The sequence below is a fragment of the Microtus oregoni genome, unplaced genomic scaffold, assembly GCF_018167655.1.
Source record: "Microtus oregoni isolate MIOR12 unplaced genomic scaffold, Mior012 000062F_ref0000492, whole genome shotgun sequence".
In the NCBI taxonomy this organism is placed as follows: domain Eukaryota; kingdom Metazoa; phylum Chordata; class Mammalia; order Rodentia; family Cricetidae; genus Microtus; species Microtus oregoni.
Genome location: NW_024543872.1, coordinates 7,139,461 through 7,276,590, shown reverse-complemented (window position 1 = coordinate 7,276,590; position 137,130 = coordinate 7,139,461). Strand labels below are relative to the sequence as shown.

General features: G+C 51.1%; 1 protein-coding gene across 5 annotated transcripts; it reads left to right on the top strand.

Annotated features, from left to right (window-relative positions):
* The first annotated feature begins 20,810 nt into the window (after positions 1 to 20,810).
* On the top strand, positions 20,811 to 129,880 carry LOC121439762 (DNA (cytosine-5)-methyltransferase 3A). Of its 5 annotated transcripts, none has more exons than XM_041640380.1 (23): positions 20,811 to 21,004; positions 49,395 to 49,635; positions 63,881 to 63,985; positions 81,106 to 81,373; positions 87,803 to 87,846; positions 88,237 to 88,383; positions 112,051 to 112,266; positions 112,596 to 112,754; positions 113,252 to 113,359; positions 113,548 to 113,704; positions 113,966 to 114,115; positions 114,233 to 114,277; positions 115,458 to 115,537; positions 115,942 to 116,054; positions 116,218 to 116,401; positions 116,623 to 116,707; positions 118,102 to 118,247; positions 118,865 to 118,955; positions 119,129 to 119,277; positions 120,153 to 120,238; positions 121,068 to 121,137; positions 122,297 to 122,415; positions 123,097 to 129,880. In XM_041640380.1, exons 2-23 carry the CDS (start codon positions 49,573 to 49,575, stop codon positions 123,236 to 123,238), a joined length of 2,727 nt encoding a protein of 908 aa, XP_041496314.1. In that variant the 5' UTR covers positions 20,811 to 21,004; positions 49,395 to 49,572; the 3' UTR covers positions 123,239 to 129,880. The 5 variants fall into 5 exon arrangements, with proteins under 5 accessions (XP_041496314.1, XP_041496313.1, XP_041496312.1 ...); XM_041640379.1 differs by lacking the exon at positions 20,811 to 21,004 and adding an exon at positions 21,218 to 21,359; XM_041640378.1 differs by lacking the exon at positions 20,811 to 21,004 and adding an exon at positions 21,757 to 21,878.
* Positions 129,881 to 137,130: the final 7,250 nt, after the last annotated feature.

Below are 137,130 nucleotides of genomic sequence, written 5' to 3'. Positions count from 1 at the left end.
AGGCTAAAAGTCCAAGATCAGGCGGCAACTGTCCAGGGCCTTCTGTTACTTCATATGTTGGTGGAATAGCTGGAGGGCATGTGTTAACAAACCACAAGGGGCAGCCCTTGCTTTCTAACAACGAACTCTTGCAGTAACTAATCCAGTCCCCCCAGAGAGCCCATTAATCCCTTTTAGCAATCCGGATCACCTCTTAAAGGTCCACAGCCTCTCCGTGCTGTTCCCCTGGGAACCAAGTTTAAATGTGTGTTTCAGAGGAGGCAAGGCATGTTCAAACCATAAAGTGCCTCGATGCCCAATGGACATGGATACGCAGGACCTTGAGTCCTTCCCTATACCATTCCCCCTAAAACAGGAAGAGGTAGAGATTGTCAGACCCAGGTGCTTTCTTTCTGAGGCCACTGCACCGGGGAACCAGTAGGTCGGTGTTAACATCTCCAGGCCTCATCCCTCCAGTTTCTCAGGGCACAATGGGAAAGTCTTAGGGTCCTCTGAGAGATTATCCTGCCTGACTATAAGGGGATCTCCAGATTTAATCAGCCTGAGCAGTTCCCACTGCCACGTGAGAAGCAGGCCAGAGCATCAGAAGCAGGCCAGAGCATCATAGAACTTGACAGCTCAGGAAACCGAAGCCAAGGCCACATATGGGCCAGGGCCACCCAGAGGGGTTGGAGGAGCTCCCAAAAGGGCCAGCAATGCCTTCCAAACTCCTGCCAGCTTGCATCATGGCAACTGGTCCTGATGCAGGAGAGAACCCTGGATAGGGGACGGAGTGGCAAGGGCACTCCTCCGGAGGCTGTGAGCATCTGCCCTCAGTCCTTGCCTCCTTAACCTAATGAAAAGCCCCATGACTGACTTCCAGAGAGCAAGTACCAGGCTTTCCTGCTACCAGAGGCTGACGTTCCCGTCACAGGTCCCCCAAAGATGACATTTATCCTAGAATTGTCCTGTCCGGTGATTAGTCTGAATTTAGAGATGAAACGAAGAGGATCCCCTACCCTGTGCTTACTTACAGTCCCCTGCAGGAGTAGGTAAACGAGCAGGACCTATTACACTGCCTCCTGTGGGAAGGAGGCAACTGGGTGGGACTGTAAAAGGCAATCAGACCAAATGACACCTGCTCATGACCAAACCAGGACATAGAAAAATGGCAAGGGAAGGGGAGTCAACTTGGCGTAACTAAACAGTGGCACCATCTGAGCGAGTACAGCCATATGACCTCATTCCGTTATGTGCTGCTCAGATCTTCTAGCATCTTTATTTAAAAACAAACAAACAAACCAAAGAAATCATTTTTTGAAGTAAAACATTTCCTCCTGGCTCTTGCCTTTGAAGCTTTGCTGTCACTACCCTCGCTGGCAAGGCTCTGAGGTCCCTTTCAGTCTGCAGGCCTGTGGTGATGTCAGCGTACCCCAGCTGCTTTCAATTAAACCCCTTGAGCTGAAGAGCAAATGGCTTTAGCGAGCTGATTTTCCAAAGGGTCAATCTTATTTTGAACCAACGTGTCAAAACAAAATCAACTCAACCACAACACATACTAAGCAAATAAATACATCTCTCCTCAGATTCCCTTTACAAACTACACATGTGCAGCAAGAGAGGCAGCGTGCGCTCAGCCCTCGGAGAGAAAGGACGGGGTTCTGTTTTAGCTCCTCTGAAGCAGGGGGCCAAGAGCTGAAAACACAACCGAGCCTGGCTTTGGGGTCACCCGTGACGATGCTGGCACAGCACTGGAGGCTGCCTAAAGCGAAGCCTGGGCCCCGCCTGTGTGAGCCTTGACCCTGGTCACTGGTTGTGCCAACTGGGAAGGATACATAACCTACAGAAGTGGGTGGCAGAGGCTAGGAAGGGCACACGTGAACCTTGAGAAAATAGGGTACTAGTGTCTTCACCACTGGTATCTTCTTGCTGCTGTCTGCCGCTGGGAAGAATGCCTGGACACTGCACGGCAAGTCATGTGGTTTCCCATCAGGCTAAGGAAGAAGATGCTGCTTTGTAGCTGGGGTCTACATCACAAGGTAGTATGAGGGGGCCCAAAGTTGTTTATTTCTGTCTGCCCAGGAGGGTCTTTTCAAAAACAACAGATTACAAATGGTGAACTGTCAGGATTTTACAAGACCCAGACTTCAAGTTTCCTTTGGGAACGCCACACTCTCTAGCTCTGCTGCTCCTTCAGTTCTACATGGCAACCAGCCTGCTGTTCTTGGATGCCGCCCCCCCCCCCCCCCACCTCCATAAACACATCTTGTTGGCATGAGTCCTGGGGCAGCTGCTCAGGGTGCTCCATCAGCATCCTGCATCCTTCAAGACCCTCCGACACAGAAAACCTCCCTCACCAGGCAGCAGCCCAGAGATGGCCACCCACTGAGAAGCCCACTGACCACATCAACGCACCAGAAACATCCATACCCACAGGCATCCCGCCCTCATCCTGAGGTCACCTCTGCAGAGTCAGGCGGCCTGCTGCTGAGTCAAACAGCACTCTGCCCCAGTCAGCTGCTCCTGGTGCCTTCTGCTGCCATTGCCGAGGCTGGGGAACTCCAGTGGCAAAAGTCCCGTACCCCTAATATACATGCAGATCATGTGATTCCGCTCAGTATAAAATTTGCATAGGTTGTTGTCAAGAGGGTGGTGTTCCTGGAAGTTGTGACCTCAGACTCCCCTATGGTAATGGCAGGCCTGGAATGATCCGCTGGGCTGGCCCCACCAGAACAGAAATAAATAAATAAGTACATAGGCAGGCAAATAAATAAAGAGATGGCTTAGAATTGAAGAAGCTTGTAATGCCCATACTAGGAAGGATGAGGCAGAAGGATCACATAGTTGGCTGCCAGCCTGAGCTACAGAGTGAATTTCGGGTCAGCCTGGACTATAGTGTTGAGACCATCTCAAGATAAAAAAAAACAAGGAAGGGGTGTAGGTGAAGAGGCCATGGTCATGAAGTTACCAGCCAGCCTGGCTTGTATCTCCTGGATAGTTCGTGTGTCTGATTTTCTTCTCGGCTCACCCTTGCAGACCCCCAGGCCCTGCAGCTTTGTACCATGAGTTCTATTATCTTCCAGAACCCAACAAGCTTCCCAGGGCATGCTGGGGTTTCCTCAGATACATATAATATCTATAACTTATATACATATAAAAATAGATTAAATTTCTACCTGTTAGCACTCATGAAATGATATACTAGTGTCTGATGAAATTTGCTAATAACAATACTATTTTATTGCTTAAAAAAAATGGATTCAGAGCTGGAGCAGTGGCTCATGGAACACAGCCCTTGCTGAATAAGGGTGAAAGCCTGAGTTTGGACCACGGAGCCTACAAAAAGAGCTGAGTATAGCCTTACACTGGCCTGTAACCCCAGTGCTGTGGAGAACAGAGAGAGGAAGATTGCTGCCAGTTTAGCTCCAGATTCAGTGAGACTTATCAAAGGGGTAAGGGGAGTGGTCGAGAAAGACACCTGACATCCTCTGGCCTCCATGAACAGGCACACACACCCGCCAACACACACACATATCATATGTACTTCATATGCCATATATATGTACACCATATATTCATACAGACATACACATACAAAAAACTTTTTAAATCCACCTGCCATCAGCTGTCTTCCAGAACAGTATCCCAGACAGTGCAAACTTGCTTAACTGCCCACACAAAGAGACAATCACTGAAGGATGCTATAGCACCAACTCCTGCCTAGTAGCTCCTAACAGTGGGTGACAGAAAGGCTCGTCACCAAGTCACCCAAATTGCATTTTTTTTCTTTTGTGTTTGTGACTCGTGTATCCAAGGCTAGCCCTTCTAGGACCTCCTCATACCAGACCTGTATCTAGGACCGCCTCATACCAGACCTGTATCTGCTGCTGGACTCGGTTTTCCTCCTAAACTTATTGTTCCTCCTCCTGTGCACGCTATAGACCCTGTGTTGGTTTTCTGGCCCTGCTCCTGTCTTTGCTCACAGGAGACTTCACCAGTGACAGCAACCACCCCTCTCCTGGCCTGGCTGGGACCAGCTCCTGGAGGTCCTTCCCTGCCTCTCCACTTTGGTCTCTGACTTCCAGGCAAGACATGTGGGGGGCTGTGGAAAACATAGACTCTGAGGATAAACATAACTCCTGGGCTTTGTTTTGTTTTTATTCTTTTTTAAAAAATATTTATTTAGTTATTATGTATACATTATTCTGTGTATGCCTGCAGGCCAGAAGAGGGCACCAGACCCCATTACAGATGGTTGTGAGCCACCATGTGGTTGCTGGGAATTGAACTCAGGACCTTTGGAAGAACAGGCAATGCTCTTAACCTCTGAGCCATCTCTCCAGCCCTGTTTTGTTTTTATTCTTTGAGACAGTGTCTCATGTAGCCCAGGCCTGCCTCAAACTCCTGATCCTCCCGCCTCCACCTGCAAGTGCTACGATTATGGGCATATGCTACCACACCTGGCTTTTGTTTCTGTTCTGTTACTGTTTAAAACGAGATAATTGTTTTTATTTTGTGTGTGTGTGTGTGTGTGTGTGTGTGTGTGTGTGTGTGTATCTATCACATATGTACCACATGCATGCAGTATCTGTGGAGGCCAGAAGTGGGAATGGCATCTCGGAGCTAGAGCTAAAGGCCGTTGTAAACCCCAGACATGGGTGCAAGAAACCAAACATGAATCCAACAAAAGCAGGAAGTGCTCTTAACCACTGAACCATTCCTCCAGTCCCTTGTTTTTGTCTTTTGAGACACTCTAATGTAGTCCAGACTGGCCTTGAACTCTTGATCCTCTACTTCCCAAGTGCTGGCATCACAGGCTGGTGCCACCACACTGGCTGCACACCTACTTTTGAATCCCAATGCTTTCCAGAGTGCTTTACCTCTACATAGACAATGAAAACAGTTCCAACCTGGACCGTTCGGTTAGGGCTGTATTCAACACCCAAGACCTGGAATGGTGCTGGGAAGTGTGGCAAATTACTATACAGTCCTTCCTGTCCACTAGTGTTTATACCACCCAGATGGTTCCAAAAGTCAAGGACACTGAGCCCTGGCCAGGCCCCTCCTGGCTCAGTCAGGAGGTTGCAATGGTGACATATGGACACCTGGCACTGCGGGAGCCATGCCAGTGCCAAATGGCTGAGAGTCCCCAGGCTGGCAAGCATAGTCGGGGTTGGAGAGCTGGTTCATGTCTCCCATAACAGACGCATGAGGACTACCTTCAGAGGCTAGAGGGTGGGGTCCCAAGTACCAAGCCAAACCTCTTTTTACTGCATCTTCACCCAGCAGGAAAGCCCATGTCTTGGAAAGAAAGGCTGGCGCTGGTCCAGGAGTGCCAGGTCAGGTGTCCCACGGAACTCAGCCATCACTTGCTATATGCACGCTCTTCTCAGGGCCTAGCAGCTCCCTCAATATATGGTTTTTTTTTTCTTTACCCCAAGCACAGATGAGGCACAGATGAGAGTGGGGACATTCTCATCCATTTAACACTGAACAGATACTTTGTGAATGTGTCGGGGGTGGGGGGTACTGAGCTCACCACCAGTGAGTCTCTCACTGAAGCTGGCCCTCTCCTTTTCGGCTCGACTAGCTAACCAGCAAGCTCTTGGGATCTACCTGTATTCATTGAACCTTGTGGTGATGTGATAAACATGCTGCCATGATGGCTTTTTCTTTAGGTTCTGGGGATCTGAACTCAGGCCATCGGTCTTGTGCCACAAGCGCTTACCAAATCTCCCCAGCCCTGAACAGATATGCCCCCTTCTCTCTCCCTCTCTCCCCTTCCCTTCTCTTTCCCCATCTCTTTCCATCTCCCTCCTCCTCCTCTCTCCTCTTACTCCCTTTCCTTCCCCCTGCCCCTCTCACCCTCTCCTTCTCTCCTACCTTTCCTCTCTCTCCCTCTTTCTCTTCTCCTTCTCTTCTTTGCTTTCTCTCTCTCCCCCCTGCCCCTCCAATCCTGCTCTCCCCTTTCCTGCTCCTCTCTGCCCTCCCACTCCTTCTCACTCTTTCCCTTTCCTTATCCTGTTTCCTCTCTCTCTCTCTCTCTCTCTCTCTCTCTCTCTCTCTCTCTCCTCCCTCCTTATCTTTCTCCTCCTCCCCTCTCCTCTCAGAAAGGGTTCTATCTAACTCTGGCTGGCCTGGAACACACTGCATAGACCAAGCTTGCCACAGACTTGCTCAAAGTAATCCTCCTGCCTCAGCTTCCCGAGTGCTGGGATTACAGACATGTATTACTGTGGTACCCTGCTTTGACAGTTTTGAGTACCTACTATGTGCCAGGAATAATCTAGGCCCTGGGAAACAACAAAAGTAAGCACACCTTTAGGAAGCATTTGACTTCTGTGTAGGATATGGACAGTAAAGCAAGTGTATGCTGGCAAGAGGTGAAAAGCATTTGGGGGAAGAGCAGCAGAGGGAATCCTATCTGCGGTCTCTACACTGCTGTATGGTAACCAGCTACTTTTTCAGATGAACAAAGGAAACACACTTGCCATGTGGTTGTGGCACACACCTTTGATCCTAGCACTTGGGAGGCAGAGGCAGGCAGATCTCAGAGTTTGAGCCTGGTCTACGGAGTGAGTTCCAGGACAGCTAGGACCACACAGAGAAATCCAGTCTTGAAAAACAAAAAAGAAAGCACACACTCTTCCTTGGCAGGAATGTCTGCTACCCCTCTAAGTTCAGGACGATGTATGACGACCCCAGCATGCCCCTCCTAGGTGGCACACTGGGAAAGCTCTCTGGGCAACATCCCCTCCTTCCTGTTGCTTCTTTGCCTTACATGACCCTCCCCTGGGTCTGGACACCAGGCCTTTGCCGAGTGCACTGGAGGCTTCTCTGCCTTCGGTGGTGACCCTTCTCTGGGTCTGGACACCAGGCTGAGTACATGGGAGCTTCGGTGGTTGGTAGTTTGGATTTTTCCATCCTTCACAGACACCTTCTCCAGTGACAAATGTTTTCAGTTCCCTGTCACTTCTAATTCAGAACTTACTTTCTATCTGGAATGTCCTGGAAAGTTATACCTTCGAGACTTACCTCCACAACAACCAAACACAGGCAAGTAATAGTCCCCAGGTATCCAGATTACCCCAAGGGACTCTCCATCTCTGACCCCACCGCCCCCTGCCCAGACCCCTGGATCATCTGCATTGGCCTGGGTAAAACCTCGGTCTAGTGCTCCAGAGCGAGCAGAACCCTGCACACACCTCCAGGCACCAGACACATCCTCTCACCCCCACAGTTAGGTCTCAGCTCTGCCTCTGGCTACCACTGTCTCTGAGCTCCTCTGGGGCGGGCAGGTCCAGATCTGCACCAGCCAGGGTGCTCCAGTGTCTATCCCATCCCCAAAGAGTGGACACTTAGCCTTCAGCTGTCAGAAAGCCCCCGTGAGTACACCTGCCCTTGCTCAGCATACAGGGGCAGGGGTGAAAGACAGAAAGGGGAGGGTGTGGGACCTACCCTAGACCTGAGCTGCCTTATGAATAAGCCAGCAGTCGGGCATGGTGGCCCCCACCTGTCATGTCAGCACTGGTGATGCTGAGGCAGGAGGATTGTCTCCAAAATAAATGAATAAATAACATGAAAATAAACATCTGTTTTAAGTAGGCCCCACCAGGGATTGTCCTCATATGTCAGTTCGTGAGGTTTTTATAAATGTATGACAGACAAATGGGAAACTTGGTTAATTATAGCCTTAACAAATTGCCTTTATTAAAAAGAAAAAAAATCATAAAATTAGGATTGTCCCCAAGGAGTGAACACAACCACAAACGCTCTCTTCACGGCAGGCAAGTAAGCCAGCTCCTCCCTCTCTGTCTGACCACGTCTCCCACCACAGGTCCTGTGGGCTGGTCACCTCGCTAGCCTGAGCCCAGCCAATCAGAAGTCAGCATTTCTGATGTCCCGCCTCCTCCGAGACTGACAAATGCATGCTCCGCCCCCACCCGCGCCACCTAGAGGGTGAGGAGCACAGGTGCAGCGTCTGCGCAGAAGGTGCAGGGTCAGGTGGATCTCTGCCGGTCGGCTGTGTGGGGTGATGCGGGGTGTTTTCTGGAGGGGAACTGTTACCAGTGCCGTCAGCCTTGGTGCTCAGCTAGTTGTGTTGTAAATTATATCCCAGCTTTTTATTTTTTTAAAAAAGATTTACTTGGGGCTGGAGAGATGGCTCAGTGGTTAAGAGTACTGGCTGCTCTTTCAGAGGACCCGGGTTCAATTCCCAGCACCCACATGGCAGCTCACAACTGTCTGAAGATCCAGTTGCAGGGGATCTGACATCTTCACACCAATAAACAATAAAAAGAAAAAAAAAAAGATTTACTGCCGGGCAGTGGTGGCGCACGCCTTTAATCCCAGCACTCGGGAGGCAGAGGCAGGCGGATCTCTGTGAGTTCGAGACCAGCCTGGTCTACAAGAGCTAGTTCCAGGACAGGCTCCAAAACCACAGAGAAACCCTGTCTCGAAAAACCAAAAAAAAAAAAAAAAAAAAAAAAAAAAAAAAATTACTAAGGGAAAATTGGCTCAGAAAAGTGATCAGAGAGCGTTGTCTATTTTTTCTTGGCCTGAGTTCTGGGATTCAAGGCATTTGTGTAAAACAGACTGGCCTTTAACTTGCAGTAATCCTCCTGCCTCTGCTTCCCAAATGCTAAGACTGCAAGCATGTGCCACCACACCTAGGCTCAGGAGAGAAAGAGAGAGAAAGAGAGAGAGAGAGAGAGAGAGAGAGATATGGTGGAGGAGAGAAAGGCAGAGGAATGCCACCTGAGAAGTGGGAGGAAGTCTTCCATGTTAGCTAGGATTTAGAGAACTCCTAAATCAGAGGCAGGCACCAGGAAGTACAGGAGGCTACATCTCCCTGTGGATGTGACACCTGCTTTGAAAACTCCAGGGGGCCTGCTTGGCCAAGGGAGGAAGTCACAGAGGGAGTCATAGTCCCTGCTTAGGGTTGCCTGAGAGGAGAGATCATATCAGTCATGGCCCCAAGAGGTCCACTCAGCAGGGGCTCAGTAGACTGAAGTAAGCCACACCCAAAGGCTACTGGGAGTAGTCCTGGGTTCCAGAGGCCTCACCCCTGAAGGATCCAAGTTAGCCCTGGTAGAACCAGCAGAAATCCCAAGATCCAAGACCCCCACGCACCCCCCACACCTTCACTTTTTGGGCCAGAGGCTCCAAGCCTCCAGACTGGCCTGTTTTATGGAGCCCACCAAGGCAGGCACTAGGAAGTACAGGAGGCTACAAATTCCTGGTCTGATGTCCAGCTCTGGTGTTACCTAGCAACCAGCCTGGGTTTTCCTCCAGCTCTTGTGTCACCTCTCACCTCTTCCTGGCTGCCTCTCTCCCCAGGGCTCCAGGCACCTTAGCTCCTGGTTTCTGGTTCTGCGGAATGAAGACTTAGCTTCCAGTGAGGCCCTGGTGCCTGAGGCAGTCAGCGTTCCAGGTGCTGCTGGGATTCGAAGTGCCTGGAACACCAGGAGGAGGAACAGCAAGGAGAGGCTGGCTTAGACCTGCCAGAGAGGGACAGGGGCCTTCTGGAACCCTCTGGTTATCCCCTGTAGGAATAGGATACAGCAGCAAGCTCAGGTCTGGTCCTGGCTCTGTAACAGCCCTGCAACGAAGAACTCCCTGGGTCGTAGTAGCCTCTTCCCTAGAACGGACATTTGCTGTTTAATGTTTTACTCTTGGCTTTTTGTGGGGCCCACCACCCAGCTCCCAGATAAACCACACACAGAGGCTTATTAGTTATGAATGCCCAGCCTTAGTTTGACTTGCTTCTTCCCAGTTTTTCTTAATTTAAATTATCCCAACTACCTTTTGCCTCTGGGCTTTTATCTTTCTCTATGTATACCTTTCTTTCCTTCTTACTCCTTGGCTGGCTGTGGAGCTGGGTGGCTGACCCCTGACGTCCTCCTCTCCTTGTTCTCTCATTGCTCCTTTTTTCTTAGTTCTCCTTCTATTTATCCTCTCTGTCTGCCAACCCTGCCTTTCCTTGCTCCTGCCTTGCTATTGGTCATTCATTGCTTTATTAGACCATCAGGTGTTTTAGACAGGCAAAGAACCACAGCTTCACAGAGTTAAACAAATGCAGCAGAAACAAAAGTCACACACCTAAAAATCATATTCCCCAACAGACATACAGTTGCTAGCCCACCTTCCCGCCCGCCCGCCCGCCCGCCTGCCTGCCCACCTGCCTGCCACTGTGACAAGGATGTAACCAGAGCTCCTCATCCTCCTGGCCCCCTAGGAGATGGGACAGAAAGAACATGGTTTGCCATGAATCATGGTGGTGTTGGTAGCATATGTGGAGGGCTGGCTACATGTCAAGCCCAATCCCAGGCACTAGGCACTCTCTTTAATCCTAAGAGCCCTAACTAGGCAAGGCCATCACTGCCCACAGCAACATTAAGATCATTAAAGCTAGTGAAGTCCTCCAGAGAATGCATGTCCGCCCAAAGCAGAGGTTCTCAACCTGTGGGTCGCGACCCCGTTGTGGGTTGTATATTGGGTATTTGTTATGATTCATAACAGTAGCAAAATTACAGTTATGAGCTAGGCAGTGGTGGTGCCCGTCTTTAATCCCAGCACTCAGGAGGCAGAGATAGATCTCTGTGAGTTTGAGGCCAGCCTGGTGTACAGAGTGAGTTCTAAGACAGCTAAGGCTACATAAAGAAACCCTGTCTCAAAAAAAAAATTACAGTTATGAATTAGAAAGGAAAATAATTTTATAGTTGGGGTCACCACAACATGAGGAAGTGTATTAAAGGGTCACAGCATTAGGAAGGTTGAGAACCACTGATCTAAGGTAAGGTACACCCTTGGACAAAATTCCCCTGAAGAACTCTCAGGTGGAGAAAAGGACCTTGCTAGAAATCTAGCCTGAGTTTATTATTCTTTCCAGCTTCTGTGTGGCTTGGTAAAAATTGGTTACCTTCTCTGGGCTTTCATGCCCACATTACTTGACTTCCATGGCTCAGGTTCCTTCCTTCAAAGCCAATTGCTGAGGGTCTCAGCACCCCACTCTCTCCTTCTCTGGGCTGAGGACTCCATGACGGCAGATATCTCCGGTTCTCCTCCCCACCCCAAGGAAGGTCTGTTGATGCATAGTCTGTGTCCTCATCCCAAAGTCAAGCATGGCTTATACCTGTAGTCCCAGCACTTGGGAGGCTGAGTATGGCCACAAGTTCAAGGTTAACCTGGAAAATCTAGTGAGTTCCAAGGCCAAGCAGGCCTATAGAATGGGACTTTGTCTCAAAACAAAACAGTGCCCCTCAGCATCAATCCCCCTGCAGGTGACCTGACATCTTCAAACTTTTCAGCAATTAGGGGCACCATTCTGCCTGCTCTGTGCCCCTTGTCCCAAAGGGAACTTCCCAAACTGCTACACTTCTTTCACCCAGTATGTGAGTTAAGCTTTTGTGATTACTATCCCCTGCTGCATGCCTCCCCAAAGGTCTGTCCAGGCCCTCAGTCCTGTCTCTGAATGTTCAGTGGGGGTTCCTCTGGGGTGCCATTTCCTGATGGGAAGCCCTCTGTGCCATCCTCTCAGCCCCTCCCCATCTCTGTCTGTCCCATCCATGACCCAGGAGCTGGACAGGCTTGGCAAGCACTCTGTCACTGAGCCCCGCCCTCAACCCCACAGTGAGGGGCTTTTATTCCTGGCTCTACGGGTTGGGGGTGGGGTAGGAAAAGAACTTGGATGATGAAATTGGGGTCCTCTGGAGACCCTGAGTATGCCTGTGTCTCTCTGAGGTGCTGGGATAGCTACGTATTACTCTTGTCCCCTCTACTCTGTCTTGTGTCCCCCATACTCTTCAGATGCCATCTCGTCCCCAGTAGATGGCTCTGGGTAGCCTGAGATCACATGCAGACACAGGTCTCTTCTTCCAGCAGTGGGCAGCTCCCAAGATGGCTCTCTGGTCTTCAGATCCTGCATCATGCTCCCTTCCACTGCCTTTTGTTTAGTTTTTTGAGATAGGGTTTCTCTGCGTATGTAGCCTTGGCTGTCCTAGAATTTGCTAGTAGACCAGGCTGGCCTTGAACTCACAGAGATCCATCTGTCTCTGCCTCCCGAGTGCTGGGATCAAAGAGATGTGTCACCACTGCCTGGTGGTGCCCTCCCTTTTGAGTGATGTGTTTCTGACAGAGGCACAAAGCAAAGCTTCCAAGATTTGGTTATGAAAGTTTCTCATTCACTGCACCCTCCCTCCGGCTCTTACCTGCTTCCAAATGTAGGTTAAGCCCACTGCCATTTTGGGATCCCTCTGTGAAGAAGCCAACATGGCAAGGAAATACACCAGGGGAGGCCACTGACCAACAGCCATTGTCAGAATGAAGCCCCCATCCAATAATAGGGAGACTCAGGCTTGTCCTTTCCCAATAGTCCTGGAGAGGGTGGCAGCCAGACAGCTTGATGGTAGCCTGAGAGAGACCCTGAGCCAGACGACCCACCAAGCCCCTCCTAGATTTCCGACACACTGAACCTGTGAAAGAGAAGGATGCAAACCTCTGCGATCAAGTTAGGTCATCAAGCAGTTCTAGATGATGGCCTTCTCCTCAGCTAACTGACGGCCTTGCTAATAGTGAGGTTTCCGGTCCTTGCTCTTGCCACTTTCTTCTCCACTGTCAGTCAGCCATCTCTTCCTGCCCCTAAACTGAGATCTCCCTGGTGTCCCCGGTCTCCACACTCTCCTAAGCATTGCCCAGCCATAGCCATGGATGATCCCCAAGATGATCCCCCCACCTCACCACTAGACTCAGCTCCACTCCTCTGGCTCCTGAATGAATATTTTATCTGGATGTTACTCTAGCAACCCAAGTCAGTCTCATCACTGCCTTGCATCATCTGGGTACCTGCTTTCTATCAGCACTAGAGCTCTCCTAGGAATGGGGTCTACAGCCTCCTGCCATTCTCCAGGGCTCTCTTCACGTCCCATTAAGTCTCTAGCCCTGGTTTTTAAGACGTCTTATATCAATGAATCCAAAGACCCCGTATTTCCTATGGAGCCTCCTTGGTCTCTTTCCCGCCTTCAGCCCCATTCCGCTCTAGCAGACGGATCAGGGTTTGGAAACCAATTCCACGTGCTCTCCCTCAAAGTTCTCACGAGTCTGCCTGCTTCCCCGACCTCAGATCTCTACCCCGAAGAACTGTTAACACTAGGGAGCAGTTAAAAGCTGCCAGCGCTCCAGATGTTTGCCTACGGGCAAATGTTGGAGATGACACATCTGCCTATGGCCGACCACTCATCAGCAGAAGAAGATGAGTTAGTGACATACCTCAGTCCGGTGAACACCCAGGGAATTCGGCAGCCAGGAAAAAGCCAATCTTACAAACTTGCTTACTGCCCGACTCCAGAGACCTCGACAGCAGCCCTAAAGTGACAAACTTCAGGAAGTGTGGGACGGATTGGCAGCTGTCCAGATCAAGAGGGACAGGAGGGGGCTCTAAGGGACAGCCTTAGCGACAGAGATGTTTGTTGCAGCATCATGGTCTTGGTTGAGATAGCTGTTAGATGCTCTGAGGTGTCATCACTGAGAGAACTTAGGCTGTGAGGACATGGGACCTATGTGTAGCACTTCTTACAATGGCATGTCAATCTAAAATTATCTCAAGCCCCAAAAAAGGTTAGGAATTTTTTTTTTTTTAAGCAGGAAGTAGTTTATATGTAGCAAGTTCCAGGACAGCCAAGCACCAGGGCTACATGGTAAAGTGAGAAAGAGGTAGGCAGATCTCTTTGAGTTCAAGGCCAGCCTGGTGTACATATCAAGTTTCAGGCCAGCCAAGGCTACATAGTGCGACCCTGTCTTAAAAAAGTGGCTTGGAGATGCTCCATGTCGGGCTGGAGAGATAGTTTAGTGGTTAAACACTGACTGCTCTTCCAGAGGACCCGGTTCAATTCCCAGCATCTACATGGCAGCTCACAGCTGTCTGTAATCCCAGTTCCAGGGGCCTGAGAGCCATGGCAAAAACACAAATGTACATAAGATAAAAATAAATATTTTTTTAAAAAAATGGCTCGGGTTACATAGAATTCAATTTACAACTTAGAGGCACATGGAATCCTAAAACAATGTGGAAAAAAGACGAAAGAATCCAGTGTGGTGTGGTGCTCGTGGGAGGTTGAGGCAGGAAGATCATAGGTTAAGGCTACCCAAGGTTACATGTGGAGAGTCTGTTTGAAAATACAAAATACACAATAAAAATGAATGTGAATTGAATGAGAAAACTCAACACTGCTCCTTACCCACTCTATGGTTCGTATCTAAAAACCAATGCCGCCCCTTTACCCTGTCAGGAAGGCGGGCACCTGCAGAAAGCAAGCAGACAGAGGACCGCCTGCCTTGCTCGCTGACTCAGCTTCTGGGCACACATGGAATAAGGTTGAGTCCAGAGGGTCGTAGGTCCTTCCTTCTGCCCTCAGAGAAGCTGTGGGAAGGAGCAGGGAACTCAAAAAGAGGAAGGGGATGAATGGGGCTAGGGAAGGTCTTCAAGACAGAGTGTCCAAGCTTAGGGACTGAGTGACCACAAAGAGGAAGTCAAGGAGAGTGACCTCTGTCCTGTGGCCATGTCCTGCTCTGTCTCCTTGATATTCTCTGTACCCCCAAGCCTTTGGTGTGTGTTGTGAGTGCATACGTTGTAAGTGTGTTTTATGTACTGTGTATGTGTGTTTTGTGGTGTGTGTGTGTGCGTGTGTGTGTGTACTAACGCCCAACACATCAGTCCCAACCAGAGACACCTTCATCCCGCGAAGGTCACATCTTGCCTCAGCACCACATTCCAGCTCCCAGGGAAATGGCTGCTCTGAATGGTGTTTAAACTTGCAGGCCAAGACCATCTTCCCAGGTCCTCTGGCAAGGTGTCAGACAAGACACAAAGGTGCAGGGGTCACTGTCAGGGACTGGGGTGTGCTTCAGGATAGAGGCTTGCCAGCCTGCTTGAGCACTTGAGGTCATCCCTAATTTTAAAGACGTTTTGTGGTTCTGTATCAAACTCAAGGAACAGCAGCCAGGCAGGGTAGCGAGTAACAGTATCCGGGTACTTGGAAGTAGAGCAGGGGTGTCGGAGGTCAAAGTTATTCTCAGTTACACAGTGAGCTCAAGGCCAGCCTGTGCTGTAGGAGACCCTGTACCCAAACCTCATCAGCTGTGTGAGGTGGCACATGCCTTTAATCTCAGGAGGCAGAGACAGGTGGATCTCTATAAGTTTGAGGCCAGCCTGATCTATATAGTAAGTTCTAGACCCTGTGTCAAACAAAAACAAAACAAAAATCCACAAAATATCAACAAGAAAGAATGAAAAAAGAGATTCCTCAGTTACAGAGACCATGAAAAGCAAGGTAAAAGAAAGGAAAAAATGGCCCAAAGACACGACCCCAGTGGTTCTCAATCTTCCTAATGCCACGACTCTTTAATATAGTTCCTTCTGTTGTGGTGACCCCCAACCATAAAATTATCTCATTGCTACTCCTTAACTGTAACTTTGCTACTACTATGAATCATAATGTAAATATCTGATAAGCAGGATATTTGATCGCAAGCCCCGTGAAAGGGTCAGTCAACCCCAAGGGGTTCACGAATCACATGCTGAGAACCACTGACATCCCTAGTTAGTGACTAACTGATCGTTCTTGGTTTCTGAATGTCAGCGGACTCTGAACATATGAAAAGTCCAGATTTCTTGTAGTGTAAGAAATGCAAAATAAAATGAGCAGTGAGAACCCCTGCCGCCTACTCCAAGGGGGAAATGCCCCCAGTTATGAATATTTTAGCATGTTCGGTCCTCAGTCCAGGAGCCTTGAGGCCCATATGCCCCTGGGGGAGAGGCAAAGTGCTGTAATCTCCCGAATTTTGTTGATCTGTGCTGCAGAACAGTTGCAGACTCATAAAGGCAGCTGCAGTACGGCAGATAGCCCTTCCCTTGACCAGTGTGAGATGTGCTCAGTCCTCTGACATTTTAGTGGATATTGCTCACAGATTGTACATTTTCTCTCATGGCTTCAGTACAATCAGCAAAGTTAGGAAAGTAGCATCGACCAGTTCCTACTACCTAATCCTTAGACCTCATTCAGACCCACCCAAGTGTTCTAACAGGGTTTATTTATATTTATTTAGTTATATTTTTATTTTGAGACAGGATAGCTTTACATACCCCTGGTTGTACTGGAACTCACTGTGTTGTAGACCAGGTTGGCTCCAAACTCACAGAGATCTTCCTGCCTTTACATTGTGAGTGCTGGGATTAAAGGCGTGCAGCACATTTATTTATTGACTTAACTATTTATTTATCTCTGTGCCGGTGTGAGTACACACATCCCACGGTGCATACCAGAAAGGGGACAACTCTTTCCGCCACAGGCTCTGGGAATCAATCTCGGGTCATCAAGCTTGTGTGACAAGTGACTTTGAACCTGCTAACCATCCTGGGGGCCCTTCTTTATTTTGAGACAGGATGTCTCACTCTGAAGCCAGGCTGGCTTCAAGTTTGTGAAGTCGCTCCTACTTCGGCCTCCCCAGGGCTGGGATTACAGGTGTAAGCCGCTGTTACATAGCACAAAGATGCAAGCAAGACCTTTTGCTTCCATGTGTCTAGTCTCCTTCAATATCGTAGAATTAATTTTTTTCCCTTTTTGTATTGCTGGCAATCAGATGAAAGGCCTCCTACACGCTAGGCAAGCCCTCCACCACCAAGCTACGCTTTCAGCTCTTCAGTCTTTCTTTGGCTTCCATGGCCTTGACTTTCATGAAAAACGCGGTTAGTTAATGTGTAGGAAGGCCCTCATTTAGAACTTGTCTGATGTCATCTGAAGGTCTGACTCAGGACCTGAAATGGTGGCTCACACCTATCTCTCAGTGCTGTGAGATAGAGGCCAAAGAACCAGGAATTCAAGGCTAGTCTCAGCTATGCACTAAGTTCAAGGACAGCCTGGGCTACAAGAAACAACGCCTGTCGTCTCCACGGCTTGTTTGATGTAGAGCCATTGGGTTGGAATGGTTCTGCTTGGGTGGCCTCACAGAGAGGGTGACAGTAGAAAGAAAAAGAAAAAAATGTGACTCAGACTTTGAGGCGCGGGGTGGGCGACAGTTACTAAAAGACCTGGAGTTTTGTGTCCTGAAGACAGTGGGAGATTTCAGGAATTGGGATCCAGAATTGGGAGAATTCAAACCCAGGATGGGTATGTTTTTCAAGGCTAGGTGGTCTTTGCTTCAAGTGGGACCTGGTCGTGCATGCCTGCAATCCCAGGACTGAGGAAATAGAGGCATGAGGACCAGCCTCAGTCATAGAGTGGCCCTGTTTCAAATGCCCTCCCCAATAAAAAAGTGTAGGAGGGAAAGATGGGTGTCCAAGCAGTGCAAAGAAGCCGGCGTGATGGCGGAGTCAGGGTGAGCTCCCACCCTGGGGCTGCATCTCAACCCTGCATGTGCCTGTCCCTGAGTCCCCATCCTTGGGCTTCCCAGGTCCCTGTGTTGAATTTGGCTGGGATGTCATCTCTTGCAGTAGAGAGTTGGGGCCAGTATAGAACTCTCCCTGTAAGGCGGGCAGAAGTGTGACCGTTTGGGGCAGATGAGGAGCCAGCATCCATAATGATCCAAGATGGCTGTCTGGTTGGTGGGACTTGAGCATAATTGGAATGGTGAGTCTCTGGGGGGTGGGGTGGGGTTGACATCACCGAGCATGGAGGCTGGTGAACACAGTCTGTAGGTCAGGGAGTGGGAAGGCATGGGCTATTGGAGGAGATGAAGGAGAAGACAGACACAGAGTTGATAGGGTGAGTAGGCTGGGGTAGCCCTACAATTGTGTCCCTCTCCCAGTCAGCAGATGAAGACAGAGTTTTCAATTACAGTCCCCTTGTAGAGAATGTCAGGGGATCATGTTGCCAGTGAGAGGGTCCAAAAAGCCCCCATGATGATCTCTTTGACTATCTAAAACAAACAAACAGACAAGCAAACAGGGATTCATATAGCTCAGGCTGGTCTCAAACTTCTGATGGCTTTGAATTTATCACCCTCCTGCTTCCTCCTCTGCTAGAGTTAGAGGTGCGTGCCACCACACCCGTTTCTGGGGCGCTGGGAATGGAAGTCACTCTACTTATCGAGTTATGTCCTCAGCCTAACGTGTCTGGTCTTTGAGGCCCTCTGTAGCTTTTGATGCCCAGATCTCTAGTTGAAGGGAACTGTATGTCTAGTTTTACCCATCAAATGACATGCCCATTGAGAGGGTAACATCCCCTGGGTGCTTCCCCTTAGACGGTGGCTCTGTCGGTCAGAGCCCCTGGATATTCCATAGGCACTGCTCCCAACCTACCCTGCCTACCCACTAATGACACATGACACTTGCAATGACTTTACACTGGTTTTATTGCAGTCGAATACACATAACACAAACACTGCCATTTTTTTGGTGTATTAGCGCATCCCACACCGCCAATCTCTGGAAGGCTTTCATATTTAAGATTGAGGCTCTAGCAGTTGAACACTTGTTTGCCGTTCTCCACATCCAGGCCCAGGTAGCCAGGATTCTATTTTGCCTGCACAGATTTGACTATTCTAGGTACCTCGTATAAATAGAACCATGCGACATTTGTGTCTGTGACTGGCTTATCTCACTCAGTGTGATGTCTTCAAGGGTCATCCATGTGGCAACACAGGCCAGAACTTCCTCTTCAAGCCTCAGAACTATCCCATTGCCTATACATTATGATTATCCATTCATCTATCTGTGCGTGGACATTCAGGTTGCTCCCATTTTGTGGCTACTGCAAATAGTTATGAACACTGGTACACAAATACTACCAGCCTCTAGTTTCCATCCTGTTTGAAACGAGTCCCCCTATATAGCTCTGGCTACCCTGGAATTCACTATGTAGATCGGGCTGACTTCTAATTGCCAGCCATTCTCCTGCCTCTGCCTCTAGAGTGTTGGGATTAAGGACATGCGCTAGCACACCTGGGTTGCTTTCAATTCCTTTGGCTATACACCTAATGGTGGGATTTCAGAGTCACATGGAAATGCTGCATTCAACTTTTTGAGAAGTCACCAAATTGTCACCAAAGTTGTGGTTTTAAGCCACTGAAATTTAGGGCTTGTGGTATTATAGGGATAGTCTTTACTATTGGGATCAACGCTGCATCTCAGCCTAGAATGTCTATGACCAAAGCGAGAGGTGTAGAAGCCTGTATTCACTGCTGTTCTGTTGTGGCCAGTACAACAGAATCAGTCTAAGAGAGGAAACGTGTTGAAGTATGAGTAGTCTCATGTAAATTTATAATCCTATAACTTAATTGTTTTTCGCTCGATTATACTTTCATCTATAATAGTGCCTGTTTTTTTTTCCCTAATTACGACCACAGAGCAGATAATAAATACTTTATTTGTCAAAAAAAAAAAAAGAGGAAATGTGTACCTCAGCTCACTGTTTCTGGGGGTTTAGCCCATGCACACGGACCAACTGTGAGGTTGAACACATGGTAGCAGGTGCAGGTGGTAGAGGAGGCTACCGGCCTCATAGCAGCCCAGAAACAGGACAAGGACCAGATAGCAGCCAGGGCAAGATAGAGCTTCTCAGGAAATATCCTCAGTGGCATGCTTCCTTCAGCTAGGCCCTACCTCCTGCAGGTTACCTCCAAAAAGGCAGAGGCAGGTGGATCTCCTTGTGTTTGAAGTCAGCCTGGTCTACATAGTGAGTTCTAGGACAGTCAGAGCTACATGTTTCAAACATAACCAAAACAAAAAACAAAAACCCAAACCACCTGAAGAGGACCAACCCTTTAATGTACAAGCCTTTATGAGGGACACTTCATATTCAAACTATAATAGAGCCTATTTGAGTTGAACCCCGAGGATCATCCAGCATTGATGTGCTACCTCTCTGTACTGAAGACATCCATGGGTGTCTAGAATCACTAGTGGAGCCCATGAATTCTCACTGGTCAGCAATGCCCTAACGGTATGTGGGCCTTGTGAAGCTAGCAACAAAGACATCCAAGGTCACGTGCTTTTATGACTCCCAGTGACATCACCATCAGCACTGAATACAGACTTCCATTTGGCCCTCTTGGTCAATGTTGGCGTCTGGGAGGCCACTGTGATGTGCCAACCTGAGTCAAATGAACCTTGCCCTAACTCTTGCTCTGCCTCGTCCCCAGTCTGACAGGCTTTTTAAAAAGATCACGTTTATGGATGTTTCCCCTGCATCTTCGACTGCGCACCATGTGGCACACAGTGCCATCAGAAGCAAGGCGCTGGGTCCCCTGAACTGGAACTGGGGATACAGACAGTTGTGAGCTGCAGTCTGGGTGCTGAGAATTAAACCCAGGTCCTCTGGAAGAGCAACGAGTGCTCTTGACTGCTGAGCCATTCTCCAGCCTCAGGATGGGCTTTTCATTCGTGGTACTGAAGACTGAACCTAGGACTTGGTGATTACCAGGCAAATTCTCTACCAGCAAGTTTCACCCTGAGTCTTCACTGGAAAATTGGGACAATACAAGTCACTTGACGAGGTGGCATGGACAAGGGAAACGTGTCATGTCTGGTGGCTGCTCCTTGGCGGTAGTGCCATAAAACTCTTGATGAAGTTGAGTCCTTTCTCTTAAATAGCCTTGTTTTAGTCAAGCTGGGAGCACCGTTTGGAGGGGCTGTGGATTTGGATTTGGACGCAGGGTGTGTTGTTTGGAGACCTGCTTCAGCATTGAAATAAGTGTGACAAAATGGGTGTGGGAGGCGCAGCCCAGGACACTGGGGCACAGCAGAAGGTCCGGACTGATGAGGCTGTCCAGTGGCGGGAGGGAGGAGCTAGCCGAGGAGGCTGGGAGTCAGGAGATCCAGCGCTAAGCTCCAGTGATGGTAGCTGGAGATGTGAGCACTACACAGCCGGAACCCTGAGCGCACCCCCTCCTTGAGGGATCCAGGTCTAGTGCAGATCTGCAGAGAATCTGGCAGCTGGAAGGGGCCTCCAATGTCATTTAGTTCAACCTCTCACCTCTTCAGATCTTTCCAGAGCCCACCTGAGGGCACCCAAGTCTTCTTGGACACATCAAGGTACGGGAAGCTCACTCCCTTCTAGGCAGCCCACCCCACGACAGTGCTCGAGCCCCTAAGGTGGCCTCGAGGCGCCAGGCTCTTCGACCTTGGCCGTGTGCAGCCGTCTGGCCACCGCGGCACCTGGCTGGGGGTGGCGACGCGGCTGGGCAGGCGCTGCTGTCCCCAGCCCCAGTGCTGAGGCGCGCAGAGCGCAGTGGGCTCTGGTGGAGGTCGGGAGAACTGCAGGGCGAAGGCCGCCGGGGGCTCCGCGGGCGGCGTGGGGGGAGGCACTTGACACCGGCCCGGGAGAGGAGGGGCCGCTGTCCCTGCGGCCAGTGCTGGATGCGGGGACCCAGCGCAGAAGCTGCGCCAGGTAGAGGGGCGCCGCGCGGTGGGGAGGCTGAGGCCAGGGGGCGACCCGAGGGGCACCGGGCGGCCGGGAGCTCAGCCCCGGCGGGGTGCCCGACCCGGAGCGATGCGGCCGGGGCACGGCGGGGTCCCGAACCCGCTCCTCCCGCCGGGGGCGCTAGGACCGCCCGCCGCCCACGCCGCTCGCGCCGCGGCGCCCCGGGGCCCCCGGTGATGTCTCCCAGGCGGCTCCGCAGCGCCGGGGCCGGAGCCAGCGCGGCCACGGGGGGCGAGCGGCGGGCGGAGGCCTGGGCGGCAGGCGGCCGGAGGGAGGGAAGGAGGAAGGCGGAGAGAAGGGGCGGGCGGGGGGGGACCCGGCGGAGGAGGCGGAGAGAGGGAGCGCGACAGCGACGGAGGGAGGGAGCGCGGCAGGCAGCGGGCGGGCCGGGAGGCGGCGCGGGCGGCGGCGCGAGCAGAGGACGAGCCGGGACGCGGCGCCGCGGCAGCAGGGCGAGCCGGGCCGCCCGACCCGCCGGGCCATACGGTAACCAGCGCGGCCCGCGGCCCCCGAGTTGGGAGGGTGGGCGGGCGGGAGGGCGCAGCGGGGCGGTGGGGAGCGCGGCTCGGAACCCGCAACTCGGTGCGCGGGGCGGGCGCTGCGGGCGCGGACGGCCCGGGCCGAGGGTTTGTTTATGTCCCCGCGGCTCCCCCGCCGCCCCTCTCCTGCGCGTCGCCTCCCCCGCGGACGCCCCTCGGCGCCCCCGCCCGGCCCGGGCTCAAGTTCAAGTCCGTACAATGCCGCGGGGGGCCTCCGCCGGCCTGCGCGCTACCCGACGCGCGCTGCCGCAGGGCCCCGCCGCCTCCGCCTTCCGGGCTCTGCCCCCGCCCCGGGGCCCTGCCAGGGCCTGCAGCCGTGCGCTGCGGGGCGCGGACCCGACCCGGAATCGGGCGGCGGGAGGGGGGCCGAGGGGGCGCGGGCGGGCGTCCGGGGAGCGCCGTGGCCACGGCAGAAAATGGCAGCCTGGCACGACCCGGGCCCCGCGCCCCGCCCCGCCCCTCCCCCGGGCCTGGAGGCCCCGCGCGGCGGGGGGACCCTGGAGGCCCCCGGCAGGGCCGAGGGGCGGCCAGGGCCCGCGCCGGGGAGCGCGGCGTCGCGATCTTCCCGCGGCCACCTGTGGCTTGGGGGTGCGGGGCGCCGGCGGGCCTGGGAGGGGCGCGCGCTTGGGGAGCGTGCCCGTTCGGGGGGCGCACGCTCCCGCGGAGGCCAGGCGGAACGGCGTGGAGGGGGGGGCGTCGAGCCCGGCTCCTCCCTGCCCCCGCTGCGGGCCGTGGGATCGGGGCGGCGGTGGTGGCGGCGGCGGCGCCGCAGTGTGGGGGCGGGGCGGGAGTGGGCGAGGATCCCCGGGCCCGGCCGCGGAGGGTTGGAAGGTGCGGGGGCGGGAGCGGCGAGGCTGGAAACGACTCCGGTGGGGATGCCGGGGTCGCCCCCTGCAGCAGACTCCCCCTGCACACACTCACACGCACCCCTGCCGGGCCGCTGTAGACGTGTCCTTGAAAGCTTCGCATCTGCACAGTGAAGGACGAGGCCTCGCGGAGGCTGCGGATCGGGGGTCTCGGTCCCCACGTTGCCCACACCTCAGGAGACCCCGAGCCTCAGAGCGGCGCCGGCCGCGGTCCGTGTCCCGCCCTCACCCGGGCTCCCCACTCCAGGCCGTCAAGCCCTCCCTCCTCGTTGGCGCGGACCGAGCTGGCATGTGTCCAGGGCCCGCCCCCGGCCTCCCCCAGCCCCTCTTCGCGGGGCCCGCGGCCCTATGGCTGCCAAACTTCATTTTGCTTTTCTGGAGCCTGCCTTCTTGGGGGCACCCTCTCCCTTCGCTCCCCCCTCAGTTGCTTCCCCCTGTCTCCGTATCCCCTCCTCTCGTCTCTTCCTGCAAAGCCAGCTGAGTAGGTATGAGCACCCTGAGTGGGAATAGGTTCCCACTGGGTCTCAGGGCTCCCTTCTCGGGCTCCCAAGGGGAGCCCTCCGTGGCTGCACCTTGACCCAAGATGGCGTCTTGCACCCAGCTGGGCAGTTCTGGCCTGCATAGGGCTGGGGAGAAAGGGCAGGCTGGGGACCGCACAACTGCACTCTCTCAAACTAGAGGGGACAGGAGCCTTCGGGGAGGAGTATTCTCAGCCGGGTGACCCAGCTTGCCCCTCTATGCTGTGCCCAGAGACTGCCATCAGCATCCCCTGGGGACAGTTAGGTCTTCATGTTTCACCCAGGGCTGCCAGCGGCTGAACCTCCTCCTGGGCAGGCGGGCGGGCAAGCTGCGCAGGGATTCAGGGATCAGGTGCTGCTCCACTGTGCCTCCTCCCTCCCAGGCAGATGTGACAGCTGCAGCCTGGGGAGCTATTGCTGGGGTGTTAGGACTGGCCTGTGGGATTTGGGAAGCCCAGCTGCCAGGCGGACCGTCTTTGGACTATCCCCTATGTTGTCAGGGGCCATTTGCAGGTCGTTAGGGCAGTCACTTGCCTTTGGATAGTTGGGTTGTGGAAGTTCCTGTGGGCTTTTAGGCAAGCTGACTAGTCTCCTCTGGTTCTGGGACCCATTAAGGCCCTGGTGGAGCTGTTGACAGGTAATAATGTCAGAGAGTCCATTTGTGTCTGGGGGCAGGGGTTGGTAGGGGCCCCAGGCCGAATTGTGTCATAGGTCTGGCACCTGCCTGCTTCACTTTCGTGAAGCCCCTTCTCCTGCAGGCCCTGTTGCCTCCTGGTGCTTTATCTTCAGCTCCCCTCCCCCATCCAGTCTGCAGCTCCTGATTCCTGGGCTCATGGTGGCCCAGGCTTTCTTGTGCTTGCCTGGAGCCTCACCTGAGGAAAGGTGAATCCCCTTTAGACTCAAGGAATGAACATCCCAAATGCTAGGGCTGCCTTCCGCGCTAGAGGAGCCTAGAGAGGCGCCAGTGGCCATCTGTCAGTGTGTCTGCAGGCGGGATTCCTCTGTGGTGGGGGTTGATGACGCCTGAAGGCCCCATTCCAACTTTAAAATTCTGTGGCTCCAGGTTTCCTGGTGGAATTTCAGACCCAGGATAGGGATAGGCTGTTCTGGCGTCGTCCCCCACCCCCCTCACAGTAGTGGTGATGGAGAAGGCTTCTTAGTTAGAGAAGGTGGGAGAGAGTAAGGGCCTGCCAGGGGTTGGGCTTTGGCAGAGAGGGCCGGGAGGGTATGTTGGTCTGACTGCTGAGTGTGTAAAACACAGCTTCCGTGCAGCCTTCACACATGGTGCTCTCCCCAAGGTGTGCGTAGAGATCTCTGCGGATAATTTGCAAGGGTCTCTCCCAGTCCAATCTCTCACAAGTCCTTCAGTCCTTAAGGACATTTCGTGATCATTTTCATGACCCTTTCTGCCATTCCTCTTCTCAACCAGCCAGCGAGGGACAAGATGAGCTGAAGGTGATCTGTCCTCTGGGGTATTCTGGGTCTTCTGTTGGACATTTAGTGGGGCTCCCATGAGGGTAGTGCCCCACTCTCTCCCAGGTTGTTGCTCTCCTATCCCTTCTGTGGTTGGCGGTGAGTCCAGCGGTCATTGTCTGCTTATAGACCACGTGGAGGGCGCAAGTCTCCCGGAGACCCAAGTTCTTTCCCAGATTCCCTCAAGACACCAGGGGAGACTCAGCACAGCCTTGACTTTCAGATGGGTGGACCCCTCCTAAGATGTTACCAGTGATGCTCCAGTCCTTAGGATAGTGGGTGGGAGGAGAGCCCTGAGGACACTTAGGAGCTGGGTTGGAGGCTATCTGGGTGAGGCCATGCCCATTTCCTCTCATGGCTGCCTCTTGTACCCAGGGCCTGAGGCAGAAGGGCCCCTTAACCACTTGCCACCTCCTCCAGTTTGCTGGCGTAGGGTCTCCATCACTGCCTTCTTCCCACTGATGGTTAACTGTGTTTGGCTTGTAGAAGTTAGAGCTAGGATGTGGGCCTTGGGGGAGTTGTTTCTCCCTCCATTTTAGTATCTGGTGGATACCAGAAGCCATCAGCTGTCGCAGCAAGGCTGGGTTTCTGCAAGGACTTTGCTGCTCTGGACCAGGGCTTTAGTAGTAAATTAAAGGTACCAGGTGCCTTTTCACGCACCCCCCCCCCCCCCAGATTCTTACTGTGTAGTCAAGGCTGGCCTGAATTGATCTTCAAGCCTTTGCCTTCCAAGTGCTGGTATTATAAGGAGGCTACTTTGGGAACTTTAAGGACTTATTTTGTGTCATTTGTCTTAAGTTTCTTTTATTTTTGAAATCACTCTTAATCCATTCTGGTCTCAAACTCCTGTGGTCAAGTCGCCATCCTTCCTCAGCCTCTCTCGTACCTGGGCTGACGTGTGTATCTGGCTTTATTTGTCTTGGTGATTATAATATTTTCCCCTAAGAAATGAAATTAAGTTCCCAACATGCAAGTCTTTTCCTGAGAGATATGTGCCGTGTCCGAGCTGCCTCCATTTCATTGTGTGGGTCAGATGGGTCCACACTGTGTGTCTGTGTTTGGTCAGACAGCCTGCTTTATGTGTGCCAAATTCGGTGCTGTGTAAGCAAGGGTCTTGGAGTGAGGAGGAGGTAGCTGCTGGCTCCCAGGATGTGTGGCAGAGTCACCATCTTAGCCAAGGGTCAGTGAATGTGTGGGCTGCTGTCACTGCTCTCTGCATGTGGGTCTGCGTGGGAGGGGGGTGTTTTGAGAAACCCCACCCACTTTCCTGCTTCTTTCACCAAACCTGGGTGAGCGCTGCTGACGCTGCTTAGAAATCTTGGCAGGCTGTCCCCAGTCTCACAAATGGCTTTGTCAACAGGTTGGCCGAGCACCTCCAGTCCCTCGAGTTAGCTCCAGCATTTTGTTCATCCTCTTCCTTGAGTCTGGTAGCATTTTCCCTCTGTGTTTGCTTCCTCTTGCCTGAGATTTGTTTGCTGGGCATTTCCTGTGAGCCCGGCCCTGTGCCCACTTTGAGAAGATGCTGTATTGTGGTGTACCCAACTAATTAACAGCTGCAGGGTGCTGGGGAGGGAGGTCACTGCCAACTGAGGGGTGAAGACGGCTTCTAGGAGGAAGGGGCAGTACCTAGTGGCAGCGAGGAGTGACATGTTGGGTGGGCGAGGGAGCGGGGAGGAGGGGGATCATTTGGGCAGTTGCAATGCGGTAGATGCCTGGGGAGGTAGATCAGGACCTGGGAGGCGCTGGAATCTTGGCTAAGGCTTCCCAGTAGTTTGGGGAGAGGGTTCCTGCACTTGCTGGGGGTGGGGTAGGAGGAGCAGGCTGGGCCAGCTGAGCCCAGGCGGTGCAGGATCTCTATTCTTCATTCCGCAGACTGGGGCTTAAGAGCTCAGACTTCAGGACAGGAAGGCCAGAGTCCAGTTGCATAGCCCCAGGGGGTCTTGGCAACAAAGGGAAGGGCAGGCCAAGGTCCCCCAGTGCTGCCACTGATAGCTACAGCACTGTGGATTTTAGGCAGAAGTCCCTGTTCTGGTGTCCCAGAGGTCTCACCTTCCCCTCCCTCCCCTATACCAGGGGATACCTAGTCAGCTAGCCCAGCGCCAGCAGGTGTGGGTATTGCTCCACAGTCAGTGGGGGCACAGGGCCCTCTAACTGAACCCGACTATGGTATGATTGTTTTTCAGCAGCAACTGTTGCTTTGTCCTGCTGTGATCCTCTGACCCCTAAGGTTTCCTGACCTTATTCAGATACCAGACCAGCTTCCCATTTTCTCTTTCCTGTGGTCATCCCTATTGATCCTGCCTCTCTGTTCCAAACACCAAGGTCATTTTTTAATTCTGAGCCTGTTAACTGGCCTGTCTGGGTGCCTAGACGGGATGGACAGATGCCCATCTTATAGCCAGTCGTGGGACTGGGGTTGGGGTCTCGTGAATGTTAACCTAGTGTTCCTGTTTGTTTTGGTTTGGATTTTTTGAGGCAGCGTCTTGCTCTGTCCTAGGCTGGCTCCATACCTATGGTAAATCTTCCCCCTTTAGCCTGTAGAGTGCTGGGATTGCAGATGCTTTGCATCTGGCCCCAGTGCTGGTATTGTCCTGGATGGTGGAGGCTGGTGCAAAAGACAGTTTGGACCTGACAGGTCAGCGAGTTCCAGGAACCATTCTGAAAAGGTGTCATGAGATGCTTAGGGTGGTGACGATGGGATTGAGGGGTCAGGCTTGCAGGCTGAGCTGTTGCCTGGATGAGGATGAGATGTTGAGTTGAGATGTCTGTGCACGGCCATGACCTTGAAGCATGACTTCTCTGTTTCCCAAAGGACTCTGGGAGGTGCCAGACAGTGTGCCCTCCCCATGCCAAGTGGAGGCATCCTCTAACATTCCAGCTGGCAGATGCCTTGGAGAGGAGGCTTGCTGATGGAATGGACCTGTGTGATTAATACAGAGTCTGAAAGGATAAACTTACAAATAAAGGGAGAGCTACATAGATTCCCTCGAAGCATGTGAGCTGGTGAGGATGATATCCTTATTGGTTGAGGTGCTGTTGGGTTACCCAGAACTGCAGTGTGCTTGATGCACTCTTGTCTTTTGTAGACCAGGCTAGCCTTGAACTCTACATTCATCCTTCTCTGTTTTCTAAGTGCTAGAGGTAAAATTCACTTTTTAAAACTCTTTAAGTTTTTATTTTGTTTTGTTTGCTGTGTGTGTTATACACAGCATGACAAGCTTGCGGAGGCCAAAGGACAGCTGTGGGAGTCTTCTACCGTGTGGGTCAAGTTTAATTAAAGAAAAGAAAATTCAGGTGTGGTTGCACATACTTTTGATCCTAGCATTCAAAAGACAGGCAGGCAAATCTTTTGTGATTTCAAGTCCATACTGTAAGTTCCAGGCCAGCTAGGACTATGTAACGACACCTTGTCTCAAAGAAAGAAAGTTAGTTATCCACATTTATAGGTTAGTGGATGCATAGGAAAGATTTCCCTCTTAGGGAGACACACAGCCTATCATTGGGAATATGGCTTTCTTTTGTCATATATTTTTGTATTCTTAGAAAAAATGTAAATGAATATGCTTATAATGACAACAACAAATTCATACCTGACTCATAAAAGGGGTTGGGGTAGAACTGTATTTTATTCAGAACCCTTGTAATGAAGGGAAAGAGTCTGAAGTATAGAAGGCTTCATCCTTAGTAGCTGGGCCAATGGGAAGCCAGGCCTGGGAGCATGGCTGGGGGTCAGGAGTGAAAAATAACTAACAGAAGCCAAGCCCGTGAGGCTGAAGCAGGAAAACAGCCGAGAGTCTAAGGCCGACTTGGACTCCAGAGTGAGATCCCCATCTCAAAACAGAACCTAAAGCTGGACTTGGTAGTGCATACATTTGGGCAGGAGGATCAGGAGGAGTTCAAGGGCATTCTCTGTCTACACAGTGAATTTGAGAGCAGCCTGGGCTTTGTGAAATTGTTGAAAGGCAGGTCCCTAAAAGGAACCGTCAGGCACGGGGCTTTTACAGAGCCAGTTTAATAAGAATCCTGATAAAGATAGGTTGGGATTGAGAGGTCTGCTAACAAAGGAAAATCATACTTGAAAGCTTGTGGGTGACCATGGAGCGGGGTGGTGGTGGCAATGGTGCACACCCTTAATTCCAGCACTCGGGAGGCAGAGGCAGGCGGATCTCTGAGTTAGAACCCAGCCTGGTCTACAGAGTGAGTTCTAGGACAGCCAGGGATACACAGAGAAACCCTGTCTCGAAAAACAATAAAAAAAAATAATACTGTGGGAATAACAACAAAATAAAAAAGAGAATCCGGGTAGTGGTGGTGCACGCCTTTAATCCCAGCACTCGGGAAGCAGAGGCAGGTGGATCTCTGTGAGTTTGAGGCCAGCCTGGTCTACAAGAACTAGTTCCAGCACAGTCTCCACAGCTACAGAGAAACCCTGTCTCGAAAACAACAACAATACCAAAGGAACCATAAATCAATGCTTTAAAAAAATTTAAAAAAGGGGGGGGGGGCTGGAGAGATGGCTCAGAGGTTAAGAGCACCGACTGCTCTTCCAGAGGTCCTGAGTTCAATTCCCAGCAACCACATGGTGGCTCACAGCCATCTATAATGAGATCTGGTACCCTCTTCTGGCATGCAAGCATACATGGAAGGAATGTTGTATACATAATAAATAAATAAATCTTTAAAAAAGAGAGAGAGAAAGAGAGTTCGGTGGGGAAACATGCATGCAAGACAAGCCTGCTGATCAGGATTTAATCCCCAGGATCCCACATAAACGAGTGTGTGTGTGTGTGTGTGTGTGTGTGTGTGTGTGATGTACATGTGCTTATGCCTTTAATCCTAGCACTTGGGTAACAGAGGCAAGAAGATCTCTGTGAGTTTGAGGCCAGCCAGGTCTACATAGACTATTTCAAATAAACTAAACAAAATTACAAATAAATAAATGGTAAGAAATTTAAAGACTCAGGGCCAGGTTACTCAGTGTGTGCAGGAAGAAGCCCAGATCAAGAAGAGCTGGGTGCAGAGGAGCTGCTTGTACTCGACTTCCAGGGACAATGGACAGTCTAGCTTTATAGGATTATGGCTGGACCAGGATGGGGGAAAATCTTTGAAAATCCCTCTGAAAAGCATCACTGCAGTGAACTATTATCCCCCAAATAGTTCCCTGGGAGTTGAAAATATAACTAAAGATTGAGTCGGGGTGGAGGCCACACTCAAGCAGGAGAAAGTGAGCCTTCAGAATACTCCTCTATAGGAAGGAGTATCTGTAGAATTCTCCTGGTATGTGGGTTCAAGCTGTGTCCAGCTCTGATTCAGGAACTCCTGAGGAGGTGGGTAACAGCATAGAAAGAGAGAGGTAAGGAAGGGAACATAAAAATTCCTCTTCCTGGTCCCCTTGCTACCCTAGGAAGCCAGAGCCTGTTGTTTGGCAATAGTATCATATCCACCTTGCCTACCTCAGTGCCTTCCCCAGCACTGGCCAAGGGTGCCTCTTGGATCTAGCTGTCCTTGTTGGAGACAAGGCTAGAAGGGATAAGACAGGGAGAGATAAAGAACCCAGCATGGAGGTAAACCAGAGCTCGTCACTCTGCTGATCAGACCCTTACTTAGGCTCCTGGGGACAGATGTGCAGGATAAAAAGAAAACCAGGGAGGCAGGCAGCCCCGCCTGCTGGGGGTTAGCATCTCAGATGCTGAGACTCATTGGCTGCCTGGCTTTCGGCAGCTTTGAGATGCTGGCTTTCTCTGTGAACTGGGCAAGGACAGCTGCACACAGTGGGTACCCAGGAAAGATGTGCCCCTTTTCTTAAAGTGGGGGTCATTGTGCAATGCTCCATGAATAAGAGCTCTCATGAAGGCCTTGTGTGAGAACCTACAAAATGCTTGTCCTTAGGATGCAGGGGAGAGGGTCCCCATGGTCACCATATACATTTGTAGATAGATGGTGGCAGGCACATGTATGGTGGTCAGGACAGCCCGTGAGGTGTCTGTTCTCTTCTTCCACCATGTGGGTCCTGGACATCAAGCCCCAGTTGTCAGGTTTGGCAGCAGACACCTTCATTTCCTGAGCTACCTTGATGGTCTCTCTGTAACTCCCACTGCAAAGCCAGGAATTGACTGTAGAGGCTCCTGCCCAAGTGGTATGGCCCAAGCCCTACCCCTGATGGCCCTAGCTCTGCCGCTGATGCCCTGCCCTGCCCCCTGGTCTCCTATGGGTTCTGGTCTTGCTGGAGCTACTGGCTTTGCCCATAGCCTAGAGCATGGGAGGGTCCAGACCTTAACCAGCTTGGCAGCTGGCATTGCAATGGCTTCTAACAGTTTTATTGCCAGTAACAGTGTGGCGCCTGTTGCTGTCCTCTCAGAGGCCTGTGGCTCCAGGCCTGGCCTGTGGTGGTGGTCTGAGGCCCTGCCTGGTTCTGAAAGCTCATCTAAAAAGCCCAATGGGGCTGGGCAGTGCCTCTGTATTTTCTGCTGTCAACACCCTCCCAATAGCCTGGCATCTGAAGCCTGGGCCCCATGGTGGCAGGTCTAGCAGCCTTTCAGCTTTCTCTCTGGAGGGCCCTTGCTCCAGATGCATAGTGTCCCTATTCACCTCTGAAAAGCCCCCAGGGTGCCATGCATTGGTTACACAGATGACACCCAAGGGCCGTGCAGCTTCAGGTGGGAGATGGGTAACCCATTGTCAGCTGTGGGCAGCTGTAAAACAACAACAGCAAAATACAGGAAGGGGCTCACGTCTTTACTGGAACTAGATAAGGGAAGCCTAGTCCCAAAGAGGGAGAGTCCTGAAGGATTCTGACGGATGTGACGGATGTGACGCCTAAGCTGAGTGGAAGGGCAGGAGCAGTTAGCTAGGTGGCCAAGGGCATTTTCAACCCAGTGAGGCTAGAGGGCTGGGCCCAGTCAGGCTGTGGTAAGCTGTGATATTATCCCCAGAGGAGGCTGACTCTTGGAGCCCTAGGTCCCCAGCGACATCCAAGAAAGGTCATTTGGTGGCACCAAAGAAGAGAAATGCAGGTAGAAAATCAGTGTAGAAATAATTGTAAGGGGCAGCAGTGCAGAGGAGGAGGGGGTGGGGTGGGGGGCAGTGGTGACCCTTTTTTGCTTGTGCAGGAGAGCCCATGCGGCCTGTGGGGTGTTGCTTCCTGGGGGGCACTGGAGCTGCTGTTTGAGTTGATTTCCTTAGTAGAGCCTGGGCCTGGGCCAGGCTTGCAGGAGGTGAGAACCTGCGTCAGCAGGCCCTGAAGGGGGCGTCCGTGGGATGAGTTGCTTTCATCAGAGCTAGGCGGCCCTGCAGATGTGTCAGGGAGCCGGTGACTTCACTAGGCTTGTGCCACAGGCGTCAGTGATGCTGGCGTTTGGGGATTTGAACTAGGATGTCTGCTTCTTGGTAATCCCTCTCCCCCTACCCTCAGAGATGAGCTGCCAGGCCTAGCCCTCCCCACTCCCAGACTGCTCCATGTGGGTAAGTATTGCTGAGCATGTCCTTGGGCCTGAGTAAAGCTGCCCCTCTCCAGCAGGGCCAGGTCTGCCAAAGTAGGAGGGGACAAGCTGAGACCAGCCTTTTTGGTAAGCAAGCAGAAGGATACCGGCAAAAGCTGTTGGAGAAAAAGGTGTCTTTAGCGTTTCACGAGGTAGAATCAAAGGATTTGGGGATAAAGACATGAACCATGTTGGTATTGCTGAACTCAGGCAGAGGCGGTGTGGCAGTGTGCCAAGGCCATCAGACTTGGCCCCGAGCGGGCGGATGGGGTTTGACCTTGACTCTGCTACTTCCTTGGCGTGTGTCCTTGAGCGGATCACCCAGCCTCTGCCCACCTTGGCGTTGCCACCTGCCGAGTGGGCACACTCTCACTCTTTGTTTGTTTGCCTTGTACGCGCTCCTTGCTCTAAGCCTGGCTATTTTCTTTCGCTCGTCTTTTAAGAGACTCCTTAGGCAGTTGGCTTCACAGGTGTCTGAGGATTTAAATTCAGCCATGTGTGTTCTTGGTTTGGCACCGAGAAAGCTCGTCTGCACATGCCTGCTTCCCCTTCCGTCTTGTGAGCTGAGCAAGGGCTGACACGGCACCTCCTGTCCTTTGTAGCCGTGACGGTCTCTGTCAGGTGCCAGTGACTTCCTCGTGTTTAGTTCTTTGCCGCCAACCTGTGTCTCCCCAGCACACTTGAGAGGCTACTGAGTGTGGGAACTGAGGGGATCAGAGAGAGAGAGAGAGAGAGAGAGAGCAGAGGTGGCAGCCGTGGGGCTACAGGTGAGCTTGAGGGTGATGAGGTCTGGACCTGGGTGGGCTGCCCTTGCAGGGCCAGGACCTGGGTGGGCTACCCTTGCAGGGCCAGACCCCTGGAGACAGTGGGTCCAGGTTCCCAGGGGCCATTTGACCGTGTTGTGACCCTTAGATGTTTGAAGATTCTCTCATCTTTGGTTTTGGCCAAAGATGGCTTCTCGTCAGGGATGTGTATACTGATGGTATTGGCCAGAAGGACCCGGCAAAGCTTCAGGTTGTCCGTGGCCAGCAGCCGTGAGGCTGGGTGTGGCTTGCTGTGGATCTGCTGCAGAACTTGGCAAGGGTCTCGACCCTGGCCTGACCCTGGGGAGGCTGGGCCTCTGTGAACTCAGGGTGTGGAGGTGTAATCACATGAAACATACAGTGTAATTAATCCTGTGTACTTTTAATGATATGCATAATTGTGCTGCATGGTAATTAGGTGGAAATGGTGAGCAGTTCACATAAATGTTTTTGTAATTGGTATTAATTTTACAGAGGCAAACCAAGTTTATGCGGTTTTTCCCCCTTCTTGCACTGTTAGTTTTCTGGTACAGGCAATTCCCAGCTTTTGGAGGGTTCTATTGCAAACGTTTGTTTCTAGGGCAGTGTTTTATAATCTCTTGCAGAACAGTGTTGTGAACGGTTGTGGTCTTCCCAAGCTGGTTTCCAAATGCTTCTTTGGCCCACACAGCAGGTGAAATGTGCAAACACCCATCTGTGTTGGGGTGGCTTCAGGCCCCCTGTTCCAGGCATCCCCCAGGGTCTGCAGCTCCTGGAGGGCCAGTGTGCGTGGGTCACCATGGGAGACTTCCTGTGTGTGTGCCTGTGTCTGTTTCTGTGTGCTCATCTGTGACTGTGTTTGTGTGACTCAGTGCACCCGTCTGGGTGTCTGTGCGCATGTGTTTTGTGTTTGTGTCACACTGTCTCTATGTCTGTGTGCCTCTGTATGTGTATCTGTGTTGGCAGGTATGTGTTTGTGTTTCTGTGTGTGAACCTGCTGTATACATCTGTGGCTCTGTGTATGCTTGTGATGGTGACTGTGTTTTGTGTTTGTATGCCTCTCTCTGTATGTATGCATGTATGTATATATGTGTGTGTATGCGTCTGAGTTTTGTGTGTGCTTGGTCTCTGTGTGTGCATTTGTTGGTGTGTATACACCTGAGCCTGTGTGAATAATAGACATTTCTAAGGTCACCCTGGAAGGAAGAAAGTTGTGGCCCTGAATCGGGCTGCAGCAATCACCTAGGAGTGTGAGCTAGCTGCTCTGAGTGGTACTTAGCGCACAGTCGAGGTCACCTGGCCCTTTATCCTGAATCACAGAGTAGTTTTTAAGTGACCATCTGTTGAGCTCCGCCCATATACCAGGCAGCACGCTAAACAGGGCGCTCAGACGTTCTGATAGCTCAAGGTAGATGTACAAGCTAGGAATTCTCATTCACCCTACTTCACAGGTAGGAAGCTACGCCCCACACCTCTTTAGTCAGAGATGGGGGTCTGAGGAGTGGTCTGGTGAACCACTGAAGCGGGGCTTCTGTGGAGGGGCTGAGGGGTCTGGGATGTGGATTTGCTCCTGCTCTCCTCAACTCTTTCCACTGGAGCGGAGGATAGGCAGACAGAGCAAGGTGCACAGAGGTTGTAAGAACTGCTCCTTCTCAGCCGGGCGGTGGTGGCGCACGCCTTTAATCCCAGCATTCGGGAGGCAGAGGCAGGCGGATCTCTGTGAGTTCGAGGCCAGCCTGGTCTACAAGAGCTAGTTCCAGGACAGGTACCAAAGCTACAGAGAAACCCTGTCTCGAAAAACAAAAAAAAACAAAAAACAAAAAAAAAAAAAAAAAAAAGAACTGCTCCTTCTCTGAGGAGGAGTTGACTCCACCCATCCCTCCCAGGTCCTGAAGACCCTACAGGACTTCCCAGTTCTGACCTAGGAATGTTCAGCTCCATAGTTATTGGCATGCTGTGTGGAGAAAGAGGGACATAGAGCGGGCCTGAGGAAGCTTGGCTGTGGACCTTGTGGTAAAGAGTGGTTGCAGACAGGCCAGTTTCCAAGTGTTGCCAGGGGTGGGAGGCCCGCCCCTTTCTGGGTTCCTTGTGATTCCTTCACCTGAACACATGGGGGCAGGAAGACCTGCAAAACCCAAGGCAGGCGTCAGTTTTGGCCTGGGTTGGTGGATAGAGCCTCAGCTCCATGTGGCCTTTCCATGCTTTGGAACCCTAGAGCAAGGATTGGGGGGTTCACTCTAGGCACTGCCACGCTGTGCTGGGGATGTTGCAGCTGCCTGGGAGAGACTTCCCACAGTCCTCTCTACTCAAGAGTCACCTAGAACAGGCAGAGGCCAACCCCAACTGTGGGCTCTGCTGCAAGCCTGGGAAAGAACGAGACATGAACCTTGACCTTATATGTTTGGGAAACTAGACACATCTATACACATGTGCAGAGTTGCATGACCACCCACAGACACTGTTAGAGCCCCTAGGTGGTCAGGCAGGGATGAAGGATGGGGTGAGGGGAATCTCAGGGGGCTTGGGAGGGGCTCCCCTTTCAGAGGAGAATGGTGTGAACAGACTGTGGAAACAGGATATCAACTGAGGACGTGACCAGGCATGGAGCGATGGGGGTCAGCTGGGAGAGGTGAGGTGAGGTCAGAGCAAGCATCAAAGCGGTCTGTAGCCAGCTGTCAGGGTAAGAGCACCTCACAGCTGGGGGGAGTCGGCTTTAGCAAGATAGGATTTGCGTTCTGCACCACCCGCCCTTCTCAGTGTGCTGTGGGATTGTCTTAAATACCCCCAGGATGGTTCTGCCACCATGGTCAGTCATAAACTTCTCTTGGGCCTCAGGTTTGGGTCGAGGGAAGCCTGCGTGGACATTCTGCTGAGACGCTAGGAAACAGGGCCCGCTCTAGGGACCTGGTTCTCAAGAGCAGAATTTCATCTGTGCATCCAGTTGGGCAGGCAGAGAAAGTACAGACAGACAGAGCCTTGCAGGTGGAGGGCTGTGTGTGGTAAGCCTGGGAGCTGCAGGGAAGAACTGCAATAGTGCAGCCGCAGTCGTGCAGCCGCAGTCGTGCAGCACTGAAGGCCGGGCTGGCCCCTCACTAGCCCTGGACACAGTGCAAAGGCTGGAGTGGCAGTCCTGGAACACAGATAGTCCTTGAGTTTGTGAACTTCCAGAAGCAGGGGCTCTCCTTCACCCTGGAGCTCAACTCAACAATGGTGTTCCATACATGATTGCTGAGGAAGAGTGCTTGAACCATAGAGTGGCTAGCTGGCAGGTTGTTAATAAGCTCAAAGACCTTAAGGAAGGCCGGGCGGTGGTGGGGCACACCTTTAATCCTAGCACTCGGGAGGCAGAGGCAGGCGGATCTCTGTGAGTTGGAGGACAGCCCGGTCTACAAGAGCTAATTCCAGGACAGGCTCCAAAGCTACAGAGAAACCCTGTCTCGAGAAACGGGGGGGAAAAAGGTCCTTAAGGAAGGACAAAACCCTTGAGGACATGAGTGGCTGTGTCAGACTGGGTCCATCAGGAGACAGAAACCTCATGGTGTTTTGAACAAGGAAAGTTTAATATGAAGAACTATTAGCTATAACAGGGGACTGGGATAATAGGGTTGGTCAGGCAGAGAAAAGTTCAGTGAATACAGAAGTAGCAGCTATGAGAACAGCTCCTGCCCATTTAGTTGCCAGAGTACCAGGGAAGAGGCTGCCCCGGGGCTGAGAGCCAGTCCTTGATGAAAAGGGTGTGGTCATGGCTCCCCAGACAGCAGAGAAGTGCCGCGTGGATGAATCTTAGAAGTCTAGGTTCTGGACTGTTTGGGTCTGAAGGAGGCATCTTCCTCGAGGTATGCTGCTCAGCTCTCCAAGGGCATGCTGGGAACTGCTGGCTGCTCTTACACCGGATTGGAGCCAGCGTCTAGAGACGCTGCAACAGGCAAAGAGCTAAGTGCTGGGAGCTTTGGGTTCCTCTGAGAGCTTGATGCCTGAAAGTATTCAGGCTGTGAGATCTGGATGCCAAAGAAGTTCTGTACGATAAAGGAACCTTCAGGACAGCACTCTGGGTCCAGGAAGATCCACTTCCTCCTTGAGTGACAGTGCTGCTGTCACCTCCTCCTATGTTTTTTTTGTTTTTTGTTTTTTTTTGAGACAGAGTTTCTTGGTGTAGTGCTGGCTGTTGTAGAATCCACTCTGTAGACCAGGCTGGCCTCGAACTCAGATCCCCCCACCTCTGCCTCCCTGAGTGCTGGGATTAAAGGCTGCCGGGCTTGCTGGTGCCTTCTCCTAAGTTTTGCGTTGTGCCAGCCAGCAAAGGAGAAATATTTAAAGGGCTCACACATATTTTTGCAGAGAAGGCCATGAAGGGCGCTGGCCCCTGGTAGCGCTTAGTTAATGGTTACATAGCTGCGGTGTGCACCTTTTTTACCCCTCTGTGCTTGTGCACAGCAGCCGAGTGACTGAGCATCTCTCTACCTGTCCAGACTTACCCTTGCAAAGTCCTGATGCTGGCTAGTCATGATGGCACAGACCTGTGACCGCAGCATTTGAGACGTAGAGGCTGAAGATTAGAATTCAAGGTCAGGGGCTGGAGCGATGGCTCAACAGTTGAGAGCACCTGTTGCTCTTCCAGAAGACCTGAGTTTGGGTCTTAGCACCCACATCATGTGGCTCACAATTGCCTGTAGCTCACAAAAGTCCTGGTGTCTGTGTTTGTTCACAGACCACATTTGCGATCTGGTTTCCTCCTGTTAAACAATAGCCTGGAGAGCCGCAGCCGGCCCTGCTTCGTTAGTGACCCAAGCCTTCATAGTTCACGAAGGAGCCAAATCCTCTACTACCCTCACTTGGGAGCATGGAAATTCTAGGATCCACTGGAGGGATTTCCCTAATTCTAGTCTCATCTTCCTGGGGTCCTGTACACCAACAGTGCTTACTAATAGGACCAGTCACTCCAGATATCATAGCAATTCTTTCCAGACAGTTGAGTCAATAGCCCCAGAGGCCCCCAAGTGCCAGGCAGATGTCTCACCTTCTTACAGACCCATTTTGAGGCCTCCTGGTGAAAGCTTTCTTTTGGGGGTTGTGTCTCCAGTGAGATGGAAGGGATTGGGAGGGGAGCAGGAAGGAGCCTGATGAAGGGGTCTGGAGAAGAGAGGCTAGAGGCGCTGTACTTGGCAACTGTGAGAGCAATACACAGCTGTGGTTCTGGAGCCATCTTGAAGAGGGTGGGAGCTGCCACAGAACTCGTCAGGGACCAATGCTGAATCTCCCATGGATCTTCAAGCTTGGTCACCCATAGTCCTTACTTAGTCCATGGGAAGCCCATTTATTTGGTTGCTACCAACATAGCCAACGAGAGGGTCTTTTGTGCCCCACACTCCGCAACAGGAGCTCTTTTATGGAAGTCTGTGGTGGCTCCTGTTGACTCCTGAGAACAATTCCAGCTCTTTCACAGCATCTATTTTGGGCATAAACCTTTTATTCTCTCTGCTTCAGGGGCTGTGTCATGGTAACCATTAGCGCAAGCAAAGGAGTCTATGATTCAGATCCATCCCTCCCCTGTGGCTGCCATAGTGGCGGGAGGTGTAGCATGCTCGTGAATGCTCTGGTTTGGGGGGGGGCGGGGATGAGATCCTTTCATGATGACTCCTGAGTCAGCCGGGCTCTGCAGTGAGAATAGGCTGGCAGGACCAGAGGCTTTCAGTATCCTGTGGGCAGCTGGTGAGCTGTGCCAGTGACACTTCTGAAGGTGGGAGCGAATGGGACAGTGATGTCATCTCACCCAAAAGTAGAACCAAGACCTCCTCCTGTCCCTTCTACCCAGCCTCAGCCTTGTGACCCACAGAGGCTTTGGTCGGAGGTGGGGGAAACCCTGCTGCCCCACTTGCTTTCTGCTTGGACCACCTTTGTGGATGATGGGGTGATGAGGGGGGGAACAAGCTCATCATCCGCAGGAGTCACCTCGACCTCTTTCCCAGTTCAAACAGGAAATAGCCGTGGGGCCATTATGCAGGAGCTGGGGTCTTTCAGGGTCACTAGTGGTACCCTTGATGCTGGGGTCTATGCTTAGTGTGCCGTGCTGGGTGCTGCCCTGTTTCAAGGGCTGTGGAGTTGGCTGGACCTGGATCCATGATCCTGGATGGTCACAGCTGCGGTCCTTAGGATTCTCCGTTCTTTCTTAAAAACACAGATAACAACAGAACTTGCTTCTTAGACTCCTTATAAGGACTGAATGGAACAATTAACACACACTCAAGCACAGTGCTTGTCGTGGGGCAGGCACTCAGCAAAGAGCTGAATGAATAAATGAGTTCCTCCGCCAGGCAGAGCACTACATTAGATTACGGTTGCATCCCACCCCCGCCAGCCCGCAGACTGAACCAGGAGTAAGATGGGCTGGAAGCAAACGTCCTGAGCTCATTAGGAGAGACGGTGATGGACAGGGTGGCCTTTGAGCCTTGGTCCTCTTACTGTGACCTTGGGGCAGTTTAAGAGCCTTCCCAGACCTCATTTTCCTCATCTGGGAAATGGGGATAAAAATAGTTCCCACTCCAGATGGTGGGGTGCTGTGCGAGCATTAATGAAATGTTGACATCGTAAAGCTCTCGTCGCGAGCGTGGTGTGGCGTGGCGTAGGAGCTTAGTGAGCACAGCTTCTGGTTGAGCGACGTCCACTTGTGGGCACTCCAGGGATTTTGAGAAAGGAGAGAAATCTGTGGGTGGATGAGTCAGACTCTAATAATTGTGAAGATTTATCGATGTTTCCTCAGTGCCAGGCTCTCGAGGAAGCATTTTCAGCTCATCACTTTTTCAGTCTTTCCTCAGTTTTGTTCCCTCCATTTGCAGTTGAGGAACCTGAGGTCAACCTGATTCAAAGAAAAAAGGTCAGGGTTTGGACCAGCCTGGCATCCTGGAGGGCTTCCCAGAGCTTGAGACCAGCTCCTGAGTCAGGCGGCTGGCTCACACAGGGCAGGAAGCTTCCTCACCTCAGGTGGGCCCGTGCATTGCCCACACTGCTGTTACTTCTCCATTCACTGACTCTGTGTTCTGGGGCCTGCTCATCTCCCAGACTGACTGGCAACCCCCTGACTCACTTTTGGCTCTTCTCATCTTTCTGTAGCATAGGTTTAAAAAAAGTTCAGGTAAAGCCTCTGATTGGCTCTGTTGGGTCACATGTTCACTCGCACCACAGGGGGTCTGGAGGTGGGGGGAATGCAAGCACAATCAAAACCTTCAGAAATCTCCAGAAGACTGGAGGTGGGGAGGGAGGGACTTTGGGGTTCTGACTTTGGGCTGTTTGGGTAGAACAAGGATTCAGGTCTGTGGGTGCTGATGAGTTATTTTGGTTGAGTGATACACAGGCCCTCGCTGAAGTGGGAGCGAAGGGAGAGCAGGGACCTAAGGCATCATCCGTTCTGAGCTGTTGAGGAGGTTGAGCCTGGAGAGGAAGGTGGAGATGGTGTTGGGGACAGTGGGTGGGGCCAACTTGAGGCCTCAGAAGGAGACTGGATTGTGGGGCTTTGATCTGAAGTGTGACTGATGAGGACAGCTGTGGTTGGGATGTATTCAGCACTGACACCCCCAGTTTTGGAGTGATGAAAGTGAGGTGATATCATGGGCTGGACTGGGAGTTTGTCCATGGATACTTCATGAGGGACAGGGTGCGTGCCGGGAGGAAGGTAGCTGGTGGTGGAGCTGTGAGGGTGGTTGCTCTGTAGGCTGTGCTGATTTCACAGAACAACAGAAGGGGATGACTGTAGCTCCGCTCCTATTTCTGGAGGACAGATAGCGGCCACGCACCGCCATTGGCTGCGGTGAAGTTTGACTTTTCCCCCAGTCCTGGTCTCTCCTGGTAAGTCGTCTTTCCTATCAGCAGTACATACAGAGGGTCTAGGGAGCAGGAGAATACCAAAGATGATGCAGGCAGCCCTTGTCTACTCCTCTGCCTTCTCAGAGGCAGCCACTATGGATCCTTTCAGATGTGTCTGGCAATCTTACTTTATGTTCCTGTAGCTCCTACTTCTGCACATATGAACACTTCTTGATCCCTCTATATAGATATTTTCATTGATTTTTTTCTCCTTAATAGATTCTCTTTTGAAACATTATTACATTTATTTGTGTGTGTGTGTGGTGGGGGGATCCACACAACCTGGCATGTGTGTAGAGGTCGTCTTGCAGGGGTCAGTGCTCCCCCTCCCCCATGGTGTTAGACTCAGGTCATCGGGCTTGGTGGCGAGCACCTTTATCCCCGGAACCACCGGAAGCAGTTTTTGTAGTAGGCTTATATTATATTATTATATAATACCCTTCCAGCACCAATTTAGAGATGTCTATTGTGCTTACGTTCACATATGTAGATGTCTGTTTCTGACAGGCATAATAAAAAAGGCCATGTTCTGATTCCCTGAACCTATGGATATATTACCTCACATGATCAAAGGGACCTGGCAGATGTGATTAAAGACCTTGAAATGGAGAGATTATCCTGGATTATCTGAATCCATCACTGTAACCACGAGGGTTCTTAGAATGAAAGATGGAGGGAGGAGCAGAGTGTCAGTGACAGGACAAAAGGACTGATGCCCAGGGATAGCTTTGGAGATGGAAGGGACCTCTAGAAGCTGGCACAGTGGGAAAGTGGATTCTCCATCCTAGAGTCTGTAGGAAGGAAAGCAGAACTGCCGGCACCTTGGCCTTAGCCTTACGAGAACCACTATGACTTCTAATGCTCAGGCTAACAGATAAGAAACCTGTTCTTTTAAATAACTAATTTTGTGTTACTATGTCAATGTGACTTATTCACAGCTGAGCCTAGTTAGTTTCGTTTTCATTTTTCCCTGTAGTTAGTAGTTAGTTGCCTTGTTTTTCACTTGCCTTGTTTTATTTTCCTTTTTTTTTCCTTCCTTCCCTCCCTCCTTCCTTCCTTCCTTCCTTTCTTTCTTCGAGACAGGGTTTCTCTGTGTAGCCTTAGCTATTGGAGCTCACTCTGTAGCCCAGGCTGGCCTCAAACTCAGAGTTCCTCCCGCCTCTGCCGCCTTGCGCTGGGATTAAAGGCGGGCCTTGTTTCCTTGGTGCCCGCAGCTGATTTCTTCTACTGCTCACCTGATAGCCATCAGCTTGATTTGCAGAGAGACCGTAGCCATGGCATGGCTTCCTTGGACATCTGTACTCACTCACCCCGGTCGGGTCCACTGTTCTCTAGGCATGTGCCTGTGATGGCTGACACGTGATGCTCCTTTGCGGTGACCCTTGGCACTCCCCCCACCTGTTGGTGGTAGCCGTTTTTGTGCTTTCCTCCTGCTAGGCTCGTCCGCCTGGTTGGAGCGTGTTCTCTAGGACCCGTGACTCCATACTTCAATCCAGGCCGCACCTGGGTCTGGCTATAGACTAGGACTAGAGGAAGTCTCTACCACTGGTCGGGTCCAGCGGCCGGTGGCATCGCCTGGCAGGCCTGCACCTGATTCAGGGCATTTCTGTGTAGCTCCTTTAGCTTCACAAAGAGCCCTTCCCCTTGTCTCATGCTGGTTCCCTGAATTCTAGACTTTTTCCCAGCTTCCTTCCAATAGAGTGTGAGACCTGGTATGACCGAAAGTGTCTTTATTCTAGTCTCACACTTAAGTGATGAAATGACAGAGTGAACACCCTACCAGGAGAGGTGAGCTCTGTTTCTTTTCCTTTGCTCCCCCCCCCCCAGGCAGTATCTTACCATGTAGACTTGACTGACCTGAAATTTGCTATATTGATCAGACTGTCCTTAAACTCATAGCAAACCTCCTGTCTCAGCCCCCCAAGTAGCTGGGATGACAGTTATACACAAGCATGTCCACTTTTTTTAAAAAATGAGCCATTTCTATTAAATAATGAATATTTTTCTACACGCAGGTTTGGGTGCACATTGTCAGATATTTTGGCAAGTGGGTGCATGTCTGTGTATATGTTCCGTGTTCCTAGGTGCATGTATGTGTGTATGTTCCATGTTCCTAGGTGCATGTATGTGTGTTCAAGTGTGCACATGTGTGTGTATGTGGAACACTTCCTGACCAGCAAGCTTCTAGTAGTTCTCTCCACCTCCATCTTCTGGGACAGGCGTGTGCTGGGATTACAGACAAGTGTGTTCCTGCACCTGCCCAGCTTTTACGTGGACTCCTGGGATCTGAACTCCCTGATATGCCTCTTCAACCAGCACCCCACCCAAAGAGCCCCTCTGCTGCCTGCATTGTGGCGGTTCAGTACTCTGGGTAACGTGCTCATAGGGCAGGGACTGGCATAGCTACCATGTCAGGCATCACCCACGCTTTGTGTACGGAACAGTCAGACTCCTCATCGCTCTCCCATGCTGCAGAGCCTGGGAGTTCCTCCTCGCGAACCTGGGAGATGGCTCAGCAGCTAGGAGTGCTCTTGCAGAGGCCCCGAGTTCTGTTTCTGGTACCCACCCATAGTTGCCCTGGGACCCAGTTCCTGGCGATACAGCACCCTCCTTTGGCCTCTGAGGGAGCCCACACATGTGACATACATAATCACATGTACACAATACACATTAAAACAAACTTTTTAAAAAAGTTCTTACTTGTATCTAGCTGTACCCCGGTACCCACTAAGCATCTTTTCTCATCCTCTCACACGCCTCCTCCCTCCTCTGGTAGCTGCTACTCTGTCCTTTATTCTGTGAGACTAATATATAAAACAGCTTTCTCCTCTTCCCTGAGGCAGGGTCTCAGAGTAGCTCCGGTAAGCTCAGGACTTGCTATGTAGTCCAGACTGTCCCTTAAACTCACAGAGCTCTGCCTGTCTCTGCCTCCCAAATGCTGGGATTAAAGGCGTGTGCCACCCTGGCTAGGCAAACTTTTACATGTAAATAATGCCCTGTGGCATGCCTGATTCCTTTTTCTTTCTGTCTGTCTTCCTTCCTTCTTCCCCCCCCCCCCCCAAAACAGTTTCTCTGTATGACAGTCCTGGCTGTCCTGGAACTCTCTTTGTAGACCAAGCTGACCTTGAACTCATAGAGTTCTGCCTCCCAAGTGCTGGGATTAAAGGTGTGTGTAACCGGGGCTGGAGAGATGGCTCAGCGGTTAAGAGCATTGCCTGCTCTTCCAAAGGTCCTGAGTTCAATTCCCAGCAACCACATGGTGGCTCACAACCATCTGTAATGAGGTCTGGTGCCCTCGTCTGGCCTTCAGGCATACACACAGAAAGAATATTGCATGCATAAATAAATAAATATTAAAAAAAAATTTTTTTAAAGGTGTATGTAACCACCACCCAGTGATTTATTTCTTACTCTAAGGTGCTCCTAACCCTCCCACGTGGCTGCAAATGGCAATTCCATTGTTTTGTAACTGAACAATACTGATCAGCCATACATCCCGTCTTCTTTTTATTTGGTCACCCGTTGGTTGATTCTCTATTAGAAACAGCACCTTGGTAAATATGGGAGTACAGATGTCTCTTTGACATCTTTCATCTCTTTTGGATACGTGAGGTTATGATAGTGGGCTAGTGAGATCCTGCATCATATGATAAATCATTTCATTTCTAGTCAGCCACTGAGTTTTGTATTTCTACTACCATGATTTTGTATTTCTAGAAGTTTTTTTCAAAGATGCATTTACTTTTTTTAGCAATGTGTAAGTATGTGTGTCTCTGTGTGTGGATATACAAGGAAGCCAGAGGTGTCACATTCCCAGAAACTAGGGTTACAGGTGGTTGCAAGCCAGTTGATGTGAATGCAGTATAGGCAGGGTTTTCTGTCCTACCAGCCTGCTCGCAAATAATCACACAGAGACTTATTATTAATTATAAATACTTTGCCGATAGCTTAGGCTTGGTACTAGCTAGCTCTTTCAACTTAAATTAACCATATCTCTTACCTACGCTCTAACACTTGGAAGTACGGCATGCTCATCTCCTGCTTCCTCTGCATCTGGCTTGCAACTCCACCCTTCTTCCCAGCCTCTCTTTTAGTCCGCAGGTCTTGCCTAACTTCTGCCTGTCTAGTTATTGGCCCTTTGGTCCTTTATTAAACCAAGAGAGCAACAGATAGTCACAGTGTACAAAAGCTTGTTCCACTGCATGCTGAGAGCTGAACTCTGTCCTAGTTAAGAGCAGTGGACTCTCTTGAGCCGTGCATCTCTCCAGCCCCTAGAAGTTCTTTCTGTTCTCTAACATTTCTTTTTCAGTAGCATCACCTTTTTGTTTTGTGGCTACAGGACATCTTTTCTGTTTTGCCATGTTCATGTTGCCAACTTTGTATTTTGTTCCACACAGTTTGATGTTGTTTATTCTGGTCCCTATCTTCCAAGTCAAACACTTTCCTGAAACATCTATTGGCCTTTGGTTGACCTTTCTAGATTAAGAACAGGGATTGCAGGAGGCAGAAGCAGACAGGGCTCTGTGAGTTATAAATTAGCCTCGTCTATATAGCCAGTTCCATTCCAGCGAGGGCCGGGCAGTGGTGGTGCACGCCTTTAATCCCAGCACTTGGGAGGCAGAGGCAGGTGGATCTTTGTGAATTCGAGACCAGCCTGGTCTACAAGAGCTAGTTCCAGGACAGGCTCCAAAACCACAGAGAAACCTTGTCTCGAAAAACCAAAAAAAACCAATCCAGCGAGGGCTACACAGTGAGACCCTTCTCTAAATAAATAAGTGATAAACAAGGGATTGGCCAGGTGTGATGGTTCATGCCTGAAATCACCGCTCACATGGTAGAAGCAGAAAAATCTTTAGTTTGAGGATATCCTAGGCCGTATAGAAAGGTCCAGGCCAGCTTGGGCATTTTAATAAGATCCTGTCTCAAAAATAAAACAAACAAAAAGCTAAAATAGACAACCGCAACCAACTAACCTAGAGAAGTTGTTTGGAAGCTTGGCCTGAAGGCTGTCAGCTCTCAGATCCACACTGGTGGATGCCCACTGTGGTGCTCACACTGGTGGACAGACAGACAGTCCTGGCCCCATTATGGTGCTCACACTGGTGGACCAGACATGAAGTCCTGGCCCCACTATGGTGCTCACACTGGTGGACAGACAGATAGTCCTGGCCCCATTATGGTGCTCACACTGGTGGACAGACAGACAGTCCTGGCCCCATTATGGTGCTGACGTAAGAGCTGCATCCTTAGGCCTTTGCTCTAGAGGAGATCTGGGCCTGGCTGCCGCTGTTTTCCAGCCCAGTGGAGGACGAGCCTAAGAATCTCATCGGTCTTGAAATTTTGTTTGTAATGTCTTTTCTCCTGTTCGGTCTGTTCTTGTCATTTCACATCTTCTTTTAAAAGAGAAGATCTGTCTGGAGGCTGAAGAAGGTGGTAAAATGTGGAGGCTAGTTGGAATTACAGCTCTCCCTAGGCATGGTGGCACACACCTGTAATCTCAGCACCTGGTGGTGGAGGCAGGAGAATCAGAAGCTCAAATTCTCAGCTGTGTAGAAAGCTTGTGGGCAGCCTGAGCTATGTTAGACCCTCTCAGAAAACAAAATGGCAACAACGAAAGCTTCTGTCAGGACAGTTCAGTTAGTGGGGTCCTTGGCATGTGCCACAAGGGACCAATCAGCCGTGGTAGACAGACTGATAAATCCCAGCACGTGGAAGGTGGAGGCAGAAGGATCAGGAGTTCAAGGATGAGCGTTTCCCTGCTAAAGACGGACTTATTTGTGTGTGCATGTGTGCACATTTATGCATGTATGTGTGCACACCAGTGCCTGCGGAGGCCAGAAGAGGATGTCAGATCTGAGAGTTACAGGCTGTTTTGAGGTACCTAGTGTGGGTGCTGGGAACCAGGGTCCTCTGGAAGGGCAGCAAGTACACTAACTGATCAGTCTCTCCAGCCCTAAGGATGAACACTTTCATGGTGGTGTTACACACACATTCTTCAGGGTCTCTATGGACATGAAGAAGTATTGAGGGGAAGAGAAAAGTTGCTGGTGGTGATGGCTGAGCTCATGGTGAGGATTCCTGTTGGGCAGCCTTGGCCTGAATGAGGAGGACGCTGTAGGTGCTGGGGACTGCCAGAGACTGAGGCAGGCTCTGTGCCTGCTACTAGCTTGGGACAGTGGCCCAGGAGTTCACGGCCCCTGTAGACAGGGTAACTTGGGAGAAGAATGTGGCTCTAGGGAGCAGGTGGGCAGTGCTGTGTGCAGGCTTGGACCTTGGCCGCTAAGTGGGGTCTTGCCTGGTCCCATGCTAATGATTTCAGAAGTTCAGATAATGCTGAGGGATTTTGAGATCTCCAGAGAAACACGAAGGGACCGAGGTGTGACCCAGGACCACCGTTTTCTGTGATGACCTTTCTTGAAGCTCGCTTGTCAGGGATGTGGGTGACCCGAGAGCATTTCCTTTTTTTCCCTTTCCTGCGTGACTGCCCTTGTGGTTGGTGCCCTCTGCTGTTCTGCCTTTCCTGCTCACCCCCTCCCTTCCCCCTCTGGTCAGGGACTCCTCTCCCAGAACCCGAGTTCAGGTTCTCCTGTGTCTCTCTGGACCATGGCTCAGACTAATTCCCATTGCTTGCTTTGTGCCTCGGCTGTGTCCTTTGTGGGACACTTGAAAGTACCTCTCTATTCTGCTGGCAGCTCTTCTCCTGTTGCCCGTGAGGTCCCAACAGCCGGGCAGGTGGGAGCCAGATGACATCCTAGGACTCAGCTAACCCAGTCAGGACCTTATCTGCTGGCTCTGGGGCCAACATTCTTTCCCACTGACCTCCTCGGTGCTATCAACCACTTCTCAAGGCTTTGAGGTGTATGAATGGAAGGGACTGTGATCACAAGGGGAAGCTAGGATTTGGGAGGACTCATTGACCAATGGCAGCAGGAAAACCTCTTGGAGTACAGGGTGGGATCTGTTTTCCTTTTATTGCTGTGGAGAGCATTTTCTGTAGGCTTGGGGATAAGGGGGACTTAGCTTCCAAGAGCACTCAGTCCCTCAGGGTTCAGTCATGAGATCTGGCTCGCACCTCAGACATATCCCAACTGTTTGAGCCTTAGCTTTAACAGTAAACTAAGAAAGTGTTTGGAGTTTTCCAAGCGAGGTATGGTGTCACGGTGTGCAGCCACTCTCTTCATTGCCAGCCACTCTCTCAGGTATTTGGACAGCCAACCTTCACAGAACCCAGTACCTAGCCAAGCTTAGTGCTGTCGGGATAAGATGCCGCCTCCCCGGAGCCTGCCTGGCTAGGGTGCCATTGTTGGACATAGCCTCTTCTTGATTTTTAACCTCTGAGGCCTTTTCTCTCCTGGCTCTGAAATAGCCCCATCCCGCTCCAACTTCCTCCCACCACTGCCAGTACAGAGCCCAAATTGGGGCACCCACCTCCCAAGCGGTCACATCTGTAGGGAAGAAACAAGTCCCTTGGGAAACCCAAGCCAGGGCGGGCTCCCGCTCCTGGTTTTCCAGGGAGCCCTAGCAGAGGGGGCTGGGAGGAAAGGCCCAACAGGGAGGGGAGCTGGGAAGCAGAACAGGGAACTGGAAGGGGAAGGGTGTGGGTGGGCTCCGATCCAGCCTACCTCCTACTCTCCCACTGCTGCCAATCCCCTCCCGGGCAGGCACACACTCAAGGCAGGGGCTTGGCAATGTCTCTTAGGTGGGGGGAGCAGGAACCTCTGCGTGTGTCTCGGAGTGAAGGGGTTGATTTGTCGCAGTAACACACCCACCCTGAGCTGTGGCCTGAGGCTCAGGCTTTGTTATTTCACTGGCTTGCGGCCCACACCTGGAGGAGGAAGAAAAGCCCCTAAAATACAGCTGAGTGTTCTCAGGCCCACCAGTTCTGAGGCAAATGGGGCCACTAGAGGGGCTTGCAGAGAGCACTCGCCTGCCTTTCAGTGAGGCTATGGCCTTAGGCCTCACCTCTCGCACCCAGAGTCCAGCAAACCTGTATCCCAGAACAGCCTGGGTTAGGACCTCAGCTTTGTTAGTGGGGTGCTGGTCCCGGGCAGGCTGAGCAAAGTGACATTCATTTCACTACATCCTGTGGCTGTTGCTCACTTCCTCCTCCACTCGAGGAGCAGTGTGGGGGTGGGGGGGTCGGGTGAGGACAGATTAGAAGGAAAATGTAGCTGGGCTAGGGGCCTCTGGTGACTGGGGTTTCCCAGGGACTGGCTGGGGTGGGAGGGAGGGTTGTGGAAATGTTCAGGGGAAGAAAAGCAGAGAAGGGAGGAGCGGGAGGCTTCTGGAAGTCCCAGAAGTGGCACACATTACACCTTTGAGTTTCTGAAAGGGATTGTCATAGTCTCCAGGCCCTCAGAAGAGGTGGAGTCAGCCTCAGTTTCTCACGCTGGGGTGAGAGAAGAGAGGTCAGAGGCCCGGCTGGCCCTGGGCTGGAGTCCTGGGAGGGACCCGACTGTGCCCTGCTGATGAGCTTCTCCTCTCCACAGGCAGAGCCACCTGAAGGCCAGTGCAGAGGCAGCAACTCTCCTGGGGGCTTGACATCAGGATCTATGCTTAAGTTTTAGCTCTTGCTTACAAAGACCACAAAAACTCCATCTCTGAAGCCCAGCAGCTCCACAGAACCCACGAAGCCCCAGCCTGCCTCCTACTGCCCAGCTGCCAGCAATGCCCTCCAGCGGCCCCGGGGACACCAGCAGCTCCTCTCTGGAGCGGGAAGATGATAGAAAGGTGAGCAGCCCACTTGGCTCTTTGGGGGACCCTGTGACTGGTGTCCAGGGAGGGAGAAGGGCCTGTCCCCACATTATGAGAGGTTAAATTCTGAGGTGAGACGGGGCTCTTAACCCAGGTAGTCCTGGTTCTAGGACCACTGTTATCACGGTGGTCTTTGAGCACAGACTCAAGCTCTCGGCGGAGGTGCCTCATTGAGGGGTTGTCCATGTAGGGGAATCCCAAAAACCTGGATTTCTTTTTGGATCTGCCCTGTATAATGTCAGGTAAGCCACTGCACCTCTGTGTTGGATCTGCCTGTTTCCCCGTTGTATTCAGTAGCTTTCTGGGGCACTGTAGACATGAGGTGATCAACCCACACAGACAATCACGCACGTGGCTGTGTGCAGATGTTCAGGACCAAGTGACATCATCAACCTTTGGAGATAATGATGTCACCACCTACCCAAGCTCCAAAGCGAGTATCGCTGGGTAGTCCTTGATGTGGCTCTAGGCCATGGAACCAGTGACTTCTGTGTTTTCAGAGTCCCATGAGAGGTGACATTTTACTAAGCTCCCGGTTGGGTCAGTAAAGGGATTTCATCAGAAGGGTGGGAACCCCTGAAGGGACCACAAAAGTTACCTTAGACCTGGGGCCGGAAGCTCCAACCCTGGAGTCTGTGCCTCTTCAAGGGTCAGTTCTGAGCCTCTGGGAGAAGTGTGAGGTTTATTCTTCTGACAAGGGCTGGCCATGGCTCAGGTGTGGGGCCCCTGAGCAAGGGCAGCAGCTGGGAGTCCTCTTCACCTGTATTTGGCTCCTTCCTGCTTCGTTCATCCTTAATGTGCATGTGTGTCTCTGTGTTCTTGGTGTGTTCCATCATCGTTCCTTTGTCCTGGTGACAACCCTTGAGGCATGTGAGGTAAGACAGGTGGCCCTGATTTACAGAAGGGGTTGCTGAGCTTCTGGTAAGCCCAAATGGGGATCTGGTCTCTTGACTCCTGGATCTTACCTTACCATAGCCACCCATAGTCTTGATGTACACAAGGGTCCCACCCCCAATATACACACCTACAGATAGGTGTGCACACGAAAAGTCCAGAGCCCCAGCCTGCAACCCTGCACATTGCTCTGTGTGTGTGTGCGCGCGTGTGTATGTGTTTGTATGTGTGTATGCACACGTGTGTAGACATATGTACTGACAAGGCAGGAATCATCTCTGCCTCTGAACTGGGTTCTTGGGAGCTCTCAGTTCACCCACTCCCCTCTTTTGTACTGGTCTTACGCAGTTCAAGCTGGCCTTAAATGCCCTATTGTAGCAAAGAATGACCTTGAACTCTGATCCTCCCATCTCTACCTCCTGAGTGCTGGACTAGGCTTGTGCTATTTCAGCTGGCTTATGCAGTGTTCAAACCCAGCCTAGTGTGTGCCTGGCAAATACTCTGCTTACTGGGCGACATCCCCAGCCCTCCAGCCTCTCCCTTCTAACCCCATGGGAAATGATTAGACAATCTAAGTTCCCTGTAAGCTACCTCAATTCCTCTTGCTCTGAACTCAAACAGTGCACAGATTCTTACAGTCTCCCGTATTCTGCAATGGCAGCTGTGCTATAGCTAATTCCCCCTTTCCTTGGGCCTGGCTTTGTGTCTCTGCTAGACTGGGTGACACTGAGCCTCCTCTGCCCTGGCTCCACGCTCTGATGGATGCTGACACCCCTTCACATACTTCAGACACCCGCACAGATGGGGCAGACTCCTGTTGTTGGACTGTGCACCCCATCCTGCAAGGCAGGTGGTCTCTGTATTGTGATAATTCTGCATGGAGCAGAGGAAGAACACTAAAAGGAGTCAGAAGTCCCAGGCCCCAGCCCTGGGGCTGCCACTTGTGGGAGATGTGACTTCAGGCTCTCTGGGCTTGTGTTTGCTCAGCTGGAAACTGGGGATAGTGACTCCAGCCTTGTCTGTCTTACAGGGTGCCTGTGGAAGTCAGATGAGGTCACGGGCAGGGAAGTGCCCTGCAGACAGCAAAGTCTGGTTCAATTATGAGGGATTACGATTGCTATTATTATCTACCCATAGTAACTACTCTGGCTCGGGTGGCAACAAGCACACACCCAGCCCTAGATCACGGGACTGATAGAGCGAGCATACTCACATACTGGCAGGGGCCATTATACCAAAAGATGACAGCAATCTGGATAGACAAAGGCTGGGGCCTGGCTGGGCCTCCTTTCTAACCACCTACACCCACAGCACATGTGCTAGCTCACCTGGCACCCCTCCCTAGCACCTATGGACTGGCTCCAGCTGCAGCTCACAGACACCTGGTAAAGGCAGGTAGAGACACTGACAGTTGCCATAATGGTCCTTAAAAGCCAGCCTAGGGCAAGGACATTGTGTAGCTGCATATGGGGGACATGGACTTTGCTCTATAGCCAAAGAACCTCCAGAGGTGCCGCAGACACCTGGCACAATGGAGCCATCTGCTGAGCCTGAGGGCAGGGGTGAGGCTCCTGCTGGCCCTTTCATTCACCAGCCCCACCTGCTTGTCTAGCCTTATCCTTGCTGCCTCCAGATACCATTTGTGCCCTTCCTGGGCCATGCTTTTGCCTCCTCTCTCCTGCTGGCTGCTTCCTCGATCACCCTCCTCTCCGGGAAAGCCCTGACTGTACTCTCATGGGTTACAGTTTGCAGGAGACCAGAGTGACTCAGATGTGACTCCCAAACCAACCGCTCAGCATTCCCTGCCAACATGAGGAACTGCATAGTGCAAGCCCCTGCCTGACCTGCAGAGTTGAGAGCTCTGGGGAAGGGACCCTAGGGGTCTGTCACCCACAGCCCGGGAGGGTGAGGTCTACTGCCCTTCTCTTGCACATGATTGCCCAGCGTCTGCAGCGGCATGAAGTAGAAAGAATGCCGTGGATGGGAGCCAAGAGGCATGAGACTCCACCAGGGAGCCCAGGGCCAGACAGGTGGGGTGCAGTTGAGGTGAAAGACAAAAGGGGCTGTGCTTGCCTCAGAGGACACAGAGGGGACTATAGAAGTAACCCTATTCTTGCATTTTGCCATCTATGAGCTGGGCAGGGGTTGCTGCTTGGGGAGGCTGAGAGCAGAGGGGCTCATGGGGGGATTGGGAGCAGTGCATTGGTAAATGAGTCTATAGCACAGGGCTGGGGCTCTAAGAGGTAAGTAGAGAGTCAAGGAACTCAGAGGGGAAATGGAAGTACATGTCATCCCTATGGAGGGGAAGGAACAAAAACATTCAGGGGCTTCCTCAGACCCCACATATGAACTGGAGTAGGCAGGGTCTAGGCCCTAGGCTCTTTCCATTACCTGCCTGCTTCCTTTGCTCTGGCTTCAGATACTTTGTGGCCAAGATGCATTGAGCATTGATTGTTTGCTAGATACGCCACATGCATTATTTTATTTCTTGCAGTTACCCCAAAGGCACTGATATTCTTATGATAGTCTCTTATTAAGAACTAAATTGAAGCTTGGAAATGCTAAGCCACTGCTCTGAAGTCTCCCAGGGTGCTATTCAGGGTCCTCCCAGATGAAGGGGGGTGGAGTGAGCAGCGGCTTCCAGCTGTGCTGCCCAGAAGTGTTGCAGGGGTTTCTCCTGCTGCAGATTCAAGGGTGTTCATTTACAATGAAAGTTGAGGGTTTGTGTAGCTCTTCCCTTGTGGATGTCAAAGGCACTTCTGCTCCTGTAGGAATGTGGACACATACACATGCATGCACACGCGCGCGCGCACACACACACACAATCTTCCTCATTGCAGACACTACTATGGGCATCTCACTTCTCCACATCCCTTACTCTTTGGATGTATTGTTTTTCTTCCTCCCTCCAACCCTGTCTTCAGACTTCCTTACCTTTCCAGGAGCTTCTAACTCAGCTCAGTTCCACAAGTCTGCAAGGTAGACCAGATGGTCCTGGAGGACTAGTGAAGGACAGGGATAGGAGGGAATAAAGATGGTAAGGCCATGCCATGGCAGTCGGGCCGATCGTCAGGCAGCTTACCCCTCCTGCCCTTCCTGTTGTGGGGTGGAGGAGACTGCAATAGTGTGGATTTGTGCTGGAAAGTTCAAAAGTGTGTGCATGAGTGTGTGTGTGTGTGTGTGTGTGTGTGTGTGTGTGTAGGTGTACATGGGGCTAAGACTAGGGCTCTTTTCTTACCTCCCTCTTCCAGCCCAGAGGCCTGGCAAGTACAGGGCTCTCTTGGCACTGAGCTCTTCCTCAGTGTGACACAGAGCTCAGGGCATCCTTGGGTGAGGTCCTTGCCAGCCTCAAATCCTGGCTTTTTTTGCGGGTCCACAGTCTTCAGGAACATGGAACATTCCGGGGCTCCTCTGCCTGTGTTTGCTTAGATTTCCCTCCATGCTCACTCAGGGCTGGCAGCTCCTTAGGGGCTCCTCTGAAGAGCATCTCTAGAGGACTTTTATATTTTTATTTAAAAAAAAAATTTTTGGTGTTTTGCTTGCATGTATGTCTCTGTGAGAGTGTCATATTCCCTACGACTAGAGTTACAGACAATTGTGAGCTGCCATGTGGGTGCTGGGAATTAAACCTGGGTCCTCTGGAAGAGCAACCAGTGCTCTTAACCACTGAGCCATTTCTCTTGCCTCCTTAATTTAATTTTTTTCAATATCATTTATTTTACCGGGCAGTGGTGGCACATGACTTTAATCCCAGCACTTGGGAGGCAGAGGATCGCTGTGAGTTCGAGGCCAACCTGGTCTACAAAGAGAGTTCCAGGACAGGCTCCAAAGCTACACAGAGAAATCCTGTCTCAAGAAACAAAAAAACAAAAAACAAAACCATATTTTTAAATCGTGTGTGTGTGCATATCATGTATGTGTGTACATGCCATGCGTATGTGTATATGCCGTGTGTGTGTGTACGTGTGCCACATGTGTGTGCGCATACCACATATGAGTAGAGGTCTGGCGGCTAGAGGTGCCACATCCTCGGAGCTGGAGTTACAGCTGGTTGTGAGTTGTCTAATGTGAGTGCTAGGATTAGAACTCGGGTCCTCTGAAAAAGCAATGAACACTTTTAGCCACTGAGCCATCTCCCCACCTCCATCCCTAGAGTATGTTTAAATAGAGAAAAGTTGATTTTTTTTTTTTTCCTTCCCACATGGTAATGACTTGTACATTTCTACTTAGTGGAGTAATTGACTGCTTGGCACTTGTGGCAGGCTTCTGATGTACGTGGTCCGCTAGAGCTGACCAGGACCCAGGCTTTGGCTTATATTGTCTAAAATTCTTTAAAGATAGATGCTATGAGCCATCCAGTGTAGCCATGCTGTCAGAAAGGCCTTGGGCGGGGTCAGCCAGGCCTGGAGACCGACCTGGATTCACATCAGGGCTCTCATGCATGACTCAGCGCCGAGCCAGCTCCAGGACTGCCTGGGATGCTTCAGGGAAATGGCGCGTGTGAGTGATTGATTAACCTAGGGACCTGCTACATAGTAAGCTAGCCTAATTAATCTAGATTTTAGATAACTATCACTCGTCCCTCTGCTTGTGGCCTGCCTGCTTGCCTCCACCCCTACCTGTCTTCCTGCCCCCTTTTGGAGGTAGGCCCCTTGGGGCTTTGGGGGAAGGGAGCCAGGGTGGGATGTGTTGAGTGTGGCCTGGAGCCCTCTCTGAGCCAGAATTGTGAGGAGAAGCTCTTCTCCAGGTCTGCAGGCACAAAAGGCCTGAGGTCCCTGTATGCATGGGACAGAAGGGAAACCAAGGCAAGTGGCAGTGAGGTCTATAGCCTGCCATGCATAGCTCCAGGAGCCTGCGCAGGGCCTCCAGCCAGGACTGTCATCACTTGGGTCCTTCCTGCTGTAAATGATAAGGTGAGGATCAGAACTCAGCCCTGTTAGGAAAGCAGGTTCCGTAGGGTAAGTGTAGGGAAGACTGGACTCAGTGATGTAGAGGGAGCATGAAGAGCTGACCTTAACTAGTGAGTGTCCTAGGACAGGAAATGACCCCTCTGCCCTGTCACTTGGCCTGGGCCCAGGAGGCCTGGTTGTACCCGTGGCTACCTTTGCAGTGCCGCAGGACAGCTAAGGTGTCAGCCATAGGCATCTTACTTCATTGTATGATGTGGCAGATCATTCAGGCATATCCTTTAAACACAGCTGTTCATAGTAGCCTGGGAGATGCCTGCTGCCTTTATCCCCATTCCACAGGTTGGGATCCAAAGGATGCTAGGGAACTTGACAGAGGTCAGGTGGCCATCAGGGTGGGCTGCTGAAGGAGCAGGCATGAGTGGGTGTAGTGCCCACAGGGTTGGTTGCCAGCTGTTCCACCCTAGACCGCAGCATTGCCTCAGCCATGGGCTTGTTTCTATGTCATCTCCTGCTCGAGACTGCGTCCATTCGTATCCAGGACCTAGGAGGTACTCAGTGGATATTTTTATCATATCCCTATTGCCTCGCCTGCTGGTGGAGGGTGAGATCCAGCCCACTGTGTTTGTGTTTGTTCCAGAAGTAAGTGAGGCAGGCTTGTGGAGGCAGGATGGATGCCCTGGCAGGGCAAAACTATTGCTAACTCTTTAACATGTATGAAGCACCTGCTATGTACAAATACCCATAATCTATAGGGAACCACAAAGGGACACTAAGACAGGTCTCCTGTCTCCAGGGATGTGGCCTTTGGCTAGAAGGGACAATTTCCATCAGTATTTATCCCACGAAGCCACCGAATGTTTGCCGACTACAGTCGAATCATTGAAACAAAAGGCTAATGAGCTTTCAGAGGTGGCTGTAGTCAGAACCACATCTGTCGGGGGACAAGGCATGTCTGTGTGTGAATGTGTGCGTGTGAGAGCTGTGCATGTTTTGTACAGGTCTGCCGTGCCCTGCTAGGGCTCCCGCCATAGGATGCTCTGGCGGCCGGGGCAGGGCTTCGCCTCCTGCAGAGGACAATTCTTTTCATCGAATTCCACAGCCACAGACAGCCCCTGGGAGACCAGCCAGCTGGCAAAGACGGTACATGCTTATTGTCCGGGGAGGCCTGGGCAGGTAGTTGGCTAGATCTGGCACGTTCATCCCCTTGACTCAAACACCAACTTGAGGCATCCGATCAGCAGATTCTGGGTCAGTGGCTTCTGGTCTAAGCACTGACAGGAGCATGGATGTCTTTCTGTTTTGAGAAGGGGCTTCTGGCAAAATATCTCTTTGTGGGACAAGGGTACCTGTGTCTAGGAATGAAGAGGCAAGCATGAATAAGTGTGTATGTGTGCCAGTGAATATCAGGTGTGTTGTCAGTGTGCCTCACTCATGTTTTTGCTGTGTGTGCTTGCACGTGTGTGTGTAGAACATGGCATAGGGGGATATAATGGCAGCTACATTGGAAAGACCCACAGGCTGGGAGTGAGAAGGTGGAGCCGTTTGTTTTGAAGGCCTTCTCGCATGCCTCTCCGCCTTCCAAGAATCTCATAGTCTCTCTTGTTTACCACCTGTGTCATGGGAAAACATGACACCCAGTCTGGTTCCTGTAAATCAGAAGAATAAAATGAAACAGCCTGACATAGTAATGCAGACCTATAATCCCAATGTCAGGAGGTAGAGGAAGGAGGACCAGAAGTTCAAGACCAGCCTCTGATACTTGAGAGCCTGTTTCAAAACCCAACAACAAAAAAGAGTATGTGGATTCTGCTGTATTATACACGTGTTAGTGATTATTGTTGGCATAGCCAAGCTTATCAGACAAAGTTGTGTGTGACTTAAAATAATCCATCCCATGAGCTGCACTAAAATGTGGGTCAAACCGTAGCCTCCGAAGTTTAGAGAGAGGCTGACGGGAACCACTTGATCTAGAAGGACGCCCTTGCTGAAGGTGCCCACACGCTGTAAAGACTCCAGAACTGGAAAGTGACCATTGTGTTAAGGTATGGAAGATACATTTGGGATTGTGTCATATGCCTGTAATCCTGACACTTGGGAGATGAAGGCAGCAGGACCAGGGAATTGTGGACACCCCGAGTCACACCCTGAGGGCCTCCCCAACAAACAGTAACATATGGAAAAGAACACAGGTGTGGTGGCTCATGCCTGTTATCAGTCCTTCAGAGGGTAAGGCAGGAGGATTGGTGTTAAATTTGAGGCAAGCCTGGGCTACATAATGAGTTTTAGGCCAGGCTGGGCTAAAACCATAATCATCCTGTTTGTGACTATGGAAACAAAGATCTCTGTGTCTCCGGAGCCCTGCGCACTGTGTATTTGTGGTTTGTAGGTTTGTGCGCGCATCTCATTTGTGTATGTGGACTCTATTCTTTCCTGAGTATCCGCTGTGTGGTAGTCACTCATCCAAGGGTTTCCAGTGTCTGTCTTGTGTAAGCGCACCAGCCTAGGCCTTTCTTCATTTTGTTTTGGGGTTTTGAAACAGGCTCTCAAGTACTCTAGGCTAGCCTAGAACTTCTGATCCTCCTGCCTCTACCTCCCAAGAAGTCCCGATTGGCCCAGCATAGTAGTGTATGCTTATAATCCTAGCATTGGGAGGCCAAGGCAGGATTGCAAGTTTGAGACTCTGCCTCCAAAACCAAAAATAAACAACAGCTCTGGTTGCTTCCTTTAAGAAGCTCGTAGTCAGCATGATAACCAGGTTGAACTCCTATGGAGCAGGCATTAAAAACATAGACACCCTTCTGTCAGGATCTACCTATTCAGTCTAGGTAGGGACAAGAGGAAGACCAGGGGACACAAGCCCAGGAAGTGAGACTGGGCAGCCTTCAGGAAAGGTGGTTCAGACAGAAGAAATAACTATGCCTAGATGCCTGGGGAAGCAGCCGCTTCTGCACCTGCTGCCTGTGTCGGGGCCCTGGAATGGAAAGGAGACACAGGCTTTCTTTCAAGCAAGAGCCCAGGGGACCTTTGCAAGAACTAGGAGCTGGATTTGATCCTGCAGGCCCCTGGGGTTCCCCTCAGAGGAGGCTTAAGCTCTGTAGAATGACATAATCCACCTTCCAATTTGGGAAAGGGGAGCCCCAGCATCCGCATAGCTCACCATAGCAACGGCAGCAGCCAGATGTTGGGATCTGTCTGCTCGAGAGTGATGGCTGCACATGGAGGAGAGAGCTGGGATTTGCTGGAGGCCAGGAGGGGTGGGGGGTGGGGTGCTGGGGATGCTGGCCTGTGAAACATGGCCAGACTGTATGGAGGCAGGAGGAAGCGAACAGTTCCCCAGCGACTGTCACGTGCCAGTGTTCATCTGTCCCCTTACTTATTGTCATGCTGTCACTGTGAAGTAAATTTGATCCCCATTTTACGGATGAGGAAAGCAGGCTGTGGAGAAGATGGTAAGTCGGAGGTGACTAGGAAGCACAGAGCACAGGAAGACCCTGCTCACCCAGCCCTGCTTTCCAAATTCCCATTTATAATTTCTGTGTCCCCCCACCCCCACCCCCGCTCTTAAAAGTGACTAACTGAATCTCCTAACCTGACAGATGAGGAGGCCAACCTGGACTCTAATCTGTTCCCACTAAATGTGTTGCTGTTTCCACATGCTCAGGTTACTGCCGCTCAGATTCTTGCATTTCAGTATTAGAGATGCCCTTCATTCAGTGCTGCTTACAGATTTGAGAAGCATGCCTCGCATTCCTTTCCGTAACCCATCAGCACAGACACTGTAAAACAGGCCCCTGACCCATGCGAGAATAAACCACTTGATACACCTCCCTGGAGTCACTGAGGGCATGGCCCGGGCCATCTGTTCATCCACTCAGTGTCTCAGCCCCTGCCCAGCAGCAGGAACCACAGGCGGGCCCGGAGCAGAGCACGCCCTCCATTTTAGAATGTTATGCTGATAACTTGCTTCCCACAGAGCTGTACTTCTGAGCCACCAGGGAAGGTGGGAGCCAAGCCTGGACGTAGATTCTGAAGTCTGGGAGGTCTGTGCACAGCTTGCTTCATGCTGGGCATAAGGTTCGGGCCTGGCACTGGCACATAGCCTCCGCCTGGTACTCTCCAGGTTCTGGAGAGGTGGCCCCTTCTTCCCGGGCTGGGTTACCTTGAATCGGCAGTGGCAAGAGTGTACTGAGTGTGTGGAGCGTGCCTGAGCAGCTTGTCTGGGGTGAAGCTGTGGGCCACAGCCATATAGCATGATGTTTGCTGTGAGTTGTGAGGACAGGGGCGGGGCTGTGCCAAAAGGCCAAGTGTCTCTGGTTTGGTTCAATTTCCATTTTTGTTTTGGTCAAGGTCTCCGATGGTTTTGAACGCTCCTTTTAACCAAGGATAACCTCCCATGTGCTGGGGTTATAGGCATGTCCTACCACGCCTGGTTTGTGCGGTGCTAGGGATCCAGCCACAGTTTCAAGCACACTAGGCAAGTCTACCAATCTAGCCCACTTTGGATTTTGGTCATCGCTATGTGGTGGTCACCTTTTTTTTTTTTTTTTCCTGATTAAAGACAAGGTTGGCTTTCACTCTCTGATTTTCCTAACGAAATCTAGGTGGTCAAATCCCAAACCAGTAACTAATAAATGTAGTTTACTAAAGAAATAGTTCAAATCCCAGGTAGTTCTTCCAGGATCCATCCTAGGCTCTGAGGAAGAAACAGCAAACAAATAGACAGCAGCCCTGCCATTGTTCACTTTAGTACCCCGAGAGGCAGGCAGAATGGCCACGTTCTCACCTCATCTTGTGAATAAGGAACTGAGGCTCAGAGCAGGATCCCAGATGAGGAAACAGGAGCCCCGGACCTGCTGTAGTCTGCGGCAGGTCCTGTGCCATGTCTACCACCTCCTCATGGTTTTATAAAGGTGGAAACAAGCTGTGGTAGAATCAAACCTAAAGCAATACCTCACTCCCAAAGTTGCCATCCCACAGTGACCCTCACACTCTGAGCTGCATGGTTCAGATTTGGTCTGTGTATCCCCAGCAACCCTTTCTTGCAGGGATATCTTTAGAACCCTGGGAGACAGTTCTGAGTCAACAACCTGGCTTCTCTTGGGCATATGACCTTGGGCTACCCATGGCAGGTCCTTTGAGATCCCTCTGAGTCCCCCTTCTGTTGCCTGTCTCTCCAGAGCCTTCTAGCACCTCTTCTCAGCCTCTCCTAAAAGGAACTCCCAGAGACAGTGGTCTTGGCGCATTCTCTCCCTCCACACTGGACCCTCCTCTGCTTGCTGACTCCTCACAGGGAATCTTTTTGGCTGGACTCCCAACATGGTCCTTTCCAGCCCTTCTCCAACCCCCTGTCCTCATGCCGTTGTGCAGTGCCCAGTGGCAGTGCCCTCCAAAGCCAGCTCTGATGACCTCTTGCCAGATGTCTCTTGCCTAGTAACAGACCTTCCTTGACCCTACAATGCCCTGAGACGGCATCTGTGCCTCTGTCTATTCTGTCTCCTCTGCAAGCTGGACTGTCCCCACCAGCGGGTGCTGAGGTATGCCTGTCTGTCATCTCCACTCACATTCTTCAGAGGATTGTTAGAACCTGAGCTGTGATTGTCTTCTTCCCAGACATGCCTTGAGTAGATGATGGATGGATGGATGGATGGATGGATGGGTGAGTGGGCAGACGGGTATAAAGGTCAAGGGTGCTCTTTGTTGTCTGTCGGATGCCTGAGATTGGTCACAGTAGGTCTTCATTGCATGCCCTACTAATACCTGAAAATTAATGTGGTGAACCACAGACTATTTTGAAATCGCAGAAAATGAAAGTTGAGTAGGATGTGGAGGACCATCTCAAATCTCCAGGAAACTGGGCACCCTCACCTTCTCTGTCCATGATACCACTGTCTCTGTGGCTTGGCTCTTCAGTGAGATCTGCAAAGCCATTTTCAGCTACTAATACCATGTGGTGCTTGGGGAGCAACTTACTATTCTTCAGCTGGGTCCAGGGCGCTTTCCCCTTCCCCAACATTGTTTCTGCCAGTGGTTAGTCATGCTGGAGTCTGCTGAGTCAAAAGGGACTTGTAGGTGGTTTGTGGCCAGGCTGGAGCAGTGAAGCAGGACTTTCTAGGCATGCAACTCTGCCCCAGGAGGTAAAGCCCAGAGGTCTTGGCCCTGAGTAGGTTTTGACAGATGGAAACAAAGCAAACAAAACTTTATGAGTGAGAAGGATCAAGGGGTACCATGGTCTCCAGGACGCTTCTGTAGAATGATGACATATCAGGGCCAGGCCACATGGACTAAGAGGTATTTACAGCCTGAACGAAATTCCTGCATTCTGCACAGAGGCCTGCATTTTGAGTACTGTATGCACTATAAACAACATCACTAAATTGACTGTTTCTTCTCATGTTGTCTTGTTTTCGATAAAGATTCATTAAATAGCTTGCTCCTTTTTAGATTTTTTTTCTTCATCTAAATAAAAGCTACTGTGGTCTGGGAATATGGCTCAGGGGTAGAGCACTTCCCTAGCAGATAGGATGTCCTGGGTTCAGTACCTAACACCCAAACCAAAGAGACTCAGAAATAAATCCATTACCAAAGCCTTGTGTTATGGTCTAGTGATTAGGAAAATATGGGGGCAAGGGAGATGGCTCAGTGGGTAAAGTTCTTGCTATGCAACACGAGGACCTGAGGTCAGATTTCCCAGCACCCACATAAATGCTGGGTGAGAAGTGCATAGCTGTAACGCCAGCATTGGGGAGACATAGTCAGGAAGTGCTTGACAGCCATTTGAGCTGTGCCATTGAGTTCACTGAGAAGACCCGGTCTCAAAAGGTAAGGAAGGTTTAGGATTGCGATATGGTTCATTGGATAAAAATCACTTGACCCAAAGCCTGACCACCCGAGTTCAACATCCAGCATGGTGGAGACAGTCAGCTGAAAGGCCTCTGACCTTCTCATGTACACTGTGGTGCATGTGTGTACAGTCACACACACACAAATAATATGTGTAGTACTTTTTGGTTTGGTTTTTTGAGGCAGGGTTTCTCTGTGTAGCCCTGGCTGTCCTGGAACTCACTCTGTAGACCAGGCTGACCTCGAACTCACAGAGGTCTACCTGCCTCTGCCTCCTGAGTGCTAGGAATTAAAGGTGTTAGTCACCACCACCTGACCCTATATGTAATGATTCTTATTATTTTTTAAAAAGTAGAGAGCAAGCTGGGCAGTGGTAATGCATACCTTTAATCCCAGCATCAAAGGCAGAGGCAGGCGGATCTCTGTGAGTTTGAGACCAGCCCGGTCTAAAGGGTGAGCTCCAGAATAGTCAAGTCTATACTGAGAAACCCTGTCTTGGAGGAAAAAAAAAAAGATGAAGAGCAATTGAAGAAAACACCTAAAGTTTCCACACACGTGCATGCACATACAACATACACACGTGCACCTACACATGAAGAAAGAAAAGGAGTATGGTTAAAGCCAAGTGTGGTGGCTCATGCCCAGCACCCGGAGATGGACGTAGTAGTTCAGGGTCATCCCTGGCTACATAGGGAGTTTGAGCCTAATCTGAGCTAAATGAGGTCCTGTCTTAAAAATCAAAAAGGAAGCAGAGTGGTGGTGGCACACACTTTTTTTTTTTTCTAAGATTTATTTATCACAGCTGGGCAGTGGTGGCGCAAGCCTTTAATCCCAGCACTCGGGAGGCAGAGGGAATGGATCTCTGAGTTTGAGGTCAGCCTGGTCTACAGTTCAGGCCAGCCAGGACTACACAGAAAAACCCTTTTGAAGAAAAAAAAAAATCAAAAAGGGAGCTGAGCATGGGGCAAACACCTTTAATCCTGACATTCAAGAGGCAGAAGCAGATGGTTTCCTTTGAGGCCTCGTCTACATAGCAAATTCAAGAGACCCTGTCTTTTTTGTTTGTTTTGTTTTGTTTTTTGAGACAGGGTTTCCCTGTGTAATATTCCAGGCTGTTCTGGAACATTTTTTGTAGACTAAGCTGGCCTTTAACTCACTGAGATCCCCCTGTCTCTGCCTCCCAAATGCTGGGATTAAAGATGTGTGCCACCACTGCCCAGCTGAGACCCTATCTTAAACAAAACAAAAAAATTAAAATACACACACAGAGAGTGTGGTTCCTGGGGGCCCTGTAGGTCTTACCCAGTTTTTTTATTTGGTCAATGCTAGGGGTTGAACCTAGGGTCTTGTGCCTGCTAGGCACATCATCTGCCCCAGCTGTATGCAGATGGAGATCCGGATGTATCTGGATGGAGCTCAGCTTTACCATCCAGGAAGGGTGGGGACAGCATGGCACAGCCCTGCATGTGCGACTGTTGTGGAATTAGGACAGGAGGAGGCCAATGCCAGGCCAGCTAGCCTGGAACACAGTGCCTCTTGGGTCAGCTCTGACTTACCGGGTGTGTCTGTGCCCACAGGAAGGAGAGGAACAGGAGGAGAATCGTGGCAAGGAAGAGCGCCAGGAACCCAGCACCACGGCCCGGAAGGTGGGGAGGCCTGGCCGGAAGCGCAAGCACCCACCGGTGAGTGTCCTCTTTCACGCTACCCGTTCCTGTGCTGTGGACAGCGGCGATGTGTGTCTAAGGCCTCGGGATATTAAGGCCAGCTGCAGGGCTTTGCTGGATTCTCCATTCTTTGAGCCTCCCGAACACCTTGTCTTTCCCTATTTTCCTGCAGTTTTGAACTAGAGGCCAGGGAACTTGGCTGGTGGGTATGGGAGCTAAGATTTCAGCCAGGCTCTGACCCCTGGCTTCCCTCCAGAAGGGCCCCTGCAGGTCCCTCTGCTCCCAGGAAGGGAACTTTGGAGGAAAGGACTCGAGGTCAGAGCCTGGTTCCAGAGAAAGGAAGGGATGTTGCGCTTCTGCAGGAGGGGTGCAGGTCCTCCTGACGCCCACAAGCTCCTCCTTCAAGGAGCCATGCTGCTGAGGTCTTGGGGAGCTCCGGGTCTACTCAAGATGGAGAGAGCTGGGGGTGTGGTGAAGCTGTGGGCTGGAAGAGCCGGCCTCCCTCATGCCTAACTTTGGTAGATAATTATTTCCCAGCAGAAGGCCAGCTGGTTCCTTTCTCTTAGCCCTTCCAGCAGAGAACGGTAAACTCAGAGCAGGAGGATGGGGGGGGGGGGGGGGAGGCAGGCAAGGCAGGGAACAGCGATTTTTGCACAGCTAGGTAGGAAAGTAGGTCTAGGGAAGAGCGGGAGTTAGGGGACTAGCTGGTAAGTCATTTAGGACATTTTCATAATAAAGCACACATGGATATTTTATGGCCTGTAATGAAAAATTCACTTGACAATGGAAGGATGAAAGGAGAGTTCAGAAGAATTTCCGGTTTGCTGCAGGCGGCACTGGCAGATCTCCCAGGTACTTCTGCCCCACTCTCACCTGAGAGCACCTTGGGGGGTGAAGGTGTGCAAAGGGGCAGCTGGCCCCCTGTGACTGTAGGCACACCCTTGTCCCCCCTGAGGCGCCTCAGCCTGTAATCTGCAGAACAAATTTCTCCACTCTAGTTAGTTGCTGAGGACCCAGAGCCACCACCTGTAACAAATAAAGAGGCAGTGACCCCTTGACTCCAATTTGTCGGTCTAAAATCAAAAGGAAGGCACCACACTGAGAGAGGGGGAAAGTCTGGGTCAGAGGGTATAAGGAAATAACTTGCAGAATGGGGACTGGAAGGGAGTCATTCAGCCCATGCCTGGATCCGGCTTCATTGCAGAGAGAAAAATCCTGTCTTTGGAATCCAGAAGACCTGGGTTCAAATGCCAGCTTCACAGCTCACCACCTTTATGAGCTTGTACTTGCCACTGAGAAGGACAGGCAGGATGCTTTCCTTCTAGAGTGCAGTGACAGCGAGGTGCGTGACCCAGTCTCTACCAGCTGCTGCTGAGCATGGGTACCACGGCAGTCACAGATTGTCAGGAGAAAGAAGTCCTCAGTTTGAAGCTATGTGACCTCATACGGTCACGTACCCTCTGACCAATTCCTCGTTGGAACAGGGCTGCCGTGAATGCCTGTACCCTCCTGGGGTACTTGGAAACAGCAAAGTGGAGCCCAAATGGCCAGTGCTGGCCAGATAATTAAACTTGCATAATTTTAGCGGCCAGTGTCTGCAGGCCAGGCTGCAGGCCTTAGGGGTGGGCTCCAATACTGACCTCTGAGCAGCCCCCCTGGGGAGGCGGTGCACATCACAAAAGGTGGATACAGTCCAGCCTGTGTCCTAGGTGACACTATAGCCACCTGGATACAGAGGAGAGGCCCTGGACAGAAAGCTCCTTGGAGAGCTCGTGCTAACTGAGGAATCCGGGGCATGAGATGAATGTTAGAAGGAAGCCCTGTGGTCTGGGAATGTGTCTTGGTTGGTAGAGTGCTTGCCTAGCGCGCATGAATCTGTAGCATGAATAATAAAAACCCAGAGACAGATATTGAGATTCAAGCTGAAGATCAGAAAAACAAAGCAGCCAATCACCAGAGAGATCTTTTACCTCTACCAATTCTTCAGACCTAAAGGGTGAGATCCTGTCTCCAGGAATCCTCAGTCTCCATACTCCAGAGAGCCTGTCTCTTCCCTTTTGCATTCCTCTCTCTTCCCAGCCCTATTGCTCCTAGCCCCTGTCTCCATCTCCCTAGTACTGGGATTAAAGGTGTGTGACTCCCAAACACTGGAATTAAAGGTGTAAGCCACCACCACCTGGATCTGTTTCTGGATTGAGCTTGTGTAGCCCAGGGTAGCCTTGAACTCACAGAGGTCCATCTGCCTCAGTCTCCGAATCCTGGGATTAAAGGTGTATGCCACCACTCCCTGGCCTCTAGTGGCTTAGTTTTGCATTCTTAGCGTTGGGCAAGCTTTATTAAAATACAAATAAAATATCACTAACATGGATCCCTGGGTTTGATCCCAGTACCGTACAATACTGAACTTGGCGCACACATCTGTGAGTGTGGAGGCAGGAGGGTTAGAAGTTCAAGGTCATCCTCAGCTAAATTTGAAGCCAGCCTTGGCCATGGTGAGACCCTGTCTAAAAAATTAAATTAAATTTTAAAAAGTGTTGCTATGAAGGGCTGGAGAGTTGGCCTAACAGTTTGGAACACTTGTTGCTTCTGCAGAGGACCCCGGTTTGACTCCCAGTACCCATATGGTGGCTCACAATCATACACAACTCCAGTTCCAGGAGATTTGATGCACTCTTTCCCACCTCCAAGGGCACCAGGCATGGATGTAGAACATAGACACATAAGCTGGCAAAACACTTATACATTAAAAAAAAAATTGGGGCTGGAGAGATGGCTCAGTTGTTGCATTGCCTGCTCTTCCGAAGGTCCTGAGTTCAGTTCCCAGCAACCACATGGTGGCTCACAACCATTTGTAATGAGATCTGGTGCCCTCTTCTGGCCTGCAGGGATACATGCAGGCAGAATACCGAGACTACTGTATACATAATAAATAAATAGATTTATTTAAAAAAAGAACAGAAAATTTAAATGAAAATAAACTCTGTCTCCAGTTGCTTTAAAAAAAATTTAAGGGACACCTTATACTTTGGAGGGAACAGAGAAAGTCAGCTCAGAAAATGAAGTTTTTACTGGGAGACCGCCTGGGGATGCTTCTGGGTTACTGCCGCTGCTGATGGCCTGAGGCTGTGTTCTTTGCCTTGTGGGGCAGGTGTACGGTCCTGGCTTCTTCCTCTCTCCTGGGGTCCCTATCTCCTTCTCAGCAGGAGCTTTGCAGGCTTCTCTGTGTTTTGCTGCAGCATGGCCCAGGGCTGGATTCCCAAGGAGCATTAGAGACCCAGTTTGTCTCCCAGGAAGCCTGCAGAGGGCAGGGAGGGAGAGACGGGGAGGCCGAGAGATGCAGGGGAGCACGGCCACAGAGGACTTCCTTCATGCTGGCTTTACTCCCGCAGCACTGCAGAGCTTCAGGTGCACCAGTGCTCCTCCTCGGCCCCAGGATTGAGCACCCTTGACGTCCTCCTCAGTTTGTCCCCAGGCCTGTCCTATGTTGCCATCCTCAGATATCTGCCCTTCGGTGTTGCTGTGTTAGCACCCTGAGCCAGAGATGTCCAGCCTACTTCACTTCGCCCTTCACCTAGGAAGAAGAAATGTATCTTCCAGTCTCATGTACTAAAGAAGAGAGTCACAGTATTGTCCTGCTTGCCAGGTCTCTGTTCTTGAGACTCTAGGGCAGCCATTCCTAACCTTCTAACGCTGTGACCCTTTTATACAGTTCCTTATGCTGTGATGACCCTCAACCATAAAATTATTTTCATTGCTACTTCATCATTGCATTTTTGATACTGTTGTGAATCTTAATGTAAATATCTGTGTTTTCCAGTGGCCTTAGGAAATCACTGTGAAAGGGTTGTTTGTGCCCCAAAGGGACCATAGACCCACAGGTTGAGAGCCACTCACTGCTGTAGGGACACCATATTTCCCCCTGCCCCACTCCCCCCATCTCTTTTTCTTTCACTGGGCCTCACTGTGTAGCCCTGGCTGAAGACCAGGTTGGCCTTCTGGAGTACTGGGGTTAAAGGTGTGTGGTGTGTGCCACTGAGCCCAGCAGGGTGTGAGCTACCATGTGGGTTCTGGGACCTGGATCCTCTGGAAGAGCAGCAAGTGCTCTTAATGGTGGGGCCATCTCTTGAGCTCTAGGACTCCCAGTTTCTTATAAGACACGCTCCAGAGCATTATATCCAACTTCCCAGCACCTACCATGTCACTTTCCTCGCCCCCCCACCACTAGTGCCCAACACTTACCCCTTGGGCAGAAGAACCTTGTATTCTTGCTGACCCCCAGGCTCATCTCCCCACCGGTGCTCTTTCATAGTCCGGTGAGCCAAGGGACTGGTACTCACTGCTCGTAGCCGGCAGCCTGAGTTCAGTCCCGGAACCAAAAAGGAGCGAAGAGAACTGGCTCCACGGAGTTGTCCTGGGATCTCCACACCCATGCTGTGGTGTATGCACCTCCTCTCCCCCTCCCGATAATACACACATAGCCACACCCACATGCACACACACAATTAAATTTTAACTAGAAATTAAAATAAGTAAAATAAAAAAAAAAAAACCCTAAGCTCATTTGGCCCCCTTAGATGGAAAGACTCTTCTTGGCCGGTTATAAAATCATACTGGTGAAGAACTAAGAGACCAGACGAACTGGAAGGCACGCATTTGGATGGCAGTGGTCTGCAGGCCTCGCTTCCAGAAACATGGTTGCTGCTTGTCTTGACGGTTCTAAGCTGCAATTTAATTATCTACTTCTTTACATGATCACACAGTGCTGCTCAAACCTAGTTTACAGAGCTTCAGCAAAATCTCAGCCTGAGCCATGCCCCCAGTCCTGAAAATTTCTTCCTCCTTCTCCCTCCCCCTCCTCCCACCCCTTCTATAATCGAAGTACAGTATCACGTCCATGAGTCCTTGCGCCTGTGTTGTTTCCAGTCCGCTGGTTCTCCTGCCTCCACCATCTCTCAGGCACTGAGCTGGCAGGCGGGAACGACCACCGCACCTAACTGGTTTGGGGTGTGCATTGGCTGTTTTTTGAGACAATCTCACTTTGTAGCCCTGGCTGTCGTTGAACTTGCCACAATCCTCCTGCCTCTTGACCCTTGGTACCATCTCTTTTGCATGACTTCCAAGTGGAGCTCTTTTCATTACACCACCGCCAAGGACCAAGACCAAGAATAAAGGCCAATAGTGCTTTGTTGCCTGCAAAGGCCATTTGAAAGGCTTCCCTCAGGCTGTCGAGATGACTTAGTAGGTAAAAGACTGAAAAATCCACGGGGAGTGGAAACAACTGGCTGCCAAGAGTTGTCCTCTGACCTTCAAAGAGTGCCATGGCATGAACACACACACACACACACACACACACACACACACACACACACAATAACAATTAGTTAAAAGTTTCACCACTTGGATCCCCCACCCCCTACTATGAAGCCCTGTGTTTTCCTTCTCACTAATGTATACAAGGCTTGAGAGCCTGGGTCCCCAAAGGCTCTTATTTAAGTTAATATATGAATGCAGGGCTGTTTGAAAATATGTGCAAACTGTTCCAGAAAACATACAAAGAAAACCGAGGTCTGGGGTGTAGTTCAGCTGGTAGAGTGTTTGCCGTACAAACGCAAGGCGCTGGGTTTGATGCTCAGCACTGTGTAAACACGCCAGCTATGCCAGCACTTGGGATCTGGAGGATCAGAGGTTCAAGGTCATTCTTAGCTAGAATCAAATTCAAGGCTAGCCTGGGCCACATGAAACCCTGTCTCAAAAAATAATTTAAAAAAAAAAAGGAAATATAGCTGAGGGAAGAGTTTGACATGAATCTCAGGAGTCCAGGTATAACTGGGGGAGCTGGAGTGGCTCAAGGACTGGGAAGAGAGCCTGCTTCAGAGTAGGCATTGGCCTGCTTAGCTGGCAGCTTTGCATTGGTGAAAGCCAAGATAGTGCCGGCAACAGGAAACAGGAAGCCAGCTGCCGGGCTGGGAGGGGCTTAGGAAGGGAGCTGGCACCTGGGCCAGGGCCCGTGGGCTGGCCAGTGCCCATGCAATAGAGGAGGAGGTGTGTGTGTGTCTGTGTGTGTCTGTGTGTGTCTGTGTGTCCCAGTGGGAAGAAAGGGCCATTTCCCTGTTCACCAGCTCCTGAAGACATTGCAGTCTGACAAGTGAGACTGTGTAAGGCTGGTTCCTGCTTGGTCACAAGCCCAGACAGCTCTGCAGAGGTCTTTGTTCTTTGTGGATGGTTCCAACTGGGGCATCAGAGGGACAGTTTCTGCCTTGGCCCACCAGGCTATAGAGTTGGGGTAGGAGGTAGGTGTGTGTGTGTGTGTGTGTGTGTGTGTGTGTGTGTGTGTATGATAGAGAGAGAGAGAGACCTGTCCTGCAAACTTCTACACTGTTTGCTAGCTGCATGCGTATCAGTGGGGATTTATACCTACCAACTTCCTCCAGGGTTATTTTTGCTTGGAGGGAGCATTCTGAGGTCACTCCTGCTAAGAATAACCCGGCAAGGGCGGGAGGAGGAGTGGGTGGGAGCTGGCGCTGAGCTCAGCTGAGCTAGGCTGGTCTCCTTACTCCATAGCAGCCTCCTGCTCAGCTAGGAGGGAGTTGGTTCCAGAGGGCAGCACTGTAGGGCAGAAGGGTAGAAGCCAGGGGAAGCCAGGGAGCTGTGGGACCGAGCCTCAGCTGGCTGGGCAGGCTTACTCAGCTCCGATGGCTTCACAAAGTAGGTTGCTTCTCCAGTCTCAGAACCATTTGATTTTTTCCCCAAAAGAATGCCCTTTTTGTCTCTAGACAGAACTGCTCTTTGAACTGACACTTAGTGGCTGATTCCCCCCTTGATTTTAGTCTCTCTTAGTCTGGGCTGCTGCTCCCTGATGATCAATCGGTCTATCCCAGCAGTGGCCTTCCAGGAGGCACGAGGAAGACAGGGCTGGAGGGGGCGTTGAGGTGCAGCTCCAGACATTTAACTCTTCCCTGAAGATTTGCTCTCCCGAACACTCAAGTGAACTGTGAGGGAGTCCAGCGTGGAGGGGCCTGGTCAGTGGTGGGAACCTTGAGGCCATAGAGCCAGGGAAGACTTGTTGGGACATGTGAAGCTTACTTGACCCTTAAAGGAGGGAGGGGAGCTGCCAGGGAAAAGTGACAGGCCTTCCTGAGGCCTTGTGATCAGGGCAGCCAGTGAGTTGTATAGATTGAGAGGCAGGCCCTCACCTACCAGCCTATCTGTAGACTAAGGTTCCATTATAATAGTCTTACTTGGGCTGGAGAGATAGTGTGCAGGTGGCCTGAGGGATTTTACTCCTTATTTTATTTTTGAGACATGGTGTCCTGAAATTCACTGTGTGGACCAGGCTAGCCTCAAACTTGCAAAGATCTGCCTGTCTCTGCCTCCCAAGTGTAGGGATTGAAGGTGTACACCACTATACCCAGCTTTTTTATTTTTATTTTTGAGACAGGATCATATTGTGTATTTCAGACTTGTCTCCAACTGGCAATCCTCCTGCCTCGGCCTCTAAAGTGCTGGGTTTATAGGCATACACAATCACACCTGGTGTTTTTACTCTGTATTCTTTGAGAAATAGGGAGGGAACATGGGGCCAAGAAGTCCAGGACCTGGTGAGAGTGTAGAAAACCATAGTACTGGCCCCTGATCAGATAGATGGAGGAGCAAAGGAGATGCCGCAGGCGCCAGCTACAGCACAATGGGGACAATGTCAGGAGGTGCCATAGGCTCCAGCAATGGCACAGTGGGGACAATGTCAGGGCTGTTGTCAAAGACCAAGGCTTCTGAAATAATCAGTAGAAATTACTATAGATAGCTGGTTCTAACTTTGGGGGTGTAGCTTAGTGGCAAAGCACTAACATGCTGGATTCCACACTGGCCTTGGAGGAAATAACAAACCCAGTGGGAGGATAGCTGATATTATATATTCATTGTTATTCCAGTGAACTTGGAATAACAAATAAGAAGGCCCACCTCTCTTTGTACCCCATCTTGACTCCTTCCTGGCATCACGTCTTAGGGTCACTTCCAATAAGCCTCTCCCATGCGTTGGTCTCTGTTGCTGTGTCCTCCCAGTGGTCCAGTCACGCCACCCTCTCTCCATCCATGCCACAGTGGCCAGCACGTGGGCCCTAGGGAAGCCTTTGACCGTCCTTGCTCACCTGGACTATTGTATGCATGTGATGTTTAACACTGACTGCCAAGTGACCAGATCAAGACTCACCCCTAAGGGACAAACCCCTGGGCATGTCTGGGGGGGGGCACTAGTTGGGGTTCACTGAAGTTGGAAGACCCAACCAGAATGTGGGAGGCGGCATTCCTTGGGCTGAGACCCTGAACTGCATGAAAAGGAGAAAGGCAGCTGGGTGCCAGCATCCCCTCCATTTCCTGACGCTGATGCAGTGTGGCCAGCTGCCGCCCCCTCCCATGCCGTGATGGATAGCATCCCGGGATGAGCCTTTCCTTCCTTGAGTTGCTTTTGTCAGGTGTTTTTCAGCAAGAAAAGCAACAGATGCAGCACATGGCGGTTCTTTCCATCTCGGGAAAGACATCACCAAGCTGGGACGCCTGGGAATGGCAGTGAATGACCAAGGGGAAGTGATTATGGCTCTCCAGAGAGTGACAAAGGCTCTGTGGGTCCTGAAGTCATGTCAGATGGGGGGTAGGATGAGCATAGCACTGGGGAGACACTACTTCCTAGGGTTCCTTCCCAGACTCCCCACCTATGTGACAGCAGAGGTGGGAACCCCATGCTCTTACTTTTCAGTTATTTATCTTATGCGTATGGGCGTTTTGCCTACATTGTGTGTTCCTGGTGCCTGTGGGTACCATGGATTGGAGCTAAGATGCTTGTGAGCCATGTGAGTCCTGGGAATTGAACTGGGTCCTGTGGAAGAACAACCAGTGTTCCTAACTGCCAAGCCATCTTCCCATCCCTCAGAAGTGGTTGTAAAGGGACTTCCTTTGCTACGTGGCTGCCCTGCATACAATGCTTCTTTCACAGGACCTTCCAGTTCCCCTGGAACCTTTTTAAAAATTTGCCTATAGCCAGGTGGCAGTGACATGCACCTTTGTCCCAGCACTTGGGAGGCAGAAGCAGGCAGATCTCTGTGAGTTCTAGGCCAGCCTGGTCTACAGAATGAGTTCAGGACAGCCAGGACTATTACACAGAGAAACTCTATCTAAAAAAAAATAAAGAAAAAGTTTTGCTTTATGTTTATTTTTATGTATATGAGCATATGTGCTGGTGCCCCAGAGGTACCAGAAAAGGGCATTGGATCCCCTGGGACTGAAGTTATAGATGGTTGTGACCCACAATATGTGTTGGGGGAGGCTGCTCATTTGTTCCAGCAGCTCAGACCCGAAATAATCACACAGAAACTATATTATATGCAATGCTGTTTGGCCAATAGCTTAAGCATATTGTTAGCTAGTTCTTATATCTTAAATTATATCTTAAATTAACCCATTTCTATTAATTTGTGTATCACCATGTGTCTGTGGTTTACCAGCAAGATTCCAGCGCATCTGTCTTGTCTGTCTGCAGTGGCTGCTACCTGGCTTCTCTCTGACTCTGCCTGCTCTCTCTATATATCCATTTTAGCCTGCTTTTAACGCTGTTAAGCCATTGGCCGAAAGCAGCTTCTTTATTGACCAATGGCAATAAAACATTCATAGCATATATCACCTCCCACATCACATGTGGGTCTTGGGAACTAAACCCAGGTCCTCTGCAATAAGTGCTCTTAACTACTTTGCCATGTCTCCAGCCCCACCCCAAACCCTTTGCAGTTGTCTTCAAAGAGCTCAGCTAGGCCCTCATGTAGGTGGACTGGTATCCTGCTAGAACTCTATGTCACTGGGCTGGCTACTTACTGGACACGCCTGTCCTCATACCCCATTGCCATGGCTTGTGATAGCCTGGTAGGTTTTTCTTGGCTGAGTCCACACTAGGAAAAGTCTCTGGGGGAGGGGCAGAGCCAGGCAGAAGTCATAAGAACCTAGAGGGACTTGAGAGGTGGGCAGTAAACAGGCCTGGACCAGGGATTCTAGAATAACCAGCCCTGCTGGCCCTTTGTAACTATTCCATTGGATAGAAGACAATTGGAGTTGGACACCTAGTTCTAAAGCCATGGCATGTGACTCTATTTATTCCAAGAAGGTTAAGTGAGGGAAGCTTGGGAACCTCTTATGGAAGAGCATAGGGTAGGCCTCCCTGGCCCTCCTGCTACCATAGCGTCTTAGGAACTGTCAACAGGAAAGGCTGCCAGGGAAAGGGCTGCAGAAAGGGTTGGGGTGGCAGTTATAGCCCAGTGCCAGCGCTTCCCCAGGTAGAGCTGCAGTCTTACTCAGACACTCAACTGATTTCCTGAACCTAGAATCAACCATGCTAGGTCTGTGCTGTGCCGATGGGCATGCAGGACTTGGTACAGAGTTAGGAGAGACACTGAGTTGATACAGTTTTGTTTCCATCTCTCCTTGCATCCATGGGACTCAGCCACCACTGAGGAGTTGGCCAGTGACTGCTGCTCTGTGTTGCTGGGGTGGACCTGTGTCTGTGCATATGTAACTGGCAAGGTTCCTGGATGGGCCAGCACTGCCAAGGCCTTAAAGACACAGAAGCAGGCCCTAAGAGTGCAGAAGGGGGTCTCGGTGGATCGAAGAGAAAGGGGCTAGGGAGGAAAGGGAAGGGAACTGCCTCCCCTCCCACTCCCTACCTGGATGAGCCTCCCGTCCCCCTTCCCTTTCCCTACCTGGGTGAGCACCATAGGCGCTTGGGCTCCATTTCTCCAATATCTTTGTCCTCTCCTCTTGTAAGCCTGGTTTGGGGCTTTTACATGTAAACATAGTTATAACAAAGAATTTTTATAAACTATATCCCCCATGGGGAGTGTGACATTTCACTCCTCACCTGGGGCAGGCAAATCAGAGTTACCCTGTAACAGAGTTAGCTAGAGAGTAAGGATGGGTGGGTGGCACAGGGCTCCAAACTGGCTGGAGCGGCCAGGCCCCTGCAGGAGGCGCCTTGCTTGACCCTTGGTTCCTCCTTGAGCTGGAGGCTGCCATTCTCTTGGCTGTGAGGGAGGCTTGGCCAGGGAGGCAGCTGCCCTTCAGATGCCCCCTCCTTGATTCATCCCAGGAGCTTTGCTGAGGGGCATGAGGGGTGCGTGTGAGCCGAGGCCAGCCTTGGAGTCTTCTTCCTCAGACAAGCTAGGACTCCATATATTGCCTCAGGATCCTCGGGATAATTAAGTTTATTGATTTTTTATAGGTGAATGGATGCCAAGCCCTGTGCTGGGTGCTAGGAAGCTGGGTAGAGAGAAAGGAAAAGATAAATAAGGCAGTCCAGCAGGGAGACATACAGTAAACAAGCCATTAGGCCTGCATGGTGAGCTTGGTAATGAGAGAGTGGGATCTCCGTAAACAGCGTGGCCTGCCATGGGGTGGAGGAGGGACAGGCATAGTGGACTCCACCGGTCCTCAGGGCGAGGCTGGCCCCGCAGCTGTGCACATCTGCCTCCTGTGTGGTGAGGGCTCTGGGAGCTGCATGTAGCCTAAGGGCTTCAAGATCACAGATCCTATTCCAATACCTCCTGCAGCATCTGAGCTCTTATAAGATGGGAAGTAGGACAATGGGCAAAGGGAGTTACTGCTTCAGGGGTACAGAATTTCTTTGTGGGATGATGGTGATGGTCCAGCACACAAATGTAGCTGACGTATACTAAAAGTGGCTAAAACGACAAATTTCGTATATACCTCATTATAGATTGTGGGGGGGGTATTTCATTTATTTTTATTTTTGAGACAGGGTCTCCCTACATAGTCCAGATTTAGCCTTAAACTTGTAGCAATCCTTGAGTGTCCATTTCCCAAGTGCTGGGATTACACATACGGATCACCACAGCCCCAGCTACCAGAGAATTTTTTTTTTTTTTTGGTTTTTCGAGACAGGGTTTCTCTGTGGCTTTGGAGCCTGTCCTGGAACTCACTCTGTAGACCAGGCTGGTCTCGAACTCACAGAGATCTGCCTGCATCTGCCTCCCGAGTGCTGGGATTAAAGGCGTGCGACACCATCGCCCGGCCAGAGAATTTTTTTTGTCAGTTTTTTTTTTTTTAAATGTATTCTTGCGACCAGATGTGGTTGATAGTAGGGTATGTAGCAGCATCCTTGACCTGCATCCACTAGCTGCCAGCATTTGTGACATATGGTGACATGTGACACCAATAGATCTCCAGCCACCATGCCAGATGCTCTGAGGGGTAGCACTAGCGTTTCCCTAGCTGGAAACTACTGGCGAACTCTGCTCAGAATGGGTTGCCCGGAGCAGAGGCTGAGGGGTGCTGGATAGCGAGGAAGCCAGGGAAATTGTCTTGAGACAGGGATCAGGTCTTGTCTGGCAGGAGGACAAAGGCTAGCAAACTCAGAACTTCTCGATGTGAATGCCACAATGGACTCTACCTGTCCCCAGGGCGAGGATGGACCCTCGCAGCTGTCCACATCTGCCACCTATGTGGTGAGGGCTATTGGGGCTGTTCATAGGCTGTGGGCAGGGCTTACGAACCCAGAATGGGGCATGCTGGGTGGAGGAGACAGACAATGGCAAAAGGGCTGGGTTTGACTAAACTCTGGGATCTTAGTGTCAGTTTCCAGAGCTTCAGAGCACCCCCCGCCCCATTTCACCAGAGGAGGAGATGTTGCCTCTCAGATGTTGGCCCACAGCTATGGTCAGTGCCTCCTAAGGTGGCCAGCAGTGTCTAGTGTCTGTTTCAGGGCTGCACTGTCTTCTTCAGAGGCACTGTCAGAACTAAAGCAAACAGAAACAGCTGGTGTGACACTTGCCTCTGACATGGCAGCGGGGACCCAAAGCTCCCTCTGGGCTCATGAGCAGTGTGTTTGCCCTTTTAACATAGTCTTTGCCATTAATGAAGCAATCGGGAATATTTATGGAGCACTGTTGGGGTCTTGCTCTGTGTCCAGCTGGCTCAAACCAAGTCCCTGTGTCCAACTGGCTCAAAGTCCATGTGTCCCAAGAGTCCAGGAGCTGATCGGGACAGGGGAGGGGGGGAACTCAGGCCAGACAAGCAGGCCCTTTTTGTGAGCCCCTGGCTCCTCCCCAGGAACTGGAAAGATACTTCTGCCCATCGACTACAGACCTGACTCCTTCCTCTGGGCAGTTCCTGTAGGTGTATTTCCTCTGCCCAGTTACCCAGGTCCCAAGAGCCTTTGGGAGGGGCCCTGCCTAGCCCTGGGTGCTGGAGAAGCAGGTTTGCTATGGTGTAGGAGTCCTGAGTTCACTTGAGTCCAGGTCAGTGGCTGACTCATTGCTTTTCAGAACCAGAAAAGGGAAAGAAGTGGTGGTCTGGGGATGTAGTTCAGTGGGTAGAGGGGGTACCTAGCATACCCGAAAACCTGGGTCCCACCCTGAGCACGGGCTGGGCGGTGGTGGTGCATGCCTTTAATCCCAGCACCCCCCGGAGGCAGAGGCAGGCGGATCTCTGTGAGTTCGAGGCCAGCCTGGTCTACAAGAGCTAGTTCCAGGGCAGGCTCCAAAGCTACAGAGAAACCCTGTCTCGAAAAACAAAACAAAAAACAAACAAAAACTGAACATGGTAGTGCACACTTGTAATCCCAGCACTCAGTAGGGTGGGTGACGGGGAGGTGAAGACAGGAGTTCAAAACTAACCTGGACTAGGTGAGAGCAATCTCCAAAAACAAAACAAAATAGGAACCAAAGAGTCATACCTTAGAGGTATGGTGGTTAGGGTGGTTAGGAAGAGAGCTTGGGGGTGGTAGTGAGGCTGGAGATACAGGTCATTGGCAGCATTCACCTAGTACCTGCAAGGAAGGCTCTGGGTTTAATCCACAGCCCCAAAAGTGGGTGGGAGGGGTATGGATCAATGGGAAGGGGTAGGTGCTTCAGCCCCCAAGCTAGTCCTAGGCTTACAACTGTGTGGTAGGTTCCCATCTCTTTATTCCCCCGTGTACTGGCTCCCCCTTCTGGGTGTACCTGAGGCTACTGCATGGGGCGTTGGGGGTGGGGCTCATGGCAGGGCTGGTAGAGAAGCGCCTATGCAGTGTGAAAGACTGGGTGGCCAGGCAGAGAACCCCTGGGCTAGGCTGGGTCCCAGAGCTAGCAATCCTGGATTCCTGGACTGTGGAGCTCACAGCAACAGGAAGTGAGTCCTTGGGTGAGGAGGCCACGTGGTGCCCAGGCAGGAAGTAAGCCTCTATGGGGTGATCTCATGCAGCTCCACGGAGCAGCTAGTGGCTAAGAGAGAGAGCAACCATGAGAGATTGGCTCTGTCCAAGTGTGACCGGTGCCTATGTCCCTGTAGAGCATGTTAGCCTTGTGGGACTTGGCACCTCTGGTTCCTAGAAAGTGTCTACCAGAGCAGTGAGGCATGTCCTTCTGTCATGTGTGACTCAGCCTTGCAGAGGACAGACCGACACGAGTTAGGTCAGGGTGCAGTTGGACACATGGCATGGTGGCTAAAGCAAGTGGGTGATCACGTTTGCTCCCTCCTCTTTTCCTCATGTAGCTGCCCAGCTGTTGAGGCACGCAGCTCCTCGCCACTTTCTCTTTCCCCGATGAAGAGCCCACGGCGTAGACTGGTAGACTGGGAAAGCAACAAGGCCAGCTGCTGGGCTCCTCAGGAGGTGGCACACTTGGGGGACGCTGGGTTTGCTGTTCTTTCCCAAGGCCTTGTTTGGTCCTGTTTGCCACCTCTCAGGGCTCCTCATCAGATAGCCGTGGACTCACAGTTCCCATCCTAGTCCTGAAATGGAGGCTGTGAGGTAAAGGCTGGCAGTCTGTGCCTCTCAGGCTATGTGCTGGTGCTGTAGCTTTTTTGAAGGGAGTTTGTCATTTTCCTCTACACGTAGCCCAGCCAGTCCTCCTGGGACTGCCCTGTAGATCTGCGTGGCTATAGAGAACTGGAAGTAATAGAGCTCACTCCAGTAGGAAGCAGAACAGCCCCAGTACCGATGGCTGGTGAGAGTCATGGAGCATCCGCCAAGCAGGAGGCAGAGCCATATGCACGGGCGTGAGATCCTAGGCCAAACGTGTGAGCTCTGTTTGTCTTTTAGACTGTTTTAGACAGATTAAATCTCAAGTAGTCTAATGTGGCCTTGAATTTCTGACCCTCCTGTTTTCACCTCCCAAGTGCTGGGATTAAAGTGTGTGCCACCACTACTTGACCTCTATGGTTAAGTAGTGACTAGCTCTGCCCTTTGATCTTCAGGCAAGCTTTATTTGTTAGATCACAAACAAAATATCACCACGGTATCTGTTGATTAAGTGTAATCGCCTTCCCTGATAGGAGGGAGGGGGCCTTTTTTTTTTTTTGATTTGGGTTTTTGAGACAGCCAGGTTGGCTTCAAACTCACTACATAGCTAAGGGTGACCTTGAACTCCTGATCCTTTTGTGTCTACCTTCTAGATGCTAGGATTCCTGGCATGTGCCACCATGCTTGGCTCATATCTCGCCTGGGGCTTGCTGAGCCAGTTCTGCCCCTGGTCTGCACTTCCTGCCCCTGAGCATTTTCTAACAGCAGGGTTGCTAAGCACATCTTAGTGCCTCTGAAGGTAGCAGAGTGTCTACCTAAGGCAGGGACCCTGAGCCACACACCCCAGTCTGCCAAGATGGACACTGGTGGCACACACCTTTAATCCCAGCACTTGGGAGGCAGAGGCAGGTGGATCTCTGAATTTGAGGCCAGCCTGGTTTATAAGAGCTAGTTCCAGGACAGACTCCAAAGCTACAGAGAAACCCTGTCTCAAAAAAACAAAACAACAACAAAAAAGATGTTCTGACCACTTGCCACAAGATGAGCAAAAACAGAGCACACTTGAACACGCGCACACATGTGCGCACACACGAAAGAGAGAGAGCGCGCAAACTCCCTGGCACACCTTGTCTTTGAAAGCAGACAACACTGAGCAAATGACTAAATTCTCCAGGAGCATCAGGTTCCTTCTTTGCTTCCCAGGGAAGCTGAGAGTTACTGAAAGAAAGCAGACACACACACACACACACACACACACACACACACACACACACACGAGGACATGTGAGGACAACCTGAATGAATCCTGATTTGATTTCTACCGGTTAGAGCCTTTGCAGACTCTGACCTCAGGCCCCAGGGGATAAAGCAGTCTGTTGTCTTTCCAGACAGGCATGGCAGGCTCTATACCCAGGGCAGTTGCTGCTCAAGCTGGAGACTGCTTGGGGCCTTGGTGAGCCTGGGTCAGAGTACCTATGGGGGCCTGATTTGGGGACAGAGATATGAGGCTAGTTCAGATCCAGAGAATGCTTCTTAGTACGTCTTTGACACCCCTACCCCCTACCCCCATGAGAACATAGGAGGAAGCCTATGAGAGCTGTAGTCAGGCCAGCCTCGGTGCCTCTGGGATTGATCTGGTGGCATTGGAATTTCCTGAGGAAGAGTCCAGTTTCATTGATGGAGCACAAGGAAAATTTTTGTTTTGTTTTTTGTTCTTATTATGTTCTGATTTATTATGTTCATCTGTGTAGGAGCACACACAGAGTGTTTGTGGAAGGCAAAGGACAGCTTTCCAGAGTGGGTTCTCTCTACAAAGGGAACTGAACTCAGGTAACCAGGCTGGCATAGCAAGCACCTTTACCTATGGAGCCATCTTGCCAGCTTTTAGTTTTAAGGCGGAATCTCATGTAGCCCTGGCTGCTCTCAAACTCAGTCTGTAGCTGAGGATGACCTTAAACTCCTGATCCCCCTGCCGTTACCTGCTGAGTGCTGGATTATAGGTGTGTATCACCGTGTCTGGCTTACACAGTACTGGGCTCTGAACCCAGGACTTCATGCACGCTACACAAGAACTCTGTCAAATGGGCTACACCCCCAGCTGCAGGATCATTGGTTTAGAAGTGGGAAGCCAGAGGAGTCTTGGTGAGTTGGGGTGCAGTGGGGTATCCCTGGGGTGGTAGGACCAGGTCTACCTGCCTGACATCCACAGTCCCCTTAAGCCTCTAATGTTGACAGCAAACCTGTGCCTGCATCTGCTTGTGTGAAGACACACATACACCCATAGGGCACACGACTTTCATTAGAAACTCAGGGGGTCTGCGATTCGGGTCTGATCCTGACATTGCTCTGTTTTCACCCTTTCCAGGTGGAGAGCAGTGACACACCCAAGGACCCTGCAGTGACCAGCAAGTCTCAGCCCACAGCCCAGGACTCTGGCTCCTCAGATCTGTTACCCAATGGAGACTTGGAAAAGCGGAGTGAGCCCCAGCCTGAGGAGGGGAGCCCAGCTGCAGGGCAGAAGGGTGGGGCCCCAGCTGAAGGAGAGGGAACTGAGACCCCACCAGAATCCTCCCGGGCCGTGGAGAACGGCTGCTGCACAACCAAGGAGGGTCGTGGAGCCTCTGCAGAAGAGGGTGAGTCCCAGCCCGAAGGAAACCTCTTCTGGGCCCTCTGAGCCCCTAAGAGTCACAGACTTGGGTCTCTGGCAGGTTTCAGGAGGCTAGGCAAAGGTGGGAGCTGACCATCTCTTTGCCAAGGCCATGGTCTAGAAGCTACTGGATGAAAACAGCCTGTATACATGTTTCCTTGGCCCACCTAGTGTGCTAAACAGTTAAAAACATTAGTTGCCAGTATTTTGAAAAAAAATCAAGAAATTCCACATGAAAATCTGGAGTTTTGGCTCTTTGTGGGGAAGGAAAAAAGCTGGCTTTGGCAACAGGCTACAGGGGGTTTGCATAATGCCAAGGGATGCTAAACTGGAGTAATAAGTGCCCCCCTTCTTTCTATGCTGGTTGTGTGCCTCAGTTTCCCTCCACTGCCAGCTGGCCTGCTTACTCTTATACATGACCTGCCTGGGCTCACGAGGACACATGCCATGCTCACCTGTCCCGGTGCAGAGATTCTGCTGGCACACTGTAGTTTGGCTGACTCCATGGTAAACTTTCACCATGTAGATTGTGACAGTGGACACTAAGGGGAGGGCTGAAGGAGGCCGGTTGCACACTGCCCTGCTCAGACCTCTCCATCTGGGGACTTTGTGGCCTAGCTCCGAATTTTGGAAAGTTGCCCACTTTTCACTTTTAGGTTAAGCCAGAGATTTCAGGGCCAAGCAAGCTGTAAACAAGTGAGTAATGAGGACAGCTAGCATTTGTACCGGGCTTCACAGTTTACACGGCACCTCCTCCTCCATTATCACATCTGATCCTCCTGGGCCCTGCCAGGTTGTTTTGCATATGTGCATTTTAATTTCAAAAAGTCTTCCTTCCAAGTGTGTATGATGGAATGAGTAAATTGATTAATTGGCATAACTTATTTTTGCATGAATCCAAACCTAATATTTATGCAGAAGAGGGAATATTTCCAGAAAAGAGGTTTCCAAACTTATTTTGAAATATCTTTCATTCATTATTCAGCAAATATTTGTGATGTTCCACCGTGTGCAGAGTGTGCTCTGAGGCACTCTGCATTTGTTCTTCTGTTTACTCTTCCAAGTGATTCTGTTCAGGTGTTCTTAGCGCCGCCCCCACCCCCACCCCCCAGTCCCAGATGAAAGTACAGCTTAGGAAGTGACTTGTTCATGCCTCCAAACCTGCCTCTGGCCGCAGAATTTTTTTTTTTTTTTTTTTTTTTTTTACAAAGAAGGTCTCACTATGTAGCCCTGGCTGGCCTCAAACTCAAATGTTGCCTTCTTCTGCTTCCTGAGTACTGGGGTTAAAGGCATGAGCCACCACTGCCTGGCCCTAATTTTGAACTTTTTGATCCTTCTCCCTCCATCTCCTGAGTTCCGCGATCACACAACCATGTACCCCATGCCTATTTTATTATTTGTGTGTATGGGTGTGGTACTTGAGCATGCCATGACATACATATCAAGGTCAGAGGGCAACTTGATTCTGTTCTCTCCTTCCAGCATGTAAGCCCTTGGGATGGAGATCAAACTCACTGTTAGATTTGGCCACAGGCACCTTTATCTGCTGAGCCATCTTGGCTGCCCATACCTGTCTTTATGTAGTTCTGGGGATTGGGCCCAGAGCATTGGACTTTATGTATGCTGGGCAAGCAGTGTACCAACTGATCTAACCCTCCAACCCAGGATCAGTAAACGTTTTCTCCTGCTCTTCTGCTCTGTTCTGCTGTGCTGTCCTGTGTGGCTCTCAGCTCTCCAGGCCTCAGAGGAGTGTTGGGAGAGCTTGAGGAGAGATACCTCCTTGCAGTTCACAGTGGCAGGCATGCCAGAGAGCTCAGCGCCCTTCCTAGCCAGACGCCTGCTCCTGTGACTCACCTCCGGAGTGCTGGGATCACACAAGGCAGGTGCCCAGAGCCAGGGCCAGGGCAGTCCCTTCCGCCAGGCAGGATGGAGCCAGAGCTCCAAGGCTGCTCTTTGACCTTGAGGGTTTGTTTAAGGGTTTTCCTGTCTGCATTCCAGTTCTTAGGCACTCAGTCAGGCAGCGAGTGTTCATTAAACATGTTTGGTGTGTGCCAGGTCCTGTGCCAGCCTGGGGAAGCCATCCTGAACAGAAACCTGGCTCTTTTCCTCAAGGACTTCACAGTTGGTTGAAGACTCTGCCCTTTCAGATGTGCCATTAGGGCTAGACATGTAGCCTGGGTTTAACCCTCAACACTGCGGTAACTGGCATAGTGTCCAAATCTCAGGATTTGGGAAAAGGACTGAAAGTCAGGAGTTCAAGGTTATCCTCTTGGACAACAACTTTTAGTCCAGCTTCCTCTCTCAAAAGCAATATGATGGGGCTGGAGAGATGGCTCAGAGGCTAAGAGCATTGCCTGCTCTTCCAAAGGTCCTGAGTTCAATTCCCAGCAACCACATGGTGGCTCACAACCATCTGTAATGAGGTCTGGTGCCCTCTTCTGGCCTGCAGGCATACACATAGACAGAATATTGTATACAAAATAAATAAATAAATATTAAAAAAATCAATATGATAACAAATCACATGTGTGGTTGTGCGCAGACAGTGCTCCTCGAGTAAGAACAGTACCGTGAAGAGCTAGGACATCAGGACCTGAGCTATTCTCTCATAATTGGGTGTGCTGGAGCCCATCACAGGAGGGCTGGAGAGAGAAGACATTGAGAACAGACTGGTTCCAAGGTGGAGAGAGCAGGGCATAGAAGCCGAACAGAAGCCACCAGACTGGATGGGAGAGAGCCAGGGGGAAGGATGTGGCAGGGAGTGGGTGGCAAGTGGCCAAGCCAGGTTTTCCTAGCTGTCTTCTTAGGGCTGGACCTGACAGGCTGCTTGGAAAAGATGACTTTCCTTGTAGACTCCCCAGCAGTTTGAAAGGTCTGGGAAGTGGGGTGAGAAGTTAGGGGGCTGCTGCAGGCATGGGGAGGAAGTAGTCAGCTCTGATAAGCAAAATGAATCCACAGAGATGGAAGGAGATGACCGCAGAGATGGAGGGAGGTAGCAAATGCCTCCGTCTAAGAGGTAAAGAAACGTCAAAGGGTTGATAGGCTGGATTGGGAAGTTACAGGCAAGTCCAATCATGGTAGGCGCAGACATCCAAGGTCTCAACTTCCATTTGACTTGGGGCACTCACTCCTGACTCTAGAATTCCAAGAGAGGTGTGCAGTGGCCTCCTAGAGACTCTGGTCTCTGCCCCAGCAGTCAGCTGATAGTGTGTGCCCAGCTGAAGACCTCAGATGAGGAATAAAGAGACTCAGACATAGTTCCCCTCCTTCCAAGACTCTTCAGAGAGTTGTAGGTGGATTTTTCTTTGGGCCACCAACTCACAAAAAAATGACATGGAGACTTATTAATTATGAAAGCTCAGCCTTTAGCTTAGGCTTGTTTCCAACTGGCTCTTATAACTTAAGCGAACCCATTTCTGTTTGTCTGTGTGCTGGCTCGTGGCTTTTACCTCTCCTCCTGCATGTCTTGCTCCCTCTGTGCCTGGCTCGCGACTCCGCCTTTCTTCTTACCAGAGCTCTCTCTGTCCAGAAGTCCCTGCTATACCTCCTGTCTAGCTATTGACCATTTAGCTTTTTACTAAACCAGTCATAGTAACTATCTTTACACAGTGTAATCAAACATCTGGCAACAGAGATTTCCTTCTATCCTTCCTGGAAAGCCATGGTGCCTGCCTATACTGCACAGTGTGCTCTGCCCTCAACTGCTGGGTGGTCCACAGGCTAGCTGTGTCTATAGTACCTGGGAAGCCAGGATACAGACTGTAGCTCCACCTTCGACATCCTCACGCTGTCTGATGTCAGCCTGTGCCATGTGAGGAAGACTTTATCGTCTCTGCTTTTCTTATGGGGAAGAAAGTAGGGAAGCCAGGTGTACAAGCATGTGCTTGTAGTCTCAGAACTTGGTACTTGGAAGCAAAAGGATCAGAAGTTCAAGGTCATCCTCAGCTACTGAGCATTGGATACAGGAAGCCTGTCACAGAGGAGTGGGTGAGGGTCAGCATAAGGTCGCTCTGCTGAGACTGAGCATGGAGAGAAATATGGGCTAGTAACTGTGCTTATATTAAGTCTGGCATCTGCCCTTTCACCGGGATATTGTTTCATTGTAAAGAGAATTTGGTGGTCCTTGCTGGGTAGTACTTGAAGCTCCTGACCTCCCCTGTCCCCAGGACCTGGGGTTTCTTGGGGCCATGTTCTTCTCCTCCAGGGCCACTCTGGAAGGCACGCAGCCACCTGGCTCTGGGAATCTGGGTCTGTGCCAGGAGCAGACAGAGGGAGCCCTCAGAGAGTGGGACCGCCCAGCATTCTATGACAGCCAATCTGCCGGCTGGGCTGGAGAGAGGAAGAGAGTGCGCCCCTGCGCCTGCGTGTGACTGAGAGGACGCTCTCTCACGTGGGCATGCGCAGTCTGTCGGGGAGAAAATTCCAGAAAGAAGCCATTTAGAAACTGTTTCAGGAAGTCTCCATACGGAAGACCTTGTGGGCTGGAAGCCTGGCAAAGGAAACAAAGAATAACGGTGATAGCGCACCTGGGAGTCAGGAACCCTGAAATCAGATTATAGATCTGCTCACCGGGCCTCAGTTTCCTCGTGTGAAACATTCAGAAAACTCAAATCCATCTTTTCAGCTCTGATTTTCTTGTATTCTAATAAACAAATCACTCCTGGTAAACGTAACCAAAAGCCACTGAGTTTGGTGGTGGTGGTGGGTATTCAGAAAACTCTTAGGGTCAGTAGATAGTACAACAGCGTGGGTCAGCTTGGGGACCTCACTCACCACCCTCAGCTGCTTGTTGCGTGGCTGCTGCAGCTGTTGCAGCCTCAGCAGGAGTGTGGAATGCGATCCAGAGCAGGCGCCCCCTCCTGGCAGCTTGGGTCCTGGGCCGAGCAGCGAGGTCTGAAGGAGGGGTTGGCCCCAGAGGTGGGAGGCCCAGGGCAGGCCTGAGGGCGAGCACTGTGGAAAATGGGCGGTGGGAGAGAGACCGTGGAGGAAGAGACGGAGTCGTGACGGGTGAGACGTGACTTAAAAGGACAACCACGTACCCTGTCACACGTGGGTGACAGCCACCACGCTCCTCCCACTCAGCGCTTCCACGAGGCCTAGCGCCACACCTACCTCCCACGGGGTCCACACCCAAGGGGTGTCCCGCAGGGGCTCTGCCCTCCCTGCCTCCCTCCCACCACCGTAGATGGAAGCCAGGCACACGTGGCTGCCGGGGTGGGGTGTTCAGGGCAGGTGCAGAGAGGAACCCCAGGTCATGTCTGGTAACAAGAGGGAAACGTCCAGGCTAAAAATTCAGAGCCGTAAATGCTGCTGCGGGTGGTTTCCGCTCCTGTGCTAGGCGATGCAGGAGGGGCTGTTTTTTCCGTTTGGGGCTCTTTGTCTCCGTATCCCCTCCCCTTACACACCATGCTACATGAGCCAACCTTAGTGACCTTCCTGCTCTGGGCCTAAGCCCTGTATTTTCTCAGCCTCAGGAAAAAAAAAAAGTTCAGGCACCTAAGTGAAAGGCAGCAGAATTCACCCCATTTGCTGGGAAAAACCGTACAGCTGGCTGCAGAGGGGGCTGGCTGGGAGAGGAGCGGGGCGGGCAGGCAGAAGCGGAAAGATGTAGCAGCCCTCATGTCGGGCCCAGAGTCCTTCCTAAAGATGGCGCTGTGGGGACTGCTGCTCCCAGCCCAGATGTCCCTCCTTGGAACTGGAATCAGTGCCCAGGCCAGAACTTTGAGAAAAGCCAGAAGAACAGAGAAATGTGTGCTACAGGGAAGAAGGAGTTCCTTGGGGCGGGGACATGCTGACATGACACATATTGAGCTCCTACTGTATGCCAAACCCTGCTCCACACCAGTGCTCACTCCAACCTTTAGAACACTGGCAAGGAAACAGCAGAGATTAGGGGGTCACACTGAGGCAGTTCCAATCCAGACTGCTCTTGATCTGAGAGTGGGCCAAGAGCGGAGGACAGTTTACATGTTAATACTATTTGGAACTGTTTACAGTTTATCTTACGAAAGATAGGGCTGCACCACCGGGGTCCAGTCCAGCTGGCCCATTGGCCACGTCTGGGCACCTTTTCCTACCTCACACAAAGAAGTGAACAGCCTGGCTTCTTCATCTCAAACCCTCCTCTGCCTCTTCACCCGCCTGCTCCTCGCTTTGAAGGGGGACTGGAGGCCAGCAGCGGATGGTGGCTGCTTCGAAACTCGTTCTGTGTGCTTGAGAGCAGGGTTCATGGGCCAGAAACCATGCCCCTGGCTTTTCTCTTACTCCTATGTTCTTGGGTCTGGGACCTGGATCAGACATTGTTCTGTGTCCTTGGAGCCAGCATGGCTGACACAGGAATGGACAAATGCTGGGAGGCCCCCAGGCTCCTCCAAGCCACCCCTGTGACAGTCCCCTTGTCCTTCCCTTTCCACAGGCAAAGAACAGAAGCAGACCAACATCGAATCCATGAAAACGGAGGCAAGTGTTTTCCTCACCCCCAGGGGCTCTGGATCCTGTTTCTAGAAGAAAGCCACCTCTCTGACGGACTGTGGCGAGTGTGTGTGAGGGGGGCCCGAGGGTGGGTCCCTGCCCCTTCTTTGGTGTCCTTTTGTGAGAAGGAGAGGAAGTGGGGGTGGAGGTTGGAAGTCCCCTAGCCAGGCAGCCAGCTCATCCCCCTCCGGAGATCAAGCACTTCCCCCACTGTCTTGTTCTTGTGTCCCTACCAACTTCGAGTCCCTCCTCAGTACTCTGGGGTCAACAACCCCTCTGTTTGGGATGAGTGACCCGTCTCAGTTTCCCCTCCACGAGGGGCAAACCCTCAGGGGTGTCTGTGCCCACCTTATAATGCCTGTTTATCTTCTGTCCTAGGGCTCCCGGGGCCGACTGCGGGGTGGTTTGGGCTGGGAGTCCAGCCTCCGTCAGCGACCCATGCCAAGACTCACCTTCCAGGCAGGGGACCCCTACTACATCAGCAAACGGAAACGGGACGAGTGGCTGGCACGATGGAAAAGGGAGGTGAGATGCCTTCTATCCTCGGTGCCAGGTGTGAGAGCCGCAAATCGGAATTCAGTTCTAGTTGCCCTCTGGAACTCTTGTCAGGCTATGGCTGAGACTTTCCGCTAGGGTTAACTCCGAGAATTCCCAGACTCCTACTGCTAGGCTAGGTGGTTCATTTGTCCTCTCATAGTCCTTTTGGGGTGCTAGCTGTGGGGGAGGTGGCGCATGCCTATGGTGCTGCTGCCCATGTGGAGTTGATGCTCTGATGTGTGAGAAGAACAAAACGGATTGAAGGCTCAGTGAGGCCTCGGTGGCATTTCCTGCTCAGACTGTCTAGATGTGGACAGTGTTCAAGGAGAGAAAAGACTCGGGTGCAGGTGGCAGCAGGGGAGACAGGACAGTGGGATCCAGGGCATGTCGGCGGACAGGCCAGAGAGCTGCTACAGCAATGACAAGGACACTGTCAGGTCTGGCCTGGGCACAAGGTGACGACTGTGCCTTTTGCTCTGGTAGGACTAGTTGTTGGGATCAAGAGTTCAGAGTTGAACTGGGCGGTGGTGGTGCACACCTTTAATCCCAGCACTTGGAAAGCAGAGACCGGCAGATCTCAGTGAGTTCAAAGCCAGCTTGGTCTACAGAGCAAGTTCCAGGACAGCTAGGACTGTTACCCAGAGAAATCCTGTCTCGAAAAACCAAACAAACAAACAAACAAAAAACTTCAGAGTTCCGTGCCAAGGAGCTGGAAGCTGGACTTTGGGCTGCAGATTCCAAGGTGAAAGCAAGGCAAAGTCTGTGGAGTCTGCTCAGTAGATGGCAGAGGCACAGCGTCTTAGCATTCGGTGTGCAGAAATTACCAAGGTTGTGGGCCAATGAGAACAGAGCTGCAGCTGTGGGCCTGAGAGGGGCTACAGGAGACCAGGAGAGAAAGTGTGTCTCGGAGAGCTGGTTTCCCTAGACAGTGGGGGCATGCCTCACACTGGTCAAGCCTGAGGGAGCTGGTGTTTTTCCCAAGAACCCTCTGTGGGATCTAGGAGGAAGCTGGAAGCAGCCCAGGACTGCAAAGGGAAGGAGGTGAGAAGGCAGATAAAGACCTAAGCAGCCATCAATCCTTGAAGATCAGCTGTGGGAAGGGTGGGTTGTGGGGGCCACTCCCACGGGAGGGAGAGGAGGAGGGAGAGGAAACAGGGTCTTGACCTCAGGCTATCTGACCATGTGTGCTGGGGGCCCTAGAGAAAGTTCCAAACAAGGTGGAGGGGATGTAGTTGGTTCTGGCTGCTTTGTTTCTAGTTCCTTTGGGATCCAGGAAGGCAGAAGTCATCCTTCTGAAGGAGTGGAGAAAGGGCAGCCTGGCCAAGGTCTGAGAGGGGCACCTATAGCCCTGAGCACCGAGCTTGGGGTGCACTGTCAGGAAGTGACTGTTGTCTCTCTTCTCCTGGGACCTTGGCCCTCGGGCTGTGTGTGCGGTGCTTCTGTTCCTGAGCCCCCAGTCAGAGGTGCTGAGGTGGTGACTTGGGGTCTCCTCTGTCAATCAGCACGTGGAGGTCAGCCCGAGGCACAGTTAGAAGGGGTTTTCCTACTCCTAGGAAATGAAGATCCATTTTTAACAATTTTAAGTTACTGCTAAAATTTTAAGATTTGTGTGGTCAAGTTGGCCCCAGTCAGTAAGGGAACTCGTGACTGAGGCTGACAACTTGAGTTTAGTCTCCAGAACTCCCACAGAGAAGAACCAACTCCATCCTCCACACAGGTGTACACACACACACCAAATAAACAGAGGTAACAGTTTTGAAATTTAAACTCAGAACCCACCTGTAATCTCAGTATTTGAGAGATTGAAGAAGGAAGATACACGTTTGAAGCCAGCCTGGTCTGTATATCACCACATAGTTCAAGCTCTGCCCCACCTACACATACACACCCAGCAAGCCCCAGTCACCCAAAAAACAAAAATAATAAGTAAGGAGCCAGGTGGGGGCAGCGCATGCCCGAAACTCGGGGGACAGAGGCAGGTGGATCTCTGTAAGTTTGAGGCCAGCCTGGGCTACAGAGTGAGCTCCACAGTGGCAGCCAGGACTGTTAACGCAGTGAAACCTTTGTAGTTCTTGGTATTTTACTCTTTTGGCTTTTTACTCTTTGTTCTTTTGGGGAGAGCACCACCCAGCTCCCAAATAAATCATAAACAGAGGCTTATTCTTAATTATAAATGCCTGGTTTTAGCTTGGCTTGTTTTTTGCTGACTTCTTAATTTATAATGTCTGCCTTTTGCCTCTGGGCGTTTATCTTTATCCTATATACCTTTCTTTACTTCTCTCTCTCTCTCTTTTTTTTTTTTTTTTTGGTTTTTCGAGACAGGGTTTCTCTGTGGTTTTTTTTTTTTTTTTTTTTTTTTTTTTTTTTTTTTTTTGGTTTTTCGAGACAAGGTTTCTCTGTGGCTTTGGAGCCTGTCCTGGAACTCGCTCTTGTAGACCAGGCTGGTCTCGAACTCACAGAGATCCGCCTGCCTCTGCCTCCTGAGTGGATTAAAGGTGTGCGCCACCATCGCCCGGCCTTTCTTCTTACTCAGTGGCTTGCGGTGTAGCTGGGTGACTGGCTCCTGGAGTCCTCCTCTCCTTCTCTTGCTCCTCGATCCTCTCTCCCCAGATTTCTCCTCCTATTTATTCTCTCTGCCTGACAGTTCCACCTATCCTTTCTCCTGCCTAGCTGTTGGCTATCCAGCTCTTCATTAGACCAATCAGGTGTTTTAGACAGGCAGAATAACACAGCTTCACAGAGTTAAACAAATGCAGCATAAAAGAATGCAACACAACTTTGTATCGTTAAACAGATGTTCCTCAGCATAAACAAATGTGAAACATCCCAAACTAATACTCCACCAAAAAAACAACTTGTCTTGAAACAGAATAGTCTAATAAAAAAAGTTAGGAACACTGGCCAAGTGTGGTGGTGCATGTCTTTAATCCCAGCACTCAAGAGGCAAAGGACAATGGGTTTCTCTGAGTTCAAGGTCAGCTCTGTCTACCTAGGGTGTTCCAGGCCAGCCAGGGCTACATAGAAAGATCCTGTCTCAGAAAATTAAAAAATTAGGAACATTTGTTAATATGCATAAAAGTGGAATGAGAAATCTGTTATATAATACATGCCAGATATCTATCTATAACACATACATATCTCTATATCTATGTCAGTATCTCTCTGTATATGCATGTATCTGCCACCTACTTCAGCAATTAGCAGTTATCAAAAGCTTTTCTAGTCTCTGCTAGATCTGGGCATTTGCTTTCTCACCCCACCCAACACAGATGCCATTGGTCTTTAAGCGATAACAGAAAAGTGGAGAACATTGATTGAGTTTGAAATATTGGAGGTGCCTGTGACTTGCAGTATGGAGACCCCAGAACAAAATATACTTCCTCGCAATAAAATGAACTGTGACTTGTAGTGTGACTAGGTCTACAGATCTTTTTGAGTTGTAACTACACGTGCCTTGATCCTTGACTGGCCACAAGCCTCCAGGACAGGAGAGGAGTGGGGCCAGAATGCAATTAAAGTTTAGGTTTCCCAATCTTAAAGAGTTTAGCTCGAAATGCCACACCCTGCTAGCTAGGGGACAAGGAAGGACTAACTGCTGATAAAACACAGGTAGCTTTCCAAACTACAGAGCAGAAACTATCGGGCCCACTTTCTTTATATATATTTTATATATATTTAAGATTTATTTAATGTGTATGACTGCTTTGCCTACATATGTGTCTGTGTATCATATGTGTGCTTGGTGCCCACAGAGGTCAGAGGAGAGTGTGGGATCCCCTGGAACTGGAGTTATGGATAGCTATAAGAGTTGTAAGGCACCATGTAGGTGTTGGGAACTGGACCTGGGCCTTCTTCAAGAACAAGTGCTCGGGCTGGAGAGATGGCTCAGAGGTTAAGAGCACTGACTGCTCTTCCAGAGGTCCTGAGTTCAATTCCCAGCAACCACGTGATGACTCATAACCATCTATGATGAGATATAGTGCCCTCTTCTGACATGCAGGCAGATACTGTATAATAAATCAATCAATCAATCAATCAATCTAAAAAAAAAAAGAACAAGTGCTCATGACTGCTGAGCTAGCTCTCCACCCTCCCCACCTCCTTCTAAGGCTAACCTTAGCTCCTCAGCCTTTGACCTTTTCTTCTGATACTGCTTCCCTGGGCCTTCTTGATGCCCCTGAAGTTTACGCTTCCTGCATTTCTCCGCAGTATATTTTGTCCCCCTTTGCTCAGGTATTCTCAGGTCTCCCCTTCTTGACCCACCTACCACTTACCTGCATTTCTTGGTTTGGGGTGGGGGTTGTTTTTGGTTTTTGTTTTTTCTTTTTGCTATGTAGCTAAGGCTGACCTTGAATTCCTGATCTTCCAAAGTACTAGGATCACTCGTGTGTACCTCAGAACCCACTTTCATTTCCCTAGCATAAGATTCACTAGAAAAGCTTTCATGGATTGAATTCCCTGCCCTCCCACTCCTGATCACACCCACACCCTCATGCCTCTACCGCCACAACTGCACCTGCTTCCCAGGCACTGCCACCCGCAAACATTTTCTACATGGATGGGATGTCATTGTCATCCGTGCTTTCAAACTTCTCAGACAGTTTGAGTCCCGTGAGCTCAGTGACCAGCCAGGCAGTGGTGGCGCACACCTTCAATCCCAGCACTCAGGAGGCAGAGACAGGCGGATCTCTGTGAGTTCGAGGCCAACCTGACCTACAGAATGAGTGAGTTCCAGGACAGGCTCCAAAGCTGCAGAGAAACCCTGTCTTAAAAGAACAAAACAAAACAAAAAGGAAGCACAGGGCTCTGAACAGGCCTCAGACCGAGATTCATCAGCAGGAGGCAGCTTTGGACTTCAGAGGATGAACTGGACTTCAGGGAGGAGGGCAGGAAGCATTCTGAAAGCCATTGCTTCATCTCCGAGGTTCCCAGGATTTGTCAGCAATGAAAATGAGTGGTCCAAGCCTGAAGGGCTGGCCTGCGCTGCTGGGAGTCTCTGCTAGCTCCCACCTGCATCTGCACCACCTCAGAGGCTTTTTTTTACCCTAAAAGCCCCCTTCCTAGGCCTAGGGATGTAGCCCAATGGGAGAGCACTTGCCTAGCAAGCTAGGGGCCTTGGCTTCAGTCTCAGTGCGCACACAAATAAGAAGTTCCTTTCGCAGCCTGTTTCCCCTTTCTCCACCTTTGTCAGTCACATCTCAGCCACTGGGGGAGATCATACTTTTCACCTGCCCAAGATAAAGTCCCGAAGATGGCATGTGCCTTCTTCCCAGCGTTCAGGAGGTCAAGGCTGCTGAATCTCTGAATTCAAAGGCTAGCCCTGGTCTACATAGCAAGTGAGACCTGTCTTTTAAAAAATAAATACATAACTTACATTGCACAAATGAAATAAACTTGAAATAGGTGATGAGGAAAACGGCCATTTCCTTCATCTCTGAATGGAACTTCCTGCCAGAAAGCGGAAGGCTGCTGTCTTCTGTCTGCTGGCCCTGCTGTAATAAATGACTGAGCCCTGCTACAGGGCGCATGGCAGCTCCTCAATGCCCCATCACATATACAGGTTCTGGCTGTTTCCCATTGTTTCAACCCTGTGACCTCCATGGTGGATGTTAGGACTCACTAACATTTTCACCCTGGTGATCCTAACTCACTTCAAGGCAGGCCTCCCATATTCCAGGTGCTAGGGTATCTGGTATATCCCAGAATTCCAGTTTGAAGGTAGGGCTCTGGCTCAGGCATCCTCAGGCTTATCAGATAATATTGCATTGTGATAGTAACAATCTGTGGTCTCCCTAGCCCCTCCTGCCCTTAGGTGCACCCTGCCCCCACCCTAGGCTGTCCAGCCAGGAGTAAAACCATCACATTCCTGAAGGGGAGGGAGGGCTTTGTTCCTAGGCCTTAGGAGGCTTTGTGCAAATGCTGGCTGTAGTGGTTTTCACCTGTGGTTTTTCAGACTTCAGCACCAAGCTGTCCCAATGCACAGACTTACCTGAAATGGGCTGCATGAAGACAGAATACTAAACACAGAATTATATGATTAATAAAGAACATACAACCTTTAAGGCTCTTTTAGGAGCTTAGTTACTGTTGTTATTTTGAGACACTGTCTTTCTATGTAGACCAGGCTAGCCTTGAACTCACAGAGATCCTCCTGCTTCTGCCTCCTAAATGCTCAGATTAAAGGTAGGTACCACCTCACCAGGCAAATTATTATATATGTACTTGTGTATGCTATATGTATTATAAATTTACATATGAAGTACATGTAGAGGTTGAACACCTTTGTGGAATCTGTTCTCCCACCCTTCCACACGCCCCAGGTTTAGCTCATTGGGTTTAACTGGCAGATGTTCCAGCCTAGCCATCTTGCTGATACCTACTTTTATTAGTTTCTAAGATAGGACTTGATAAAAAAAATCATCAACAACAAAGTACGTATTACCCAAGCACATTCTTATTTTACAAGACTCACACACACAATTTTAATTCTTTTAATATGCTTTAGAGCTGGGCATAATAGCACACACTGAGATCAGAGTGATACTCAGGAGGCAGAGGCAGGGGGATGACCACAGGTTCAGTCAGAATGCCTTGTCTAGTGAACTCCAGTCTAGCTGTGCTACAGTGTAAGATGCTGTCTCCAAAAACCACACACATATAGATAACAAAATATTTTTAGAGGTCTTTGATGCTGTTTGGTGGATGCGTGTCACAGCTGTTCTGTGTGTGTGTGTCTAAGAATCTAACACTCCTCCTAGGTCTGTGTTTATGAGTGGCATCATTCTGTAGTTTCACTTTACACTTTGGGTTTTCACTTCCAATAAGGTGGCCAGTTTAGCCACATGATTACTATTCTATTTTCGCTGTGAATTGCCATGATATTTTTTCTTTCTTTTTTGTTTTGTTTGTTTGGTTTTTCGAGATAATTTCTCTGTAGCTTTGAAGCCTGTCCTGGAACTTGCTCTGTAGACCAGGCTGGCCTAGAACTCACAGAGATCCACTTGCCTCTACCTCCTACGTGCTGGGATTAAAGGCGTGTGCCACCACCACCTGGCATTATGACTTTTTTTTTTTTTAACCAGACTCCCTGCTGGCCATTGTGTCACAGTATTTTGCTGTCCAGGCATGCTGTGGTAGTAAAAGGTCCCTGATATGTGTGAGGAAGGTCTTGGGTAGCTCAAGCTGGCCTCAGACCTGGTATGTAGTTGAAGATGAGTTAAGCTTCAGCCCTTTCTGCCTTTACTTCCTAGGTGCCTGGATTATAGTCGTGTGCCCAGATCAGTGTGTGTGCTGGGGATTAAAGCAGGATCTGCATGCATGCTAGGCTTAGCCTGCTTCTGTGTTTGCATAACACCACACCCTAGAAAGAGAATCCTGAGTGGAAGGAGTGGTGTGCATTTTGTATTTTATAAAATCTGTCAGATTGCTAGGAAAGGGGCCACACTGATTCTGACTCACACCCCAGCTAGCTCCTCATCGTGCTCTGCTAATGGGAACGGGTAGGAAAGTGGTCTCTTGTTATGATTCTAATTGTCATTTCCCAATAAACAAGTGAGGCTAAGTTATCTTTTCAAATGTTTATTGACCGTTTGTGTTGTTGCTGCTGTTTCTGGGAGTTTTAACAAATGTGGCTTCCCTTTGCTTTACAACCAGAGGTTGTGACAGACTGCTTCCTGTGTGTCCTGGAAGAACAGCCTGTGAGTGTCTAGAGGGTCACCTCCTGCTGGGCAGTACATCATTTAATAAGTAATCACCCTGCAGGCCCTGAGCAGGGGCCTCCTGCGAAGGTCTGTGGACACTGAGGTGAACGAGGTGTGATCTCCTGAGCAGTTTGCCGTGGAGACCAATAAAGCTGAGTGCAAAGCAGCAGCCCCATGGAGTGGGTGCCACCTGACCGGATGTCTTGGCATGCTCAGCTTTTGCCCTTGGGAGTGCCTGGCCACCCTGGATAGAATAGGAACATTTGCAGCTGCCACAGCTTTACTGAAACATTACCAAATGGCTGAGAGCATTTTAAAGGGGCTCCCGTGAAGGCCATAATCAGAAAAGGCCTCCTAGGTTGACCTTTGCACGTCCGGGCTTTGGAAAATGTCAGAAAGGGACTGCCGCTGTGATAAGTGGATGGACTGGGGCGGTTTCTGGTGTTTGTCTTGAGAGGGGGTTTCAGTTAACCCAGGGTGGCCTTGAAACTTGACTCTTGGAGCTGTGAACTCTTGATCCTCCTATTGCCATCTCTTAAATGCTGGGATTGCAGGTGCAAAAGGCTTACCTTTGGGTTGGTTTGTTTGTTTTGAAACGGGGTCTCCCATTGTAGCCCAGACTGTCCTGGAACTCAGTAGGTAGCCAAGCAAGGTAGAAGGTTGCACACTGGAGAATTCACTTCTGGGCACAGAGAGAGTAGCTCTCTGAACAGTCCCCACGGTGCAGCTGCTGGCTTTGGCTAATGACCTCGGGGAAGGGGTGAGCTTCCCTGACCTCTGCCTGTGCAGGGAGCTTTACCTTCACCACAGACCTGAAGCACAGCCTGACATTGGTTATATTTGGTTTGATGCTTGGGGCAGCACCTAGTGTTCCCTACATGTGCACACTAAGCACATGTTCTACCACTGAACTGAACCCCCAGTTCTGTAATAAGTTTCTTTATCAGGGCAGCAAGATGGTTCAGGGCAAAGAACTTGCCACCAAGCCCGATGACCTGAGTTTGGTCCCTAGAACACACCTGGTGAAGGAAGAGAGCTGACTCCTTTGGTCTGTCCTCTGACCTCCACAGTGGCCTAGGGTAGTTAAAACAGAGCCATAATGGCCTTAGGAAGGTCCCCTGGCCAAAACCAACTCCCTTTCTCAGGTTACTTCTGTCTGGCACCCAGACCTGTTTTCTTTGGTGCCTTGAATTCAGAACGGTGGCCCCCTGGCTTGACCTCCCCAGAACTTGTCCTCTGGGCGGACCCTCAGACTCCTTCTTCTTGGTACTGCTCCCCGGTGCCCTTGCCCTGCCCTTGACTTGCTGTTTTCTCAGGGCTAGGTCTGAAGTTGTAAAATTGGATTAAGATAATGCCGGAGTGGAATTCTGTAGGCCTGGTTTCGAGTCTTAGCTTCTGCTCCAGATTAGTTGATCAATTCACTGTCCTGATTTATAATGTGATAGACATAGGTTGCCCAGCTCCAGGAATTCTAGACATTTATTGTTCAGGGGTGGGAAGAGCTGGAATCATGATCCGTAGCCCTCCGTCACCTGTACTGCTGCGAACATCAGTTCTAAATTAAATGTCCTAAGTGATGTCTCGGAGCTCACACTCAACAGAGCACCCTTAGGAAAATGCTTATGAGATAATCTGTAGATCATTTGGGCTTGGAGCTAGAGTCCAGCTTTTCCGTCTTCATCACTGTGCCCCTCCCTTCTCTGTTGTTTTAGCTACTGATTCTAAAGGCCCAGAGCTGGATAGGAGGGGCTCATGAATATAATCCCAGTATTCAGGAGGCAGAGGCAGTTGGATCTCTGTTCAAGGCTAACCTGGTGAGTTCCAGGCCAATCAGAACTACATAGTGATAGCAAGAGCAACTCTCAAAAACCAAAATAAAAGGGATAAGGTAGATGCCTAGCATGCATAAGACCACCCACCCCCTGCACTGTTCTTAAGAGGGCTGGGGTGTGGTCCAGCAAGATGGCTCAGCAGGTAAAGGCACTTGTTGCCAAGCCTGACAACCTGAATTCAATTCCTGGGACCTATATAGTAGAAGGAGAGAACCAGTTTTCCCAAATTATCTTCTGACCACACATCCACAAATGCAATTTAGGGGCTGGAGAGAAGGTTGGGAGCTTAAGAGTGTTGACTGCCCTTGCAGAGGACCCTTTTGTCCCCGTTTCCACATCTGTGGGCTCCCAAGTGCCTGTAACTCCGGTTCCGAGGCATCTGTCTAATGGCCTCTTCAGGCCCAGACCATTGTGGGTCCCTGCACTCACCTGCACACTCACACATATAATTGAAAAACAAAAATAACTAAAATCCTCGAAGAAGACCAGGGGACTGGAGAGATGGTCAACACCTAAGGACTGGCTGCTCTTCACGGCAGCTCACAACTGTCTATAACTCCAGTCCTAGGGATCTGACACCCTCTCCAGCTTCCATGGGCACTGCATGCACATGGTGCGCAGATGCACGCACAGTAAAACACCCAGAAAAGGAAATGGGCTGGGGGTGTGGCTCAGTGGGTAGAATGCTTACCTATTATGCAGGAAGTCCTGGGATCCATCCCTAGCGATGCACAAACCAAGTGTAATGGTGCTCACTTAATTCTATCACTTGGGAGGTAAAGGCAGGAAGACCAAAAGTTCAAGGCTAGCCTGAGCTACTGGAGACTACCTCAAACACCTGGGCATGGTGATACACACTTCCCTGCAACCCCAGCACCCGGGGGCAGAGGAAGGAGGAAGATTGCAGGTTTTAGGCCAGCCTGGTCTACCTTGAGTTCTGGTCCAACTGAGACTGTTTCAGAAAAAAACAAAAACAAAAAAAGCAACCAGGAAACACACACACATACACGCACGCACGCGTACGCTTTTGCCCATTGATCAGGGAGGTCCCGATGAGGTCTTGCTCCTAGAGAGAAAGGGCCCTCATGCTGTAGCTCCACATGGGCTCAGGGTCTATTAGAGGGAATTAAGGAGCCTTAACTCAGCATTGACTAAAGGCCCAACTTATTGTGCTGGTGACACCGACTGTCTCAGAAACACACTGCATGGTGGAGGAGGCTGGAAGACTGAGTGAGCTAGGCTGTGTTAGGCAGACCAGATCTGACCAGTGCTTTCAGAGCTTAGAGGAGGATCACGACCCCCTGGGGGATGATAGGGAAGCTCACGGAGGGGGGGCTTCCTTGGATACTTCACCAAGCCTAATTAAATCAATTTGGAAAAGGAATGGGTGAGGAGAGGAAGACTCAAAGCTGCTGGTCTGTCTGAGACAACAAGAAATACGCAGTACAGGATTGGGAGGGTATGTAAGAAGAGGAAGCTGCTGGTTCGACCATCAGGAACCTTCCTGCCATGGTGAGAAATTAGGCTGTCTGCAGCTGGAAGCAGAGAGAACCTGGCCTGCATTTTAACGTGCCAACTCTTGGTGTGGTGTAGGGGGCTCAAAGAGAAGGTTTTCAGGAGCAGGGCCAGTAGGAGGCTGTGTTTGACCTTTACTGAGGGTCAGGTAGAACAGGCAGAATTGAGAGTTCCAGGCCAGCCTCGGGAGAGTCTAGCTTGTTTTTTTCCCATTGGTTTCTGTGGTGGGGATTACCTCTCTGCTTTCTGTGTACCCTACTGTGGGGAAGAGCATTTTGCAGGAAGGGGTACTTTTTGCTTGGTCTGGGGCAAGCTGTTCTTGAGCAGCTAGCATTAAACCATGAATGACCATGGGGGAAATAATAGAAATAGACAGGACCTATAGCAAGACCAAGACAAGGAGAAACAGGAGCGGTAAGCTTCCTGAAGAACTTCCTGGGCCAGCCAGAGAACATTCCTTTTGTTTTAATTTTATCTTGAGGCTTGGTATCTTGTCAGTTCAGGCTGACCTTGAACTCATTATATAGGTGCGGATGAAGTTATATAGATGCGGGTGATTTCGAACTCTTGATTTTCCAGCCTCCACCTCCAATGTGCTAGGATTACAGGCGTGAGCCTGAGAATCAGCTCTCCCTAACTTCAGCCCCTCACCCTGACCTTCCAGGTTTCACCTCTCCAGCCAGCTACCAGGAGTAGAGTTTTGTTGTTTACAGTGCCACGGCAGGGGGCACTCCCCATTGCCCAGGCACTGCCACGCTTCCCAGCCTGTATCAGCCAACAGGCAGCACCTGTCTTTATTTGTGTTCCAGCTCAGGTGGGCTGAACAAAAGGAACAACGCAGTCCTCTCTCTGTATATTTAAATCTCGATGCAATTTGCAAGGAAATTGGAGTGGGGGAGTTCAGACTGCAAAGGTGTAGTTAACTTACTTTATCATCCTGAGGGTGCTCAGCTAGGTGTGCTGTCCATCCCACAGGTCCAGGGCCAGCCTGAGGTGAGAAGGGGAGGCCAGCTTGGGCGGGGGAGTTATTCTAATAATAATAACAAACCACCATCACCACCAGTGTGTTCGAGTGTGTGTTGCCCTCAGTCACTCCGCAGGCATCCAGGGACAGGCTCTTGGACCTTTTCTGAGTCATTGAAGCTCTCATCTCAGGGGCAGTGCCTCAGCAGGCTGGAAATCAGCCCCAACCCCCGGGGGAAGTTTGAAATGCACTCGGCCTCTGGTAGGAACCGACCTAAACTTAGCCCAGAGCCCCCCACGCCGCAGCCCTGGCACTAGGGTCACGTGGAGCTGTTTGTTTAGACTTCACTGCCTGGGGTGGATTAATCACATTGGGGGAAATTGAGTGACAGTTCAGGTGATTGGAAGGTTCCACTGGGGTCGCGGCTCTCACTTTCCAAACCCTGGGGGTAGGAAGTCCGGAAAGGACTGAAGGCTTTGATTTAAATGTTCTCTTTCGGATGGAAATGGAGGCCATCCTGTTGTTTCCAGCCGTAGCCCAGCTAGTCTGCTTGGGCTCCTCCCATCGTCTCTGGACCCCGAAACTCAGGTCTGCGTGCCTGAATCAGAATGGTGGTCCTCTGAGCCTTTCTCTGACCCCTGGATCCAGGAGGAAGGGTGGGGAAAGGGTGGTGTACGTGGTTCCTCTTGGCCCACTCTCCTTGCTTGAACGTGATTAGCACCTCTGCGGATTCAGGTTTCTCCAGGGCGACAACATCCATCACTTGAGCAAACTTGCCCTCAGAGTCTTTCTGCCTAAGTGTCGGTCTCTTGGGCTTCCGTTGATTCCGTCTACGTCGAACAGATGATGTCCTGCAGTCCCATTGGACTGGCTAGAGAAGCTAGGTGGTCACTCAGGATCCTGTCATCGCTGTCAACACCCTGCCCAGTCTCAGACCCCCACACCTCCCATTGATTTTCTCTGGCTAGGGGAAGGGAGGTCTGAATCTGTGCAGCTCAGCCTTCCTCGGCCCCTGCAGTCTCTCCAGCGTGCGCCTCTTGCCCTGGTCCTCAGGTGTAGACAGAAATGGAACTGCAGACCTAGCAGCTTTGGGATATCGGGAAAGGAGGCTGGTTTGGGGGCTGGCTCCGGAGCTGCAGAGGAAGTAGGTGGATGTCTGGCCAGGGTGGCATGAGGAAGATGGTAGCAAGAGCCCACAGGCAGGCCCAGTGGATTGGGGCTTTCAAGGATAGGAATGATTGAGAGGATTGGAAGCTAGGGACGGCTCAGGGATGGGTGCCTGGGCTAGACCAGGATGTGCAGAGATAGGGAGTAAGCGAGAAGGAAGGACTGGGTTCCTGGCTGATCCTCTAGCTTCTGTGTTAGACGCCGCTAGTGAGAATTCCCTCACATACAGCAGCTCCAGGCCACTTCTAAAAGTAGAAATGTGTAGGGCTGACCCTGTGCATCTCACATCTGTCCTTGCCGTGCTCCCAGGAAGACAGTGCCATTGCAGGTGACCTCCAGATCTGCACACCCTGCCCTAACGCAGCCCCAGAATCTTCCTGCCTTTGAGGTTCTGGCAGCCTCTGACTTCCCTCAGCACATGTAGGAAGATCACTACCACATAATTTACTGTCTAATTGCATGCTGTCCTGCATGGCGGCTGTGGTTTATGTGTGGTGGGTCCTGGGCACACAATTAGGCTGTGAGTAACAGAAGCATGGCAGCTCATCTCTTCCACCTTCTCGCCCCTCCTCAGAGCTCCTCCCCCTGCCGGGCTATTGCAGGTGCTCCAGGCTCAACCATCCCGGTGGTGTAGGTGTGTTTTTGGCAGGCTCACAGTTGACTCCAGGAAATGGATCTGGTCAATGAGGGTAGGGTGTGTGGCGTTAGACCAAATACTGTTCTTCTGAGCTGGGAACAAGGTTCTGTTGCAGAGCCCTGGGTTTGGGCAGGCAATGTAAAATCAATCAGACTGGCACCCATGGTTGCCATGGTGACCCTTTTGCCTTACTTTTGAGGATGGATTTCTCTTTTAGTCTGAATCATCTGCCTGAGCTGTGGGAAGCAGGCTTCCCAGCCCCCCACCCTCTGCTGTCTGCCACAGGGAACAGATTGTCCATTGCTTTGATTTCAACTCAGGACCTAGTCAGACAGTGGTTGAAGGGAAAGGCCCAGGAAGTGTGGTGGCCCTCCTGGGACACCTGCATTGAGGTGAAGGAGTGCCCCCCCCCTTTCTAGGTCATGTCCTTCTCACCTGGTGGCTCTGACCCTTCTGGTGGGCTCAGTTCTCTTACGGACCCAGTTCCTCACTTGTATCCCACAGTCTGAGCTTTCTGAGGTCCCCCCACTTGTCTAATGTTAGAATTGCCTACGGTGGTTTTAAGAGTCCTGGCCCCCATCCATGCCTGCTGATCCACGTCAGCAGGGCCTAGACATACGGGTTTTTAAATCTCCCTCTGGGCCTCTCTGGCAGGGTCACCTGTGAAGGACCAAGGGAGAGGATGCACTGCCCCTTGCTGTGACCCACTGACCTTCCTGGGCTTCCAGGAGCCTCGAGCTGCTGGCTGCTTAGTCTTGTTGGGAAGCTTCTGGTCCTGGTGGTTAAGCTAAGTCTTGACCCCCACCTCATCCCTCAGGAGAAGCCAGGAGGGAGAGAATGACAAGAAAGGGGGGAGATGTTGCCATAACAACCAGCTCCAGGCAGAGGCCTCCCTTCCAGGGGCTGGTACTTTACCCTAGTCCTGGTGGTTACCATGGAGATGAGGTACTGAGGGACAGAGGGGAATATTTACCCCCACTTGAACACTAGTCAGGAGTTGCCAGAAGGCAGACCATCTCTAGGTGGGAGCATTGAACCCCTGTCAACTTTGAGTCCACCAGTCCAGCCTTTGCTCTCCTGGAGAATGTCTGACACCTTCTCCTGCTTGGTTGCTCGCTCTGTGGCTGTCTCCTTAGCAACAAGTCCTGCTAACTCCACGCTGTTGGCTCTGAGGCTATTTTTAGCTTCACTGCCAGCAGCAGGTCCTGGTCATTTGCTCGCCGCCTCCATATGGGTTGCAGGGGGATAGGAAACGAACATTTCCTGGCAGCTTTGGAGAGCCCTAAAGCAGGACCCTCCTGGCAATCATTAGGATGCCTGCTATGGACAGGATCTGCCTGCAGCCTGGAACGTGGGGAAGGGTGTAGATGAGGCTTCTGTGTAATGTTGCATTCAGTTCGGCCGACACAAGTTATTCCGCCATTGTTAGGGAGGTGTTCTGTCCATAGTTTCCACAGGAAGCCGAGGAAGATCCCATGTCTGCCCTCTAGGGAGCTGTAATCCCACGGAGATGAGTCCAGTCCTCTTTAAGAGGCAAGGCTGATAGGAGATTTTACAGTGGAATGGCGGGGTGCAGGAAAGGAGGGGAGATAAGGAACAGTAGGGGAGGTAAGGAGGAGGGGCTCAGGGCAGCCCTATCCAGAACTTTCTGTGAAAATGGGATTGTTTGCATTCTGTGCCGCGCACCCAAAATAGTGGCTCTTGGCCGTGTAGTAGAATGTGGCTACTGCAGCCGAGGGCCTGTGATTTAATTTTCATTTAATTGTGATTAATTTAACCTGCTACATACAGCTAGAGCTGCTTCCCTGGACAGCCCAGAGTTAGAGGAGCTTTGTTGGTAGGGAGAGAGAACTGGCTTAGAAGGCAAGGCTAGTAGGGTTCACCTGGTGGAAGTTTAACGGGAAGGGTGCTGTGGGAAGAAAGAGCAGAATGTGGAGCTATGTGTTGTTATTAGGGGGACCTCTGGAGTTGTGGGGGCATTGGATGTCATTTGGAGTGTTGGCTGCTTCACACTGAGGCTTCTGTGCACTGAAGGGCAAGTTCACAGCTGACATCCATCCTGACCTCATAGCCTTTGCTCTAGGAAGGTCTCCCTGTCTGGGATCAGTGCAGTTAGCTGTACAGAAGAAAAGATGTAGTGATTTCCTCTATGTGGCTTTATAGGAGCCGTAGGTGGCTCCTGTCCTGTACGTGAAGGCAGCAACAATCCCTCCTTCCCTGGGGCATTGCATGCTGCAGGCACAGTACTGGGGGCCACGGCTTTTCAAACAGGTGTGACTGTTACTACTGACCCCCACACAGTACTGCTCTCCACTTGGTGATCTGGCCTGGAGACTCATCTTGTTTCTGTTTGTTTTTCGTTTTTTTTTTTTTTTTTTGGTTTTTCGAGACAGGGTTTCTCTGTGGTTTTGGAGCCTGTCCTGGAACTAGCTCTTGTAGACCAGGAGGCTGGTCTCAAACTCACAGAGATCCGCCTGCCTCTGCCTCCCGAGTGCTGGGATTAAAGGCGTGCGCCACCACCGCCCGGCTCTGTTTGTTTTTCGAGACAGAGTTTCTCAGTATAGCCCAAACTGTCCTGGAACTCACTCTGTAGACTAGACTGGCCTCGAACTCACAGAGATCCCCACGTCTCTGCCTCCCAAGTGCTGGGATTAAAGGCGTGCGCCACCACCTCCCAGCTTCATCTTATTTCTGTATAGCTGGGAAACCAAGTTTACACAGTTCTTACCTTGTGCTCCAGTGACCCTGGACAGCCATGCACAGTGGGACATGTTTCACTCGGAGCATGACACCTGTCCCCATGTTTGCTGGCGGTTTATTGGAATGAGTACCACTGGAAAATGTAATTAAAGTGAAGTTTGCCCGATGAATACAGGATGAGGGTTGAGAGTCAGATGTCTTTTAAGAGGTGCTTTATCAGCTCTGGTGGCTTGAGTCAAGAGAGAACATGGCGCTGTTCTGAGGCCACCTTCTCTGCTGGACTGTGGCAGACCCCCCCCCCCCGCCCCCCATGGCATCCTCCAGGCTCTTGACATCCATCTCATCTTCTGTCTCGGAGCATAGTCTTAAAGCAGTTTCAAGAACATGGCTTGTCTTGCCTGATGCTGCTATTTTAAGTTGATTAGCTTCATCTGAGTCAAAAGACCTCACAAGGAACTCCCTTACTTTGAGAAGTCAAAGAAAATCTGCTTTGTATGTGGACCAAGAATGGTTCAGTTCAGTTCTGAGGCCAGGCATCCTGGCTGCACGGAAAGGTGTCTGTCTGAAGAAGTTGCAGAACTCTATAGGGTAGAATTTAAGGTTGTCAGCCACGCTCTGTAGACCAGTGAGATGTGAAGAATATCCGAAAGCCAGGTGTGTGCTGCACACCTGGAGGGAGATGAGCTCAAGGCTAGCCTTGGCTACAAAAGGAGTGAGAAGCCAGAATGGTTTGCATCTGAAAAGAGCAGCCAAGCCGGAAAGCAAGAACCTTTTGAGAGGTCTGCGGCGTTACTGTGCCTGAGGAGGTTGCAACAAGCAAGTCTTTCCTGTCTTAAAGGTCAGAGGGCAGCAAGAGGAGTCAATTCAGGACTTCCTTCCTTGGGAGGGGGTGAGGGGGTGTGCTTGGGACGAAACCATGGTTTGAGCATGTGGTCTTACCATGGAGCTAGACCCCAGCCCCAAGCTCATGGCTTGTCTTCACAGCTTGGGCGGCCTGGAGAGCTGGCCCAAATAACATATCCTAGGCAGCAGAGGACCTCGAGAGTTTTCTGAGGCAGGAGGATGGCTCCTTCTTGTTGGGGAAGTTTGTTGTACTCCTAAGGTTTTTGTTCTCTTTTTTTCTTTTTCTTCTTTTTCTTTTTTTTTTTTTGAGACAGAGTCTCATTATTCTAGCCTAGGCTGGCCTCAAACTTGAAGTGATCTTCCAATCTCTCTGCTTCCTAAATGCTGGGATTATAGTGTGCACTGCAGGCTTGGCCCTGCCCCCACAAAGTTGCACATGGAGAAAGCCCATTCAGTTGCTCACTTGCTCTGGGGGTCTCCGGAAGGGTGAGTAGAGCCCCGGGTGAGATGGAGGGGGTCTCCCTCATAGTTCATCCCCTCGCCTCATTATACCCATCCCTGTTCCAGCTGGTATGTGCCAGCTTGCCGGCTGTGAGCAGGCGCCTAGGGAGTTAGCTCATTGTCTTCAGGGTGTTCATTTTCCAGGCCTTCAGAGGGCAGATGTCATCATGAGACAAACAGACTTCTTGGGGTTAAGTGGTTTGTGTCGAGGTTGTGGTTGTGGAATCAGAACTTAAGTCCGGATCTTTGCACAAGTGTACCGGCCACACAGCAGTCTCCTGCTGGGAGCAGTCACCTTGCAGACTGAATCCTGGCTAATCTTTGTTTTTCTCGAACATCTGCCATGGTACAGAATACATCTGTTCACAGGCTTGACCTGTTCCCACTGTGCAGCCTCGTCCTTTCCTAGCGTTGGAACTGGGAGAGGCTGGCAGAGCTTCTTCTTTCTTGCCCTCTGACTTATCTTATCCTTCTTGCTGCCCCCCTCCATTTCCTGGTCCACTTCGGATCTCGTTTGCCTCATCTGATGCCATCTTCTGCCACCTGCTTGGTGGTTTTGGTAGTTATTGACACGGGTTTGCGTTCAGTGACACCCTCCATCTCCCTAAGTCTAGTGGAATGGATCAACTTCCTGAGAGCAGGAACAAGTGTCCCTCCCTGTACCTGATGCTTCAGGGCTCCTAATGGGGGCTGGGAATGTCCGCCTTAGGGTTCTGTGACTTTGCTTCGAGTGACTTGAAATGGCCTAGACTGCACCTGGTGGTTCCTGGAGCTATCACACGCGCGTGCATGCTTGTGTATGTCTCCCTGCCGTAACTGTTGAGACAGGGTTTCACAGCGTTCTGGCTGGTCTTGAGCTTGTGTTAGTCAAGGATGACCTTGAACTCCTGATCTTGCTGTCTCCCAAGTGGTAGGATTACAGGCGTACTTCAACCACACAGGTTTTTAAATGTCCTCTTGGGAGTGAAGGCCGTGTTCCCTTGTAGCGTAAACTGAGAGGGGGGACTGTGTCCCACAGCATTTCTTGTTCTGGGGCGCCCCAACCTGTGTGTGACACCTTCTGTTCACCAGCGTCTATATCCTGACTTTCCCTAAACTGCGTTCGTTAAACTCCAGGCTTCATCTCTAATCTGTAAACTTGTTCGTGCGCGCTCTCTCTCCCTCTCTCTCTCTTTCTCTCTCTCTCTCTCTTTTTTTTTTTTTTAACTTTGCTCGTGCTTCTGTGAAACTCACTTTCTACAACTTTCTCGCGGCACTCTCAAGTTGTCTGAAGTCTGTGCTTCTTGTCCCACCGCGGCTGCTCTGGGCTCCTCGCAGCCCGCACACTGCCCGTCTCCCCCAGGGCCCCCATCCTTCTCTATATCCCCCATCCCCAGAGTTGGGGGGAGGGGGCAGGGCAGGCAGCCCGCAGGAGCTGGCAGGCGGGGCGGGGCCCTGGGAACGGACTGGCCAGCCTCGCCCCCAGGCCCCCTGCGCCCCTCGGGCCGGGGTGAGGGGCTGGCCCAGCGCCAGCGTTGGAGGCCGGCCCCCTCCCCCGGCCCGCGCGTAACCAACCAGGAACTCCAGCGGGGCCCACGTGACCTGGAGTTCTAGACAAAGAAAATGTTCCCTCCCTCCCCCCCAGCGCCCCCTCCCCCTCCCTCTGGCCCCCTCCGCCCCCAGCCCCAGCGCCCCCTGCCCCTCCCCCCAGACGGGCAGCTATTTACCGAGCTTCGGGCCGCGGCTCACACCTGAGCCGGACCGCAGAGGGGCTGCACCTGGCCTTATGGGTAGGTTCCTGGACGGAGCCCTGGGGATACCGGGGGCGGGGAGGTGGCAGGGCCGGTGGGAGGGTCCCCGCAGCCCTCAGTATGGCAAAGAGTCAAGTCAGCCTCCCTTGGCCCACCTGAGCTCCGGGGGCTGCCCACTTAGGTCGTCCCACTCACTTTTGTGTTTAGGAGCTTCAAGGCCCCACTCTTCCCTGGCCTCATTTGTCACCGGGCACGCACAGGGGACTGGAAGATCAGTCCTGGTAGTGGTAACTGCAAGCTGGGCGCAGACGGCCCTACTGAAAGCTGGAAAGAGTTGGGTTGGAAGCAGCCTGGGCTGTAGCTGTTGGCAGATGGGTGCCTGGCAGTTCTTGATGACCTGTGTGCCTTCTTGCGGTACCATGTTGGTTTCAAGGCCCTACCAACTCTAGGACTCTGGAGAGGGACAGTTTCCTCCCACGGTACACCCCAATATTCCTGTATCACTAGGCCGGCATCCAGAAAGAAGTGGCGGGTGATGGCAAGGAGTAGTGCTAACTCTCAAGTTCGAGAAGAGTAGCCTGGTGTCTTATGATACTGAGATAGCCCAAAGCCGCATGGGCTTGGGGCAAGAGGCAGTTAGACCTCTGACCTTTGGAATGGGAGTCTCAGAGGGAGGTGGAGCCGGTACAGCTGCCTGAGGAGGCGGGACTGGACAAGGAAGCTGTAGGCAGCCGGGTTGCCAGCAGCTTTCCTGGGCCGGAGGACCCCTAGGCCGAGCAGCTTTCTTGAGTCATGGGTATTGGGGGATGGTGTTGTGTTCCGCTTGGACCCTGCTCAGTCTCGTGGCTTAGAGACCAAATGCTAGAGCCCCTAGTTAACCCTTCCCTTTCCTATTGTCTGCTTGGGGGGTAGGGGTAGTGAACGTGGGCAGGAGGGTGGTTCTACTGCCAGGCTCCCTATTCTAATGAGCCCCTCCCCCACTAGCCGTGCTGCCCCTTCTTCCCCTTTCCTCTGGCCTCCTGCTGCTAACCCCCTCTGCTGTGCTGGTCCTGGTGGAGGCAGGCCCCCTTCCTCCTCTGCCAGCCCAAGCTGTGCTGGGCACATGTTCAGCGCTGGTGGATTGGGGGTGCTATGCAGCTATTAGCAGCGGCATCTGACTAACCCGGGGGAAGTTGTGGGAGAATTTTCACCAACTGTAGTGAAGGGGGTGAGGAGAAAGACAAAGGAGCTGTGGGGGGGATAATAAGGGTGGTGGCAGGAGGACTGTCTTAGAGACTTGGCAGCCTGGGGAGGAGCCTTCTACCAGCTACTCCTTGCTGTGGAAATGGTTTCAGACCCTTTCCCTCTGCAAGCCGCACGCCTCATGCTGGCTGAGGAGCCTCGCAGGGCCTGCACACCAGGTCTTTGGGTCATCGGAGGCAGCCACCTAAGGCAGGGTCTGTCTTGGCTGTCAGAAGTTCTAGAAAGCGTGGTAGGAAGAAAGAGACAACATCTGGGCAGGGGTGTGTATATCTTTGTGTGTAATTTGCTGGTAGTGATTCCAGCTGAGGAGATAGCTTCCGAGAGAAAGGACTTGCTTGAGGGCCCAAATTGGTGTGCCTTTGAGGGAGGCGGTGGCTAATTGACGGCAGGAAGGGGAGAGCAGCTGGCCAGGTGAGGGTGAGGCTGGGGAAAGTTGAGCAATTGCCCTGCATTCTTCCCTGGCCTAGAGCTGGTCTTCGCGGCTGTATCCGTCCACCTGGGATTTGTTGAACCAAGAGAAAACACTCAATTTCACCTTCTGTTTTAGGGATCACCAAAAGAAAAGGGTTGTTGCCCTGAGGCAAAAACATAAAGATTGGAATAAAATGTTACTAGATCGCTCACCTCAAAGGTGACCCCGTGAGCAGCTTTGCTTTTGTGCTTGTGAGGTGACAGGCCTTCGGAGCATCCTTGGAATCTTTGATACATACTGATTCAGGCTCTTCATGGGTCAAGAAAAGTGACCAGAAACCTTGAGTTTGAGTATTTAGGTTGGAACAACTAAGAAAAGGCTGGGCCAGTCGGCTGGTAATGAGTAGCTGTGCCGACAGGATGGCAGGGCACATAGGCACACCTAGCTCGTAGTTTTGTTTTGTTTTGTTTTTTAAAGAGCAATTTCAAAGTAGTCCAGGCTGGCCTCCCAATGAACAGTTCTCCTGCTTGTGCTCAGACTATAGCTGTGCATACTACACCTGATAAGGTTCTAAGTTTTCCGATCTTTTAAAAAATTACATGTACTCAAGTGTGCTTCCTCCCAGCCTCATGGTATGACAGTGGGGATGAGGGGGCAGCTGGCTGGAGTTCGTCCTCCTTCCAAGTGAGGCCTGAGGCCCAAGTTTAGTTCAAGGACCTTCACCTGCTTAGCTAGTCCTCCTTTTCTTTTAATCTTGAGAGTTAGCTGCCATAGCTCCTCCACCTTTTGTGGGGAAAGCTATGTGCAGAAAATGGGGGTGGGGCTTTGGTGGAGCACACAGGTAAGAGTACACAGGCTTCAGGTTCAGTTCTTGGCACAGATTTTGAAAAGGTTGGGTCGGGCATGCTGGTGCACACTTTTGATCCCAACAAGAGCTCTGAGACGAGGCCAACCTGGTCTACAGAGTGAGTTCCAGAACATCCAAGGCTACACAGAGGAACTCTGTCTCAAAAACAATAGCAACAAACAAAACCAGGAAAGGCCATAGTCCCTTCTCCCTGCTCTCTCCGTTCCCAGCTGGTATGATGAAAATGGGTGCAGAGCCTTGAATTTTGAAGATGGTTGCTCAAGGTTTACTGATGGAGGTGAGCTGATTGGTCCCCAGAACTTGGCATCGAGCCTGCACTTCATAGAGATCTTGAGCAGTGGTTTGTTTGTTGTTTGGTTATTTATTTGAGACAAGTCTGTCTATTATGTTCAGCTCTGGCCATCCTGGAACTTACTGTATAGACCAGGCTGGCCTCAAATTCACAGAGATCCACCTGCCTCTGCCTTCTTAAGTGCTGGGTGTGTATTAAAGGTACATACCCAGCGTGCCTGGTTTTGAACAGATTATGGGAAGAAATTGGGCTCGAGGGTCAAGTGTGGGGAAGGGTGTGGACTGTTCAGTGGGAGAATAAATGAGAGTGGCTGGTTTGTTGGCCGCATGGCAGACAGCTCCTGATCAGTGTGCTCAGCAAAGAGTTGAATGAGCACACGCATCAATGACCAGAAGGCGCACCTGTAGCAGCACACAGTCTGCTGGCCGTGTAATGAGTGAACCTAAGTGGCATCTGCATAGGGACAGGCATTTGCAGTGTTCTGTTACATTGTCGGAATTTGCAGTGTTCTGTTACATTGTCGGAGCAGATCCAGGGCATGGCATGTACTCTCTTTTTTTTTTTAATTCTTTTTTTTTTTTTTTTTTTTTGAGACAGGGTTTCTCTGTGGTTTTGGAGCCTGTCCTGGAACTAGCTCTTGTAGACCAGGCTGGTCTCGAACTCACAGAGATCCGCCTGCCTCTGCCTCCCGAATGCTGGGATTAAAGGCGTGAGCCACCACCGTCCAATGGATGTACTCTTAAGAGATGGCACACAGTTGTGGTCTGGAAACTAGGCAGGAAGGATTTGATTGCCAAAAAGACCAAAGACCGAGAGGAAAATGCAAAGCTCACATTCTCAGTTGGGAAGCTTAAGATCCTTCCCTGAACAGTGATGCTCAAATACCATTTGAGATGCTAACCCTTCTGGTGTAAACCTTTAACCCTAGAATTTAAGAGGTAGGGCAGGAGGATCAAGAGTTCAGGATCAGCCTCAGCTACAAGCATGTTTGAGGCCAGCCTGGGCTGCGTGAGATCCTGTGTCAAAAAAAGCCAAAGGGTAGACACATGGCGAAGATGGTGCTTTCCTGGAAGCAGGAGGAAGAGCTGAGTAGGCCTTCCAGCTTCAGCGGTTGTTTGCTTTAGCTGCTTGGGCTGATGGGAAGAGCTGCTATCTCCAGATCACTGATGGAGGGTTGAAGAGTCCCTGAGTGTCACAGAGCCTTGCTCATTCCTGGAGAGGTCAAGGTGACTTCCTGTCCCCGTTTCTCCAGGCTGAGAAGAAAGCCAAGGTGATTGCAGTGATGAATGCTGTAGAAGAAAACCAGGCTTCTGGGGAGCCTCAGAAGGTGGAGGAGGCCAGCCCTCCTGCCGTGCAGCAGCCCACTGACCCTGCATCCCCTACTGTGGCCACCACCCCTGAGCCAGTGGGGGCTGATGCTGGGGACAAGAATGCCACCAAAGCAGCTGACGATGAGCCTGAGTATGAGGTGAGCAGGTAGCCTCTCGGTGGCCTTGATGCTCACTCCTGGGGTTTTTTTTTTTTTTTTTCCTTTTCCTTTTTTGGTTTTTCGAGAGGGTTTCTCTGCTCCTGGGGTCTTGTCACTGTCAGCTGCTCCTTCCTCTTTCCTCATGCTGTCTGTCTCCTCCTGGCTGCTTGCAGGGCTTCAAGGGGATACTGACTGACCTCACCTCTACATTCCCACTGGGCTTTCTCTCCTTCCCTCATGCCCAGGACTGGGGTTGTGCTCTGGGAGGTTTCAGGGTGACTGGAACTTGTGACTGCTGTTTAAATGACTTTTGCTCCTTGGTGCTCCAGGATGGCCGGGGTTTTGGCATTGGAGAGCTGGTGTGGGGGAAACTTCGGGGCTTCTCCTGGTGGCCAGGCCGGATTGTGTCTTGGTGGATGACAGGCCGGAGCCGAGCCGCTGAAGGCACTCGCTGGGTCATGTGGTTCGGAGACGGCAAGTTCTCAGTGGTGAGTTGGGCTCTTGGTGGTCAGGAGGTGGGGGAGAGAATAAGAGGGCTTGGTTCTGTGGCCTAGATTCTGCTCGGTGCAGAATATTCTAGAATAAGGACATTAAAAATATACTGTATTTGCCCTACTGTATGGGTTCAGTGGAAGAAGCCATAGTGGTCATTGAACTGAGCAGAAAGGTTGCTGGCCTGTCCCTTGCCAGGGGCCCTTCAGTATTTTCCCACTCTTGCTCTGAGCTCCTCTGTTCCTGTTTGTCACTTTTGTCAATGCCTCTGGTCCCCCAAGGGCCCAGTGACTCTCTAGTGTTCTCTTGGTTAGCAGTTACTAGGTACATGGCTTAACTGTATAGGGAACAACTGGATATGGTAATTCTGCTGAAGCTGGAGGATCACAAGTTCAAGACCACCCCGACCTACACAGAGAGTGCCAGGTCGTGCAGTTGTAGGATAAAACCATGTCTCATAGGAGGAACAAACTGAGGGTGGCTTTGTCCCTAGGTGTGCGTGGAGAAGCTCATGCCACTGAGCTCCTTCTGCAGTGCGTTCCACCAGGCCACCTACAATAAGCAGCCCATGTACCGCAAAGCCATCTACGAAGTCCTCCAGGTGAGTGTTTCCCCAGCAGCTCCGGAGAGCTTAGCTCGTGGGGCTCCCAGGACTCCTGGAAGTTGGAGCCTGCTTCACTGGGACTGAGGCTGTTGGGCGGGCATCTCCACTCCCCTTCCTGGCAGTTCTTTGTTGCTCTGAGTTGGGTTTTACTTGTCATCTAACCTGTCCCTACTTTTCCCTGCTAGGTGGCCAGCAGCCGTGCTGGGAAGCTGTTTCCAGCTTGCCATGACAGTGACGAAAATGACTCTGGCAAGGCTGTGGAGGTGCAGAACAAGCAGATGATTGAGTGGGCCCTTGGGGGCTTCCAGCCCTCTGGTCCCAAGGGCCTAGAGCCACCAGAAGGTAAGTGGTCTGTTCCAGTGCATTCTGGACCTGGAGAGCTACAGATACCCCACAGTGAGGCAGATAGAAATTGCATCCCAGGCTCCTCTGGGTGTGCTACTCTGCCTTTCCAAAGTACCCTGTCATCCTTTGACTCACCAGAACCCCAGAACTGGAGCCTGGAGCGGGAAGGAAGCATCTGGGCCAGTGTGGTGCCCCGCTGTGGGTATCAGTTACAGGATCAGCCTGTAACTAGTGTGGTCACCTGTCTTCTTGGTGCAGAGGAGAAGAATCCATACAAGGAAGTTTACACAGACATGTGGGTTGAGCCTGAGGCAGCTGCATATGCACCACCCCCACCAGCCAAGAAGCCCAGAAAGAGCACAACAGAGAAGCCTAAGGTCAAGGAGATCATTGATGAACGCACAAGAGGTAGGAGCCGGACTCTGGAGAGGGAATTGAGAGTCCCAAGGGTCGGACATCACCTGGGTGGGTGTCCGTCCTGAGCCATCTGGGCATCCTCCTAAGGTAGGCTTTTGTCCTCTGCAGAGCGGCTAGTGTATGAGGTGCGGCAGAAGTGCAGAAACATCGAGGGTAAGTGTGGCCTGGCCTGGAGGGTGGTTGGTTTGCTCCTCACAGTCAGTGTGGCCATAGTTGTGGAGTGGCATTGGCATGGGTTCTTGGGAAGGTTGGAGTATTGTGAGAACAGGGTCCTATCTGCACAACCCACCGTCTCCATCCAACTGATGCTCCTGTTCTTTAGGATTTGGGAATACCCCCACTGGATTCAGAGAAGGGTGTTCCTTGTGGCCTTGGTTGACCTTGACTGAAGTCAACCTTGCCATTTTCATTCTTTACCTTTTTAGCCGGTATCCACCTCCCCTAATCCAGTAGTCTCGTGTCATTAGGAACTGGACGGGACAGGACAGGAGGACTGCCCGAGGAAGCCCTGCAGGGCAACTTTGACCCACACCATGTTCTCATGAATGGGTTTTGTCCCTGAGTTGTCCTATTCCTGGGTGGTGGTTTAGCCGAAAGAGATGAGTGAGCTTCTGAGATTAGGGACCAACTGCTACCATTCAGTGAAAGTATGCAGGATATTTTGTGAATGAGCACACTTGCATATATGTGTTATGCGTGTGTTTGTGGAGGGCCCAGGCTGATGTCAGGTGTTCTCCTCAACTGCGCTCTATCTCATGAGACAGGGTCTCAGCGAACCAGGAGCTGTGAAATTTCATCTGAGCTGGATGGCCAGTGTCCCCACCTTCTCCCTCCCCACAGTGGGATTACATGCATACACTGCTATGCCTGGCTTTTTTCCTTTTTTTAACTTTGAAAATTTCGTGTGCATATACAGTTATGTTTACCCCCAACTTGCCCCATGACTCCCACTGGACTTGACACATGTTCCTTTCTTTGTCTGTCCCATGACAGTTGGTGCACTGTGCCTGACTTTTTAATATGGGCGCAGAGGGTCTGAACTTGGACCCTCATATTTCCTTGAACCGTCTGTCTCTGCAGGCCTTTGCTGGTTTTGCCTTTGTCTCCTGTCCCTCAGGCTTGTCTTGAACTCAGTTTGTAGTCCAGGCTGATAGGAGATTTTTCTCAGCCTCTCAAGCACTAAGGTTATGTCTGTGAGCTACCGGTGTTGGCTGCTGTTGTGGCAGCGCTTTGGTGGATGTTGTATTAGCTGGACTCTAGCCCCCTGTGGACAGGAACTCCAGGGATGGCTGGATGGCTGGGTGGCTGCTTATGGCATCCTGTTATCTTACAGACATTTGTATCTCATGTGGAAGCCTCAATGTCACCCTGGAGCACCCACTCTTCATTGGTGGCATGTGCCAGAACTGTAAGGTAGGGACACAACCCTCCTAAAGAGGTGACCTCCTTGCTGTCACTTGGCGTTGGGACCCAGCACCCGACTGAATGTGATGCAGAACCCACAGTGCACTTAGGCTCCAAAGACTGAGGCTTGTTCTGGTTTACGTCAGGAAAGATCCTTGCACGCTGGAGTGTTGCCCCACGTGGGCAGGAGTGGGACTTAAAGCAATGGGTGAAGGGTGGGTGGCAGAGAGGCAGGCTGACTGAGAGGTGAGTTGCCATGCATGCCTTTGGGAGCCCCTGCAGCAGGCTGCGGCGTGGAACTATGGGTGGGCGGTTCCCTTCTCCACCTTGCTTTCAGGGTCAGAGCCTGTTTTCCTTTGGTTCTGCTGCCCCACCCCTGCACTGGTGCTTCTGACCCTTCACATTCCCCCTAGAACTGCTTCTTGGAGTGTGCATACCAGTACGACGACGACGGGTACCAGTCCTATTGCACCATCTGCTGTGGGGGGCGCGAGGTGCTCATGTGCGGGAACAACAACTGCTGTAGGTGAGCCCTCGGGCCCCGCCCACAGAGCCCCAGGCTGGGTCCTTACTACTCACCTGCCACCCACGTTTGCACCAGTGCCCGCTGCCCCAGCCAGCACTCCTGCCTACCCCTATACTTTAGATTGGGTCTGAGACTCTGCCCTCTTCATTGGGCTTTCTTCCAGGTGCTTTTGTGTCGAGTGTGTGGATCTCTTGGTGGGGCCAGGAGCTGCCCAAGCAGCCATTAAGGAAGACCCCTGGAACTGCTATATGTGTGGGCACAAGGGCACCTATGGCCTGCTGCGGAGACGGGAAGACTGGCCGTCAAGGCTCCAGATGTTCTTTGCCAATAACCATGACCAGGAATTTGTGAGTACTGTCCAGGCTGTGATCGCACCTTCCTGAGGCTGGTCTCTGAGAGCAATTCAGTGGGCTATGGGGCCTGGATGGCTTGCAGAAGGGAGTGAGAGGTGCATGAAGTTGTACAGATCAATCTAGGAGGCCTATAGTTCTCAACTGAGGGGCCAGTACAGGACGGGAAGCTGGGGCAGACCTAGGCATGGACCTGACTAATGGCATTCACCACTTAGGACCCGCCGAAGGTTTACCCACCTGTCCCAGCTGAAAAGAGGAAGCCCATCCGGGTGCTATCTCTGTTTGATGGAATTGCTACAGGTGAGTGCCATGGGTTCTGAGGGACTGGCCTGTGAAGAGTAGAGTAGTATGTTTGTGTATCTGATAAAGCTAAATGACTTAAGAACTGGGAATGATAGTGCGTCCATCATTCCAGTATTTGGACAGAGGCAAGAGGGTCAGGATTTCATTCATAGGCTACACAGCTAGTTCAAGGCCGCCCTGGGTTGTGTTTCAAAAATCAAACAATAGCAGGATGATTACTATTGCTTGTTAAAGGCTGGGCATGGTGTTCACACCTTTAATCTCAGCCCTCAGGAGGCAGAGGCAAATAGATCTCTGAGTTTGAGGCCAGTTTGGTCTTTTTTTTTTTTTTTTTTTTTTTTTTTTTATTTTTAAGATTTATTTATTTATTATGTATACAACATTCTGCCCCCATGTATGCGCACACACCAGAGGAGGGCGCCAGATCTCACTACAGATGGTTGTGAACCACCATGTGGTTGCTGGGAATTGAACTCAGGACCTCTGGAAGAGCAGACAGCGCTCTTAACCACTGAGCCATCTCTCCAGCCCCCCAGTTTGGTCTTATATAGCAAGTTCTAGCCAGCTGAGGCGACATAGTGAGGCTTTGTCTAAAAAAATTAAAACAGTATCATGTTACACCTAAGACTGTAGAAGCTCCCTGAGAAGACCTATTGGGAGCATAGAAATGGTGCCACGGTCCCTCATTTTTTGTGCCCCTCCCTGGGTAGGCAGCACTGATGGGGAGTCTGGTAAAGAAGTCACCTTTGCTAGTTAAGGAAAAACTAGGGCTGGAGAGAAGGCTCAGAGGTTAAGAGGTCTGCTCTTCCAGAGGTTCTGAGTTCAATTCCCAGCACCCACATGGTGGCTCACAACCATCTTTAATGAGATCTGGTGCCCTCTTCTGGCCTACAGATGTACATGCAGGCAGAACACTATATATGATAAATGAGGGGACTCTGACATTTGCAATCCAAGATGGGGAAAATTAACTGAGGTTGAGAAGTGGTTCTAGGGGGCTGTTGAGGAGCTGGGCAAGTGCTGTTCCATCGTGTCATGTGATGGCATAGAATTTCAACAGGAAGTAATAGGTAGTAAGTTAGCACCATGGAAACTGAGAGGAGAAGGCCTCTGAAGAAATAGCTGTTCCCTCTGGATCTAAAACCACCTGCTGTGTTGGTTAGTCTCCTGGCTTTAGCTACCTTTCTTATAGGCAGAACTGAAGCACAGCGTATTGCTTGTCTGTGCTTATCTGCTTTGATTGGGAAAAGATATCAGGGAGCTTTATGTGGGCAAGGTGAAACTCACGCCTACACGTGGCCCCATGTGCAGTTGGCAAGACAAGTCTTTAAGACCAGGTATCAGCTTGAGGGCTCTGGGTGATAGTCCTTGCTCTATGCTGGCTGGTACAGGGCTCCTGGTGCTAAAAGACCTGGGCATCCAAGTGGACCGCTACATTGCCTCAGAGGTGTGTGAGGACTCCATCACGGTGGGCATGGTGCGGCACCAGGGAAAGATCATGTACGTCGGGGACGTCCGCAGCGTCACACAGAAGCATGTATGTCTGTTTGCGGGATGTCTCTTTTCCCCCAGTGCCTCAGCTGGGATGTCACCACCTTCACCTCAGTCTGTCATGTCTCCTCCCGCCCTTCCATTTTACTTCTGTGGCTTGTGAGGGTGATGAGCAGATTAGAAATGGAATTTGGGGGCCAGAGGTAGAATTATAGAACCCTTGTCCAGAGGCCTTGAAGCCCTGGTTCAGCCCCCAGCCTGTGTAAAATGGAGAGTTTGCTGTTCTCTGGCTTCAGGGCTTTTGGGGGTAATGTGTTCTGGACTGGAAAGAGGAGAGGCTGTCATCTAGGTGCTTCTAGCAAATTCTTTTACCAGTCTCCCATTCCAGGGGGTTAAGGGAGTGCTGGCAGTCTTCCTCTTAGAGCCTGGTGCCCTTGTATAGATCTCTGCAACTCCGGGGGTGGGGGGCATTCATGTGACTCTGGCAATTCCTCCCCCACCTTGGGAAAGGCTGAGTTTTTTGTTTTTGTTTTTTTTTTTCTGCTTGACACCTCCTGGGCTCTTGCTGGGTCTGTTTGCTCACCAAGAAGTCAAGCCTCAATGACTGTTAGACTCACAGAACTTTTCAACAGCTGGCCCGTCACATTACCTTTGTCCTTCTAGATCCAGGAGTGGGGCCCATTTGATCTCGTGATTGGGGGTAGTCCCTGCAATGACCTCTCCATCGTCAACCCTGCCCGGAAGGGACTTTATGGTAGGTATCCACTTGGCTCCTGCTTTTTGCGCTGGTACTTCTCCACTTTGGACATTTCTGCCTTGGCACCTCCTCCAGTGACCCCTTTCCCTCACCGTCCCATGCCCAAGCCTCACCACTGTCTGATGCAAACAGCCCCAGCTGATGGCTTTCTCTTTCTTCCAACCTCTCAGAGGGTACTGGCCGGCTCTTCTTTGAGTTCTACCGCCTCCTGCATGATGCGCGGCCCAAGGAGGGAGATGACCGCCCCTTCTTCTGGCTCTTTGAGAATGTGGTGGCCATGGGCGTTAGTGACAAGAGGGACATCTCACGATTTCTCGAGGTATAGCCAGCAACCTTGGTTTGGCCAGCTCACTAATGGCTTCTGCCGTGAAGCGCTGCTTCATCCCTGACTTGTCTGCATGGTGCAGCTGGGGACCGGTGGCTTATGTCTGCAATGGGCAGCTTGAGGAAGACTCCCATGAAGAGAGGCAGCAATGCTAGAGGTCCTCGTAGAAAGAGTGGTCTTACGTACTCCAAGAGGTGGCATGGTAGTAGGCTTCAGGTCAAAAGAGTAGGCTGGGGCCAGACTCCTGAGACTTGGGTTCTATAGAGAACTCATGTTCAGGTTTTTTTTTTTTTTTTTTTTTCCTGACCAGAATGGCCCATGCTCACTCCCTGGCACCCTGCACCTGAGATGAAATTGTGGCTCATCTCTGCTTTCATTTCCTATGATGTGAGCCCCAGTTTAGCACTGAGCCAAGTATAAGCCATACACGGGGTGGGTGGTGCTGCTACTCAGGGCATTCTTGGGGTGGGCTGCCGGCCCCTGCTCCCGTTATCTCTAGCTCAGTATCTCGGGCGCAGTAAGCACAGGCGTATCAGAGCCTGCTCTCCTGAACTCCTGGGTGGTCTGATGGGGCCCACAGCCTTGTAGCTATCCTACAAGAGTGAGCCTCATGTGAAGCACACACAGGAGACACAGTGGCTGTTGTCATTACAGAGAGTTCATTTGGATTGTGCTGGTCTGTCTAGAATGTTCTAGCAAGCACATGTGGGATGTATTTAGGTTTATTCTGGCTTTTCATTGGGCCTTCACACTGTCCCAGTGTCTGGCTTCCTGAGACAGAAGTGCCTCGGGCATAAGGCCCCGGCCAGTCCGGTTACCCAGCAGTTAATTCCTTCTTTGCTCATTTGAAACCATCTCCTGTTTTACAGTCCAACCCTGTGATGATTGATGCCAAAGAAGTGTCTGCTGCACACAGAGCCCGTTACTTCTGGGGTAACCTTCCTGGTATGAACAGGTTGGTGAGCGCTCCTGGCATGGGGGATATGAGAAGAGTGGCTGCAGGCAGGAAGCCCAAGGAGGGGGGAACGCTGAGGGTCCAGCCTGAACTGCCTCTGCTGAGAGCGGCTGCTGCTCTGTTGTTCGTGTGTGTATTTAAACACTTTCTTGAGAAAGTGGATATTGCAGGTGAGACCTAGTCTTTGTTGCACACAGTAAGCAAGTGCTGTAACTTTGAGCTACAACCCCAGCCCTGGTGTCTGGGACAGGGTCTCACTATGTCGTCTAGTCGGGCCTCGGACTCAGGAAGCCTTGCTTCTTCCCCATCTTGATAGACTGTGTCATTGCACCCAGCTAATTCTTAGCCTAGGGAAGGCCTTTCCTCTCCCAGGCTGCCCCTGAAATACAACACAGCAACACAGAATTTTACATTTTGGAACAAAATTTTTGTCCCACATAGCTCAGATTAGCCTCAGATTTGTAACTCTTGGACCTCTACCTCCTTAGCACTGGACGTTTCTGGAGAAACTGAGTCGTAAAGTGTGCCTCTAAGGTTTATATTCCGATCACCTCCAGCCACCATACCCACCCATGAAATAGTAACCACAAATCAAGATACAGCTTGCTTTGTGGTAAAGCCAGGAGTAATGGGTTTTAAATTTATGTGCCCACAACGATTGAGGCTTGTGTGGTTGCTTATGAACAGTCATGGATATAGGGGGTTATGCTGTGTGTCTATTTGGGGTGGAGGGCTCCAGACCTTGCTCTGAGTCCCATGGCTGCTGGGGGTTGGCACCTGGATAGGGCTTTCCTTGCTCTGCGCTGCCATGGTGCCTCTTGCTTCCTAGGCCATTGGCATCCACTGTGAATGATAAGCTGGAGCTGCAGGAGTGTCTGGAACACGGCAGAATAGCCAAGGTCAGCCTCAGCACCCAGGACAATGGGGGGCGGTAGCTGATGGCAAGATCAGGTGGTGCGTGGCAGAGCCGTGCACCACCTGTCCTCTTGGGATGGTGTGGGATCATATAGCCAGTTGGCCAGGGAATGGGCTAAGCCTGCTGACCCTTAATCCCACCTCCACTGAAGGGTCTCTAGCAGGGTTCTGGGTGTACTTGGTTAGTGTATGTATATGGACATTTGCGGGCGTGTCCTCTGCACCACGACATGTGCACACGCGGAAGCCAGAACCGGATGTCACAGCCCCTGGAAGCAGAGTGGAAAACTGTGAGCCTCCATGTAGGTGCTAGGAATCGGATCTAGGTCCTCTGGCAAAGTAGCCCTTGCTCCTTAGTCCCTGAGCCGCCTCTCCAGCCCTGAGCTTTTTAGGTTGGGTGTCTCCCTACTACCTAGATCAGTCCCTATGAGGCTTGGCTGGGTCTGCCCCCTTCCGACCCAGACATGGGCAACTTTTCTACCTCCCCCCTTCTTTTTTTGAATCCTGACTAGGACTTAAGAGTGCCCTTTTTTTTTCTGGATTCTTTGGGCTTCCTCACTCGGTCTCTAATGCCGCCCTCCTCGACACACGGCTGCTTGTCCACCATGTGTCTGATCTACACGCTTGCTTGAACGGCATGGCATTTTCCCCTTCTCTCTTCCAGGCAGCTGCTGAAAGTTGCAGCTTTGCCTCTCCTGGAGTTTTTCTTATAAGCTCTAATAAAATTGTTCTTCCGCTTAAAAAGAAAAGATCAATTTCTGTTTTGTTCTTGTGTTGATGGGACCTCAAAGCCTGCAGCATGGAGAACAACCTCCTGTAATGTAATTTCTCTCTGGAGGAGTCTCTCCTGTGGCCCATGCAGTCTCGCTGTCCGGACTGGTGGTCCCCACCGTGTGCCTTTAGACTGCTGAGTCACTGATACTCCGAAGAGAGCCAGTGTTTTGGAGATTGAGGAGTGAGGTAGTCACAGCTGCTGCCTCTAGGCTGATTAGCTATTACCAGGAATGCCCAAGTGACCTCAGAGTGGGAAGGGAGACACGGACCAGGAAGGAGGCTTATACTCAGTGACCTGAATGGACTGGACCAGCCAGCCAGTCAGTTATCAGTGAGTGATGCTCATTCCTCTTCCTCTTCGTCTTCTAGTTCAGCAAAGTGAGGACCATTACCACCAGGTCAAACTCCATAAAGCAGGGCAAAGACCAGCATTTCCCCGTCTTCATGAATGAGAAGGAAGACATCCTCTGGTGCACTGAGATGGAAAGGTAGCTGTACTGGGTGCTTGTGTCTGGCCAGGGCTGCTTTGAAGGAAGGCTCTGTCTTGGCTGCCACATTCTTGTTTCCCCCAGATTTTGTAAGTGGATTTTAACATGCCAGGCTCCTGGGGAGGACCTGCATATTTCCTGACTCGTTCTTATTCAAAGTGGTCTTAAAATCATCCAAAGAGCACATTGGAGCCCTGCAACCCAGTCCATGCCCTCCTGGACTTGCATTGTGGGTATTTTGGATGTGTTTTGAAGGCCAGTGTAGATGCTTATGGACCACAGCTGGGTGGGCTTGGCCAAACAAAAAGGTCACTTCACACAGACACCCTGAACAACAGGCACCCCTGGAACTCAACAAGTCAGAGTCCTACTGGGAGGGCCCCTCTCTTCCCAGAAGGGGCATTTGGGGTTAATCTGAGTGTATTGATTGTGTGTACCTGTCCAGCTCTCATGTGCAGGGAATCTGTAGAGCATGTCCAAGAGGTATTCCAGAGGTGTGGGTGTTTGTTTGGTTTGTTTCTGGTGAATGAACATCTAAGCTAGGATTATATTACCTGTCTTTAACTCCACAGAGTGCCTGACATGCAGCTGAAGGAGAGGTCAGCCTACATCAGGAATGCAGAGTGAGCTAACTGCCCTGGCACCCACACTCACTCAACACTTTCTGCCTTCCTCCCACAGGGTGTTTGGCTTCCCTGTCCACTACACAGATGTCTCCAACATGAGCCGCTTGGCGAGGCAGAGACTGCTGGGCCGATCCTGGAGCGTGCCGGTCATCCGCCACCTCTTCGCTCCACTGAAGGAATATTTTGCTTGTGTGTAAGGGACGTGGGGGCAAACTGCAGTAGTGATGATAACAAAGTTAAACAAACAAAAAACAAAACACAATAAAACACCAAGAACGAGAGGATGGAGAGAAGTATCAGCACCCAGAAGAGAAAAAGGAATTTAAAACAAACCACAGAGGAGGAAATGCCGGAGGGCTTGGCCTTGTGAAAGGGTTGGACATCATCTCTTGAGTTTTCAATGTTAATCTTCAGTCCTATTTAAAAATCAAAATAGGCCCTCCCCTTCTTCCCCTCCTTTTCCTAGGAGGTAAACCTTTTGTTTTCTACTCTTTTTCAGAGGGGTTTTCTGTTCGTTTGGGTTTTTGTTTCTTGCTGTGACTGAAACGAGGGTTATTGCAGCAAAATCAGTAACAACAGAAAGTAGTAATACCTTGGACAGGAAAGGGAGAGAGGAAAAATTCTATAAAAATTTATATATTTTTTTGTTTTTTTTTTTTTCTATATATCTTTGGTTGTCTCTAGCCTGCAGATAGGAGCACAAACAGGAACAGAATAGAGACCCTCAGGAGGCAGAGTCCCCTCCCAGCCCCTGAGCAGTCTCAACAGCACCATTCCTGGTCATGCAAAACAGAACCCAGCTAGCCGCAGGGCGCTGAGAACACCACACCAGACACTTTTCTACAGTATTTCAGGTGCCTACCATACAGGGAACCTTGAAGAAAACCAGTTTCTAGAAGCCGCTGTTACCTCTTGTTTACAGTTTATATATATACGGTAGCTCTGAGATATATATATAAAAGGTACTGATAACTACTGTACAACCCGACTTCATAACGGTGCTTTCACAACAGCGGGATGAGTAAAGACATCAGCTTCCACCCGGCCTTCTGTGCAGAGGGGTCAGCCCAGGATCGGGGAGGGAGGCAGCTCCATATCCACCCCCCATGCCCAGCCTCTCCCTGCCCAAAACAGGGTCAAGCTGAGGTGGTCAGAACCCGGGGAAGCTGAGTGTGGAGTTTATCCAGACTCGTGCAATAACCTTTGAATATAATCTAAAAGGACTGCCTTGGTAAGATGGTGTGAGAAAACTTTCCCCGCGATTTTGAATTTGTCGGCCACATGGAAGGCTCCTTGTGGGCTCAGAAATACCCAGGGTGAGGGAAAGCAGTCTGCCATTAACCCCACCTGGAGCAAATAAAAAAACATACAAAACGTGCTGGTGCTTTCGTCTAAGTTGCCTTTTGTGTGTTCTTTTATGAGGCCCCCATCGTCCCTTCTGCACAAGGCAGCTCTGGTCCTGGAATGTGATGTTTTTGGTCATCTCTACAGACTGCAGTTTCGTACTTGGAAGGCTGATGACACCTTTATTATAATTATTCTTATGGTTCTGGTTATAATTGTTTGTTTTCAGATTTTCTTTGAGAAAACAGAAACCCAACACCCTTCCCTTTAGGTTTCAAACCAAGGTGCAGGGGGGTGGGGGTGGCAGGTGCTTCTAAGGCCCAGTGGCTCTGGTGCCCTGGCTCTCACCCCTCGGGCCAGGTGGGCCACTGGGCAGTACAGCAACAAGCTAGGTGGCCAGGGCGTTCTGAGGCCCACCCTCCGGGCCAGTCACTCTTCTCTTCTTATTCTTCTTCCCCTCCTCGTAAGTCCGGTGTGTCAGGGCCGGAGGGAGGCCAGGGCAGCCTCTCTCCTAGTGTGTGTGGTTGGAATGGCGTGTGTTTCTTTTCTAGTGTTTGGTCTGACAGCTGGGCTCTCGCCTTGAGTCGGTGCCACCTGGGGCCCACCTGCTCGCACTGTGTTTCGTTCCTACCCAGGGCAGGCAGCTTGGTGTTGGCAGTGGGAAGGGAAGGTGTTTGTTGGCCCCAAGGTGAGGGCCCAATGGGCAGAGCTTGCCTGGATGGATGGAGTGTAGATATGTGGCATATAGAGATATATATTTTATAATGGGAGGGGGGACGGCACCTCCTGGGACCAGCAGGGGCTGGGAGGTGTGCTGTCAAGCACATGGTCCCAAGACCGCATCCCTAGAAAGATGGGGCCTATGATAGGCCCCATATAAATACATAGATAGGGTCATGTATAAGAAGTATACGCAGTGGGGGTTGGGGGGAGTGGGCTCTGTGTTGAGCCTGGGTCCCTCCCACAGACAGCCCCACACCAGTCAGTCAGTCTAACACGTGCACAGGAACCTGTTTCTGTCTGGACGCACACCAGGGGGCTCCTGGCACACTTCTCCCCAGGATCAGGACACTGGAGTCAGCCCATGCAGCTCTCACACTTCTGTTGCTCTGATGACAGAGAAGACTCGAAGTTGCTAGGTGCTGAAGTCAGGAAAAGGAGGAGGTTTGGTCCAAGCAGGTGCTTCCTCTAGCAGGTCTGTGTTCTATACCTTTTGCCCCTGGTGATGTCAAAGATTCTTCTGTTAGCAGCCTGTGGTTACTGACCTGCAACTCTAGGCACCAGTCAAGTCAGCCCTCAACTCCCCCTACCTATTCTCTCCAACCAGAGTCAAATTGAAATCTGTCTTGGTCACTGGGCTTCCATTGGGAAAAGAAAAAAAATAAAAATAAAAATGGGACAGGGAACCTCACCTTTGGAATAAAGCAAATTAGTAATTAGTAATAAAACCAAACAAAGGCTTTGGCTCCCTCAGTTGCTGCTCAGGAGTAAGCCCAGCTGGTGGCGTGTCACACCTTGGGCTGTGTGATCCTGCCCGCCTCTGCTCATTTTCTCTGGAGAAACTTAAGACTACAGCTAGTTCTCCCTGCTACAGCAGGTAGAGACTGTGGCCGCAGCATCCACGAGAGGGGAATGCTTGTCCCCTTCAAGTCCCTGTGCTGAATGTGACATGACGTCCTCCCTTGCTCCAGCAGGGCTCCATTCTGACCTGGAGTCCACCAGCACCGTGCAGGAGGGCTTGGGGGGGAGGAGGGCTGCCTTAGGCAGTCCAGGGTGCTCCCTCCCCCTATAGCCAATGCCAAGGTCTTCCCAGCTCTTATTGGCAGGAGTGTCTTCAAGGGCCTTCCTCTTCCACTTCTGCCCACTGCTTATGTGAAGAAGCTAGCCTTTCCCAGCGCCACCTCAGCCAGGCCTGGTGCTCCCCAGTCCTTGGGCTTAGAGTGAGGCCTCCATGATGAAGGATGTGGCATCCCCAAGGAACTGAGTTGAGGCTTCCAGGTGGGTACCCAATCCTGACGTGACAAGTTCCCTAGAGTGGATTCCTCATGGGGTGGTTTACGAGCTTTCCTCCCAGCCCATTGTGTGGGTTTGTCTCACAGTAGCGTGGAGGCACCAGTAGAGTCAGGCGCTGACCATCCCCTCCCTAGTCTTTGGGAGTGTGCCACCTTGGCACAGCTGTGATTCCCTTCCTCCAGCCTCTGTTCCAAGTGGGGCTTCTGGAATCCCGTTCAGAGGAAAGCTGCTAGGTTGCTGTGGGCACTGAGGTGGGGTTATGAGAAGCTTGTGCTGTACAGATAGGAGCTCACTGTGGATGGCTGAGGCTAGAGCCAGGTCCTGGGAGGATCCCCAGTGGGGTTCCCTGTGGGGTCTCCTTTCCAAAGAGAAGGCTTGTTTTCCCTGGAAACTAAGGTGCTAGGGACTGAGTGACAGCCTCCCTTCTGCAGGTGCCATGTGAAGCCTCGTGCCAAAGATCTGTGGCCCTTGCCCAGGGGAGGTTGCCGGTGCTAGCGCCAGGGTCACGGAACCAAGGCCTCCTGTGGAGGCACACATGCCAGCGGGGTCCAAGCTGGTGCTAATTCCTCCCCACAGGACCCAGTAAGCCTGGGAACCTGCAGTAGGCTGTATCTCTGGGGTCGGATACCCTATTAGAAAGCAAAGGGTCCCCTAAAGAGCCTGGACCTCTTCATTTTGGCAGCAGGGCTGAGTGTGGCCGCAGATAGATTGCAAGTAAGTATCCCTGAGGCTGTTGGTAAACCGCGAATGTGGATTCGGGAGTGGCAGGTAGTAGGGCAAGCCGACATTGGAAGGGCCTACCAGCCCTGATAGCATCTCTCTTCCGGGGATGCTCAGTTCCAGTCATCACGTGCTGTGTCCAGGGTAAAGCCTCTGGTTTAGGAGTTGGGGGGAGTTAAGCTGAGTCACTTTGAAAGAATGTGCTTATAGGAAAACTACAGATTGTTGGTTTCTATATTTCTTACTACTCAGTGTGTCCAGAGGAAAGTGAATTCCCAGCTCTGTTTAGATAGGTGCAGGACTGTCTTCAAGAACGATTGCTGTAGGAGCCCTGGCCCCGGGCTGTGTGAATAGCCCAGCTGAGCTTCTAAACCAGCCCATGTTTAGATCTGAGTTTGGCACTTGACTGCTCGCCATGCTTGTGATGAGGTGGGGGCGCCGAGTTGCCCCGCATGGCAAAGAACAGCTGAAGCCTCTCACCCCACTACACGGCAAAGGTGGTGTTGCTGAGTGATGAGGTTGAGTTAGAATGGCCCTTTTGACTCTTTCCCATTAGAGCAACAGTGCCAGGTCAGGGGACCGCTAAGGAAAGGGTCAGTGAGGGTCATTGTGAGCTTGTGCATGTTTGTGGTGAGAGAGCTGAGGTCTTTGGGAAATAGGGATCTTGTATGCAGGCTTCCAAGACCTGGCTAAAAGGCTCTAGCCCCAGGCACTGGAGACCAAGAAGTAGACCCAGAGGGAGAAATATGGAAGGCCCTTAGCTGGTGGGGGACTTGGCAGCTTCTCTAGGGGACCCCAGAAACTCCAGTAACTGGCTCCCCTATTGGGTGGAGCTCATCTGTGGGCTCATAGAATGGTCCTCCTAAAGCGGCCCCACCCCTGAACCTGAGGACATGAGCAGTGGTCTAAAGTCTCACCTGGTCCCATTTTACAGACTAATTTGATTGCCCAGCCCTAGAATTCTATAGAAACAACAACAAATAAAAGCTGAAATTCTTTAGAATATGCAGAGGGGAGGAGGTGACTCAACAAGGTGCTAAACACATTTTATTAAAAATATATATTGTTAAATTAAGTCTGCTGTCTGGACAATGATGTTTTGTTTTGTTTTCTTGTAGTGGAGTTTAAAAGAGACTATTATTTTACTCTGATATATTATTATTAAAAAGGCATTTTAACTTTGTACTTGAAAACTAAGTGAGCGATTTCACGTGTTTTAGCTGAGGCATCGAAGTAGCGGGTGCTCTCTCGTGGGAAATCATGTATTCATACTGCAAAATAAACTCCGTAGCTGATTTGGTAATAACGTTTACTGTTACAGGCGATTTCGCTTTGACCCCGGTGGCAGAGCGCTTTTACTCCACATTCCACGCAGCTAAGTGCAGGACCTTCCAGAATTTTCCCTCCCTTGGCCCTCTTTCTTTTTGGTTCCTCTTCCTCTCTCTCTTTTCTTATTTTTTTTTATTGTTGTTTGTTTGTTTTTTTCTGGTCCCAGCATCCTTCTACCACTGTATTTTTTTTTGTTAGGGTTGCTTCTCTATTTATTGACAATAATAATGTACATTTCACAGTCTGGTTCTGGGACAGCCAGGAAAGGCGTGGGGGCCGCACACAGCCTGCTGCACCACCCGGCGTCCCCTTGTATCTCTGTGTACGTGATGCTTGTGACATAGCTGTTGATGAAATATTAAAAAGGTCAATGCGTACAGCAGATGTAGAAAGTCTGTCAAGTTCCGCTTTCATCACATTTTTTTTTTTTGTGCCCAGAAGAATATAATAAAGCTCCTTTCTAATGTACTTGTGCTGGAGAACACTTGAATAAATGGACTGTTTTTGTGCAAAAAGAAAAACGGAAAAAAAAAAGCACCGTCATAATGTCCTTTTGTCCTGCGTCTCCTCCCCCCCCCCCCCGCTCGCCCCTCCCCATGTGACAGCTCACAGTCCTCCAGAGGGCTGAAGTACCCAAGAGGGTGCAGATAATACCAGGGGGGAGTGGATTTCTGCAGTATCGCCCGTGTGGGTGGTAACTAGGGGCTGGGACCCAAGGACGGGGAGTTTGCTCAAGCTCAGAAATAAGTTAGATGAAGTTGTCTAGAAAGGCAGCTTAACTTCCTGAAACAACAGATGTCTTGAGACCAGAGCAGGAAACAGACCAGCGGTCTGGTCAGATGACAATAGGAGGACCCAGTGGGGATTTACTTACTCCAGGGGTCCAGAGAGAAGCAGCCGGGAGAGGTAGAGAGGACTGGGGCTGGGAGAATCCTGGAAGAACCCGGGATTTAAAGGAGATATTTGCAAACGTTTGACAGGTGGCCCAAGGGCCGGGACAAGTAGCCGGGCTGTTTCTGGGCGGCTTACAGGCTCTGGCAGGGCCTTGTGGTCCCCCAAGTTGTAAGGTCTGTCTGCACATCTCCAGCAGTACCCAGCAGGCTTGACCCGGGTGCCCACGCCTAAGGATTGTTCAGGCCGTTTACTCCACCAGGCTTTGGGAGGTTAGGATGGCACGGGGGCAAACGGAAAGCCCTGCTGAATAGGTTTCCTCATGGGCACTTTTTCTCGCTTGTTTCTGTTTTTTCTTTCTTTGACAAGGTTGTAAATGTATATTTGACTTTTACGCTACTTTTTTCTTGATGTTTTTCAATGTTGATGTGGAATCTTACTTTCAAATGGCTGCATGGCATTTTCTTGTTGAATGTTTGTTTATATATATTTTATTTTCGCTATAAATAGAGCTTCAATAAACATCTTTATGTTTTGGCTTCCCCCTTTTTGTGTTTTTTTTCCCCTTGAAATAGATTTCCAGAAATGAGACCAATTGGAGAAAGTTACAGTGGACGTTTTGGTGGGTGCCCAATTCCTTCCAAGAGATCGGCAGAGAGGGTATGGGTGTCAGCTCTGAGATTCTGTCTGGCAGGAAACAAACTGGGCCCGTAGTGAGCAGTGTTCTGGATGGTATCTCAGCCTGTTCTCACAGGATCCCCAGAGCTTACATAACTCAGAATAGAGATGCTAATTTAGCTCACTGTTCTGGAGGCTGGGTCCAGAATCGGGGACCTTGGTGTTGTCATGACAGACAGGGCAGAAAATAGTTCAGACTCCCTTCATTGGGAACTTTCTCCTCAGAGGCTCTCCAATGCCGCTGCAGAGCTATAAAGAGAAGACAAACCACACAGAACCCATGGCTTACACATTAATCCCGGTGGGGAGTGTGTGTGTGTGTGTGTGTGTGTGTGTGTGTGTGTGTGTGTGTGTTTGCACATGCTAACGTCACATTGCATGACAAAGTCAGGGCACAACCTTGGGTGTGAGAAAAGCAACATGACCTGCCCCAGTCCACTATCCTGTGTGTACCCATTCCAGTGCTGGGTTGCAGGGGTGCAGCCACGCCCGGCTTTTTACATAGGTTCTTGGAATTGGATTCAGGTCCTTACACTTACACAGCAAGCAGGCTTATCCACCGAGCCATCTCCACAGCCCAAGACTTAGTTTTGAGAAGCTAGACAGTAAGGAGAAGCAGGGGGTGCGGGAGCTTGCAAATCATCTTTCCTGGTAGAATCCAGGCAGGGACAACACAGCCTCAATCTCCAAGACTGGCTCCAAGGCTCAGGAGAGAGGGAAGGCATGGAGAGGTGGGGGAGAGATAGGCATAGACATCCTTGGTTCTGAAAGCCATGCCTAAATATCTAAAGGCCATCCAAGCCTGGGTTGGGAGAGCATACTCAAGGCAAGGAGCTGCCTCTCATTTAGTTAGTAAAAACCGATTGATAGGATCTCTGTAAATTTGAGGCCAGCCTGGTCTACAGAGTGAGTTCCAGGACAGCCAGGACTACAGGACTACACAGAGAAACCTTGCCCTGACTCAAAAAACCAAAAACCAAACCAAAACAAAAACCCAAAACCTATTGGTGAAGGAAACTCCTGCTGTCCCTTGATAATTTGGAGGATCGGGGATGGGGGTGCAGAGCCAGGGCTGATGAATCACGGAAGATACCAGCTACAGTGTTGAGTGGCGCCCTATACCCCATTCCTAGGTGGTGTGTGAGGGCATACACTCCGCTACCCGGGCTGAACTTCAGTCAGCTGGGACTGGCCGGTCTCTGAACAAAAGGGGTGGGACAGGGGGCTGCCATAGCTGACCAGGAGGGAAGCTTGGAGCACGCATCAGAGCTGGTGTGGGCTTTTGCGTAATCTCTGGTCATGTGTGTGAATGGGGCCTGCCTGCGGGGACATAAGAAGATGGATGTTGCAGATGGGAGCACCTGTCAGTCATCAGGTGTCACCTGCAAGAATTCATTCTGCCTTGGCTTCAGGGCACATTGAAAGGGTAAACCCTTTCCCTCAATGGTCCTGCCCCCTTCTTGACTGGGACTCTGTGACAGGGGCAGCTGAGTTGGGAGGAAAGTCAACTTGGGGAGCTGAAGGGCAGCTGTAGGATAGTAGCTAAAATAGCATTAAAAAATGGATTTTTATTCATGTGTATGCCATGTGCATGCAGATGCCCTTGGAGGCCAGAAGAAGCGTCCGATTCCCTGGAGCCGGAGTTGCAGGCGGTGGTGCGCTGCCCCCATGTGGGTGCTGGGTACCTCTGGAAGAGCAGCAAGTGCTCCTAACTACACGTGGTTTACCAGGGTGGCAAGTTCAAGGGCAGCCTGGGCTGTCTTTGATGTGGTCTAAAAAACAAAATGCCCCTCCCCCAGGACTTTGGCTCCCCCTGACTTGCTCCCATCTTTGGCCACTTAAAAACTGGTGCTTGGCTGAGTGTGAGGGACTCACCTGCCTTTAATCCCAGCACTCAATAGGCAGAGACAGGAGGATCTCTTTGAGTTTGAGGTTATCCTGGTCTATATAACCAGTTAGTTCTAGGACAACCGGGACTATATAAAGAGATCTTACCTCAAAAACAAAACAGACAGAACACAGTGACCCTTTAATACAGTTCCTCATACTGTGGTGACCCCCCCCCCTCCCCACACACACACCATGAAATTAGCTTTGTTGTTACTTTATAATTGCAATTTTGGTACTGCTAAGAATCGTAAGGTACGGGCTGGAGGGATGATTCAGTGGTTAAGTATAAACTGCCTTGGGTGGGTTACTTAGTCTAGGGGTTGTAACCCACCCTGCAGTTCAGTAATTCCAGGTTCCCGGAGAGGTACTATCTGTAAGATAATGGGCGAGAGAGAGGAAGGAGGCCATGCTAGGTTTGTCAGAGCCTCCGTTTATTGGAGACAGGGTTACAGCTTATATAGGATAAGGAGTTGGGGGGGGGGGGCACAAGGACCTGGACTCTTGCTGCGTGGTTCACGTTGGTCACGTGGTTCACGTTGGTCACGCCAGGAAGTCACGAGTTGACACACCTAGTTCTCTAGATAGTTTGGAATGTGGGGCGGGTTCCGCTAATAGCTCTCTATTAACAGATAATTGGGTGTGGGGTAGGCTCTGTCAATAGAACGGTTCTTAATACAATTGGGGGTGTGGGGTTCTCTGCAGACTCCCCAGGGCGATGGTTCCTGTAATAATTTTAGGAGGAAACGGCTCCTGACAGTTAAGAGCATTGGCTGTTCTTCCAGAGGACCCAGGTTCAATTCCCAGCCTTCACATGGACGCTCACAATGGTCTGTAACTCCAGTTCCAGGGGATATGACATCCTTACACCAATGCACATAAAAGTGAGTTTAACTAAATTTTAAAAATAGTCATAAAGTAAATAACTGGAATGCCACTCCTGTGAAAGGGTCATTTGAGCCCAAAGGGTCGCACTGTCTAGAGACTGATAAACACCTGTTAGACCTGAGTTTGATCTTCAGAACACACATAAAAAAGCTAAATGTGAGGGGCTGGAGAGATGGCTCAGAGGTTAAGAGCATTGCCTGCTCTTCCAAAGGTCCTGAGTTCAATTCCCAGCAACTACTTGGTGGCTCACAACCATCTGTAATGAGGTCTGGTGCCCTCTTCTGGCCTTCAGGCATACACACAGACAGAATATTGTATATATTAAAAAAAAAAAAGAAGCTAGGGCTGGAGAGATGGCTCAGAGGTTAAGAGCATTGCCTGCTCTTCCAGAGGTCCTGAGTTCAATTCTCAGCAACCACATGGTGGCTCACAACCATCTGTAATGAGATCTGGCGCCCTCCTCTGGCGTGCGGGCATACATCGAGGCAGAATGTTGTATACATAATAAATAAATAAATCTTTAAAAAAAAAAAAAGCTAAATGTGGGGTCAGCAAGATGGTTCAGCAGGTAACTTGCCCAGGGCTTCAAAAGACAGGACTTCAAGAAAAAAATAATCACCATACTGTAACTGTGGTATTTTGATAATGATATTATGGATATTATTGATATTATTTGACCGACTGTGGCTGGTTCTCAGAGAGCTGTCCCTGTGCATGCCTGTGCCACCCTCGGTGGGGTTCCTGGTCTCCCCCCTCAGTAGGCAGCCTGCCCAGACTTCTGGGAAACAGGAAGATTCCCTACCCTTCCAGAAGGGTCCTGCATGCCCACCCGGCACATATCCTCATTCTGGGCAACCAAGGTCACCCTGAGACCCAGACATCAGGCCTGCAGTTGGGTGCAGTTAGCAGCCACCGAGGGTCGCAGTTGGTGAGACAGTGCCACCGTGCTCAGGCCATGTGACAGTGTGGTTGGCAGAAGGCCATGGTCTCTAGAACTCTAGTGGTTAGCTGCTTAGGACTTCCCAGGTGCCAACTCAACATTGCCCTCTCTGCTCTGCTAATTGGCTCCCAAGTATGGGGACCAGACTTGAGGAGCAGATCCAGGAGTGGGTGTAGATCCAGTGAATCTAAGCAGAAGAAATCAGACCAGTTCGGAGCCTGGCTAGGGTTCTCCATCTGTGAAATGGGCTCAATGAAGAACCTCCCCCTGGTTGTCGGGGTGTAAAATGTGTTGGGTTCTGGAAAATGGGCACCACCTTCTGGTGTTAGTATTGAGCCATTGTTTCTCCCTGGGCTAGAACTCAGTCCTGGCTCCTCTCTCTTCCTCCAGGTCCTGGCTGCCCAGTCAGACTTGGGCGGAGGAAGGAGCCCCAGCCATAGAAGGCAGGCAGGCCTCTGTCATTTTGATGGCTTCTTTCCTACCTTCCCTGCAGACTTCCCTGTGTGCTGGCTTAGTGGCCGACTTTATAGGATTTAGACTACCCATTCTAATTGCCTGGAGCCCAGCTGCCCGAGCCAGGGAAGGCAACTAGGAAGAAGGTTCCAGGCTGCAGCCCATGGTCCCTTAGGGCTATGTCCCACACCTTCCTTCATTTGCTCATTTTCCCTCTGGCTTCCCAGCCTCAGGTCCAACCTGTAGCGCCTGTCAGCCCCATCTCTGGTTCCTCATCAGGTTCCTGTGACCTCTGGCCTCTGGCTGATCAGAGCGGACCACAGTGTCACCCTGGCTGGGCCAATGAGCTCTGATGGAGGTCTGTGTGTGTCTCTTGGAATACAGACTTCTTTCTTTTCCAGTGGTAGCTGGCTTTTTCTTCTAGGAGGGGTGGCTTGGTCCCCCAGGAATGGCCACACTGGGAGTCAGCCACCCAGGCTCTCTGGTGAGTTGTAGCCTCGGCTACATTATACCATTTCAAAAAAAGCCGGGCGTTGGTGGCGCACGCCTTTAATCCCAGCACTCGGGAGGCAGAGGCAGGCGGATCTCTGTGAGTTAGAGACCAGCCTGGTCTACAGAGCTAGTTCCAGGACAGGCTCCAAAGCCACAGAGAAACCCTGTCTCGAAAAACCAAAAAAAAAAAAAAGCACTTCCCCACAAAAAACAACAACAATAAACAAAATTCCACCTTAACCCCCAAAGAAAGAAACCACTGAGACATGGGAGAAGGGGCTCTCAGGGTCAAATCTCTCAGCCACCATCTCCCTCTACATACAAGTGTGTTCATTAAAAGACAGTTCCTTAGGGCCTGTGAAATGGCTCCATGGGTAAAGGCCCTCGTGCCAATCCTGGTGACCTGAGTTCAAGTGCCAGAAGGCATGTGGTGGAAGTCGGGAGAGCCGAGACCTCCGTATGTCTGCATTGGCACGTGTGCAGCCGTGTGCCCATCTACACACAAACACATGATAAATACATGTAAAAAAAACTTAAAGACAATTCCACCATGATATACGTAGACTCACGCTGACCCGTGCCCATCTACACACAAACACATGATAAATACATGTAAAAAAAACTTAAAGACAATTCCACCATGATATACGTAGACTCACGCTGACCCATGTGTGGGACTGGAGAAGTCTGCAGGGGATGGGCTAAGGCTACTGTCTGTGTCCTGTTGTGACTGGAGGAGGTGGAGACCAGGACTAGTAGTTCAAGCCCAGTCTTGGTTACTTTTATCTAGTTTGAGGCTATACTGACCGTTTCACAAAATGTCCTCCAAGAGACAAAAATAAATAAATAAATAAATAAATAAATCCAAACCCTAACCTATAAATATCTTTTTTCCATTAAAAGAAAAAGCAAAGCCAGGGAAATGACTCAGTGTGTCAAGTGTGAGTACCCACATGAACACACACACACACACAGACACACACAGACACACACACACACACACACAATCTTAAAAGAAGGGAGGGAGGGAAAACGCAGTTTTCCACAAGAACCCTGGTCAACTCCTCTTCTTAGAGCATTTGCCAGGTTAGACTACAGCCATGACCGGTCCTTCACGGCTCACAATTAGCCCTTCCGGCTGCTTGGCTTCCAGCCAGGACTCTAAGAGCGCATGCTTATGCCTCATGTTCCTGGGCGCACTTGCATTAGCGTAAAATACACAGAAGTGGGGTTTCTGGGCTTTCTCTTAGGGCCTTTCGTGTTTTTTCACCTGATTTGTCAGAGAGCCCCTCCCCTCCCGCTCAGGCTGACTTTCTTTGCAGCCACCAAAAGTTCCCAGCTGGGCTCTCAGCTTTTGCTTCCGTAGGGAAGAACATGGAAGCCCCCACCTATTCCTGCCCACACAATGTCACGCCTGGGGTATGAGTGGCAGAATGACAGGCAGCCGGGAGCAGCTGGAGGAGCTGTCACGGCTGTCACCTTCCTCCGGGGCCTCCAGGGACACACCAGGTGAGGATAGCGCTTCTGGCTTCTCCTCTGCGAAGTCACGTGGCAGGGACAGGCAGGAACCTGCAGAGCAGGGCGGTGCTCTGTGCCCCTTCAGGCCTAGGGGAGAGGGCGGGTTTCCTTCTGGTGATGACTGGCGTTGCAGATCTGCAGCCTCAGTGGCCACCTAGGCCTCTGCAGCTGGTCCAGGGTGATGGCTGCCAGCCTCAGACTCACAGAGATCCACCGCGCGGCTTGTTTTATTTTTTAAAGGTGGGGGACGTGGCAGCTGGCAAACACCTGTAACTTCCCTTCCAGGGGATCTGACTCACTCTTTTGGCCTCCTTGGGGGTGCCAGGCAAGCATGCAGTCCACATATATGAAAGAAATATTAAATACGAGTCTCTTTTATCAAATACTTTAAAACGTGTGTCTAGGTCAGGAAATCGAAACTTTTTCTCTCCCCCACCTTTTGAAATCTTTATGCAAATGTTTGCCCCCCCCTCAAACTTTTGATTGCACAATGGGCCACAACATTCCAGGAATTTGATGGCCAGAGTAGTGGCCCCTTCCCTTTCCTCCTTCATTTCCTGTGCCTCAATTCTTTTAGGGTTTAGTCAATAAGACTGCAAGGGCAGATGGCAGCAAGTGGGGGAAAGACAGTCACCTGGGCTAGAGTAAAAACCAACTGCCCAGGTGGGCGGTGGTGGCACGTGCCTTTAATCCCAGCACTTGGGAAGCAGAGTTTTACTCTGTGAGTTTGAGGCCAGCCTGGTCTACAGAGCGAGTTCCAGGACAGGCTCCAAAGCTACACAGAGAAACCCTGTCTGGAAAAACAAAAAAAAACAAGAACCAAAAAACAAACAAACAAACAAAAAAACAACTGCCCTTCCTGGCTCTGTGATTGTTCTTTGGAGTAAACCACCTTGTGTGTTTGTTTTGTTTTTTGAGACAAAGTCTTACTGTGTA

What these genes read in the sequence shown, in the direction of transcription:
- LOC121439762 (XM_041640380.1), top strand. Translation starts at nt 49,573, where the DNA reads ATGCCCTCCAGCGGCCCCGGGGACACCAGCAGCTCCTCTCTGGAGCGG. An exon ending in TGGCACGATGGAAAAGGGAG is followed by an intron (nt 88,384 to 112,050) that starts GTGAGATGCCTT and finishes CCGTTTCTCCAG; the next exon opens with GCTGAGAAGAAAGCCAAGGT. An exon ending in AACACGGCAGAATAGCCAAG is followed by an intron (nt 121,138 to 122,296) that starts GTCAGCCTCAGC and finishes TTCGTCTTCTAG; the next exon opens with TTCAGCAAAGTGAGGACCAT.